The 144,179-nt window shown below is 44.4% G+C and overlaps 3 protein-coding genes, 5 long non-coding RNA genes and 1 pseudogene across 13 annotated transcripts in view; 3 read left to right on the top strand and 6 right to left on the bottom strand.

The window, feature by feature from the left end:
• The window catches only part of LOC135388535 (uncharacterized), a 3,742-nt gene extending 3,082 nt beyond the window's left edge, over positions 1-660 (bottom strand). Inside the window, exons 1-2 of the long non-coding RNA XR_010421452.1 lie at positions 544-660; positions 323-444 (exon numbers count right to left, since the gene is read on the bottom strand). This is a non-coding gene — a long non-coding RNA (uncharacterized LOC135388535). The remainder of the gene's footprint in view (positions 1-322; positions 445-543) is intronic.
• Positions 661-738: 78 nt separating this feature from the next.
• On the top strand, positions 739-2,937 carry LOC135388533 (uncharacterized). The gene is made up of 3 exons (XR_010421450.1): positions 739-1,086; positions 1,153-1,630; positions 2,452-2,937. It is a non-coding gene; the product is annotated as an uncharacterized LOC135388533 (long non-coding RNA).
• Positions 2,938-12,599: 9,662 nt separating this feature from the next.
• On the top strand, positions 12,600-14,225 carry LOC135387204 (uncharacterized). Its single transcript, XR_010420935.1, has 3 exons — positions 12,600-12,737; positions 13,304-13,364; positions 13,773-14,225. It is a non-coding gene; the product is annotated as an uncharacterized LOC135387204 (long non-coding RNA).
• Positions 14,226-32,177: 17,952 nt separating this feature from the next.
• On the bottom strand, positions 32,178-58,482 carry LOC135388532 (RWD domain-containing protein 1-like). 2 transcript variants are annotated; one of them, XM_064618134.1, is made up of 6 exons: positions 58,343-58,480; positions 55,680-55,751; positions 55,488-55,615; positions 50,517-50,660; positions 43,689-43,875; positions 32,178-32,309 (listed from the first exon to the last, which is right to left on the bottom strand). In XM_064618134.1, exons 1-6 carry the CDS (start codon positions 58,470-58,472, stop codon positions 32,227-32,229), a joined length of 744 nt encoding a protein of 247 aa, XP_064474204.1. In that variant the 5' UTR covers positions 58,473-58,480; the 3' UTR covers positions 32,178-32,226. The 2 variants fall into 2 exon arrangements, with proteins under 2 accessions (XP_064474204.1, XP_064474201.1); XM_064618131.1 differs by lacking the exon at positions 32,178-32,309 and adding an exon at positions 42,429-42,682 and having other exon boundaries at positions 58,343-58,482.
• LOC135387682 (uncharacterized) lies at positions 48,092-48,757 on the bottom strand (annotated as a pseudogene).
• A 6,454-nt stretch (positions 58,483-64,936) lies between the features above and the next one.
• On the top strand, positions 64,937-92,172 carry LOC135388531 (small ribosomal subunit protein bS16m-like). The gene is made up of 4 exons (XM_064618130.1): positions 64,937-65,016; positions 69,153-69,256; positions 88,618-88,871; positions 91,915-92,172. The coding sequence occupies exons 1-4, from the start codon at positions 64,952-64,954 to the stop codon at positions 92,017-92,019; spliced, it is 528 nt and encodes a 175-aa protein (XP_064474200.1). The 5' UTR covers positions 64,937-64,951; the 3' UTR covers positions 92,020-92,172.
• Positions 92,173-97,776: 5,604 nt separating this feature from the next.
• On the bottom strand, positions 97,777-126,177 carry LOC135388529 (akirin-2-like). Of its 4 annotated transcripts, none has more exons than XM_064618127.1 (6): positions 126,088-126,177; positions 125,691-125,933; positions 124,916-125,176; positions 109,930-110,001; positions 103,978-104,072; positions 97,777-98,605 (listed from the first exon to the last, which is right to left on the bottom strand). In XM_064618127.1, the coding sequence occupies exons 2-5, from the start codon at positions 125,866-125,868 to the stop codon at positions 103,984-103,986; spliced, it is 600 nt and encodes a 199-aa protein (XP_064474197.1). In that variant the 5' UTR covers positions 125,869-125,933; positions 126,088-126,177; the 3' UTR covers positions 97,777-98,605; positions 103,978-103,983. The 4 variants fall into 4 exon arrangements, with proteins under 4 accessions (XP_064474197.1, XP_064474196.1, XP_064474199.1 ...); XM_064618126.1 differs by having other exon boundaries at positions 126,049-126,158; XM_064618129.1 differs by lacking the exon at positions 103,978-104,072 and having other exon boundaries at positions 126,049-126,158.
• Positions 126,178-136,961: 10,784 nt separating this feature from the next.
• On the bottom strand, positions 136,962-138,002 carry LOC135387203 (uncharacterized). Its single transcript, XR_010420934.1, has 3 exons — positions 137,514-138,002; positions 137,175-137,378; positions 136,962-137,096 (listed from the first exon to the last, which is right to left on the bottom strand). It is a non-coding gene; the product is annotated as an uncharacterized LOC135387203 (long non-coding RNA).
• A 1,407-nt stretch (positions 138,003-139,409) lies between these two features.
• Positions 139,410-141,720, bottom strand: LOC135387202 (uncharacterized). Of its 2 annotated transcripts, none has more exons than XR_010420932.1 (3): positions 140,999-141,720; positions 139,704-139,770; positions 139,410-139,604 (listed from the first exon to the last, which is right to left on the bottom strand). It is a non-coding gene; the product is annotated as an uncharacterized LOC135387202 (long non-coding RNA). The 2 variants fall into 2 exon arrangements; XR_010420933.1 differs by having other exon boundaries at positions 139,410-139,770; positions 140,999-141,163; positions 141,326-141,720.
• Between the last annotated feature and the right edge of the window lie 2,459 nt (positions 141,721-144,179).

Raw genomic sequence — 144,179 nt, 5'->3', positions numbered from 1 at the left:
AGAATACAGTATGATAATTCTGAGTAAAAGCACAAATACAAAATAATAGGAATCATTAAGCACAACGAAGGATTACTGATAATTGCCGAAACCACGATATTTCTTACTCATATACCGACTTCGGTGTTAAGATAGAACAGGTGACAATTAGATACTCCGATTACACAGATTTTACGAACACGTCACGAGAATTAGTCCAACTTGGCACTATGGGTGTACATTACGCACCAGTCTGCCGGTTTATGCCACTGAATCATTCGCTACAACACATGCAAAATAAGAGCGTTGAACGCGAATGGTGTGTAGCATGAGACGTACTTACCAGCTTCAGAATTGCACTCGTGCGTCTTAATTCACTTGGAAGTTATGTACATACACATGGTGCTGCTGCTGCCTGGACTGATAGGGTACAGCTGAGAAAAAGTGGACTGGCACTTGTTGCATCTGTAGTAACAGAGCGGCCCATTGAACAATTTTGTACAGACGCCCTTACCTTTTCAACCGACCATGAAACTCGCAGGCGTTGCTGAAACGTCCCCTCACCTGTTGAACATCGACGGACGAGCGGGACATCCAGCGAGGAACTTGAACGGAATACTTGGCAAAGTTGCTTCACCGCTACCACAAAAAACCACAAATCCCATCCTCAGGCAAACAAACCGCTGTCTGCTAGCGCATGCGCACGCGAAGCGAGCAGACGGCACGGCGGCGGCAAAGAGAGACACGTGACATCACTTGTAGCGCATGCGCAGCGCAACTGATTTTCCTCTCCCGAAGGCCAAGTCTACCGAGAGGCACGGATTGCTCCGTGCGCAGTAACACGCATTTTGATACAGATTTTGCGAGAGCTGTGGGGGCTGGCCGCGCGCCTGTTTGGCGATCGCGAAGCGAAGGGCGAAGGGAGCAAGCATGAGGTCGGAAAACGAGAGTGATGTTTCCCTGTCTGGGGGAGATTCTGACGAACATGTTGAGCGGCGACGAGTTAATGCTGGATGATGACCCATACTCTACGGACCCAATGCCTTTGGAACCCGCCGACCATCCACGAGATGTGGCTGCGGCTAACCCGCGGGATGACATTTTTAGGTGACGTATCTCTTTGCATGGTTTTCGTCGGATGTGCTAAACAGTTTAGAATGTTGAAATCGGCAGGTGTCTGTGTGGAGTCTGCGACCCACAGGAGGCCGACGAGCGCCTGTGTTGCCATTCTGTATTCTGTTGCCAGGGTGGTAGAAATGTGCAACAGTGCCACCGTTGCAGTGCATAACACAACGAGTGAACCAGATATCCCACATTGGACCCCTCCGATCTAACCCTGGGAACGAGGCTTAGACGGAAGTGAGCACAGTCTCGACCAACTGCGGACCCCCCCCCCCGCGCGTGTAAAATGTACTAACCTAACCTCACTACAGAATTTGCAAATTACAGCGCAATTTATTACTAGCGACGCGCGACTTCCGGTTAGGCTTGTTCCCAGGAGGGGGGTCCGATATGGGAATTTTGCAATTTCGATAACACAACACCCATTACTCAGGGACATCTGCCTCCGTAGAGAACTTCTAGTGGTGTACGCGCCTCAATGCTGCCGCTACGATCAACATTTTAGGCGACTCAATCCCCAGGACCACAGGTAAGCCTGCTGCAGTGCACTCTCGTTATCTATATGATTACGGCCATAATGAATTTTTCGGTTTAAATGACCCCCCCCCCCCCCATCAAGATTCGGAAGGGTAAACTCGAGTGCTAGTCGGGTGTTGTTGGTTATGCAAATTGTCGCACCTAAAGTGGCTGTATACAAAAGGGCGACTATTCTCAGCAGCTTTTTGGCCTACACAAGTTTGTCCCCCATAAATCATAAGCGTAGACGAGAGCCGTGGAACGATCCAGAGAATCCTGGTCCAACAATTCCATTAGGAAAAGTGAAGCAACACAGCCGCCTCAGCTAGTCTCGACATGCTCTCAATTATGCCAGTTAGCCATGCCCTGATTGGCAACACAAAACCCTGATTGAATCCAGTGGGAATTTTAAACTGTGAAGGAAAGTCTTGCAAGTCTGAAAACAGAAGCATTTGAGGTGGCAATGAAGGGGGGAAGCATGTTACTGAAGAATGTACGAGTAACATATTTTGGGAGAAATTGAATTTTGCCGAAATTGTAGGGAAGCTGGTTTGGGAGGGAGTTAACAGTTGGAATCGGTCTCATCCTGAAAGAGGCGGACATTTTTCTGTTGTACTATGTTGCACACCTGCCAACCTTCCACATTCAAAATGCGGGAGACCCTGGAACTAAGGAATGAATGCACAGGCTTTGAACTCCAAGGTTGGGATAGTGTCTGTTCTTCTGTTCTGGCCATTGTCTTCCTTGCACTGCTGGACATTTGGCAGGTATGCAAATGCCCACAAGATATGATGCTAAACAAAAAGAAATGTCATGTGGTGTTGTCTTTTCCAGCTGCCTGAGGTTCACGGCATACTCGTCATTCACAAGATGGGTCTGGGGATACCTTGGCCCAAGGAACAGACGACAGGTTCCTGGATGCGTTGTCCGAGCAATCCGTCTACGTCTTATCAAGGCTATCAGCGTTAGGACCATCGAAACAAGGGTGTCTTGGCAAGAGAGACAAGCTGGTGCATACTGATGGCTGAAAGTGGAGATATGTAGTGGCAAGACAATAAATTTTGCTGACATAGGCACACTTCGTGTAAGTGAGCCCTTGGTCAACCCCCTTGCTTCCCATCAGAGGTTTTCGAGGATACTATAGGTGTGGTCTTTTCGTCATTGCAGTGTGGGGGATGTTTTGTCTTGTCACTCTGTGTCTCCAGTTGCAGTCAACAGACTGTCTACCCGTCTGTGCAGCAAAAACTACTACACGTGGCGGCATTAGCTCTGGCATCAAATCCAGACTGTACTGCACTAAGTTAGTGCCGAGGTGGGTGTAGCGACGGGAATAAAGAATGACCCTATAATTGTATCGATTTATTGTACAGTGGAGTATGACAGAGTGGGAATAACAAAATAGCTTAGGTTGTGCTGTGGTTCTAAATTAATGTGGTGTGAAGTCTGGGTGGTTACAGGTATGCTGCCACAGGGATGTTAGGAAGGTTCATGTTGGCAGATCCATATCTGGTGTACTAATACGCTATGCAAGTCTGTGTCCATTGTTTTCCTCTCCCTGGAATCAGGGGATGACAACCCCCTTGTGAGATGCGCCGTGAAGTGTGTCCCCAGCACTTGCTCCAGCCGTGACCTCCACATCTGAAATATGGCCTTGAGGGTTAACACTCAAGAGAATACGTTGAGGGCCTAGCGGGTACAATAACAAATATAAAAATTACTATACAAATAAATCTTCCCCTTTGCGGTCCCTATTTCACTGGCACAGTTATTTTCCTGTCGACATTACGTTATAAACGCTGGCAGCCGCATCACACAAGATTCCTTTCACAGAACTCGACAATTTTCAGGGCTCGTACATATCCATTATTTTGTGGGACGTGCAAAAAGAATTGCAATATTTTCGTGGCTTGACAAAACATACCAAATCCAGTTGATTCCGTTGACGTGCTTGCTGCCGCCTGAAATAGAGCCAGAAATTAGCAACTAGGCTGCAGCAGAATACTGATCTAAGTGTCTCGGACGTAGCCAAACACAGATTGCGATGTTTTCACATCCCTGAATGCTGCCATCAGGCTTACACTATGAACTGTAGAAACATCCACTAGTTGCAATAACATTAGAATAATGCTGTCATGTGGGAGTGTTACGTTACTCCTGCATAATACTGGCGACAATTAGCACAGCAACAACACACCAATCTTTTTTCTCTAGAGTACGCGTACTATTGCGTCAGGATGCTGCAATCATTATAATGATTTGTGTACATTAGTAGCCGGTGTGACTGTGACGTTACAATCGGCTGCGAGGCCAGGTGTTCGCGATGATGTTTACTGTGACAACTGATATTTTTATCGCAGCGTAGCTGTGACCACACAGTATTGTCACTTACCTCCGTTACTGGTTCCTGCCCTTGTTCCTGATCGAATATGGTAGGCACGGCGTCAATCTTCAGCCGCTTCTGTTTCTGCCGTAGCCCAAGCCGACCAACAGACCCGTGAAACATTCAATCCCTGGGCCACGCCACAGTAGTGGCTGGCGATCGCTGCCTCCCACTTTCGTTTCGTTTCGCCATTGCGAGGTCGGTGAAATGTAAGCTCGGGATTCGCGTTATAACTTATAAGTCTTTCTGCACCCGAGCACTAGCATCGGTATCCTGGCTGTGACATGGCCTAGCATCAACGGCGTGAAATCCTAGGCCACACGCTGTGGTTCAAAGTACTTCAAAGCAAACGCGACAAGACAACAAGAAAAAGGGTCAGACGCACGCTCAGACACACATAATCTGCGGCGGGAAGGAGCACCTCCTGATGGTTGGTTTATCCGGGTGACGTCATCCAGTGTCGGCGCCTTGCGGGGATTGCCGTGTGCGCCGGAAGCGCGAACATTTAAAAATCGTTTCTGAGTCAACCAAGTGGATTTGTGCGGAGAAAATATGCCGGCGTACATTATGAACGACAGGGAACATAACCATAATAGTTCCGGAACACGCTTCCGGATGCGACTATCCCTTTAATGGGTCATCCCTATACCTGAAGCTCCACCCACTTTTCCAGCTTTCCGGCCAATAGAGTCTTGAAATATGAGGCGCTATCAATCAACCTATCCTAACTATTTGTCCCCCTATCCAACATGGGCAGCGCCATTTTGGGTGGCAAGTGGATTGGATGGGATTGAAATGGATACCTTGCGCTATCTGCAAAACCAGTGCATTTTTTGTGCAAATTTGATGAACGCCACCTAGAGTGCGAGGGGCACGTCGGGAACTGTCGTCTGCTACCGTCGTTGTACCCACTGATCTCTATGTATAAAGGCTGGATCGCGCATGGGAGAGGGGCTCGTGGGGGAGAGGCGTGCCTTCGGGCCGCCATGTTGGTGGGCCCTAAAATGCTGTGTGTGCCCATAGAAAACAATGGGAGGCAACGGAGATTGTGAGTATTTATTGCGCTGCAAGCATTGGTCGTTGTTTGTCATCACACAATTTTGTAAGGTGCCAGTATACTGATGTATCCTAACAGTGTTTCACAGGTGTCCTGCCGTTCGATTCTTAATTACGTTATGTTTTGCATTCCGAAACTAGACCGTCACTGCAGTGCAGCGCTGGGGATTGTACTACAGCACGTTTCCCAGCCAATATTTCAATAAGAAACGACTTGAGGTTAACAACAACCATGTATATAATACCCCATACTGCGTTCTGGACAAAAATTGTTCCATAAAGAACGGTCCGGGAAAGGATTTACTCGCATGGCAGAAAGAGATCGTTCTGTAGAATCACAGCCGTTGTTTTAGCCGTGTATGCGTTTAGTATGATTTATATCAAGCATCGCCTTAGAAAGAGTCTCTTAGTAAACGATAGGGGTGCTTTGCCTCGCAAATATGGACACACCGAAGCAGCCGAAATAATTACTTCACGCAATTAGATCACACTCGTTAGGACAGTTAATCAGGTAGTGATGTAAGCTTAATCAATTAAGTTACTTAGAAAAAGATAACACCTCCTTGAGACACAGGACTTATCTCTTTTTGAAGTACAGCCCTTCTATGTTTGTTTGCTTCTTCCTTTATTTGTTCTGATTATTTGCAGGTGCGGTTGTGCCAAACTGAATGTCCTTCTCCAGCACTCACATGCTTTTGTTGAATACAACTGCAGCGTGAGAAAAGCAGCTTGGGGACGGGGTCCTGCTATCCAGTGCTGACTTTGTCATGCTTGTTATGTGGAGCATGTTCCAAAAAATGCAGCTCAGCGTATGGTCTTCAAATTGCAACAGGACTATTTGGAGCTTGAAACAGTTGTGATTTTGTCATTTTGGCCCTCGTGTACCCAGTCTGTGAAACGCAAACAAAAAAGTCTAACACGATATGCTTTTGTAATGAAGATCACTGATGATGAGTAAAGAGAATATACGAGTTCAAGTTTATTTAATATTTTATATCATTCATTAGATTATTCAACATTTCATGTCAAGTTTATACAACATCGTTTATTCAAGTTCAAGATTTATTTCTTGCACTTATGCGTTTCAGGATACAATGAACGTGCAGGGAGGTCGTAAAAGACTACATTTATTGTTTTGTGACCTTGCTACAATGGCAATACAGTCAACCCTCGATTTATGAACCTTCGATTTATGAATTCCCTCGTTTTATGAACACTAGCACGAGGAACCAAACTTTTTACATGCATTTTTCCCTCGTTTTATGAACCTCAATATCCGAATAATGAATGGAATTTCTGGGAACCAACTAGGAGTTGCCCAGTGTTTTTGCCCTCAATTTATGAACGGATCCTTCCGAGGCCAACAAAAACCTTCAAAGGGATTATTCGTGGTCTTATGAATGACGCCTGAACAGACAAAACGTTTTCGAGGTATTGCACCCTGGGTTCTTAACCCCTCGAAATCCGAACAACAAACGGGTTTTTGCATAAGTGTTCCTGACCTCAATTGACACAGCGGAAGGCATGGTCCAAAGCAAAATTAAACTATTTAGTATTGCATAATAAACAGAGTGTGAATGCGCTAACATCTGTGTTTTGTGAGACTGATACAGCAGAAGGCATGGTCTAAAGCAAAATTACACAATATATTGCATTATAAAAACAATATCAACTCGGAAATACTGTTCCATTTGCTCGATAGTATTCACTTAACGGAATTTTGGATTTATGAATCCCTCGATTTATGAACGATTTTTCGAGGAACCGAGGGTGTTCATAAATCGAGGGTTGACTGTATATATTTTAGGAATGACAATGGTCAGGTACGCTTTCTCAATTTTAGGTTGGAATGAGCAATGAATAGCAACTCCCCTCCTGATATTTTCTCATATATGCTAAATTTTAAATTTAATGTGATCAAATATGTGATAATATAATAATAATATATAAGAATATAATACAGTAAAACCTCCAAGGTCGGACAACTCCCCATGTCGGACAAGATTTCATTGCACGGGCAGGCTCCCTTTGAAACTACACGGGGACGAAATTCTCTATGTCGGACACCTCCATATCTCGTAAGTAGGACAGGGTTTTCCCTGCTAAGTTGGACAAAACCCTGGCCAAATTACCGGCCCATCTTTGCACCGAAAATACCCAAAACGAGCCAGTGGCCTTGACTTTCGCCCCTTTTTTCCCCTATACTGGTCTCAGAATTTAGTTGCTTTAGTTTTTCAGAGTCCAAAAACAAATGCTGTCAGTGTACATCGTAATTCTTTGTGTGAGCACTTGTCTTCGGTTTGTCTAGAGCCTTTGAACGCACACTGCACCAAAGCAACGAAAAGTGGGCTGACGCTTCAGAGACAAGTCATCGCTGCTCGAAAAGATCCAGAGATAATGCCATTGAGTGGAATCTGAACAGAATTGAATCTACTAAAATCAGTAATAATTATCAGTGAAGAGTGGGTAGAGGTACCACTGCCACCAGGTACCACTCAGGACCAGAAATTGAAGAAGGGGGACATTTCTGGCAACACAGCTGTAATCTTTTCCATTTTTTGTTTCCCTCATATTCTGTAACTCGGACACCTCTATAAGTAGGACACGCTTCTGCCACACCGCAGGTGTCCAACATAGGAAGGTTTCACTGTATGTGATAAATGAATGTGATCAACAGTAGATGTAAACAACATGAGTAGCCAGAGAAGTGCATTCTCAATAAATAATTTTCTTCTTATAGCGTATATGTGCATGCCTATTAACTGACACAATTATTACAGTTCCATGACAAGTTTTAATTTCTGAGAGTGTACTGTAGAGGCTGCTTAGATCTACAACAGTTCATACAAGGTATTATATACTGTGAATGCCTTTAAAAATCCCATGTGACACATACGCCTTTACTTTCTGGAGGTGCTGTGGTAGTCAAGGTTTGTGGACATTACGCAGGTTCTGCACCCATTTCTTGAGTATGTCGAGGCAGCTGTGAAGTAACCTGCATTGATGATGATTATTCCAATTTTTATGGTGCATCGACAACAAAGGAAATAATACATCAAAACATTGGTTTGGGTGCAACCAGTTAAAAATGAATATGTTGTTTAATAAATGCATTGGACAAATGTTAAAACATCAGTTTAAAACATGGTTTACAATCCCTGTATCTTCTAAAAATTAAAAAGATTAAAAACTCTTCTAAAAAGAATTATAATCTCTATTATATTGCTGGGTGAAGGAGCCTAAAGTGTAAGGTGTGTTTCTGACGGTGAACATGTAAGAAAATATGCAAAACTGAGAGAGGCTAACCACAGTGCGTGCACTGAGGTTGTTCCTTCCTGTAAAGTAGAAACCAGTGGATGAGGAACGTGATACTTACCTGTACACCCAGCCGTATCACACTGCACAGATTATTCACTGGGTAGCCCTCATGACGAAACCTGTATTGAGAGACCACTTTTGCCTTAAAAACTGGTACAAATAGCACGACACGCTACAAATTATTACTATCGTAACAAGCTGACGATACAGCTCAGACACAAAGGCGTTATTGAAGTCCGTTACGTAGTTTGTTTGCCACAAATCAAACCAAAGCACAAAACAATACCAATACATGAAAAAAGGTGACAATCGTGGTCTCATTATGACGTTATACCGAACTTGTGCGCGAAGGTAATTCAAAGAAATGAATGTGGCACTTGCTTCCGCAGAGAACACCGTGTACCATGCTAGCAATGCATGCAAAAAAGCGCTCGAGTGCTTGCACATATATTGATGACAACACTACCTGTGTAGTGTAACATGTTCTTTCCTGCATATTATGCACTTAAACTGTATTTACCGCCGGGTAAAATGCAAGTGTGCTCGATTGAACGTCGGAAGAGCGATCAAGCAACCAGCATCTAGTGCTCGTTTTGGGCAAAAAAACACTTCATAATGGTCAACTAAATATACAGAATGGACGCCTATTTATTCCTTGATGAAGAGTGACTCACCTGTATAAATTTAGGCCCTGTAACCTTACCAGTACGGTTGGTACGACGGTAATTACAAGAAGTTGCCATGATCGCTGCGGCGACTGTTGTGGGTACAGTAAGATGGCGGCCGGTTTCTTCACGCTCGCGCTCCCCATCCGCGATCCAGCCTTTTACAATCGAGATCAGTGGTTGTACCGCTGCCGGCAGAACCACCTGCTGGGAGCACATCTCTCGTCGGTACGATTTTGAAACAAATCTACATGAATAGTTGGAATATAAAAGACAAGAATGATTATATCCATGGAATCCAGCAGTTAAATATAAGATTGTACAGCACAGTGCCGTTTTTTGTCATGATTTCGTTGTGGTCGCCGCGACCGCCGTGTTCACTAGGCCTAACACCGGCGACAAAACGTATTACTTTCGGTTAGATATCGATGGGTGAGCATCAGTTGAAACTGATTTCCAAGAAACGCTTATGAGGATGTACGTTTGCAGTGTAAAATCAGAGTATTCTGCGAAAACTTTTTGTCACGAAATCCCCGCTTGGGTGGCAGTGAGGTGTCATGGCGACCACCCTGATAAAAAGCAAACCAATCAGTTGAGCGAAACTGTGATTTACAGGTCGAGCATCTTTTTGTGACTCCTCCCAATGGCCAGACTTAAAGGACGACGGAAACGAAAATAGGCTGCAAAGCTATTTGCCTCATATTGCGATGTGTACCAAAACAATCCGGAATTCGACTTAGATTTGCGTATATTAGTTGAAACGCCGCCACAATCGCGATATAAAATTCGGCCGTGGAGCACTCTGAGGCCCTGGTGAGCGTCGCCGCGCCGCCGTAGCAGACCACGGAAGTGACGCACGTTGGCTCTCCTGTTGGAGTTCCTGACTTTCATTTCGCTTCATTTCATTTGGTGTTTCGGCGTACGTCTAATTCCTGCTACGGGGAAAGAACGGAGACGAAGAAGCATGTACGAACCCATCTCTCATAGGATATATTGTCTTCAGACTTCCACGAGATCTTCGAATCAAACATTTTCAGGCGTTATTCAGAATTCGCCTTGTTTGTGCCGGGCAGCCGCACATGGAGCGCGAGAGATATTTGACGTCACGCGCTCCTCAGATTTTCCCGCAATGCTTGGCGCGCTCCATGGGCGATCGTGTCGAGTGGGCGGCCCAGCGCTCTCGTAATCGTCAGAAATATGGCCATCCGCAGAGCGTACTTGCAAAATACTAGTGGCACCATAATTTTACATAATATTTACACCTTGTTCGGTCCCCTTTTTGCAATGGACAAATTTCGTTTCCGTTGTCCTTACGGCTCTGGTAAACACCAGAGCCGTATATTAAAAGGGAGTCTGGCCATTAATGGGTCATGCCTATACCTGAAGCTCCACCCACTTTTTCAGCTTTCCGAGCAATGAAGTCTTGAAATATGGGGCGCTATCAATCAGCCTATCCCAGAGCCGTATATTAAAAGGGAGTCTAGCCATTGGGAGGAGTCACAAAAAGAGGCTCGACCTGTCAATCACAGCTTTGCTCCTCTGATTGGTTTCCTTTTTACCAAGGGGGTCGCCATGACACCACACTGCCACCCAAAATGGCGACGAAAGCAAACACAGTGAAGCGGGGATTTCGTGACAAAACATTTTCACAGACTAACCTGATTTTACGCTGCAAGTGTATATCCTAATATAAATTTATGGAAATCAGTTTCGACTTATGCTCATCCATCGATATCTAACTGAAAATAATACGTTTTGTCGCCGGTGTTAGGCCTAGTGAACACGGCGATCACAACGAAATCATAACAAAAACGGCGCTGTGATGTACAATGTTATATTTAACAGCTGGATTTCATGGATATAAATATTCTTGCCTCTTATATTCCAACTATTCATGTAGATTTGTTTAAAAATCATACCGACAACAGAATGTGTCCCAGCAGGTGGTTCTGCCGGCAGCGGTACAACGACGGAAGCAGACGACAATTCCCGACGTGCCTTACGCTCCCTAGGTGGCGCTTATCAAATTTGCACCAACAATCCACCAAGTTTGCAGATTGCGAGAGGTATCCATTTCAATCCCCTCCAATCCACTTGCCACCCAAAATGGCGCTGCCCATGTTGGATAAGGGGGCAAATAGTGAGGATAGGCTGATTGATAGCGCCTCATATTTCAAGACTTCATTGGTCGGAAAGCTGAAAAAGTGGGTGGAGCTTCAGGTATACGCTCCGCAAGCCTGCGAGTTTAGTGCGCATGACGTCACGGTGACGTTTCTAGGACGCTCCCGATTGGCCGAAGGAACCATGTGCGCGCTTCAAGAAGGTAAACAAAGGCACATTCGATGCACGGAGTGCCCCTGGGAGTGCCAAAACAGCTCTGGTTTCTGTATTAGAGGTCCCACTTTTCGTTGGGAATGATCCTGGTTTATCGACGAAAGACAAACGAAAGGTTAACGCAATATATTTGCTGAAGTTTCAACTATTCGACACTCGTTTAAGTTCGCTCGTGCAAGCACCCTGCAAACATTTTCCCCATTTTCTTCAAATTACGGTCTCACGGAGTTGACAGCTGTCTAGGGCGAACAGCGAGTGTCCTCGTAGACATGGAAAATTCAGTCACATGGCAACTGCAATGGTCTAAACTACCGTGAACGACAGGACGACGACAACCGTGCCTCGGCACGCGTACGAACTTCCGTCCTCCACTGTGAAGCAACTGGAGCCTTGTGCAGTTGCACCCGAACAGACAATGATCATGCTCGTTCCTGGTTCGTTCCACTGTTATTAGACGTTAGAACTACTATGAGACCACTCAAAACAGCACATTAAACTGTGACCTGCCGCGGCGCTCTTCGTCACTATCACGAAAGCAGAGCCTTGGGAGTGCACCGTGTTTGAACACTTTCTGTAGTCAATGTAAATCACTGCACAACACACACGCACACAAACACTCCCTCGGTCGTAGAATGCCGTTTGAACTCGACAGCAGCAGCAACGTTAATCGCGTTCTCCCACCGTCAGCGAATCCGTATGCGCTTTGGAAATAAATAAGTGACACTACATCCAAATGCGGCGAAGTACAGTCATTAATGCAGCAGGTGTTTAACACCGTATCACTTAGCAAAGCGGAAAACACACAAAACGTATGGCGGGTTCCCTGCTGTTTACCTTTCTCTGGTTCGCACGTGGAGGCGACAGGGGCCTTGGCGAATGGGAGCGCGGCACGCCGCCGCGCACGTCATTTTACACCCTCGCCCTCTTCTTCTGCGCAGAAACGTACTTGCGGAGCGTATAGGCATGACCCATTAATGGCCAGACTCCCTTTTAATATACGGCTCTGGCCTATCCTCACTATTTGCCCCCCTATCCAACATGGGCAGCGCCATTTTGGGTGGCAAGTGGATTGGATTGGATTGAAATGGATAGCTCTCGCAATCTGCAAAAGTAGTGGATTGTTGGTGCAAATTTGATAAGCGCCACCTAGGGAGCGTAAGGCACGTCGGGAATTGTCGTCTGCTTCCGTCGTTGTACCACTGATCTCGATTGTAAAAGGCTGGATCGCGGATAGGGAGCGCGAGCGTGAAGAAACCGGCCGCCATCTTACGGTGCTCACAACAGTCGCCGCAGCGATCATGGCAACTTCTTGCAATTACGGTCGTACCAACCGTACTGGCAAGGTTACAGGGCCTAAATTTATACAGGTGAGTCACTCTTTATCGAGGAATAAATAGGCGTTCATTCTGTATATTTAGTTGACCATTATGAAGTGTTTTTTTGTCCAAAACGAGCACTGGATGCAGGTTGCTTGATCGCTCTTCCGACTTTAAATCGAGCACACTTGCATTTTACCCGGCGGCAAATACAGTTTGAGTGCATAATATGCTTGAAAGAACATGTTACACTACACAGGTAGTGTTGTCATCAATATATGTGCGAGCACTCGAGCGCTTTTTTGCATGCATTGCTAGCATGGTACACGGTGTTCTCTGTGGAAGCAAGTGCCACATTCATTTCTTTGAATTACCTTCACGCACAAGTTCGGTATTACGTCAGAATGAGACCACGATTGTCACCTTTTTTCATGTATTGGTATTGTTTTGTGCCTTGGTTTGATTTGTGACAAAGAATCCTACGTAACGGTGGTGTGGCGCGACTTGAATAACGCCTTTGTCTGAGCTGTATCGTCAGCTTGTTACGATAGTAATAATTTGTAGCGTGTCGTGCTATTTGAAGCAGTTTTTAAGGCAAAAGTGGTCTCTCAATACAGGTTTCGTCATGAGGGCTACCCAGTGAATAATCTGTGTAGTGTGATACGGCTGGGTGTACAGGTAAGTATCACGTTCCTCATCCACTGGTTTCTACTTTACAGGAAGGAACAACCTCAGTGCACGCACTGTGGTTAGCCTCTCTCAGTTTTGCATATTTTCTTACATGTTCACATCAGAAACACACCTTACACTTTAGGCTCCTTCACCCAGCAATATAATCATTAGAGATTATAATTCTTTTTAGACGAGTTCCCCATATTCTTTTTAGAATAGTTTTTAATCTTTTTAATTTTTAGAAGATACAGGGATTGTAAACCATGTTTTAAACTGATGTTTTAACATTTGTCCAATGCATTTATTAAACAACATATTCATTTTTAACTGGTTGCACCCAAACCAATGTTCTGGTGTATTATTTCCTTTGTTGTCGATGCACCATAAAAATTGGAATAATCATCATCAATGCAGGTTACTTCACAGCTGCCTCGACATACTCAAGAAATGGGTGCAGAACCTGCGTAATGCCCACAAACTTTGATTACCACAGCACCTCCAAAAAAGTATGTGTCACATGGGATTTTTAAACGTATTCACAGTATATAATACCTTGTATTAACTGTTGTAGATCTAAGCCGTCTCTACAGTACACTCTCAGAAATTAAAACCGTGAGAACTGTGATAATTGTTTCAGTTAATAGGGCATGCACATATATGCTATAAGAAGAAAATTATTTCTTGAGAATGCACTTCTCTGGCTACTGGTGTTGTTTACATCTACTGTTGATCACATTCATTTATCACGTATTATATTCTTATATATACTATTATATTAACACATATTTGATCACATTAAATTCAAAATTCATCATATATAAGAAAATACCAGGAGGGAAGTTGCTATTCATTGCTCATTCTAACCTAAAATTGAGTGTTACAAATTCGGAGAGAGTACCTGTCCATTGTCATTCCTAAAATATATATTGTCATTGTAGCAAGGTCATAAAACAATAAATGTAGTCTTTTGTGACCTCCCTGCACGTTCATTGTATCCTGAAACGCATAAGTGCAAGAAATAACTTTAATAAACTTGATGTTGTATAAACTTGATATAAAATGTTGAATAATATAATGTATGATATAAAATGTTGAATAAACTTGAACTTGTATATTCTCTTTACTCACCATCAGTGACCTTCTTTACAAAAGCATATCGTGTTAGATTTTTTTTTGTTTGTTTACGTTTCACAGACGGGGTACACGAGGGCCAAAATGACAAAATCACAACTGTTTCAAGCTCCAAATCGTCCTGCTGCAGTTATCCTGTTGCAGACCATACGTGTGTAGTGCAAGAAGGCCCTTGCACATCAAAATGTAAGATGGGAGTCACAGTTAATGCAAAGCGGTTCCTATGAGAGACTTCAATGCTGAACAAAATTGTCCAAACTGCGGAAGGTGCGATAGAAGATATTCAGAAAGCGTGTCTGGTCTCACAACGGTGCTACGACACTCTCTTTTAGATGACGATGATACTCATTGGAGTTTCAGATGTGCAGCTGCATTTTTTCGAACGTGCTCCACATAACAAGCATGACAAAGTCAGCACTGGATAGCAGGCCCCCCGTTCCTAAGCAGCTTTGCTCACGCTGCAGTTGTATTCAGCAAAAGCATGTGAGTACTCGAGAAGGACATTCAGTTTGGCACAACCGCGCCTGCAAATAATCAGAACAAATGAAGGAAGAAACAAACAAACATAGAAGGGCTGTACTTCAAAAAGAGGTAAATCTTGCGTCTCAAGGAGGCGTTACCACTTTTAAGTAACTTAATTGATTAAGCTTACATCACTACCTGATTAACTGTCCTAACGAGCGTATTCTAATTGCGTGAAGCAATTAGATCACGCTCACAACGTATTTGGGCTGCTTCGGTGTGTCCATATTTGCGAGGCAAAGCACCGCAGTCGTTCACTAAAAGACACTTTCTGCGGCGGTGCTTGATATAAATCATACGAAACCGATACACGGCTAAAACAACGGCTGTGATTCTACAGAACGATCTCTTTCTGCCATGCGAGTATATCCTTTCCCGGACCGTTCTTTATGGAACAATTTTTGTCCAGAACGCAGCACGGGATATTACATACATGGTGGTTGTTAACCTCACATCGTTTCTTGTTGAAATGTTGGCTGGGAAACGTACTGTAGTACAATCCCCAGCGCTGCACTGCTGTGACGGTCTAGTTTCGGAATGCAAAACATAACGTAATTAAGAATCGAACGGCAGGACACCTGTGAAACACTATTAGGATACATCAGGATACTGGCACCTTACAAAATTGTGTGATGACAAGCAACGATCAACGCCTGCAGCGCTATAAATACTCACAATCTCCGTTGCCTCCCATTGTTTTCTATGGGCGCACACTGCGCTTTAGGGCCTCCCAACAAGGCGGCCCGAATGCACGCCTCTCCCCCGCGAGCCCCTCTCCCATGCGCCATCCAGCCTTTATAGATAGAGATCAGTGCGTTGTACCGCTGCCGTCAGAACCACCTGCTGGGACACATTCTGTTGTCGGTATGATTTTTAAACAAATCTACATGAATAGTTGGAATATAAGAGGCAAGAATGTTTATATCCATTAAATCCAGCTGTTAAAAATAAGATTGTACAGCACAGCGCCGTTTTCGTTATGATTTCGTTGTGATCGCCGTGTTCACTAGGCCTAACACCGGCGACAAAACGTATTATTTTCAGTTAGATATTGATGGATGAGCATAAGTTGAAACTGATTACCGAGAAATTTATATTAGGATGTACATTTGCAGCGTAAAATCAGGTTAGTCTGTGAAAAGTTTTTGTCACGAAATCCCCGCTTCACTGTGTTTGTTTTCGTCGCCATTTTGGGTGGCAGTATGGTGTCATGGCGACCCCCTTGGTAAAAAGCAAACCAATCAGAGGAGCGAAACTGTGATTGACAGGTCGACCCTCTTTTTGTGACTCCTCCCAATGGCCAGACTCCCTTTTAATATACGACTCTGGTAAACACTGCCAAGGAGCGCCCCCAATCTACCGGGGCGCCACCGCGAGGCCACGGCGTGCCCGAAGGAGCTTTTGGCCAGAGTTTCTGGTGCTGGTGTTCAGAAGCCGAAAGTTTTGCAATTTTCCTCCTATTTAGCGATTTTTTGTGGAAAGTCAAACCTTTAAACTTTAATGAATATTTTTTTGTTCCAAGGCCTCATGGAATACTTCAACAGGAAAAATCGCACGACATGCAAGTTTCGTAGTCATTGCAGGAAAAATAAGCGAAGTATGCATTTTTTTCTTTTCAAAATTCGATACAATCTAATGCAATAGCGAATTCGGGTGGTCATTTCGTAGCAACACGGCCGAGCGCTCGGAAATTGCTAGGTCGGCGACCGAGCTGGATCACGTGACCGTTGCCACCCGGACATGATTGCTAGGAATCTAGCGTTTTTAGTGTAGAGTAGAGTAGAGTACCGTGCACCTAATCCCTTTTGATACAGGGCAGATCCCAAAAATAGGTTCACAGGTGCGAAAAAATAGACAAAAATAAAACTAACTAGATAAAAACGTGCACACACACAAAAAAATACACATTGTCACTTATGTCTATCCAAATGTTGTCGATTTTTGTTTTTTTAGTTGCTCCCACTTCACAAGGCGGCGCTGCGCATGGTTGAGCCGTTCTGTCGATGTGGTTTCGGTTTCCCAGAATAGGCAGGCGACGGAGTCTTGGTGGTTTTCTGTTGTTTCGTGGCTCTCTGGTTGAAGCGCGTCACATTCTGTCAATATATGATATAGACTCTCCATCCCTTTGCCGCATAGCTGACAGGTGGGATCCACTTCTTCAAAAAGTTCACTCCTCCTGACATTTGTAAGCAGACACCCCGTACGTGCTTGGAAAAGCGGCGCGCTGGCTCTGTCTCCTGTATATTGGGTGCAAACTTCGGGTTTCAACTTGTGGTTACCGTACTATTTGAGGCTTTGCTTTTTCTTTACATTGTTTTTCCATTCTTCAGTCTTCGTAGTTTTGATTTCTTCGGCCGTGATTTTTGACCAATCTCTCTCGTTGCGGGCTTTGTGGCGCCTCGTGCCTCTGCTATATTTCCTATCGTACTGGTTTATTTGCTTTATCCAGGCTGTTTTGATACCGAGGTATCGGGTATGCTGAAAAATTCTTTTTGCTATAGATGTTTCCGGTAGGTGTATTAATCGTCCTAGGTAATGTGTTTTGGACTTTGCGTCTCGTGTTGTCAAAGTTGCCCACCCGATTTCTCCTTGGATAGCTACGTTGGCTGTTGCAAAGTTACCCCCAAGTAACCATTTTCCGAGTTCTCGTTGATGTTGATCCAGGGTCCTGATTGTAGCTTGCGAGAAGACAACCGCATCATTCGCGAAAGTAAGGGCAGGGACCGCTGTAGATTTCCAAAGTAGTCTTCCTACGCTATATCGGTTATAGGAATGTCTTGCAGAGTTCCAGATATGCCCTTTCAATTGGTTAGACTTTTTGACTACGTTCTGTTCGTGCTTACTCAGGTAGTGTACTGGCTTACAGGTTTAGGTTTAGGTTTAGGCTTGCCTAATCCCTTTTGAGTCAGGGCAGGTGACGTGAGGGCACCACAGACAAAAGAAAAAAGAGAGAAAAAAACAGAAACATAGTCTATGAAGGTTGAAGCGGTTGTAGGTGGGTCGGTTCCAGGAATGTCGCTGCTGTTGGCGCTTCCGGTCGCTCCGGCTCGGTCGGTAGGCTTGTTTGCCTTGGCTTGGCTCCGATGGCTATCGCTGCTGCTTCCGGTGTTTTCGACGGCGAAGGTTTGCTCGGCTTGGCTCCTGACTTGGATTTGTGGTCGTTTCTTAGGGCACTTTTAGTCAGCCTATCCCAGTTCACGAGGTCATGGAGGAAGAAAACACAGGAGCGGCCCTTCGAACTTTTTGCCATTGGGACGGGCGTGCCAGCTTCGCACTGCATTCTGGGATGCTCCTGTCTACCATGTGACCGCTCACGTGACCCCAAGAGCATGCGCAGGCCAGCTCCCAAAGCAGACGACAGGAGTCGTGATTGCCTTGCAGTTGAGGTATCTGCATTGTGATGAACGCTGCGCGTCCAGCTTTATTTGTGTGTGTTCGGAGGTTTACTCTCGGTTTACCCTTCTACTACAAGACCGGTCAGGGTCTGCAGGACAACCACGCAGGACTAGAAACATCATTCGCGGCAGCGATGTTTGTGTGACGACATGGCCGCGTTTTGTGTGTTTATTGCTGAAGTGCCACAAAGTGAAGCATGCCAGTAATCAGATTTGTACAACGATGGAGGAAATCAATTGAATCTGCAGCTGTATCACAGCGCCAGCTTGGAAAGGAACGATTCAAGATGACTCTCTCACAGACAGGGGTACGAAACAACCGGTCAAGTACGTGCTTACGAAGGAAACGTTATTCCCGTGTCAGAGCTGCTTTCTGTTGAACGACAGCCGCAACCGCGGTAAGAACACGTTAAAGGTACTATAAAGCAGTCGAGGTCGGACCGATGCAATCAGCATGACGTGAGAGTGCTAGATTCAAAGGTTCAGCACAACAAGTAATATGCGCACGAGTTTGCTCTAAGTATTTTTAATTGGTAAATAAAAACGCAGTCAAGAATGTCGGGGCGACGCCTGGTGGGAAGAAGTCCTGAATTTGTCAAGCAACCCTGTAAACAAGGAGACCGATAAACAGATGGCTTTCCTGTTGGGATTTGCAAATACTAGCTTTTGATAAAATGTAATTTGTGTGAAAGAACATAAACACAAGCCCAATCTTGCACTCAGTAGCTAAACGTCTATACCTGGGCCTTGTTTCAGCATCGTACGTCGCTCTGTTCGGCCCATAGTCGTGTACTTGAGACATTTTCGCCGCCGTACTTGGCGGAGTTGGCGTTTCGTCGGTCTGCTTCGCCACAGCGTTGCCAGTAGATTTAAATTTGCATTTTTTCGGGAGCTATAACGTCTATGTGAGAAATTTTTGCGGCATTTTACTCCTGAGGACGTACACAATTCAGGGCACACGAAACATGAGGTTCCACCTCGACTGCTTTATAGTACCTTTAACAAAACGTTGTTTCCGCAGTGGTGCTCACATTTTAAGAGTAAGTGACTTTGGAAAAACACAAAAGCACGAAAAGCAGCGCTAGCAACAAAGCGTTTCCAAACCGAAACTTTAGACAGGATCACGTGGTGGACAGGAAGTAAAGGCGGTTTTGACAGGAGCGACCGCCAGAGGGGTCCCACGGAAATCTGCTCGAAACGGCCGCTCCTGTGTTTCCTAACTCCACGCACGAGGTGTTGTTTACATCTTTCGGCGATGTCGCTGGGGTTTGCTGTTTCAGATGGAGTTGTCAGTCCTAGCATTGTTGCGATGTCAAGGTTTGCTGGGCGAGTCACCTTGGTGGCTTGGCACCTCAACAGGACGTGGCTTAAGTCCTCTTTCTCCGCACCACATAGGATGCATACGTCGTCGTTGTGGTTAAAGAGCTGAGACAGTCGCTCTCGCGTCAGGAGGGCCCCCGTTCTAGCTTGGAAATATAGGCCGGTACCGCGGTCTCCTCTGAAGAGGTTGTATGGGCTGGGCTTGTCTCTGTATGTGGCGTAGAGGTTCATGCTCTGTTTGTTTCTTACGCGTTGTCTTCAGTAGTCGTTCTCAGTTTTCTTCATTTCTTTGTTGATTTGTTGATTCCATTCTCTGGCAGTGTTTGTTTTATGGCGACTGGTCCCCTTGCTGAATTTGGAATCTATTCGGTTTATTCGTTTTATCCAGTTCGTCTTTATGCCTGTGTATCTTACATGGTGGAAAATTATTTTTGCTAATCGATTTCGTGGTAGATGGATCAGTCTTCCCAAGTATCTTGTCTTTGACCGTGCCTCTCTGTATTCGAATGTTGACCATGCGACTTCCCCTTCTATGGCAGCATTCGCTGTCGCTAGGTTCCCTCCCAAAATCCATTTGCCGATCTCCCGTTGTTGGCGTTCAAGGATTTTCATGGTACTGGCGCTGTAGCATAATGCTTCATTTGCGTAGGTGGCACATGGAACTGATGTAGTCTTCCATAATAACTTGCCGACGGAATATGGGTTGTAGGAGTGGCGGGCGAGGTGCCACACGTGTCCCTTCTTTTTGTTTGTTGTCGCTACGATTGTTTTTTCGTGCTTCTCCAAGTAATTTAGTTTGTCTTCGATGAGCACCCCCGGATACCTGTAGTGGTGGGTGTGCTGGACGGTGGTATTCTGTAGTCGGAAAGTTTCGTTGCCGTTGTTGTTCCCCCCAATCTTCATCCACTGGGTCTTTGATCTGCTAAACTTCATTCCGTGAGCCTCTGCCGTCCGAATGCATATGTCAAGGAGACGATGCAGGTCTGTTGGTGTCCTGGCGATGAGTAATATATCGTCTGCAAAAGCGAGCGCAGGGATGTGGGTGACAGTCTCCTCGCCCAATGTGTCCCGGGTACTAATCTTGATCCCATTGTGGCAGTCTTCAAGTTTTATCAACAGCTCATTAAGGAAAATATTAAATAGCGTAGGTGACAATGGGCATCCCTGTTTCAGTCCCACCATCTGTTTCACTTTGCAAGATTTGTAGGCATCCAGTTGGTACGTGCAGTAGCAGTCAGAGTACATGTTTTATATAATGTTGATCATGCGTTCCGGGACTCCAATCTTTCTGAGTTTTCCCCAGAGTACTTCATGGGGGACGGCGTCATACGCCTTTTCCAGGTCGAGGAAAGCTAAGAATATTTCGTTGCCTGTTTTCAGGGTGAGCTCGATCAGTTGGGTATAAGGATATACAAATTATCGCTTCCTCTTCTGTCTTCGCGAAAGCCATTTTGTAATTCGCTCAGCTTATCATCGAAAGTTTTCGCTATTCTTTTGTTAATGACAGCTGCAAACAATTTGGCGATGCTGTTTTGTAGCGTTATGGGTCGATACGAATTGAGATCGTCTTTTGGTTTTCCTTGACCTTTGTGTATTAGTCGGACTGTGCTTTGTTTCCACTCGTTGGGTAGTTGACCCGTCTCTAATATGTCATTAAAGATTCTTCTGAGGGCTTCTTTGGAAATGAGTTGGAGTATTTTTAGGAAATCATTTGGGATCCCATCTGGACCAGTGGCTTTACCCTTCGCAAGTCTGTTGATATGTTCTATTAATTCCTGTTCTTCAATTGGCCTCAGGAGCTCTTCCTGCTCGTCTTGAAGTGGTTGTGTTGTATATTTGGCTTGTGCACTTGTTCTTTTCTGAAGGTCGTCTTGTTGTTGATTGAAGTAGCGGGTCATGTAGTTCTCGATTTCTTCTTTACTGCTAAATCTCTTTCCTTCCTGATCGCATAATGCGGTTACAGTTGTGGGGTTTTCTCTTTGATTTGTTAGGACTTCTATATAGTTCCAAAATTTTTGTCCCTTTTTCCTTCCAGCTGTATTGATATCTTCCTCTACACTTTTGTAATATTCGTCCATCTTTTTTGCTATTAACCGTTTGGTGGCTCTTTGTTGGTTTTCGTAGGACTCTTTTTCGGCTGAGCCTTCAGATTTGTTCTTGTTCGCCTCTCGCCAAAGGCAACAGAGTCTTTTTCTCTCGTTTATGGCATCGATTAATTGTTTATCGCACCACGGTTTTTGTCGGCTTTCTTTCGATCTTCCTTTTGTTTTTCCTATGTTATCGCTTGCCGTGCTTTCTAACACGTCCGTGAACCTTGCGTAGTCCGGCGCTTCTGTCATTTTGAGCATCTCCTCTTCCAACTTTTCGGCGAACATGTTCAACTTTTCCTCGTTTCCAACCTTCCATCTTGGTTCCCGCATGTGTTTTATGGGTTTGTTCCGATTTTTCTTCTTGTGATGCGTCATTATAGTTACTTTTATGCGGTTATGGTCACTGTCACAGCTAAATTCTTTTTCTTCGTCGATGTCGATTTTATTGATGGTCAATGGGGATTGTTTCCAACGGGGGCAGGCGAGTGCATAGTCAATGCATGTCTCCTGAGAGCCTCTACTCCATGTCACGACGCCGGTGCATCTTTCGTGGAGATTCAGTATGTCCATGTTGTTATCCCTGACTATGCTTCGCAGGTGCTGTGCTCTGTCGTCCCTTTCACTTAGTTCTGCTAGATGGCAATTGAAATCACCGAGCAACATTATCGGGATTTCTGGTCGCGCCTGTTTCATCAGTGTTACATCCCGGGTGATGCACTGGCAAATGTTTTCGTTCCACTCTGGCTTTTCGTTGGATGTCGCCATGTAGACTATGCCGATGATGACTATGTGTTTCCGAAACACCTTGAACTCAGCCCACACGTGTTCGGAGCACTTTGTTTTGGATATTAACTCAGCGTGCTCTTTGTTGAACATTATTCCTATTCCCCCTCCCTTTTTCTCGGTTGGCTCCTATCCATTCCCATTTTCGTCCGATGTTGGGTTTTTCTTGGTCTCTTAGGTGCGTTTCTGTTACGGTATAAATGGTAATATCTTCCTTTTTTGCATTCAGTTCCAGCTCTGTCCATTTCAATCTACTTCCCCCCTGTAGGTTTAACGTTGCTATTTCAAAAGTGTTTCTTATGGTCTGTTTTCGCTGTCGTTTCCGCTTCGGTCGTGTGGTTAGTAAAATCTCGGATGATGGGCATACTGAAAGTCTTCGTCGTGAGCCCATGGGTACCATTGTTGCGTCCGTCTGTGGTTTATCCATGAGGGAGGTCGGGGGTGAGGGTTCCGCCTGGCGTACTGTTGACGTCTCTCGTTGTTTATGTTGCGTCTCGGTCTGATGTGGCTCTCTTCGTCTAAAAAAGCCACTATCGCTTGCGCGAGTTGTTGCGCTACCTTCGGGCGAAAAGTGAATGTCCACGATACCCGACGCTTCAGCTCCCTTTAGCACGTGGTAGTTGTTGAGGAATAACATGCGCGGTGTCGTTTGGCATGCAGCTTGCATGTTTTTATTGACGCGCTTTATGCTGTCGCGTATATCTTGACCCCTTTCCCGGGTGAATGGTACCGAACAGATTCCCACTGTGTGATTAGGGTGATCTTGCAGCAATTGAGTCGCTTTGTCTATGATGTTCGATGCTATGCTGTCAGGCTGCTGTCCGTCTAACACATCATTTAATCCCGCCATGAGTACGAAGAAAGATCCGTCGGGTCCCACGTCCGTACCCACTTTGTCCATTTCGTGGAGTATGGCGTCTGCTTTTGCGCCCGGCATTGCGTGCAGGGTTACCCTTCTGTCTCCAGCTATTTCTCGCAACAGCGGTCTTTTTAACCTATTTAGGTTGGAGTCTCCTATTAGGACGACTTCCTCTCTTTGCTTGAGGATCGTCTGGTGATTCATGGGTGGGCGATTGGTCTGACGCTCTTCTGGACTGACCCCAATTTCGGTAGAGCCACCTGTTGGGCTTTGGGTTCTTTCCACTCTACGGTTTTCCTGATTTGTCGCCATATTGTTTTGGCTCGATACTTGGAGTTGCTAGTTCTCTTTTCCTAGGACTTCTAATTTGTTCATTAGGGTTTCGATTAGTTCCGTCTTTGTCTCATTTTCCGTAGTGATCTCAATCATACGGTTTTCCAGGTCTACGATTTTTTGTCCTGTTGGGCTTCCTGTAGCTGCTTCTGCCTTCCTGAGTTTGTCGTTCTCGCGCTCTAGCAGTGGTGAGCCTGTCCACCATTGATTGCTTGTCGGCGATTAGTTACTGTACCCTACTTTCTAGGGTCTTATTGTTTTCCTTGATCTTCCGGATCAATGCGTGTTGGTTTTCTATTTGTTTCTCCAGTTTTTGGAATGTTCCGCATATATTACACTCGAAGCAGGCGTTGAAAGCGCGAGCCTGTTCGTAGTTATCAAACTCTGTTTCGTCCACGTACATCCAACGCCTACATTTATCGCATTGTATCATTTCCTCTGCTTCCGGTGTCTTCTCCATATCGGCTTGTGCAAAAAACGGAAAATCCACTGACCTTTTTGAAAAGCGCGCCGCTTTACCTCCGCTTTGGAAACCAGGCACTTGGATCACGCTAGGGGCGTCGCGGTCGCCCGTCTTCGAGTTCTGTCGTCTGCTAAACCACGTGATTTCAACATGCGGGCCAATGAGGGCACTCGCCCTGCTGCTCGATCGTTTTGAGACCGGGCAAAAAAAGTGCTAGCTGGCAAATTCCGAGCGCTTGGAAAGCGCCACGCGAACATGCGAGATTGCTTCATTTTGACCACGCGAACATGACTGCTCGAGATCTGGCAAAAAAAGTTGCTACGAAATGACCACCCGAATTCGCCATAAAACACGCAATAAAGATATCACAAGAGAGGTATGAAACCAATGCACTTTTATAGAGCGAACTTTCCTGTACGACATATAAAGAAATCTCGAGGGTGTCTTTCCGTATACAAGAGAGAGAGAGAAAAAAAAAAGTAGTCAGAATCAGTTTACAGCAGGTACACTGCATGTATAGCACTGGTAAAGACTTATCCAATGTCTTTTAACGCGCACAGTGGCTGTCCAACTACGACCTGAGGTCACGAAATCGCTTCGTGCCGTGGCCGAAAGGCGTCTGAGCGGCCAACACTCATGGGTATAAAGCTGTGATACTTCCTTGTTCCGGGTACAGCGATAGTTTGGCTGTAACGCTGTGCGAGCCCCTCTCACTCAGCACTGAGATCTACCTTTGGTATCCAGAACGAGTGCACGGATTGCATGTTGCCATGCACCCAAGTGAATAAATATTTTTGGCGTCAGTATTTGTCCCTGATATGCTGATATGGTTGCTGCAGACTTGCTTTGGATGCAAGGCGCTGAAAGCCCCAGGTCAGATTTTTCTCTTCAGGAGGTAAGGAAGATTTGATTGACTTCAAAATGGGAGAGGATGATCAGTAACGAAACCAAAATAACAAGAAAATGAGCCCGCTGTTCGAGCCTGCCTTCGGTCTCGCGTCCGTGCTTATCATTGTCTGCTAATCTATCGCGGAATGATAGAGCTGAATCTTCTCCTCCTCTGGAAAGATAAAAATGTGGAAGCGACGTGCTCGAACGACTGAAAACATTTCAATTCAGGAAATGTCCTGAATGAGAAAGAGAGACACTTGAGCAAGAAAATAAATGTATTGTAAGGGGATCTGTGGGTTCATTTACAGTGTGCCCTTGAGCATTCCCTATGATGGCTATAATAGCTCCTGATGCTCCTGATGACGCTAATCCCAACAGGTATGATATTTCCCATTAATTTTGGTTACCCCAAAATGACTCTTTCGGACTGTAAAGTATGACAAGTCGAGGACCAGTGATTTATCCAGAACCCCCTGCACCCTCAAAACCCCCAAATGTTTGGCGACACACTCCTAACTTTTTACCTGTGTACTCCCTACCCCCACCCATTTTTTTTGCAATACCGCCTCATGCTTGGGCCTTGTTGGAAAATAGACACATTCACTTATTTCTACACTCCAGCTCAGCTTCAAGCTTCATCGGGAACAACAAAAACATACTCATCTCACGTGTGCCTGCTTCGAATCATAACAGGCACTGGAACCGCACAGTGTGCTTTAGCTATGGAATCAGGTTTGACACAGGTTGTACATGTGGGCCCGCGTGTACATGAACTCGACAAAAGCGGGTCGAGTTGGTTTATCGCAGCAAATCCTCTCCCATCAGGCCATGACAACCAATCTTCTAGGGAGGATTGATGTGAGGAGGTGCGATAAGTCAACTGGACCAGTCTCTGTCGGGTTCATGTAACCGCGGCTTGGGTCGTACGACCCACACCTGATTCAACCCGATGTTTACACCGGATGTGTACACATATACACATGTAGAAAAACAATAACTTAATTTTATGATGCTGAATGGGGAATTTCTTCGGAAGGGGCGATACTCTATTCCGCACATGTAGAAAATTGGTTCTGCATCCACGGAAGCATACATCAGTTTCGAACAAAGTAATGGTCCTCAATGAGCAGTGACACACAACGTAGGCACTCAGCGAACACTACATATCCAATACCCCCAGATAGATAATGATAATGATGCGGGGTTTACGTATACATCGCGAGATACACAAGAGGTGGCTTTGCAGCGGCATTCAAAAGTGGTGACCAGCTCAAGTGTCGTGGAGTGACCGGGCGCAATAGTGTGGCCTATGTCTCTTTTTTTTCTTCAATTTCCTTTTGGTTATACTCCTAAGTCAAACCGAGACTGCATTCTCACCTACGTTCGGCACCAAAGTGAAAAAGGCGCAGAAATATGACTGATTCCTAAAAGAATACCTCAGTATTTTGGTTGGATATTACAGTCCATAGATGAACATTCAATGTTGTCGCATTGCCATTGTGTTTATCGTTCCAAGTATCGTTCCAAGTTCGCACGCGTGAAGTGAGTACGTTTTTTTTTGTTCCTGGTGAAGGTTGAAGCTCAGCTGGAATATAGAAATAAGTGAAGGTGTAGATTTTCCAACATGGGACGCCAAGCGCATGTGTCGACAAGGAAGTTGAGGATCCCAAGAAGGGAGGTGCCCAGGACAAGAAGACAAGGACACCCAAGGACAAGAAGACCCTTCCTCAGCCTTCATCTCTGCATTGCACATATTTTACTCATGCTGGCTTGTGTCACATGCTTGCTGTCCCCGACTTCATACTTTATGGTCCCAAACAGTCATTCCGAGGTAACAAATCCATGAGAAATAGGATATTTATTGAGATAAACCAGGAGCATCATTTTAGCCATCACAAGGAATGCTCAAGGGCACACTTTAAATGAGCCTAGTGGTTACGCTATCGAAACATTTATTATATCGCTCAGGTGTGTCATCCAGTGTGGATCTTTCTCATTCATTTTATTTTTCGAGCATGTTCCACTCACCGCCTGTACCGGTACGACCAATACAACACGTCCCATTCGAAATAGTGATAGGAGGAACCTCGCGGTGGACACATGCTGGAAAAGGGCCTTTCCTGAGTCGTTCAAGCACGTCGCTTCCACACCAGGAGAAGACTCTGCTCTATCATTCCGCGATAGATTAGCAGACTATGATAAGCACGGACGCGAGACCGAAGGCGGGCTGAAACAGCGCGCTCATTTTCTCGTTATTTTGGTTTTGTCACAGATCATCCTCTCCCATTTCGGAACCAATCAAATCTTCCTTACCTCCTGAAGAGAAAATCTGTCCTGGGGCTTTAAAGGGGCACTAAAATGCAAAAACAAGTTAACTTAAAATCACGTTCCACGCTATGTTAATTTCGTACTTGTTATCATAATTCCAAACTTTGATTCCATTACGAAGCTACAATCAAAAATGTACGGGACTCTTTCTTGCTTCGGCGCTAAGCAGTGAACGTCGTTTCAACTCGTGCATCGGTGTTTTTAGTCCATGCTGTGCGTGCCACGCCGTGGAGCAGTCCCGGTGAAAAACATAGTGCGCGTTGCGAAGCCGACTGGCATCGCTGTCCAAAGGACGTGAAAATAAATGTTGTCAGTGGAACATTTGCGAGGCTGTTGTAGGCTACAATTCAGTGAGTGGGTATTGAAAAATGAAGTAGTGCGCATCATGCCGCGCATATACGGAACACTACGATTGAACCCGTTCCAAATCCACACGGCCATGATAGCTAAGCGCGCGCTTGTCCTGCTGTCTCATTGGATGCCGCCAATCGTTGCTTCCTGTGGATCCCATTCGTTGCCGCCAAAGACAACTCTGTCTTCACTGCATTTTTCTTCTAAACGGTAGCGCTGTGTGAACTAATTTTGCTTGTATTATACTAATTGAAACACAGGCTTTCATTTGAGAGCAAGTTCTTTTTGCATTTTAGTGCCATTTTAACAGTATACCCCCGACGCCATCGCACGACCCCTTTCCATGCGGAGTCGCAAAAAAGTTCCATGTGGCCTCAAGGCAGAAACCTTGGAAGTCGCAACAGAGATTCGCAAAGTTTTTCTCATTTTTGTATTGCGACTCCGCACCATCGTTGAAGTAGTGTATCTTGGCAACACGGGGATGTTTTCCTTAACATACGCAGCGAGCAGTGAGAGACTCGGAGTTTGTGGGTCAGATGCGGATGTAGAAGTTGGTCGCCATTGTGGATGCGGATCACATGCAGATGTGTTGTACGCGGATGCGGGTCGGATGCGGAGGTCAAAAAGCTCATCTGCGCAGGGCTTCAGCTCACACGACAAAAAGTATTACTTAGACCTGGCCATCACAGCTAACCCCCAATCTCTGTCACGGGCACTGTACACACCAGAAACAAGGTCAGAAACGTAACCACCCAGAATTGCAACATGCGCATTATGCTACAGAAGAAAAGACTGTGGTAACCTTGCAGAAGTCTGTGCCACAGGATATTGCTTGCACATTGAAACACAACTAGACCAGAAAAAAATTGGAAATGAAATAATTAAAACAGGAGCCCAAGAAACAAAGATAGAACACCCCACCGAATATACGCAACGTAGGTCACTGTGGCCGTAAAACCTCCTACTAACAATAAATTATTTTCCCTTGTATACAGAAAACCACCCTCGAGATTCTTTTATATGTTGTACAGGAAAGCTATAAAAGTGCATTGGTGTCTGACGTCTCTTCTTGCCTCTTCATTGAGTGTTTTACACTCAATTGTAGCAAATTTTGAGAAAAGGGCGTACTCCCCTCTTTTTCCTGCAATGACTACGAAAGTTATGTGTCTTGCGATTTTGTGTCACCAGGGCATAGTTGGACAGCCACTGTGCGTGTTAAAAGACATTGGATAAGTCTTTACCAGTGCTATACATGCAGTGTACCTGCTGTAAACTGACTCTGACTACAATTTTTTTTTTCTCTTGTGTACAGAAAAACACCCTCGAGATTTTTTATATGTCGTACAGGAAAGCTCGTTCTATAAAAGTGCATTGGTTTCATACCTCTCTTGTGATATCTTCATTGCATGTTTTATGTTAGATTGTAGCAAATTTTGAAAAAAAGTGCATACTTCGCTTATTTTTCCTGCAATGACTACGAAACTTACGTGTCTTGCAATTTTTTCTGTTGAAGTATTCCATGAGACCTTGGAACAAAAAATATTCATTAAAATTTAGTGGTTTGATTTTCCACAAAAAAATCACAAAATAGGAGGAAAATTGCAGAACTTCCGGCCTGTGTACATCAGCACCGTTACAGCGTGACAGCTGGGATTTGCTGGATTACACTGAGTAGAGCATGATTCCCTCTACAGGGTGTCTCACGCGTGTCAAAAAATTATATTTAAAAATCTACACGTCGGAAAATTATGGGGTCAACGGTATTCACCTTCAGATAGTTTTTGCCATCCTGTGAGAACACTTTTATAAATTTTTCGCCATGGAAAATTTAATTTTCCGAATTAAAGTCCGGAAATTGCCTAGTCAACCTAACATTTTTTCGACAGATTTGGCAAGCACGGGTCGGGTTTAGCCCACCACGGAAAAATTCATTTCATGGTACAAAAGTAAGGAGCGCAAAAAAATCGGGAAAATATCCCATTTCGGGCTGAGCAAATTGCCGCTCGCCTGTCGCATCCCATCACAGCGCTCCAGGAAGCAACGCATAAAAAACAGTTTCCCAGCCCCTCTCAACGCCCTCATGTTTTCAGCGACAGGTTCATTTGGTGATTGCATTTATCTCGTTTATCGTCGTGGAAAAGGTATCGGCCCTTCATATCATGCAGGTTGGCGAGCCGTATCACTAAAGCAAACGATTAAAAAAAAAGCAAAGAGTAGAACAATAAAAGAAGATAAACGCAATCACTTTTTTTTAAATCATCAATTTTTAAATATAATTTTTTGACACATTACGTGAGACACCCTGTGTACGCAAAAGGAAACCGCATACTTCTAGGTCCTTTGCATGAGCCGCAGCTGCTGTTCACTCCAGGCACGGTTTTCGCCAGCACAGCGGCCGTCGTCTGTGCCTAGCACCCGCCACATTGAGATCTGGCAAGAAACGTTTTGTGGTATGTCGTTTCACACTATCAGAAGTTTGTGATGGTTTTGTGAGGGCCGAACAGGACCGCCCAAATTCTCTTTTCGTCGTACATTAGGAGGCTCTGGTAGTGCTCATCAAAGCGACAAGCGATGTATCTATAATGACAGAGGGCACTGTGTAGCAGAGTTAAAGCTTTGCACAGTTCTAATGACATGTGCCTAGAGGACAACTCATGGAACCTAAATTTTCAATGCCTGCTTTGTGCTCGGTCCAAGAACCTTATTATGAGATCAAAATCATCATAGCCCTCCCTAAAGAAGCACATAAAGGTAGGCTTGTTGATGGTTCCCACTGAGTTTTGGAACAAAAATTCAAGGGTCTTCCAAGGACCTCTTAAGGCTCGGCCGTCATTTTGCCTGGGACGTAAAACACAGTCACGGGGTAAAACACTCTCCGGGATTTTCTGAAGTCGTCTATTGGCAGTTGTAGTATATGCATTTGGTCCATTTATAGGAAAACGATGACAAATTACCACAGAGGATGTGCTTTTTAGTTTAGAGGATGATCAGAATGATCCCAACAATATGCCAACATGACTAATGAGGATGAGAATGAGCTAACGGGGCCATGCCTCAAGCAGAAGCAAGAGGACAGGAAATCGTACAGATGCCACACACGTAAAAGAAAACTACGGTGGTGAGGATGGAACTGCTTGTCGTAGTCAGCCACGCCGGGGCGGGCAACGTGACAACTATCGCAGGGGGGATCGTGAGTCTTGGGCTGACTTCACAGGGAACTGCCAACATTTGTCTTCAAATGTCAGAGGAAACCCCAGGGAAAACACCCAGAAGAGGAACGAAAACGACATCACACCATATCAAATGGGAATAAAGAATTGTTGTGTGATGACTCGCGTGCCTAAGGCTGACAATGCCCATCATAACACCATGGCAAAGACACATCCTAGGTGCAACCTGTGCACAACGAAATACAAAGAGGCTTGTGCCAAGTCCCTGTGCAGTGTGTGCAGTGTCCTATGTGGCCCAGGATGTGAAAACGTTCATAAACTGCTTTGGGGGAGATTGCTTAGTGTATCCATTCTGTGACTGGCAAGGCAATTATTTCCTTGTCCTGTCTCATGAGTGTGCTGCATCGAACAACTCTTGTTTAGTGATGTATGATGGTCGCCATGGTACCTCTGGGGCAATACGTGCTGTATACACTTGCCTTTTTTTGTACCTTCACCTTCACATAGCACAACAAGCGTCCCTTGAATATCAGTTTTAAATCCTACTGATTGATTGTTCTTTGTGTATGTTTTTCATATATATTGTACAATTACATCTATGATTCACATGTAATTTTCCAATGTAGGTTTATCAGTATCGTTTTGTGTTGCAGGATGCGAAGCTCAGGCTCTACTCATCATGGATATGATCCACCACCAGCTTGCCTGCATCTACGCCATCTTGTCTATTTAGTTCCCATACAATAAAAACAATTTTGATTGTTGCTTCCTCAAATAAAATTGTTGGTCATTTTCAATGTGGTGTGGATATCATTACTGAAATGCAACATACTGGACAGAGACGTGCCTGACACAACAAGGACAGCCAAGAATAGATTGTGGAGCGAGTGAAAGGGAGCGTAGAGAACCTGCGTCTGGCCACTATAAAGTAGTTGCCGTTAGGGGTGGACCCACAGTCGAAGATTTTGCTAATGCATGAGACCTTTCTGTACGCATTAAACCTTTTTCCGAAAGAGCCCCACATGACAGTTAACAAACAGATAGATAGAGCCATGTAAAAACATTGACAGAGAATTAAAAAATGGGTGTCAATTGAAAGAAAACCAGAATGTCTCCACAAAAGTTTGTCCACATTGCTTTAAAATTGCAAGAACACAGTGTTTGTAGTATGTAAATGTACAAATGCATTGTGTACACATCTTTACTTAACAGGTATGTACAAAATGTAAGATCTAGTCACCATCTCCAAGGTCCTGAAGGTCTAAATCGTCAAGCTCTTGAAATAATGATTCATCCACTTTGACATCTTCTTCCCCTGCAACAGAATAGGATGGTCAGCATGGGAGTACATTGAACGGGAAACTCCCGACTCAGGCACTACAAAGTTGGGCACACACACATAAAGAGGGACTATAGTGCAAAAAGTTCTCTTCACAATATGAAAGATTCCATCATCATGACAGTAATGCAGAAGGAATGAGATTCACCCGTTGTGCCGTTTGTAATTAAAATGTGAATCAAGGTGCCAATTTGGAGGTTCCTCTTTCCTTCCTCCAAATCGGCGCAAAATATCAAGGGTATGTCACCCCAGCGCATCCAATTGCCAAAGGAAATATATTGCAGGAACTGCCCCAATCAACGCGGGAGGGGAGCTCCGACTTGGCTGTGACTCATAGGGATACACCTCACTCGGACGCATATCATATGCATATGCTGCAGTAGCGGAAGCTTTCTCGCTAATAAAGCCATGCAAGGTAACAGGAACAGAATCGGCGTGTCAATGAGATCAAACACAGAAATTATAGCCCACGCTCGAAAAATGAAACTTTACGAAACGGAGGCTACACAGTCACCGCGAGAAGCCCAACTGCGAGCAGAGTCATATGGAAGTAATGGATCACACTGCAGATGCGTGCGCAACGGGAGCTAGAGCAGTGCTGGGATGGTTATAATAGTGCTGTTATATGATTATGAAGTTCATCTCTTGTATGGTATGTTCCACAATGCTATTGCAGACAAAAAATACGGTTTCTAGTGAGACAATGCTTAAAAGTATCCATACGTTATCTGCATTGGCAGATGGGACATCATTACGACGTATCCATTTGTCATTTTAACGTGAAACTCCTCATTACACACACCTCACAACATCTCACATTGTGAAATAGCGTGCACTTGTTATTCTTCCTGAGTTGCATCGCGAGTGTATTTGAAATAATTAGCCTTGAGTACAGAATATACCTGCTTCCAGTTGCCTATGAGACCCACGAACACCAACCCCTTTAGAGCCCCTTTAACCTTGCCATGCTTTTATCATCATCTTAAAGAGATGGCCTGATAAAGTATGAGCTAGCCAGAGCCATTTGATTCACACATAATGCAACAGCGCCAGTCACTTCTGGTTATTACACGGGGCGCTATTTCTTGGTTCGGCTCAGCCAGTAGACTCGAAAAAGGACCCAAACCCGCCATCGAAAAACCAGGCCAGCACGTTATGCAGATCGGAATTGCTGAAGTTTGTTACTGTTTACGCTGAGAACAGCCAAAAAGTCATAAAACTCAACGAGATCCGACCACAAATTTCAGAAACTCCATTACATATTTCTGGCATAGATATATCTACATGTTGCCCTTTTTACTCGCTGATAAAGATAATTGTGTAGAAAAAGGATGTCGTCAATAGACAGTGGATACAGCCTAGTTCGCAATACTTGAAGTACATAGCCAGCTGTGCCTCTTTTTGCTCTTTCTGCTCTTTGCTGCAAACATATTGTGACACAGCTTTCCTCCGGGTTGTACAGTATCATGATCATCAGCTGTGTCGGATAATGAGGGCTCCATTCCTTCCAAAATCAGTACTTTTTAAATGGCGAGGTGCACAGTCCACCTCTCTTCATTCACTCTGAGCATTCAGACTTAGGGGAGGCTAGGTGAACTAAGGAGCTGTAATCATTGTCTTCATTTATTTTCTGTTCTTGAGACTAACAAAGGGAATCATAATAAAGGCTGGTGAGGTAGATCCCAGGCCAGGCTCTCGGCCCAAGGTCAAAAGCTGTGGGAAGCCCAAGCTGCAGGCCGGGACAGGCCACGGGCCAGCCTGGCCCATGTGAATCTCTAGCTCAAACCCGTGATTTTTGGCTGAACCATAGCGCCATGCAGCCAACAGAGTCAAAAGAAATTTGAAGCATCCACTGCTTCGCAAAACAGTTCAGATGGAATGCTTGCTTTAAACAGCCAATCCCGTGCTGTTTCGTTGAGATAAATCAACCTCCTTCATACAAGAACTGTATGAGTCTATGAGGCCAAACACACAAGAATGAGGGTTCAGTCCAGTGTGAGTCAACGATTTTCTTTCAGCATACCGCGTCTTCCAGCTCAACCTGACACACCAGGCTAGAGATGGCAGTTTATCGTGGTATCACTTCCTCTTCGTTTCTTGGCACCTTGTTTCTGCATGGTGGCAGACCCCTAGCATAACGGCAGCAGTGAGGGATAGCATGGGGTCGCTCAAAATAGTGGAGGCCGGACGAGACACCATTTGGAAGCATGCAGGACGTGGCGGGAGGAACCTTTCAAGGACCTTTTGCACCTCACCTGTGTGATGACGGAGAAGTGACCCAGCAGAGACTCACCGAACAAAATAAAAAACTGAGAGTAGTGATGGAGTGTTTGGAATGATAGAATGAATGTTTGGAATGAACCATAGGAATTATATCAGTTACAGACGGAGGTCCTGAAACTGAAGTGTCCCCTCCTTCAGTAGCTCATTGGTGATAAACTTCCCGAAGTAGCCTTAAACATCACCTGGCGTGGCTCTACCCCAGCTCATACTAAGACAATTCATACCAGGACAACTCATATCACGACAACTCATACCAAGACAGACAGACAGACAGACAGACAGACAGACAGACAGACAGACAGACAGACAGACAGACAGACAGACAGACAGACAGACAGACAGACAGACAGACAGACAGACAGACAGACAGACAGACAGACAGACAGACAGACAGACAGACAGACTGACTGACTGACTGACTGACTGACTGACTGACTGACTGACTGACTGACTGACTGACTGACTGACTGACTGACTGACTGACTGACTGACTGACTGACTGACTGACTGACTGACTGACTGACTGACTGACTGACTGACTGACTGACTGACTGACTGACTTACTTACTTACTTACTTACTTACTTACTTACTTACTTACTTACTTACTTACTTACTTACTTACTTACTTACTTACTTACTTACTTACTTACTTACTTACTTACTTACTTACTTACTTACTTACTTACTTACTTACTTACTTACTTACTTACTTACTTACTTACTTACTTACTTACTTACTTACTTACTTACTTACTTACTTACTTACTTACTTACTTACTTACTTACTTACTTACTTACTTACTTACTTACTTACTTACTTACTTACTTACTTACTTACTTACTTACTTACTTACTTACTTACTTACTTACTTACTTACTTACTTACTTACTTACTTACTTACTTACTTACTTACTTACTTACTTACTTACTTACTTACTTACTTACTTACTTACTTACTTACTTACTTACTTACTTACTTACTTACTTACTTACTTACTTACTTACTTACTTACTTACTTACTTACTTACTTACTTACTTACTTACTTACTTACTTACTTACTTACTTACTTACTTACTTACTTACTTACTTACTTACTTACTTACTTACTTACTTACTTACTTACTTACTTACTTACTTACTTACTTACTTACTTACTTACTTACTTACTTACTTACTTACTTACTTACTTACTTACTTACTTACTTACTTACTTACTTACTTACTTACTTACTTACTTACTTACTTACTTACTTACTTACTTACTTACTTACTTACTTACTTACTTACTTACTTACTTACTTACTTACTTACTTACTTACTTACTTACTTACTTACTTACTTACTTACTTACTTACTTACTTACTTACTTACTTACTTACTTACTTACTTACTTACTTACTTACTTACTTACTTACTTACTTACTTACTTACTTACTTACTTACTTACTTACTTACTTACTTACTTACTTACTTACTTACTTACTTACTTACTTACTTACTTACTTACTTACTTACTTACTTACTTACTTACTTACTTACTTACTTACTTACTTACTTACTTACTTACTTACTTACTTACTTACTTACTTACTTACTTACTTACTTACTTACTTACTTACTTACTTACTTACTTACTTACTTACTTACTTACTTACTTACTTACTTACTTACTTACTTACTTACTTACTTACTTACTTACTTACTTACTTACTTACTTACTTACTTACTTACTTACTTACTTACTTACTTACTTACTTACTTACTTACTTACTTACTTACTTACTTACTTACTTACTTACTTACTTACTTACTTACTTACTTACTTACTTACTTACTTACTTACTTACTTACTTACTTACTTACTTACTTACTTACTTACTTACTTACTTACTTACTTACTTACTTACTTACTTACTTACTTACTTACTTACTTACTTACTTACTTACTTACTTACTTACTTACTTACTTACTTACTTACTTACTTACTTACTTACTTACTTACTTACTTACTTACTTACTTACTTACTTACTTACTTACTTACTTACTTACTTACTTACTTACTTACTTACTTACTTACTTACTTACTTACTTACTTACTTACTTACTTACTTACTTACTTACTTACTTACTTACTTACTTACTTACTTACTTACTTACTTACTTACTTACTTACTTACTTACTTACTTACTTACTTACTTACTTACTTACTTACTTACTTACTTACTTACTTACTTACTTACTTACTTACTTACTTACTTACTTACTTACTTACTTACTTACTTACTTACTTACTTACTTACTTACTTACTTACTTACTTACTTACTTACTTACTTACTTACTTACTTACTTACTTACTTACTTACTTACTTACTTACTTACTTACTTACTTACTTACTTACTTACTTACTTACTTACTTACTTACTTACTTACTTACTTACTTACTTACTTACTTACTTACTTACTTACTTACTTACTTACTTACTTACTTACTTACTTACTTACTTACTTACTTACTTACTTACTTACTTACTTACTTACTTACTTACTTACTTACTTACTTACTTACTTACTTACTTACTTAGAGTTGTTTGTTTGTTTGTTTGTTTGTTTGTTTGTTTGTTTGTTTGTTTGTTTGTTTGTTTGTTTGTTTGTTTGGGTTTTTTATAGCACAAGGGCAACTATTGGCCAAAGAGTGCCACCACACACGACAAGTTATTTTCATTGTTTACATGTAGTTTCATTGTATATGTTTGACTTTGTGTGTTTGACCATTGTTTTGCAATCTAGGGTAAGTAGAAGCTTTCAGTGTTATATACTTTACATAAAAAGTGAGGCACGAAATGATACTTGGGATAGCCCAAAGCAAACAGATGCCATGGTGTCCTTCGGCCACCACCAAGACAAGTCATACTAGGGCAACTCATACCAAGACAGCTCATACCAGGACAACTCATACCAAGCAAACTCATACTACACTTAACTCCTTTTTTTTGCAGGAAGGGGGGTTGATTATGGGACTAGCTTTTTTTTTTTTTTGTACCATTCAAATTCAAGTCACGCCGAGAAAGGTCATATCAGGAAAAAAATGTCACAGATGTGACTTATAGTTAGGGAGTGACTTTTTTGGGTGAAACCCGATTCCGCCCAGTTATTCCCCCCGAAATCACCTCTGACCAGTTCGGGCTAAACCTGATTTCTACCGAAATTCCTGTCACTATGAAATCCTCAAGTGACGTTTCCACTGAAGACGAACAACGGTCGCCACGTGTAACATATGTAAGAATGGGTCACTTACGTTCCCAGAAATACACCCATGTTTGTCAGCACGGTCTATGCCTTCGGAGATTAGTGCTAGTAGGTAGTAGCTAGTTGGAAATGGCTTATTATACAAGAGGAGAAACAAATACACCCAATAACAGCCGAAGGCACAATTATCGCCAGGTTTCTCCCGAATTACAGATTTAAAAGTAGTGCCCGATTCCCTCCCAATCTGAGAAAGGCATTTAACCCGAAAAACTCACTCCCTACTTATAGTGAAGGAAATATACGAATCCCACAGGTGACATTTGGCTATGCACACTGAAAGATAGTTAAAGTGCACTGCAATTGTAATGGTGAATGGGGAATTTTTGGAGGCAATGAAGGCAATGATTTGGAGGCAGGTCACCCGTGTAAAACGAGAATGCATTGTACAGTAATGTGGTAGCTGTACACGGTTTCCCCCACTGGTAACAGAAGGTTTGGTTGTGCATGGTAATGTTAAAGGCGGCCCTTAATTGCCCTACCTCTGTTTTCCTAGAACATAGAGATGCAAGAACATAGTTGCTGTGCTGCACATTCATGACACAAAAGAGTTTGTGAAGCTGTCACAGACAAATCTGACACCTAACATTTTGATAGTGACAGGATACTCGAAGTCTTCTTCGCTGAAGTGCATGCTAGAAGCAGGAAACATGTCTGAAATTCCTTTCCCCATTTTTAGGTTGATTATGCCTTCAGAAGTGTTATTATTTTTTGTGTGTGGGATTATAATGAAAGCTCACGTCCTTTTCCCCATAATCGGTTTTACATTGTGGAATAGAGCAAGACAGCACCATTCCCAAACTGCTACAGGCTAACACAATTCTCAATCATCAACAAATATTTCAATTTGTGCTGATCTAACACAGATTTCTTTTTCACCTTAAGGTAATCAAGAACGTGAGGTGGCCTTCCCCATCTGGGTTACAACCTCTACCATCATCGGATTGCATGGACGAGTTATTTATAATACGCACATCAATGACTCCCATTTTTGCACTACACTTCTCAAGTCTGCGTATGTTCCAAACATAAATCCCCAATCCGCACACTGTTCGATCTCGAGGCGAATAGTGTCCAAAGATGTCAAAAGACCTTTGAGGGCACAGTGTTGATGGGCTGGATTTGGACTAAGCAATTTTGAGAGAGGAGGGCAAGAGTCAGCTTACAATATACAAACAATCCTGCCATTTACCCAGCTGAATGTTTAGCACAAAAGATAAACGCTTTGCACTGATGCATAAATAAAAATGTTGCATAAATTCACACACCCACATTAACCTTCGATGTTTTACAGATGATTTAGTAACCTCCTGTCAAAATGTTCTGGACATTTCATTTGATTCATCCTCCTTGCACAGTTAAAAGATTTTGCACATTAAAAAAAGAAAAGAAGGAAGTTGTTAAACACAGAACACCATGGGGTCATTCCAGCTCAAGTGCCTCAATCGTGTGGGTCTATCATCCTAGATGTGAATATTTTTTTACGTTATTGCCTGTGCCGTATAAGTATGTACCACATGTAATATCTTTTTCTGGAGCCACAAAGAACAACCACAAGGTGGCTCTGAAACCCAACACCAGAGCGAAGAGTTTGGGTGCGCTGGAACTGCCACGGAGTCACCTCGCCTACTAGAGCTTCCAGGGGGTCCGCAGGTGCGGGTTGCTGAAACCTTGCCATGGCGATTGTCAGCGGTTATTTATTTTTGCCGAACGCACGAAAAAGTTGCCGGCGGGCAGTATTGGCAGTTTTCGGTAAATACCAAAACGAGAAACCATAGCCATGACTGCTGTCGGCGGATCTTTCTATTTCCTTTTGCAACAGGTGTTAAGATATCACCAGAACATATGAACCTAATCTGATAACTACCTATTGTGACTGCCTTGACCACATTACCCCTGAATGTCTCGGAATATTGTCTTCTGCAAGAGAGGCATAATAGGTCCTGCTAACAGTCCTGAGTTCCGTCGTCGTCATGAAACCAGGTGACCAATGTGAAGAAGCAGGCTAATTTGATCATTTAGATGTAGATACACAATCGGCACATCCTATGTCAAGAATGTACCGGTAAGGGTGCCGTTAACGCCAAAGAGCCACAACAAAGCCTGACGGATTGTGCTTTACGCATTTGTCATACTTTTGTGCGACAGGAGACGCGTGGCTCAGTTCCCAGCCGGAGAAAACAGTGGTTAACCTTGTGTCTCTGTGTATACCTTTCTCGGAATCATATTTCTTTCAGCTTCACAACTCAGAATTGCGTCGCTTCACGTGATTTGCGGAAATATTGAGACATGCCGTTGGTGAACATGCCTGACATAAGTTTCTAACGGTATGTTTGGGAAACCTTTTTAGAAAGACTAAGTTAATTCCCAATTAATCATGTGCTGATTGGTTGAGGCCAAGATGTCATGTTGTTGGCGAGATGTGAAGGGGTATCTCGCGTGAGCCCTTTAAAGGTGACGATTCGCTTTCATTGGGACACTTGATCTTAACTGGAATTATGCCCTCTGGCACAGTGCAAATGAGAAATGTGTTTGTTGAGCGTCCCCTGAATGGGTGTGCACATCAACGCCTGGCTCACAGTTCCCTGTGTCCCACGGCATTGAGGTGATGCGGTGGGAGTAGCAGCAACAACGCAGGAGCTTCATTTCATGTCAAAGTGAGCTCAGGCTTTATGTGTTCTGGTGACACCAGTTGCAAAAGTAACCCAGAAAAATATTGCCAGAGGGGTTCTATGGGGACTTTACATGGGGAGGAAGATATCGCTTTGTTTCCCTCACTCTGACGCACTACCAAAGCTGCACTCACCTAGACTGCTGTTCATGGGCACCATAAAAATACCAATAAATAAATAAATAAATAAATAAAAGCTACAATTTCGAGAGGGTATGCACCCCTGTTTTTTTCGTTCGTAGGAAGTACATTCGCAGAGGAAACAGCTGAAAATATCTTATAGTTGTTTATTTAAAATAAAATTGTCACTTGTCACTTGTCAATACCAATTCCATTCTTAGACGCCACCTCAATATATTACATGCTAACGAGCAAGTAAAGGAAATTTTTCCCACTCCCCCATTAATAGCATTCCGTAGATCGAAAAATTTGCGCGACATCCTCACGTCATCATGCATGATGAAGCGCTCGCCGGGTTGTTATCCTTGTGGTAGTACACGGTGCCAGACCTGTAAATTTATCGCGCCGTCCACCATTGCCCGTAGCACTTTGGGTGACTTCTGTTTGAAAATTCGTCATTCACTCCACTGTAATTCACCCAATATTTGTTACTCGATATTCTACTGCAAGTGCAATTCACAATACATCGGTGAAACCTCCAACACAATGAGAAAAAGATTTTATGGCCACAAATTTGATATCCTAAATGCCCGCCAAACTCCTGTCGCCATTCACTTCGATCAACCTAATCACGATTTTGAAACTGATTTGAAAATTATATTGCTAGAATCTGGGTTCCGCACCGACATTAAACGTAAGAATAGAGAGCCCTACTTAATTTCGCAATTCAAGTGTCTCACACCAAATGGTCTGAATCTTAGTCCTGGCTCGTTATATCCGCTTATGTAAATTTAGTAGCTATATATCTATATTTATTTGTGCACAATTCTTGAATCCCCACTTTGAGTCGTCGTCTGGTATTCCATTAGATAATCCGTAACCTTCCCTTTTGTCCATTCTGGGCCACTCGTTTCCCATACTCCTGACCCCCCTTCCGTGAAACTGGGTTGGCGAGCCTTTTTGTTCACAACAACACCTTTTACTGTTCTTAAACGGTTAGAGGTCACCTATCCGTCTGCCCAGCTATTCATTGTACACAGACATGTGGCACCATATCTCCTTTCCTCTTCCCTTTCTTTGTACAGCAGTGTGTTTAGTCGTGTATATGTCTATACTATATATACTTATGTGTGTCACCACTTCACTTTGTACCTGAGGAAGCGTGGACCTCCACGCGAAAGCTTGTACAAAATAAACTTAAACAAAAATCTTCAGTGTCGGCTTCTGTATTTTGTTTATGTGATCTACAGGACTTGACTCCTCTCTTCGTATACGCATCAGTTGTTTATTTAAAAAATAATGTTCAAGACTGACCATTTTGAGCACTGCGTTTCCTCGCAATTTTCAAACCTCGTATCTTCATAACCGTTAAGGCCATGCAGTTAATTTTTTCCATGCTTATTATCCATGTGCTGCTGTACTGTTTGCTCTATCTTTGAGGTTCTAGGTTTTGCAGGTGTCCAGATAAAAAATCACAAAATCACCTCATTTGCAAACAAGTTCACTTTTTCGGCGCGTAACTGTTTTTCTGCAATTACTAGAGGGTTAACATGGGTGACATCATTCTATTTGTCTTTAAATGCTCTGTTCATTCATATAAAAGAGATTGTTGGAAAATCTCCGGCATACTTCCTGACGCGCGTTTAGTGAGGGGTGGAAAGGCAAAAATGTGCAACTTCGGTAGCGTATTTTCCATCACAGCAACATGTATGGCACGGTGTTGAAGCCGCAGTAGCGTTTTATTGCACCATAATTTGACGAAGATCACACACAAGGTGCGAACTGAGAAGCTATGCATTTCCTGCAGGATGGATGAGATCATGTGTCATAAAGTAGTGAAACATAATCCGCTTTCCGAGTAGTTATTGGAGAGGCAATCGACAGAAGTGGAGAAAGCGCCTCTTCCCGTCGCTCCTGTTGTCTTCATGGCAGTTCGTCTAGGCAGAACACATTCTATTCCTGCTGTGTGTGAGAACACAAAAACCTCAGTGCTCCTTTACAAGGGCAATGAACAAAATTCATAGTGCAGACTGTGTGACTGTGTGTTCTGTGCGGACTACGGTGGTAAGCACTACAGTGGTAAGAACTACGAAGCAAAAGCTACCTAGTAGCGAAGTGGGTGTTTACTGCAACGGGACATGGGGAGAGCGGATGTGATAGTGTCGGTGGGGTGGTTAGGTCTCAAAGCTCTTTTGACCTTTTTGGACACAATAGGACTTCGATCCTTATTGTGAAGGGCCTCATTACTTCATTCCCCATATCACCACCAGCAATGGGGTAGAGTATCGCCCATGGCGATGAATCTCCCCATTCAGCATCTTTAAATGAAGTTGTTGTTGTTTGTTCGACTGAGCTGCAAGTTGCAAACTAGTGCAAACGATGCAAGTTCCCCCATTCGATTCAGCGGAAGGGCAGCCTTTGCACTATACTCAACCATTTGATTGGAAAAAGTGCAGCATGAGTACACGAAAATGCTGAATCTCCTCTGCAATCTGTGCAACGTTTCATGAGCTTCTGAAAAGACGACGTGAGTAATGTAGTTGTGCTTGGTGGCTGTCTCTTACCAGTGATCGGTTGCATACTCAGGCGTATGTTTGCTTATCAAGTCAATAAATACAACACCGGTCGCTCAAGATGTTGCATAGTAGTGCAGTGCAGTGCAGTGCAGACGTCTGTGACAAACAATATGAGGCTCACACCACTTACACTTTTCTATGCGATTGGGCTGTAGTCTAGTTGCATGAGGGCAGCACATGTAGTGCGCTTCATTTGCACTCCATTACACTGCCCTTTGCACTTTCGGATGAATCAGCTAATGTTAAGGATTGCACTAAGTGTCAATTGTAGACTTGTCATGTAATGTCTGATGTTGCTGCATACTTCAAAGGGCCACATCAGTTTCAACTTTTTTTTTGTACAAGTAGTAAGAACACAAAACCCTGAATATTTGGCTATATCACTAACTTACCTTCTTGCATGAACTGTAGATCTGAGTCTATGAGGTTCTGATCTCTCTCAAAGAGCTCCCTGCCTGTGAGCTTCCGATTGCCAGCAGTCTCCTTTTCCTTGTTGTAAAGCTCAGACATCTCTGCATCAAATTTTTCCTTCCAGGCTAGAAAGCACTCCACTGTGACCCTTGTTCCCTCAAACTTTGCCTAGAAAAACAACACATTTCAACAGAGGTTAGATAACCAAGCCAGGATTCTCAAACTGGAGTCCAACAGGCAGTTTGAGATGACGCATGAGCCAATGCTGGAATTGAAGCTGCAGAGGATAACGTTGTATTTCTGGAGAGTTCAGACAATAATGCCTATCCCAATAAATCTTACAAAATGAAAGAGTGCTCACTGTACCTATGTACTGTACTGCAGGGCTAACTAGTACAAGTAGAAGTGGTCCAAACACCAAGAGAGCTCCATTGTTCCAAGAGGAACTCTTAACTGACACTTGTACAAGTTACTGTTCTACAATAATCACTGTAATGAAAATTTTCACAGAATTTTTCATTACAGAAAGATGGTGGGTCATTCAAATAACTCATCCAAATGGATTGCTCAACCACCTTGTATATTTTTAAAATGACTGATGGTAGCTGGGGATGCAGTTGAAATTCCACTTGTACAGAGCATGCTCCTGGTCACCGGTCAAGCTCAACATCAATATCATCATTGCTGCTACAACTACTTCAGCACGAAGCTGGATCATGAAATTACATTTCATTACAGGCCTCCATTTCACTGCACCTTTAGATGACGATGGCGTCTGGCGATGTAGACCTTTCGGTGTTTTTACAACTACTGAACGAGGTTCGTCCAGGAGTCGTATGACTGTACCAGAGATCCAACGTCGGTGTCCTTCTCACACTTTGACTTGCTTGCCTACGGCCATTTTGGGTGGCTGTCTTGTGTGCTGGTCACCGTACCTCTATTGATGGTCACTTTCGAGACTCAATTTGTGTGGTACACTTTGTATTATCTTTGGCTGTAGTAGCTTGCTGTGCATTGGAATGGTAGTCTCTGTTCTCTGACTTTACAGACCTTGTGCTGGTGATCCTAGTCCTTCATTTCTCGGGGTGCTTCTCAGGCTGAGGAGGGCAATATGTACATCACTTCCATCCAAGGTACATTTTCGAAGTATGCTCTTGGCGGTCTGCACTCCTCTTTCGGTTAGGCCATTACATTGTTGGTATCTTGGTCTTCAGGTGACGTGATGGAATCCCCATTCTTTCCTGAAGTTCTTGAACTCTCTTGCTTTGCAGCAGGGTCTGTTGTCTGTTTCAATTATCTTAGGTATGCAATGTATCGCCAGCCATTCCTTCATGACGTTGATGACTTCCTGAGTAGATTCTCCTTGGAGTTTCTTGAAATCCAGGTACCCCGAGTAGCTGTTTACTATGACAATATATGATTGCCCTTCAAAATTCAACAGGTTTGATGTTATTCTTTCCCGGGTAGGTAGGGTATTCCTTTTATGTGGAGTAGTTCTTTTGCTGGTTTTCTTTCTGTTGCTTGGCACCATAGGTGGGGGGTAACGCGTTACAACGTAGTGCGCTACCGGTAACGCGTTAAATTCGAGTAGTGAAATATGGTAACGCATTACATTTGGGAGAAAAGTAATGAGTAACGTAACGTCGTTACATTTTTAATAACTAACGCGTAACAGCGTTATGCGTTACTGCGTGTTCGGGAACATTGCTTCACCGTCTAAACTTGAAAGCTTGAACGAGGACCGTGCCTGCAGAATCCGGGAAAATCCCCGACTTTTTTCTTTTTATCTACAACATTGACAAGAAGGTCACATCAACACCCACGAAGAATGCAAAAGAAGGGTTGTTGACCTACCCTGGTTGAGATGTCACCCTTGTTTACCACCTCTGTTTTTCACTCCCTCTGGTATTTTTCGGACGAATGAGGCAAAAGCGGCAGAAAAATAGCCTTTACCCTCTGAACAAGTAACAAAGTACCAAGGGATTGGCTGTTTGGATTTGTACTGTGTGAAATAAGAGGTCACCGTCTCTATCAACCCTGACAAGGAGCACTCACTCGTCATTAGGCGTCCCTCTCAGCCCAACGGGCGGAGCTCACAGATGAAAATTTTGAACATAGACTACTTCTGCGTTGCAATAAATCGTACATGTAAGCTGTGCGTGACCCTTGTTTGTGCCCAACATTGCTTGTATTGATTTGTGGAATGCACTTATGTGACTCAACTAAAAATGGTACATATTATAAGGACAACTGGTGAAGTAATGCAAAAGTAACGGCATTACTTATCAGAAGTAATGGCGTTAGTAACATGTTACCTACTACCGCAACAGTAACGAATAACGTAACGCGTTACTTTTTGAAAAAGTAGTTAGTAACGGTAGCGCACTACAAAATAAAAGTAACTTCCTCACCTATGCTTGGCACGATTGACATCTCTCTACATAACCTCTTATGCCTGTTGTTAAAGGGACGGTCTCGTACCCCGCGCCCCTCTCATAAAGTGTACCATTCGGTTGCCCTTTGTGGAAAATTGAATACTGCAAATTTACCCAACAAAGCATGTCACGGTTATTAAATAACCGAATTAAATTGGTAGCTGCCCTATCAGATTGCAGAGCATGCCGTAATGTGTGTGGGCAACAATAAGAATGACTACGTCGGGAAAGTCCATGATAGGATGCAGAAATCGTCTGCATTTCACCGCTAGTGCACCAGCGTGAGCACACGACTTTCAGAAGGGACTGGGGACCACGGCAACTCTTGTACATTTTCTTTCAGTTCTCAGGCGAAACACACACATTCTAAGAAGTGGCCCACATGGTGGTTTAGAACAACTATGTTAATCCTCAGAGACAAGTTAAAAGTCGCAGGGCAACCCCACCCACAATCACAAATCTGAAGTCGCCGGCCATCGGTGCACGTGGTATCATTACAGCTACGACTGAAATATATTGTGCGTGCTTCCGTTACACTCCCCGTAGCACACTGATCATGTCTCGAAATGAAGTGTCGCTGGCAACGTACATGGAGAAGGAGTGTGTGTTTATTTCATAACACATTAAACACTCGCGGAAATAAAACATGTGACTTAACTGCCACGTATCCGATTATGCGCCACATTATCGGAGACCCCACGGTGAATGCACGGGCTGCATTCTCTGCTCGCGGATATGTATGTCTGAGTGTCCCCATTTCGAAAGCAAATGGGATGACTCAACCCAAGGTCCTTCTGCAGGTTCCAATTCTCATGACAATGGCGATGCACCCGCAGGCCGACGCCGTGCGTGACGTTGCATGAGAGTGAAGCGCAGGTTTCGTCGTCTGCTATTATGGCACGTTTCGATAAATTCCTCGAAAACGACTTGGTTGTTCTGAATGAAACTTTGAAGCTATGGAGCTAGCGTCAACTGAGACAGTTACTGAACTGTTAACGTTGAGCACTGTTGTGTCCGGGCATTTTTCGGTGCTTGTTTTTCTTTTCTGCAACTTCCTGTGTTTGTTCTGACGTTCAAAGGCATTCCGAGGATTTTACGACAAGCTTTCTTGCTTGTGCTGGTTTATCTGCAACACTTTCATTTACCAGAAGCCTTTCTTTAGATCTAGGAGAGCAAACCGCTTGGCTCCTCTGAGCTGAGCAACAATCTCTTCCAGAGTCTTGAGTCAATTGCATCTTATTATAACCTGATTGAGTTTTACTAGATCAAGGCAAATCCTTATCTTTCCTTTCTGTTTTGCTAAGACCATTTTGCTGCAAAATGGTGTTGTTTCTGTGATCTTTTTAGCAATTCCTTTCTACTCCATGCTTAAGAGTTCCTATTTAACTTTTTCCATTATCGAATATGGAACTTTCCTTGGTGGCCTGTTCACCAAACTCTTGCTTGCTTCTTCTTTTATGTCAGCATCATACATAAAGTTTTTGAGGCATCCCGTGCCTTGATATATTTCGTCGTCCTCTTGTACTGCCTGAACAGCGTGCACTTTTGTTTCCAAGCTGAGGATTTCGCAAGTGTTTTGGCCCAGAACCGGTGTGACATCAGAGTCCACAACGAGGAAACTCAGTTATGCTGCCTGTCCTTGTACAGTGCATGCCTCTTTTGCTTCTCCCGTAACAGGAGTTTTGTGATTGCTGTAGCGTGAAATTCTCTTGACAGATGTTTGGAACACCTGTAACCCCATTGCTTGGATTGTCTTGTTTGGGAGGATGTTACATTGGGCTCCAGTGTCCAACGTCTTCAACGGCTTCACTTCTGACACGTACATCTCTTCTGTGTCCTGTTGGTCATCAATCGTGTGGACATTGTGTTGAACAAAGTTCCTGCTTGGGCATTCTCTAGGTTTGCGGAACTCTCTACACAGGTAGTACATGCTTTTCTTGTTCCTGCCTTCAGTGGTGTCTGTTCCTTTGTCTCTGTGGCCATTTTGTCTTCATTTCCTTCATGATGACATCAACAACCTTCGTTTCCTTGTTCGCTATCTGTTTCAGCTGTTGGGATGCTTGTGCACAGCTTTCCTGAGATCGATCGTCGGACATTGTGACATTGTGAGTGATTCTGATGATAATGCGGTCTCTGAATAGCTCGTCTGTCAGCTCCCTGAACTGGTTCTTCTTTACATTTTAAAAGAGATAAAAACCCCAGTGCAGGGAGCAACAAAAGGAGGAAACAAACACAAAGAGCACTGGTGTTTCTTCTTTACATGGCGTCCTGCGGCAGTGAGGAACTCGTTGAACGTTTAGCCTTTTTTCTGCTTCATTTCGTGAAACTTGCATCGTTTGTTGGTGTGATTTGCTTTTGGCGTGAAGTGTTCCTTGAGTTTTTGTTTAAAGACTTCCAGTTGTTTCTTGTCGTCTTTGGTCTGGGGAAGCATTCTGAAAACGTTCCGTGTGTCTGGGCTGATAACTGTCATTAAGTAACCTGGACTTTTGAGGCTTCTTGTGCGGTTGGATAGTGGTGGCATACCACTCATAACTCTGTAACCAAGCGTCCCATGTGTCCGAGGACTGTGATGACACGTTGAGAGGCTTAGACGTCTTCAGACCCCTCTCGGCCATTGTTTCCGAGATTCGGACTCGCATACTTTCTTGCCTGTTCTTTCCGGCATCCTGTTTGCTTCTTCGCAATTCTTTGGCATCACATTGTTTCTTCTCAGAGTCTTCTGTCCACTTCTCGTTCTGAACCCACTTCTGACACCATGTCAGACTACATAATAAAATGTGTGATACATCTGCGGTACATCTTAGACTCTTTCTTCGGCTTGGAGATGTCGATGGCGATAGGTGCACCTGTTACCTCGACAAGAATGACTGGTAAAGCAGTAACAGGGCTGATTCATACGTAACCATCTTTGTATTTGACGATGAAGACATGGACAGAAAATACATAGGACAACTTGCAATATTTAGTCAGTTATGTGATCTAAATCACATTGACACAACTATCCAGGGAAACAGAGATAACTCTTGCCTCAATGACATGGTTGTTTTACCCATGCGTAGATACATACTATAACATGTCCTTTCTGGTGCTTTTCAATGTCATGCTGCTATTCAAACGATATGTTCAAGCTATACTGAAAAGTGATCGAATTATTTTATCTCTAATTTTGTGTTTTCCCTAAATAAAAAACATTAAGGTTAATTTTTGACTACCCATCGTGTATGAATTATGTACAACAAGCCAATTGGCTTGAGCCGACGTTAAAGAATATGTATATCATCTTGATAAAAATAAATAATAATAATTATTGTTATTAAATGCTGCCAACACAACAATGGAGCCAACATCAACAAGCTCAGTTTCATAAACAAGGACACCTTCCTTTGTGTAAAAAGGCAAACTGCTCCAATGTTACAGGGCACAGATGCATTGTAACAACAACTTTATCGTGATGATGATGATTGGGGTGTTTCATTATAAATTACCTACTTACTCTAACTAATTACAATAAACAGACATCTTTAAGTTCGGAATGTATTTTGTGCCAGTGGGGGAGTGACAGTAGTGACACTGATGTACAGTGTTGATACGAAGAAACATATTTTCCATAATTATGGGACAATGCTGCAAAAATCTGTTTCGTCAGACGGAACATCAGGCACGTTGTTTGATCTGCATGCATGAAAGGGAAACATCCCCACAGCCTGAGCTCAGTGTGTGTGGCTTCCTCCTTCTCCCCACGTTCCAACAAGCTTGCTTTCAAGCATGTGAGCCAGTAGAGGCATCAAAATAGTTTAAATGGAGCATGGGGGAGGTTTCCATGTAAAGTCAACTTAACTTATCTAATTTAGTTACTCTTAACTTTGGATGACATTCACAGACTAACACACTTTTGCAGTTTGCAGATTCTTAACCTTCTATTTGGGCAGGGTTAATATTACCACTAGTAATTAAGGATAGGCGAAATAGATACATAAAATTAAACCTGGGGAAACTGTACATTATATGCAACACTGAGTTAGCAATGGTTAACTTTGTAAGAGCTACAGATGTTATCTTGTTGGGCTCACGTCTTTGCAAACTGCAATGTGCCATTTCTTCGCACTGATTGTTTCGTCCAAGACTCCTACAGATGCGGTGCTAGTCTGGAAATGTTACTCATAATTGACTGATTCTTGCAATCATATTAGCTTCTCTTGATACCAGATCAAACTTTTTTGCACTGATGCATCTGACTACCATAAAACTTGCTGAATTGCTAGTGCTGCTATCGTTGTTACCAGAAGATTGTGCAAACTCTCATTTGAATTTGTGTAAAAATTAGGTGCATACACAGTTCTGCCGCACATTTCGTGCAATATGAAGGTTGCTTACCCGTTCCACCTCTTCCTCCTTAGCATGTTTACGCTTCTCCTCTTCCTCTTTCCGAACCCTAATGTTTTCTGCATGTGTAGTCAACCATTCCGAGGCTGCAGACACCAGGCTAAAGATCATGGCCATGCCCAGATTGTCTTCGATCTAATAAAAGCATAATAATTAATGTGACCAAATAACTTTCACATGTGAACACCTCTCTTTTCCACAATCGATATCACAGGCAAACAGACAAAACACATCAAATGCTGATAGCTCTTCTACTGTGCCCTGTAGAAGAGCAGTGTCTGTTTGAAATTTCAGTGGCTCCCAATGTGAAACTTTTGCTTGGATTTGCTCAATGAAAGTGTCGCAGTATTAGGGTTAGACAGCAGCACAGCATTAGAGCACTAGAAAGCACATCTACCAGCGGTGTTGTTCCTTGGCTGTACATGACTATCACACTCTCTAGGAACCATGGTATTTGCTGGACTCTGCAGGCCACAGGTTAGCTCTTAAGGAGGCAGGACAATGGAAATCAAGGCACATCACCCCTCAATATAAGTATCTCACAAAATTCTCATGGGAGTGTGATGCCAGTTGATGTAGGATGCAAAGTGGGATCGAACTGCGGTTGTCTTGTACCTCACATAGATAAAAGGTTGGATGGAAAAATAAAATAAATGAATAACACAAGGTGTGTACAGGAAATGTGTAATAGTGTTGAAATTAGATACATACAATTGATGAACTAGCTTATTAGGATCTTTACTGCATAACGATAATTCCGATATTATGATCAAATTTCTGGTGCCCATTGGAGTGCCTATTGGCGCCCATTGGTGCACAAATATCAGGAGTGCCCATTGAAATATATGAAAACAGGACTGATAAAACAGTCATCGTGAAAGCACTTGCTCGATTACAATGATACAAAAATCTCTCCGGCAGGGGGGGGAGTGCTGACGCCAGGATTCGAACCTGGATACTCCTGATTCCCTGTCAGGGATGCTACCGTTACACCACCACAGCAGATTTTGATTTTGAAGAAAAAATTACAGAAGGAGTTCTCCTTGTAAGACTCGCAAGTTTATTAAAGTCAGAGTGTGATACGTTTACCTAACATAACTAATGGCAACAGCCACATGCTCACTGCAAAGCATTCAAAGGCCTTTGCAAGAGATTGCACAGGTTGACCCTTCTCTACTCTGTACTTTTGCAATAGCAGTCATTGACTGCAAATTCGGAGATGCTGAGCATGTCTGCATCAGTTTTGAAGAGGAAACACACCTACCACAAAAGTTAAGTTTTGCTTTAAGTTAAGTCAAAAGTTAAACTTCAGAAGTTAAGTTTAAGTTTTGCACCTTGAATCTAAGCTGCCGAATAGCGCGGAGACAAAAGGGAAACAACATGTCTGTTGTATCCCTTTTGTCTTTGTGTTATTTGGCAGCTTACATTCAAGATGGTTAACTTGAATATGCTCAACAGTCATTGTACCGGCGTTCCAGTGTAAAGATCTTGCCATGAACTATGGTCACCTCCTCAATGCAGCTTGGCAGGCAGTTGTTGTGCAGCACTCGACGACAATGTGTATGCTAACGTACAAAGCAATATCAATAGTGAGACTGCTGACGACAAATCTGACTATGACATATTAGAAATAGTGCACAACTGATGCAGTCATCAATCTCCTCAGTCCCAGAGACTCAACATGGTGTCATGACGGGTTATCTTGCCATTCGACAAGCTTTAATCAGATGTGTCACAAGGCTGCTTCGATGTAGTTTGATCAGATGCCTTCCATACGTGGACACCATGAGATTGAGGAAGAATTTGATGAACACAACAAAATCTATAACACAGCTAAAGCTTTATTTACAGAAACACAACTATATACTCAAGGAGAAGGAGAGGAAGAAAGAAAAGCTTTCACTTTTGGGGTGAACAACAAAGAAGCTCGACATGTACAATTTCCTGAACTGGAAATTTCTGTACTCTCCTTCTGAGTTCTTTTCAGGACATTCAGCTCTTAAAGATGAAACGAAAAGAGTATGTCCGTTATACTGAAACATACTGTGCAAACGCAAAGGAAAACAATGACACTATCTGTGTGTCTTTGCGTGCCAGTGTTTTTCTTTGTGTTCGCCCAGTATGTTTCGGATCTCTTTCTATGACAGCGAAGAAATCCCACACGTGGATGGAACTGTTACATTCCTGGAGATACTTTGGATGCCAATGTGATGTTATGTGCTACGTACATTTCTCTGACACAGGAGGAAGGCATTCTTATGGTTTTCACACCTCAGTTAAACAGTCCAATCTGAAATTGTTGGAGAAGACCAGCTGTACGTTAGATTTACTTGCAACTGCCTTGAGGTTGTGAGACTGTGTGTGTGGAAAAAGGGGACAATAACGTGAAGTGGCCTATGTTTTACTAACTTCAAAAGGCCAAAGGACTCTGGAAATTTGAGACTCATGGTAAACTTCTTTAACGAGATGTTAAAATTGAGTGCTTACAGCAGACATTACCTTATGATTACAAGACTCTTAAATGCATTCATAAACAGGGAACAAAAGACACCGAATTTTAGCTTTTCAGTGAAAACTGTTGGCTGCGAAAACAGGTGCTAACAACTCTTTCCGATACTCTCATCACAGTGTAGGTGGGACAAATAACTGAAGATCCAGAAACTGAAGCCTCCCATTAGAAGTCTTCCAACAGTGCAACATAGTTCTGGTGTAGCATTTTTACAGTATCTATCACAGAAAACCAGTGGACACAATCACCAGATCTTGATAAACCTTCTATATGCACCAAACTACTGTGCACAAAAGTGCTAATGACAAATATAACCGAACCCATATACTGAAGATAAATTTCCAATAACAAGGGCAACACTGCAGAACCAATGCAAACACCATTCATTTGGGTAAGAAGCTGGTTTTAGATCAAAATGACAGTGGAATATTAACAGAACTACAAAATGTGCATGAAATCAGTTATACCTACACCTGCCATATTGTAAAACGTCTGTAACTCAGACTACAAAAATGTCTTGACACAAGAAGGCGAAATTGGCGCATTGAGGCTGTGGTACAGGTCAGTGAAAGGACAGTTAAATAGCAAGCGAGCTGGTGATAAGTATCCATGATGGCAAAATCCTGAGACGAGGGACAAGAAGGGACATACGTACACACAGATGTTGTGTGTGTGTGTATGTCCCTTCTTGTCCCTCGTCTTGGGGCTTCGCTGTCATGGTACAGGTCTTTTATGTCCAAGGACCGTGCAACACAATGGTCTTCATGAAAACGATCTAGATCACAAATGAGTCCCTCAGTGTTGTTTAATGGCAAGGGCTCTCCAGGGGAGTGGAAGATTGACGCCTCTGAAATAACTTAGACTAGTTATTTAAGTTTCTTTTTTTTAAGTACTATAAGTACTTATAAGTATAACTTTTTATAAGACTTTTTTTTTTACTAGTTAAGTTTCATTTATAACAACTCAAAGTGGCAGTTTTTGGCTTATGCTCCTTCGGCTAAAATTTTACCGAAAGTGCACATGGTTCCTATTAAGCTCTTTGTAACACTGTCTACTTTGTCGATATGCAAATTGTACAAAATTTATTTATTGGAACTGTTCACCTATCTAAATGATAAAGTATGCTAAGGTAAATGTGTTATACCCCTAACAGACGGGCAGCCAAAAGGCCTTTCCAGAGAAGGGCAGCAGCGTTTGCTTCCTATGGACACACGATAAAGGAGATACTCAATTTAGCAAGTCGGCGTTGGCGGAACAGGAGATTGCCTATCTCCTTTAGGGGCGAAAACACAGAACCAGACGACAATTATTATACCACGGTAATTCAAAATAAGAATGCAAGACTGGAAAATTTTAATTCTGTAACAGATGAAGTAAGAAAGCCATTTGCATCTAATTTAATAATTGCAGTTTATAAAGGCCACACAAAAGCTTGTGGGTACAGAATATAGAGCTCCATTTCAGATGGCACTACTAAGCGAAAGGGAGGTTGATGCTGTCGTGTGTCATTGGAACGACTTCCTCCCAACCAAGGTGTCCTTCAAAGCAGTAACGGACTCCCGCTGCAAGGAGTTCTAGCTAGCACATGTGTCAGGGGTATTAGCCAACGATAGATATATTATCTACAGGAGAATGGATAGACCTATCAGGTCTTAGTAGTGATGAAAAACTATCGATAGATTGACTATCGATAGTTATTTTCAAAACTATCAATAGTAGTGTTCTTTTCTTTGTCTTTACTATCGACAGCTAGATTTGGTTCTCACTATCGATTATTTCATTCCCCATTTTCCTTTTTTCACTGGTGAAAACAGAATCACGTGCAACAGAAGAACTTTCCGTTTAGCTGTAATGTATGAATGCTGCACTGCAAGCAGCAAAAGATGATGCTCATCATAAAATCGTACGCACTACATATGAGACTACAATGCCAGTCAATCCAGTGCAGAGAGTATCACGTGACTTTGCGGTTGGTTTGAGCAGCATGAGAAGCTCAATGTTAGCATCGGAGGGAAAACTGCTCTGAGTTGTATTGTAAAACTTGTATAGGACTGAGGCATTTTCTTTTTCTATTTTTATCTGCTCCCCCAGTTTTCTGATAGCAGACTACCAATAGTATACTATCAATAGTACTATTGATAGTTTTCTTACTACCGACAGTCGACTATCGATAGTGCTATGAATAGTTTTCTTACTATAGATAGTTCGAATCTCGTACGACTATCGATAGTGTCGATAGTACTATCGATAGTTTTGCATCACAAGGTCTTAGTGCACCTTCTCTCCCTCTTGTCTTAACTACACGTTTCCTGAGGAATCACTTTTGTGAAAATAAACTGTTGATAGTAAAGCTGGTTTTGGGTCAGTGTGTTGGTACCTTCAGCTCCTTTATGTCTGGAAATGTACCAACAGCCCTATGTTGTTATTCTCACAGAACAAGATGAATTGCTGACCTCTGAGAGAAGTAGAGACATCAAAGCTTTGGTGTCCTCATCTTCAATATTTTCACCCTCAATAACTTCTATCACGGGACCTTCTTCAGGGTAGGTTGGTACATAGGTGAACTTGAGTGTTACACAGACTGAAATATTATAGGGCCTCCTTAGATTTCAATCGCTCAACTGGTAAATGATCGATGAACTCACGTGGCTCCTCCTCTCCAACTGTTTCTCCTCGTACATCAATTGTAAATATGTGGTATGGATCATCACTTAAAACTGGAAAGAACCAATGGTGACAACACACATAATCAGCACATCCCACACAGTACCTCTGATCTGTACTTAAAGGGGTTGTGACACATTGACAGATGTGGTTCATTACATGATGCGCACATTGTCCAGTGTACTGAGGACAAAAGAATTATTCTTCTACGTGTCATACTCAGCGAGATACAAACCCTCGAACACACACCCAAGTAAGCACCATCGTCTCAGATCTCAGAGCTCCCATTGGTAGTCGTAAGCATGTGACCTCCCTTGCGCCACCTCACTGCATTGATGTCAGAGCCTGGTGAGTTTCGGTGTTCGCAGTTGCAATTTTTCTGCACTTCTAACCCCCTTCACTATAAAACTTGGAATGCAGGCTCACATCGGTGAAAGGAACAGTCCTTTACATTTATCTGGCATAACCTGGGGTGCCGTGTTGCAACACCTTTAATGTATCAAGTATGTGGCATCAATGGTATGAACAAAGTTCTTGACAGCATACCCACTTACAGCACTTGACTGACTTGAGTATGCTGAAATGTTGTTCAAATCAAGGTTTTCATACCACAGGGCTGTTGAAATTCCATGGGGTGCATGTGACACCCTTATCTACTGGCTTTTCAGGCTGTTTTTGACAACCATTATGAGCGCTGTTGCAAGATCTTTGAGAGGTGTTGTGTAGGGGGTACTTGAAAAATCCCTGCTTCAAGTATGTGGTAAGTTTTGCTTTGTATTACCCTACCTTTTGGTCACAAGAAGCAGAAAAAGTAATTATGTTTTGATTGGTGCATTTAGCAAGTTTCTAGCTGGCATATTTTGCAAGAGCTAGTTATCAAGCACAGCAAGTTCACTCCTTACTTATGAATATGAAAAGAAACAGATGGAATGGCATTTACATGCCCATAGGAAACCAGCTGTGCCAGTGCAAATCGTACCCAACTTAGAGCTCTGTCACATGCCTTGTTATGATGCTCAGAGTACCAAAGCAAAACATTTCAATTAAATCCACAGTCACTAATACATATAATAGCAGCGATGGGGCAGTTACTCGACAAAGGGAACTCGTTACAGTTAAGTTACTGAGCAAGAAATGTTACACGTAATGAAAATGAACTTCAAGTTCCTAAGCTACTTTAGAAAAGTAACGACTTACTTTCAAGTTACTTGCTACCCAATACATACTTTTATTTCGTGACCTTTCTATAGTTAATTCAGATCTTGATCTCACAATGGGCAATGCAAGATGTTTCAAAATAGTTTTGATATATGAAAACTATACCAATATACGATATGACGAAAGAAGCACACATTTATGTGCATCTTTAGGGAGGGATTTGATGATTTTGATCTCATAATAAGGTTCTTATACGGAGCGCACAGCAAGTTATGTTTATGAGTTGTCCTCTACGCACACGTCGTAGAACTACACCAAGTTTTAACCCTACTACACAGTGCTCTCTGTCGTTATAAGCACACTGCTCACCAGCAACACCTGAGCCTCCTAATGTACGGCCAAAACAGAATTTGTTACGTTCGCAGCGTATCAACAAGGGAGCCAGACGCGCCGTGCACGTATCACCGGCGATCATTTTGCTGTTGTCTCAGGTCACTAGGGAGGGAGGACACAGCTCGCCATGTTTAAAGACGAGAATGGAACAAAAGGAACTTGGAACTTTCTTCAAGTTACTGTGATAAAGTTACCTAAAAAATGAGCCAGTTCCTCAAGAAGTTGCTGGAGCTCAAAAGCAATGAGTTAAGTTAAAAGTTACCGAAAAAAGTAGCTTAGTTCCAGTAATGAGTTACTCCCAACACTGTATAACAGAATTCTATGGCTGGCCTTTTCACAGTCAAGACATCACCAACTAATGGTAACGGTCTGTTATGCCAAGCAATGAAGCCACTGATGCGAGACGAAATTTGGTGATTAGAATTTATTGCACACACAAGATAGTACTCAATCACCACTACCCCTGCTGCACCCATGTGATGTTTGCCAAGGTGGAATAGCTCAGGCTTATGTCGTCGTGAAACTTAAATAGGATGTGAAAATGCCATTAGTTTCTCCTGTTTGTGTAAGACCTGCTGTTGGATGAAATTTTGCATTTGGAATTTACACGTAAGTTACTATCGAATACAGCTTTAATCTCGCATCAGTTGACAGCTACAGTCGGTCGGTTTAAGTACATTTCTGAGCACTTGTACTTTATTTTAAAGGGCTCTAAAGGGGTTGGTGTTTGTGGGCCTCATAGGCTACTGGGAGCTTGTGATGAAGACAAAATGAGTAAAAAGGGAGTTTGCGAGCTAAACTATGTATTGAACGACATATAATCCATTATAATTTCAACTAAAAATCTGAACTTGGGCCAGATATTCGTGGAAAAATCGAGTAATCCACAACTTTTAACGCAGACAACGCCTTACTCGAGTACTTGGCGAGGAAATACCGGACCAAAGTACTTAATGCGCAGTATGAAGCATACAATTTGAAATGCACTTAAATCAGTACACACAAGTCTCAGATGGGCACTACTTCAGCGTTACTTGGACACTTCATACTTCAGGCAGCTCCATCACTGCTTGGCATGTTGCAAAGAACTTACTCTGTAATTCGTTTGGATAAATTGAATCCAATGCCTCTATTTCATTTCGCTGTTCCTCTTTGAAGTCCGTCATCTCGGCACTCACATGGAGCCTGCCGGTCCTGGTAGCTAGTAGGCTAGTAGTGACCATTCATGACTATCAATTGGCTTTACTTGACTTTTGGCCGCAAAAATGACCCCAGCGGCGTCTCATAGACCATTGATGATTGATCTGCTTTCTCATTTTACAAACTTTCCCTAAAATTCTTTTTTGGCACAGTTTTGACTAGATTCATGTGATGCCCCTCGGGATACGTGGAGTAGAGTATTGTTCTAGAGGTGTGCACATGACTCTCCAACTCCTCTTCCTCGCGTTTCTCGGTCCTCCCTTCCTTCTCTCGAGCGCGCGCTTTTCGAACGCCGCTGACATCGTCGTGTGACTCGTGTCGTGTGCACACTTTCGGAACTATCACTTATTGCGCCCAAGCTAAGAGGTGACTGCAACCACGCGACCACAAATTTGTATTCTCACGTGTTGTAACTTTCTGTCCCCTGTGGCCGTAGTTCTGCCTTCTTAATATTAACTCGCACGACAGCCTCATAGCGTGCGTATGTGCATTGCCTCAAGCACATGTGCGGGAGAATAGTAAATATGCGCACGTGCGTATACGCGTGCGTGCGACTCCCGTGAAAGTCCGTAATAGCAAGTTCAAGTCGCCCACGAAAGCATTGCCCTGCGTCTCCAAAGGAAAAAATAAACATACGTACCATAAGTGCAAAATAAGTAATGCAACATCTGGGCATTAAATTACAAAGCAAAGACTACGAAGCAAAACGCGCTCGTAAACATACGAAGAGCGCCTTTGTGTGGAAAAATCGCTCCGCGGAAAGCTAGCCCTACGTCTCAATCAAAAAGAGAAAAGGTACTTTACCAGCAGCGCAAAGTACCGGCATAATTCTGCCCCTGTGGAATAAATCGTGTTTATAATATAACGGTTATGTTATATATAACGGTTTGACGGTATAACGGTTTGTTAATAATAAAACGGTTTTTTATAAATAATTAAGATCGAAGATGCAAAATTTTCGCGTACCACTCGTGGTTTTGCGATGCTAGGCGGACAACGAATGCGCTTGAACCCTTGACTTGTGAAAGGTCATGTCTAAAGCTATCGGATGATCTAATCCAATGGTGGCAGCCATCACCTGCAGGGGTCTCGCAATGGGCACATTTTACGTTTTTTGAAACTTTCGGTTTTTGTTCTTTTACCAATGAAAATAATGTGCCTTTCACACTGAATGAGGGACTGGCGGCTACCTGAAACAAAAGCTAAGATTTTACTAGTGGATAAAGATCTCTACGAAGCGCTTCGTTTCTTCTCACTGCTTTGTCGGTATGTTCGTCGATCTGGGGCTCTCGTCAAGGGCGCACAGGCAACTCATGTACTCTCCCACGGTTTGAATGAGCCTGACGGAACTGGGAGACCATTGCGTAAACGTACAGTGATGCTACGGGGACACTACAACAAGCTCACGCTGTGTGGCCATTGATTTCTCCGTCAGCGGGACACATGTAGCAAAGAAGAGGTTGAAGGTCGCGTGCTCGTGGGTGGGGCGCGCAAGGCCGCAGCCTCATGCACCCTGCCTGACAAAAATAAATAAAAAATCGCTGCGCGTCTCTCAGGCAAAAATAAAAAATTGTCTCACTTAGCGTCTAAAGTAGAGACATGACGCCACCTTTTGAAAAATAATCAAGGAAATCGAAGATGGCATTTTTGAGCAAATTGAGATGAAACATTGGCAATTTTCGCCTACCATATGTGATTCTCAAGCTAAGAACACAGAAACAACTGGGCTGAGCAAAATGAATTCTATACAACATGAAAGCGCTTTCAACGTCCTATCGAATGGCACTAAGCTCGATGTTCTCAGATGTTCCGTCATGAAGAAAATTGGTAACAAAGTTTGGCCTTTTTGAACGTTTACGCCAAGTTTGGCATTTTTTAACAGAAAATTTGTGGCTCTCAGTGTTCTGTGGGTGGCTGTCGACAGTGTCTATGGTGCAGCCTATAATCACAAAAATCCTCCAGTTCCTAGACATAAAGTCAGCGGTGCTAGATCCCGTCAAAGTCAGTCCAGAAGAAAGCGCGCCCGAGCAGCCTCCGACTTTCCCCCTCTCCTACGCGGAAACTACTCCACGCACGAGCATCGCACGTGGCGCGATTTGCGTCGTTTGAACTGCCCTCTAACATATGTTTTTTCTGGGCGAATTAAAAAATACGACTTTCACACGTTGTTCGATTTAAAATGAAACTACCCACTGCGAATTCGTTCAACCTGTAAAGGCCGACTCTTCGCAAAGCATTGCGGGAAAATCTGAGGAGCGCGTGACGTCAAATATCTCTCGCACTCCATGTGCGGCTGCCCGGTGAACGGGATAAACACGGCGAATTCCGAGTAACGCCTGAAGATGTTCGATTCGGATATCTCGTGGAAGTCTGAAGGCGATATATCCTATGAGAGATGGGTTCGTACCACGTGGTTCGTACATGCTTCTTCGTCTCCGTTCTTTCCCCGTAGCGGGAATCAGACGTACGCCGAAACGCCAAGTGGAGGTAAAGATTTAGTGCCCGTCGATACCGACTCTGCAAAACTTGAATCCTCTTGGATACTTCTGCAAGTGAATTCAGTGATAGATAAGTGGAAGGCAGGTCTGCTTCGCTTGCTTGGCGCGACAACGATTCAAGAAGGACCAATACAGTGTTTTTCCACTCGATGGCAGGTAAGTCAGTTCCTATTTCATTCTGCCACTTAGCGTAGCATAGCATAGCACCGCACCTGTGGCATATACGCAACATTTCGGCCGGTAGAATTTTTAGTTTTCACGTTTTCTGATCCCTGTTCTGGTCTTCCTTACTCAGGTATCAACTAGGTACTGCTCAACTCATATCTGCTTCAGAAAAGCATCTGCATGGACGGAATAGAATGGATATGCCACTCTGAGTGGTTGGAACATCATCTTTTGGCTTAGCAGCTGCACACCCTTTGTGACGGGTCAGCCTTAACATGTGACACTACACAAGCAGCAAAGGGATATGGACATGTTTTCTGTCATGCTGGATTTGTGAATGTGTGTGCCTGTGCAGTGAATTTACTGATCTACTGTGAAATATTCTACGTGAGACATATCAGCTAACAGTTGCTTCGGCATATTACTCGAACTTCAGAAACAATGTTCATGTGAAGTTTGTGTCTGGTGCAGATACAGAAGACTGCATATGTGTGATTTGGAAATACCAATACCGAAAAATAAAGCACCTTGTTCAACAGAAAGAGCCAACGCTTCCGCGTTTTATTTATTTCACTGGATGCGAACGAAAATCCAGAACCACCAAAGCGGGGGAGAGAACTGAGGGGAAAGGGAAAAAGAACGCTCGGCAGCGTCGCTTTACGTCACCCGTCACCCAGGGAGACAAAATAAAACAAAGCAAAAATCTACTCTACCGAGGCCCAACGATTGGCCCGTCGTCAGAGGTCACGTGAGTTTTTCCCAACATTAGAAATATACTACACGTTCATTCCCCTTGTGCCGGCTTTCCCGCGCCACGAAAAGGTTATAAGTTATAATTTCAAACCGACCAATGAGCGCTCGCATAACGGGAGCGGCCGCAGGAGCCAATGGGATGCTCTCGGTAGAGAACTCGCGCTTCGACGTCAAAATTTTGACGTTTCATGACGTTTGATGACGCGAAAGGCTCGCAGCGCCTCACTTTAGTCCACAAAGGAACTCGCGAGTTTCATCCCCTTGGTGTCACCATTCCCCAAGTCGGCTTCACCTAGCGCACGGGTGCATTAGGTGAAGCCCCCTTTACAAAACTACCAGTATGGCTAGACTGTACGTACGTTTCCGCCAGAAATGGCGAAATGTAACATTTTGATGTCAAAATGTTACAGTTTGATGAGTGAAGCCCACTTTAAGTGGCTGACTGTGGGATGACTGTCCGTGTTTCCGACCTAATAGCGTCCTCGATAAACTTGCTCCGGAATTGCCCCGAAACCACAGTGGTACGTGGCGCTCTACACTGGCGGAGCCCTGGGGCTAGATTTTGAACTTTTCGCTATCCGGTAACGCTTGCTAAATGCTTGTGCTCGCCGGTTGATGGCCAATGCGCGTGACGAAATGAACGCGCAAATTTTGAAAAATAGCTATAGCGAAAGCTATGTGCAGATCAAGATTGAGCACCTGGGCGGAGGCATTATCGAACATGAAACTGCTCTGCAATGGTGGATCTGATGGATAAGATGGCTACTAGCATGCGCTACCTAGAGATCTGTGCTCGTTGTGGCTCGTAGGCTGCGCGACCCGTAGCGAGAGGCACCTGGCGAGCGGCACCGATCGAATGCCTTGCTGACGATGACTGTCTGCTACTTGCACGCTTGCACGGCTACATCTGGCTACTTGCCGCTTCCGCCTTCCTCCGTGCTTCCGGCAATCGCGATGCTTCTTGGGATTGCACTCTGGCGCTCGGCCGATTTTCTCGGTGTGGGTTCGGGGCAACTCAGTGCTGCACTGAACGGGTGCACTCCTTTAATCGAGGATGGCAAGCCGCACCAGGTCGCACCGGGGCGTACCGGTGCAGTTTATCAAGGACGCTATCTGTTTTGAATACTGAATAACGGCGGCAGGCCTGGAATCCACTGGAATCCAGTAGAAGTCGATGGCAGCTAGGACAACCTGGCGCCTGGCCAAAATCGCCAAACGTTAATTCCACGCCTATCCGTCCGCCGCGGCATCGTAACAGAAGTCCAGCCATCCAGTGTGTTAAATGTAGAATAACGTGTGATTCCCGTTGATTCTCCCATACCACCACTGAGGTAGGACGTTGAAGATTGTCTTTGTAATGAATTCTAGCTGCACCTGCGTGCAAAGGGTCATTTTGTGTATTGGTGGTGTCTTCATATCAACGGGGTCTTTCTATCTTGTGTAGATCCCATCGGTTTTAACGGCATTGCTGTGTCGACCGGGCACGTCGTCATCTAGTGAACGCGCGTAGAATTGTTTTCGAGCTTAATTTCAAATATTTGATGAAGAAAGCCAGTGCTTGGGCACACACAAAAGCCCGAGCTCTGGTTTTCTTCATCATGGATTTCGTCCAGCAGCATGCCTGTGCGTATGCCATTTTTTCTGTTAAATTCAAATCCTTTTAGCCCCGTGCAGTGGAGTAGCCAGAAAAAATATTTCGGGAGGGGTTTTATGGGGATTACACTTTGGGGAGGAGGATTCCACCTCGTCCCATCATTCGCGAAATCGTTGGCAACGAGAAACATTTTTCAGAAAAGTCAGGCGTGGGAAAATAAGGAGGAAAATATATTTTTCTTCGCGATATATTAGTTTTCGTGAATCGCGCATTCATTCGTTTTCGAAGTTGCTAGACGGCGCAGTATTTTCCACAACTGGTGGATTTCGGGATTCCCTAGTAGATTCCTTTAGCTGGAGTAACCTAAAGCTGTGTTTGCGTCCGGTCAGCACGTGTTTACGAGATTTTGAACTTGCACCGATGTGGTGGTGGTGCCGCCAGTGTTGCCAAATCTCGTTCGCAGGAAGTCGCTAGTGGCGCCCCGAAAGTCGCTAAAAAGCCGCTGCCGCTATTGTGCTATTGTGCCCTTTTTCTTCGTTGCGTATTATGAAACAATGTGGTGACAGCCCTACCAAGATGATTCAGCGAATGAGCGCAGTGGATGGCCAAGAGAGAACATGAAGAAATGGGCATGACTGGATAAGAATGAAAGTAAATGAAATTCGGCACCTTGAACATCTTCTGCAGAACTTTTTCTTGTTTTGTCACCGGGGGCACTGAACATGGTTTGTTTATTGCTTACAAAAAGTTCCGATACCTTCTTGTGTTTTTGCGACCTTCTTGTCTTACCGCCTCACATAAATCTCACGCTTGCAATATAGGTGCACAGCACCCTTGTGTCAGTCATCGACTGGACGAAGCTATCCCTTGAATACTGGCAGCATCACCCAGCTCATGCGGTATTTCTGATGTTACTTAAGAGGTATTTTGGAAAGCGCTTGCGTCTAGGCCACGTGGCGCGTCAGAAATGGGGCAAACTGGAAACAGCTCAAAGAAACGAACGCTGCGAAGAACAACAACGAAACTGCACCACTGCACGCTGCAGGGAACCCGCTGAGAGATCTTCGTTACAGGTGATTGGCCCTGAGGAGAAGTGGCGCGATTTCATATTATATAATATGAAATCGCGCCACTTTTCTCTCTGTTTTCTCTCTCAAACTCTAGTGAAGAATATTCTTTGCTAGAGTTTGTCGGCCACTGAAATGTGACAGGAAAATCACGATTCTTACTGACTTTATGAAGGAATATTTGTGTCGCCAAAAAGTCGCCGAACATGTAAGAAATTAACGATGAAAGATGAAAGTCACTGAAAAGGTTAGCCAGCTGTAGGAGTCGAACCCACATCTTCTGGATTCTCATGTAAGAAAGTCACCAAAAAATCCGCTAATTCCAAATACAAAATTTTGTCGCTAAACACACCCCGAAATCCGCTAAATTTAGCGACTTTTCCCCAAATTTGGCAACACTGGGTGCCGCTATCAATGCTTGCTATATGACATGTCGCAACTGCAACACCGATTTTCTGACCAGTGAGAAGAGACACCTACAAGATAACAGGTATGATAGAGGTCACCAGATAACAATATCCAGTCCTTGCAATATGCCTCGTGCACAGACTAAAGGTGGAGCTTTGCGTGGCCACGTAGCGGTGGGAATGCGAACTTTTTGTGTTAGACGTCCGATATCGGAACCAGTCAAAAGTGTATGTGGCGGGAGTCATGCAGATCAAAAATGTGTGAATCGGTTGTGTAATTTTGCCGGTTTCAATCGCTTTAAACTGCGAACGACTAATTTCTGTCCTCAGCGGTCAATAAGGCATAAGACCATATGCAGAAGCAGGTTTGTCAGCGTTATTACAATTTTTTTAGCTTTTCTTCCTGCGCACCGAACGTGCGTGTGTTTTCTTTTATACCTTTTACAGTAATCTTGCAAAGGTTGCACCCACACCAAAAGGATGCAGAAGTCTCATTACCTGAGCGGTACAAAGCGACAAGGTCCAAGCTAGTTGGAAGTTCATGTCTGAATTGAGAACATACATCACGAACAATATACGGTCTGATTACGGCAATCAATTAGGATCATTGGCCTAAAGAAGACGGAATTCATGGAGTAGCTTATTTTGTGACACGTACGTTTCACGGCCCACACCCGTCTTCTACTCCTGTCCACTTCATGTGGATTTGGCGGGAAAGCGATTACATTCGCTGCACCGGCTGTATTGAGCGCATTGCCGACTGTTGCTTCTGTTCCTCTCTCTCTCTTTTTTTGTGGGGTACAGATAATGAGATTTCTTACAGATATGTGCGAAAAATGGAACCTGCGTTCTTTTATAACAGGAGGGATTACAGAGGAGTAAGCAAAGGGGTACATTACCTTCTGTATATTCGTACCAACAAAAAAAAACACACATAAATGCTGGCACTGAGCTCACTAGCCGGGCTGCCACTTCGCACTTGTTGTACGGGGGGGGGGGGGGGGGGGGTCGTTGGATGTAGTTCCCAATTCAAGCCAGTGTTTTCCTATTGTTGGTCAGACAGGTTTTACAGTTGTTCTGCCATACTTTCTATGCCGATGAACCGTATCTTCAGCAGAAACGAAGTTGAAAAGCCAATGAATCACCGAATGAGAGGGCAACAGCTTTTATTGTCCATAAACATCAACACCGAAAAGGTGCAAGGGACAATTGTAAAACTCGTGTCTCCTTTTCTTTTCTTCTTTTACAATGAAGCTCAAACTTATAAACTCAAAACTCGTGTCTGACCAACAGTAGAAAAATACTAGCATCCAGGGAACGATATCGCTAGCGAACTAGTGCTGCGAATGATGTCGCTTTTATGTTACTCATTGAATGACCTGCAGATTTTATTATCTATTAACAGATGAAAAAGGCCTATGGCTCGTTTTTCAACGAATGGGGAGAGCGAGTGGTAACACTCGGTCTGCTGTGATTTGTTTCATCAGTTATCCGCAACCACGCCCCTGTATTTTTGGGCGCGCAGGTACATGTGGGACCATTTTTCTGCCCACACAACCAGGGACCATTTTTTTGCTACGCCCGGCTTTCTCGTACGTATTTGTGCACCCAACGACACAACAGTTTGTGCGCTACGGCATTACTTTTAGCAGCTATCAACTCGGGCGTGGCGTCACCGAAGCAAGGTGAATATTGGAAGCGTACGAATAGCCCTCGAGAACCGAGCGGACTCACACAACAATGAAAAAATGGGACTTCGTGTTGTGTCTCTCCCTTCGTGTTCCCTAGTCTCGGGGGTTTTTACATTATGCATCACACAACAAGTTGTTATGGCTGCCGCCAGGATTGTCCACGGCGTGGCGGATGCTTTGCACGAAGCGTATAGAGTTTCTCCAGCAGCTGAAGCGCCCTCTACCAGCCACGTGTTAACATTTGGGTACTAACTTCGGAGTGGCTCTCCTACTTTCCTTTGGTTAGGCTTGTCTTGCTAAATGGTATCCACTAAAGTGAAGCTCATTACAATCGCTCAGTACAGCGCACCTTTATTTAGAGGCTCTAGGTTAGACAAAGTCACACTGCGTGTTCGTAATTTTTTGTAATCAAACATGTATGAGACGCAGTGTTGTACGTATCGCCGTTACAAGTAACGCCGTTACAGTAATCGATACTTTTTCGGTATCGGAGTGCGTATCGCGATACTATCTTAAGTGGGTATCGGAAAAGTATTTCCGTTACAAATTTATGGTAACGCATCGTTACCGATACCGATACTTTTTAGTGCCCCACCCTTTCTTCACCGACCATATTTCTTACTCTTATTCATTGTTATTGCCCTCGACAAGAAGCTTGTGGACACGCCTACGTGCTCCGTAACCGGAATTATGAAATTATACCAGACACGTGTTCACCGTTTTTCTTTGAAACTGAAGGAAATAACCACGCTGTGTTCAACAAAAGAGTTGAGGTCAACGAACAGAGGTCAAGATTTTGACAGTGCGCTCTGGATTCCACTGCTAAGCTGCCGTGTAACACTGAGTCACGCCCACATATACTGTGGCATTGTTAACTTCGGAAGGATTCCTGGGTCATTGGACTCCATGGTTTGTGTGGGCCTGACACTTACTTAATTGTCACACTGGCCTCTGTCAGCTGCCGGAGACACCACGGCTTGCAAGGATGGCAGGGGACGATTTCAAGAAACAGCTATTGATAAAAGTCAAGCATAACGTTTCCGAGCTACATATGAAATATGCTGTCTTTTCGCTGCAAAACTGTTCACGTAAGCATATTTCCGTGTTGCGCCATATCCGTATTTCAAACAAAAGTATCGCCCAAAGTATCGCGTTACTTTTTTTAGTAACGGTAGTGGTACTTCGTTACTTTAAAAAAGAAGTATCGATATCGGTATTTCGATACTTTTTACTCAAGTAACGGGTATCGGTATCGCGATAGCATATTTCGGTAACGGGTACAACACTGATGAGACGCGACAAGCCTGCCAGGCAAACCTTGCCCAAATACAGGAGGAGTCGAATACTCCCAGTTTCTCCAGTGGGTTTTACATTTTTACGGTTTTCTTTTAATTTCCTTCGTTTCTTTTTTTTTTTTTTTGCGGTGGGTTTTATTTTTTCCTGGTTTCTGACGGATGGGTTGGTGTTCTCTTTTGATACACTCTTTGTGGAATTCGTGGGTGAGGTGAAATTGCGTTGCTACACGGTCATCCTTATAGGAAGGGCCCATAATAAATAATAGTGAGTTCTTAGCATGCCGTACGCTGTGGCCTTTTGCGTACGTAAGGGATAGCGTCTTGGTTCTGCGCAGTGCGCAAAGCCCTGCTTATGTCTTGCGCGTGCGAAGAACCACCAACAATGTCCCTTACGTGCACAAAGGCGACAGTGTACGTTAACTCACTATTAACTGTACAGCAAAATATGTGAAAATCCACCCCTCTCATTACAGGGCTATCGAAGCGACAAGCTAAAAAGACCTTACGCAATATATTAAGCTAAAGGTGCTGTCATGTCTACTGTTCAATGAAAGAAGGTATAAAAATTACTGTGTAGTTCTGCAGCATTTTCAAAATTTTCGTTTTTGTTGAACGTTTCTGCAGAGTGTACTATTAAAGTTGTGCAATGAGCTCTCACTGATATAATTTCTTTGATGCCAGACACCCACCAGGCCAACGAAACGCCAGCTCAGTATCCATGGCAATTTTAATCGAAATTTATTATCACCTGTACCGTTTGTGAATAGTTTATACAAACCCAGTGACCAACGTAGCTGTGGCCTACCTCTCCACGTGTTTTAACTCTACATATCCCCCCCCCCCATATCTATAACAATACCATAACCGTTCAATCATAACATAACAATTCAACAAACCGACAGCTACTGAGATTACGTGCGTGTGGAAATAGAATTTCGCAAAAGTCAGCGATTTTGGCATAGTTCCAAACCAGCACACATTGGGACAATGCACTGGGACACCTTCAGCACTAGTCGAGTGATGTGCAGTCACAGATCCTTGACCCTTTGACAGCGCTACTTTGTCGAAAAATTTGTCCAGGAAGTTCATGGACCAGAAACTGTGTCATAACAAAAATCAGCAACTTTAGCTATTTTTAAGGCTAAGTGGAGCAGGAACAGCTGCAACACAGCCAAATCGCGTAGTCAAAGCAAACGAGGATACGCACCGTTCACTACCCAACATTTTGCACAGTGCCGGTAGGGGACATACGACGCTGGCTCCACCTGCGTGGTGCAAGGAGCGGATAGGGATCAGGAGAAAATTCTGGGTAGTCACGAGCTATATGCCAACCAAAGGTCAGTCGGAGTAGAACATGTAGGTGAGAGGGAAACCTTTGACATCTGGTACATATGTACAGGTTGGGACGAAAGTTTACGGAAGACGCTAGCGGCGTACTTCTTCTTCGGCGCGACACCCTAGCGGCTGGCGGAAGCGAGTGAGTTCACTGTTTCGGAGGGGTGGAAGGCTGCGCTGTTAGCGACACACAGCGGTAGCTTCCACTTCCCAGAAACATCCAAGTGACACCAGAACTACTGTGTCTCTCTAACAGTGCACACTTCCACTCCTCCGAAGCAGTGAAGTCACCCGTTTCCGCCAGCCGCTAGGGTGTCACACCAAAGAAAAAGTACGCCGCTCGTGTGTTCCGTAAACTTTTGTCCCAACTTTTACGTCATTGGGGCCAACATCTCCATATCTTCCTTTTTTACACCAACCAACAAAATGACTGTCTCATTGCTTTGCTACTGCTTCGCTATTCAGGCTTTGCGCAACCAGGACTGGCTCCAAGAACGAAGGACAAATGTGAAAATAAAAGGGTACATACTTTACTTAATACTTTTTTTTGCTTTGTGACTACTTAACGGACCTTTTTAACATACACGTCGTATTCTAGTGACTCTCCAGTGAACCAAGCTTAAAGGAGGAAGGCTTAAACAGGATTAAAACCGGTCCGGAGTGGGACCGATGAGCTCACGCCATTCGTGCGGTCTCCCCACTGGTCCCCATTTCTGTCGTCCCCGTACTGCGCCATCTAGTGAAGATGGGGATAACCCTCTCCGGTGCCTCAAGGTCATGCGGACCCACATAGGCGAGTGGTTCCCAAACTTTGCTACCCTGCGACCCATCCGAACTACCCCCCTCCCCCCTTGATTTCGCGATGCCACAAGCTTTTCGATTTCAGCACATGAATAGTAATGCACAAAACCGACACTTAAATGTAATTGGACGGTTGATATTGTGGTCCGCTACTACGAGTTTTTTGGGACGTAGAATAGTGGGCAGAGCATGGTCCATGGACATCTCTTCTTCATAGTTTCTGAGCCGATTCGCGACCCCCCGCTGAATCTGTCACGACCCCCCTGGGGATAGCGGCCCACTGTTTGAGAAACACTGGCATAGGCCATTGTGAAATAGGTCCATTGACAGAGTGTATCTGGTCAATACTATGCTTTTCTTTTCTTTTTTTTTTTCGCGAGTACAATTTTTGCGATCTGTCCTTCAGTGTCGAAACAGTACCTTAGCTCTTGGGAGATTTCCAGTCTTCTCTGCCGGTCAAACACGGAGAGCTGCCTCGGGCACTAACTTTCCGAAACTGGAGGTGTTCATGAATGATAGTGTTCAACGTTCCCACAGAGAGATCCGTCTTTCGAGCCAGTTCGAGACATGTTATCCTTCGGTCCTTGAGGATCAGGCGCTCCACAAGTTGGATATTTTCAGGAACTCTGACACTGGACTCTGAGCCGCCCCGGCTGGGATCGTCTTGCACTGATGTACGGCCGTCTCGGAACTGTTTGCACCACTCAAACGCTTTGCTGCGGCTAAGTGTATCGTGGCCATACTGAGCCTGAAGCCTTCTGTGAATTTCAGATGACTTTACGCCTTCATTCACGAGAAACTTTGTGACAATTCGCTGTTCGATGTGCGCTACTCACCTCGTTGTCGGCCATCTTGTCCAGCACGTGTCTTCTGTTTTGCACAAACTTTGGACCACCACGTGGTGAACGCAGAAGCCTGTCACGTGTGAGAATGACGAAAAAGAAGTAGCGCGAGCCATTTATACACTCAGGAGACAGAAAGTCCCGGTTTGACTTGAACACCCCTCGTAGAATAGAATAGAAATTGAAAGAAAAAAGTGGAAACGTGGGTCGAACCATGACAAAATTCAATGGTCGGTGTAGTAAATCTCCCGGTAATGTAGTCTGGATAACGAGTTTTCCGGATATCTGAACTCTGAATAAGCGAGACATGACTGCATATCATGAATAAAAATATGTTTAGAGTATGTGGAAGGGCTTTGGAACAAGGTCAAACAAAGTAAGAAGTTGCAGAAGGCGTTTGATGCAGGATGTAGAGCAACAGAGGGCATGCTGACACAATAGGTGATTTGAGAAAATCCCAAAGGACTTAGCGCCGCTTTGAAGTATGGGAACTTGCTGGAAACAAAGGAGGAGATTGTCTCCAGCCGTTTCGGTTCCTTCTCTCTCGGCTCTCTCTTTCTGATTGTCCATGAGCAGTCAAGGTCAACGAAAACGAAACGTGAAAGATGGTTCAGTCCAGCAATTTGCCAGAATGCAATGTGTACACAGGGAGCACTGAGATCTTCTGAAATCGTCTATTGGCTACATTCTGTATTGTGAAAGCTATACAAGCTATAGGACCTGAAATTTTGTTCCTTGCACAAAAAATGTTGTTTATTGTATTCCCTTGGCTGGTTTATTTATTTATTATTTATTTATTTATTATTCCAAAACCCAAGGGACCACTAAGGGTCATTACATGGGTAAACGATAAAGAAAAAACTAACAACAGCCTTTGCACACTATTAGTTTAAAAGGAGAACAAACAAGAATTATAACAATAATAACAATAGTAATTCAATGCAATAACGATGGTACACTGGGCACAGCAGACCTAGGGAAGGAGGTCTATGTGACAACAGAGTTATTAATGAAACAAATGGGAAAGTAAATGCCTGCGGAAGGTTAGGGGACCTGCGATGTCAACAGTGTTCTGTGGGAGTGAGTTCCACTCGGTTTCGGCGAGCGGTATGAAAGAGTGTCTGAGGGACTCGGTGCGAGAGATAGTACGTGATACTTTCAGACTGTGATCGGTGCGATGAGAAATATACCGGGCCCGAATGATGTATAGCTGACTCAGGGATGTAGTGTAGAAGAATTTGTGGAATAAGCAGATCCGAAGGTACTTCCTCCTTAATGTCAAAGAGGGAAGACCTAGATTAAGTTTCATTAAGGACACACTTGATTGAATGGAATAGTCCTATAGGATGAAGCGGACGCACCGGTTCTGGACTGACTCAACAAGTGTTTCCAAATATGACTGATGGGGATCCCATATCGAGGCTGCATACTCCAACTGAGGTCGAACCAGAGTATTATATGCAATTATTTTAACATTTGAGGGCGCTTGTCTTATGTTGCGTCGAAGGAAAGCAAGTGAGCAATTGGCCCTCTTACAGATGGCTAAGATATGGTCCTTCCATGAAAAGTTAGATGAAAAGGTAAGGCCCAGGTACTTGCATGATGCGGAAGGGAAAAGAAAATGATTGGATATAGAGTAGGTAACAGTTACAGGTTGAGCGGAACGGGTGAAACGAACAAATACGCACTTCGGCAAGCTAAGTTCCATTTGCCAGACTTTGCACCATTCACCAATTAAGTTAAGACCGCGTTGTAATATGACCTGGTCTGATATACTCGATATTGCTCGGTACACCACACAGTCGTCTGCGAAAAGCCGAATTTTTGAAGTGATGTTGGTGGGGAGGTCGTTAATGTATATGAGGAATAATAACGGGCCTAGAACGGTGCCCTGAGGGACACCCGATGTGACAGAACAGAAAGATGATAAGGTACCATTAACTATCGTGGCTTGTTTACGGCAGGATAGGAACTGCTCGATCCAGGTTAAGAGAGATGGGGGAAGGTTTAAACGAGATAATTTATAAAGAAGACCCGTGTGAGATACCTTATCGAACGCCTTTTTGAGGTCGAGGAAGATAGCGTCTGTCTCCACCCTATTATCCAGGCCAGTTTGTAGGTCATGAACGAAGCTGGCAAGTTGGGTTTCACAAGAGTATTTCTTACGGAATCCGTGTTGGTGTTGATAAAAGAAAGAATGGGCTTCCAAGAATGAAGAAAGATTTGAATAGATTATGTGTTCAAGAATTTTGGAAGGAACACTTGTCAGAGAAATGGGTCTGTAATTCAATGGTTCACTACGGTCCCCTCCTTTAAAAATTGGCACAACTCTCCCCAAGCGCCAGTCTAGAGGGACAATGCTGGACAAGAGCGATTGCGAAAAAATGACTGCCAGAAACTCGCTGGATCTCCTTTTTGTACTTTTCAGTATTTTGGCGTTTATACCGTCAAATCCACAAGCCGAAGATATTTTGAGACCGTCAGTTACATAGGTAAGACTCTCCAGTGCTTAAACCAGAGAACGAGAACAGAATGTGTCCAATTGTATCAGTGCCCCCTCTGTTCCCATTGGACAAGAGGTGCGTTGTTGAGAGCCTGTCCAAGGCTGTAGTAACAGCTTTCCTGCTTCTTCGAATTTTACACGTATGGTGCAGTCAAGTCAAAACTTTGCATCCAGAGCCATCCCAAGGTACTGTCTCAGTAAAGGTCACGCAAGAATAGCAGAAAAAAAAGTTAGCTATAAAATTTGCATACAGTTAGACCTTTAATGTTCAAGAGCCCTGTTAAACATTCGCTAATTATAAGGCCACATGAAGACCTTGAGCAGGAATTGACACAAAATCATGCTACCAATTTTATGTTCGCTGTTACGATATGTGCAAGTTACGGTAATTTATTGTACGATACACACTCCTTCCTAAGGATATTCCTTAACAAAGTGGAACAAATAAAATAATGCAACAACATAAAACAACACGCAATAAATCAAACATGGCCACAGCCATGCAGCATGTCGCCACACAAATAGGCTGACTCACCTTACATGTAAATCTAATCCCTGTTATTATTATTATTATGGCCACAGCAACATGACATAGCCAATGTACGACCAGTTCAGATGAGGAGGAACAAAACAAACAGTGTTTTAATAATGCTTCCTGAGCACGGAAGGCACGTGGAACATATACTTTTTACCACGTAATGAGCATACTACCTTTAGGAACTGTCACGCAAAATATTTCCTTTGGGAAGTGCAAATTTCGTGCAAAAAGTGTGAACGTTCTTGTCAACTAGTTTCCTGAAAAAACTAGTTGACAAGAACGTTCACATGGCAGCGATCTCGCCAATGATACTCCTTCCGTGTGGTGACATCAAGTCAGTTAGCGCTCTTTATTGGCTGGCGAGAATCGTCTGCTAGCTAGAACGACCGATCAGAAAGCGTTGGAAGGGAAGTGCAAAATGCAATTATGAAAAGAAAGAAAGGCAAAAGGAGGCCTCACAGTTGGGTGACTGACATGACTGGCAGCCAATGGAAGGAGCTTCCCCTTTCCGCGACATTTAAAGCTCTCTCGCGCATCAGGATTGTGTCATGCCTTTCGTGCGAATATATATCCCAGGGTTTATAGTCCTAATTTCTACTTCTCCTGACATATTTTTTGTCGGGTCCTTCATTGCTCCTTAACTGTGTCAGTGATTGAAGCTATGAATGCCAAAAGGTCATTCCAGTCCCCACTTGGTAGAAGGTAGAAAGGAAAATAAAAGAAGGGGCACTTCGGGTGTTTTAACATAATATGGGAAAGCAAATTTGGCTGCAATTAATTGATCATGAAGGGTTGGACAACAGAATAAACAGTGAAAGAAGCTAGCTGGTGACTAGAATTCATATTTTTAAAACCCAGAGACTAGGGACTATGAAAACACACACACATGGACAGATCCCCAAACACAGCTGAACTTTACTAGAAAGAGGAACAAAATTTAAAGGAAACAAAAACTTCCCCAACGAGGAGTCGATAGTCACAGAAGGCTTGCTGACGCCGTTACCACAGGAACAGATTGAGAGTGCCTCTCTTAATAGCCGTCGGTTTAGATATGATTCTCCCGCTTTAAAAATGGTACTCTGTCACAAAGGGCTGCAACCATTGCAGTCCTCAAGATGTTTGACAATTTCCTGTGTACGACCCTCATGTTCTACTTTTAGAGCGTGCTCCCCCAAACTGTCATTTAAACATCTTTTACTCTCTCCAATATAGCACAACCTGCAAGCCAACAGAGTTTCATGTGCAACATTTAACTGGCAAGTGACAAGATTGTTTGGATGTTTTCTTTCGCACAAGGTGCACAAGGGTTTGCAAGGACGTGTGTGCATTAGCTTTTACCTTCTGTTAATTGTCAAATGGATCGTCTGCATGAAGCTGGGTACTCCCAGCTCCTTTTGTCGCACACTTTTAAAATGTTGTCAGCATACTCCATCCGGCTGCACAAAATACTGCTTTGGCCACTAACCGCGTTGTGATTCCTTATTATCATATTGTATCACATAATTTGTTGACTGTTGCTTCAAAATTTCAAATTAACATTGTGTTCAAGAAATCTAGATGCCCCCACCCCTTCTGAAAAGCCTTCAACTTTGTGCAAAAAGATAATAACAATTTTGTCACTTGCCAGTCAAATGTTGTATATCAGATTTTGTTGGCTTGAAGGGTTGTGCTATGTTGGGCAGAGTAAAAGTTGTTTAAATGACCGTTTAAGGAAGCACATCCTAAAAGTAAAAAATAAGGATCGTACATCAGAATTGTCAAACATCTTTAAAACCGCAATAGTTGCACCCCTTTGTGGCAGAGTACTACTGTTAAGATTGTCAGATCTGAACTTGAAGTGCCACTCCGGCCTTGGAAAACAGCGTTTATCTTATTTACTTCATAAAAAGAAGGTGTCTCAAGGATTCTATACGAGAAATTGCAATGCTGTTTACGAACACTGTGCATTTCTGTCAATTTTTGAAGATCTGCTGAGCCTCCACAAGTTCCGATGACACGAGGAGCAGCTGACGTAATCATAAGCCCACAAATTGCAATGATGTCATGTTCTGGAGAGAGCACTCGTCTCCTAGCAATGACGCCGGCGTCCAGGAGGGTCACATGGTGGAGAAGTCGTGTGATGCTGATCGAAAGAGGAGAAAATGGGAGAGATGTCTTCTCCCTCCTCGTGTTCTCTTGAAGGTCGGAGCGGTCGGAAGGTATGTCACGTGGGGCTCCGCTAACGGAGTGCAAAAAGTGAGCCCCCGGAAGACGCAAAGGGCAACAACGTTGCCAGATGAGAGCCGGCATGACGTCACAGTTCTCAAAAATAGAAATTAATCTTCTCTGGCTTTTGCATAACATAGAGCCAAAATATTTTGCAGGAATGTAAAGTGAGACAAGAAGATTTCAGTAACATAACTTTGGTAGGATTCTGAAGAGAAGAGATTTAGTCCGTAGTGGCACTTTAAAGCTATTGAGAGAGAGACCATTCCTGTGTGAACTGCGTTAGCAAGCCTTCTGTGACCTTCAGCTCATCTTCGGGGAAGTTGATGGCTTGTTTGCCTTGACCTTGTTGCTTTTCTTTAAATTTTTGCTATCTTTCTAGTGAAGTTCAGCTGTGCTAGATAACTAGAGTAGCTTGATGGGCTTGTTGGTACATGACTCGGAAAAGAAGGAGCAGTCAAAACAGGTACCAAAACAACACCAAACAGGCACCAAAACAACTACCATTGTTTATAAATGTGCTTGTGCTGTACAGTAAAAACTTGTTGATAGTGGAGCCTCTGTTTGTGTGTCCTCGTGTCTTTTTGTCCCTGTTTTGACTGCTCCTTGTTCTCCGAGTGTGCTAGATACTTAGTTCATGTGTGTGTTTTCGTTGTCCATAATCTCGGGGTCTGAGGCACGTGTTACTAGCGTGTAGGTTAAATCTTCCTATGTGTCTGGAACAGCTATGATGTGATGCGGACCATTCGAGAATCGTCCTATGTCATGTCGTCCCTAAATACCCTCATCTCTTCGATGCCTCAGTTGTTGACCTAACAAATACGGAAATACGAAAGAAAAGGATTTCTTGGCTCTATACAAGATAGCACTTAGACCGTCCTAGTTTCCTGTACCATGCCGAGAAATACTTGAAAAAGTTGACCGAAGCTCCTTCCGTATCGGTGCTGTCGATAATAGCAGGACAGAAATAAATAGGCTTCCATAGTGTTGGTGGCTTTTTGCACTGTCCATTGTCTGAAAAGCTAATTTCCCTATTAATGAGATGTAAATGCATCGAACAAGATCCGTTCTCAGAAAAGTGGTCCATAATTAGAGAGTGACTTTTTCGGGTTAAATGCGTTTCTCAGATTCGGGGGGTAAAAATCAGGCGCTATTTTTAAATCTGTAATTCGGGGAGAAATCGGGCGATAATTGTGCCTTCGGGTGTTATCTGGTGTTTTTGTTTCTCCTCTTGTCTATTAAGTCATTTCCTAATCTCTCTTTTTTGTTTTTTTGCGGGATCGTGACCTTCCAGCGGTAATTCCCGAAGGCATAGACAGTGTTGACACACATGGGTGTATTGCTGGGAATGTAAGTGACCCATTCTTACATGTGTTACACCTTTGTGCGTCTTCAGTGGAAACGTCACTTAAGGATTTCATAGTGACTGGAATTCGGGGAGAAATCGGGTTTAACCCGAATTGGTCGGAGGTCAGTTCGGGAGTGAATAACCGGGCGGAATCAGGTTTAACCCGAAAAAGTCACTCCCTATCCATAATTCAAGCTGTCTATATCGGGGTCCATATTAACGAGGCACGACTGTATAATTTAATTGGGGTCATACTTAAGTTTGACAAAACTTATTTTCATAGTTAAATGTGATAAGAATATGTTAGAAAATTCTCCTTCAGGACTCGAGATGTTGTTTTAGGTTGAACATGTCAGTAGGTATTCAAACATGTTAACATGCAAAACTGGTAAGTTAGCGATGTGGTAAGAATATAAGTAGGTCCGACTTCTTCGGGTTAAACCCAATTATCCTCAATTATCCCCTCCCGAATCAATACAGGACCAGTTCGGGTTAAACCCGATTTCTCTCCAAATTCCAATCATGTATCAGGTTCTGCCACGTATCACATGCACTATTTACTAGCGGTTTGTATGAATGAATGTGTGTTGTAGATATTATTTGACTGAAACAATAAGTATGGGAAGCACATTTGATGTTACAACATGTGGTGCTAGACTCTAGAAATCACGAGGCATGTATGCTTGACCAATATATGCACTTTAAACACAGGTGGTTAGCTGGCCAGAAAGCATAACATAATAACCCGATAGCACCCGAATGTATCAATAGGACCCAATTTCACCCAGAATTACAGATTAAAAAATAGCACCCGATTTTTCCCTCCCGAATCCAGTAAAGGCATTTAACCTGAAAAGTCATAACCCCAAATATAAGGTAGTACTAAGGTAAGGTAAACTAAATAAGGTAAGGTGAACAATACTATTTTGTACTTGTCAGTATTAGGTGAAATGAACCAGCCAGTACAGCTGTTCGAGTTCACTACAGAAACAGTGCGGGGTAGTTAGTGCTAATCCATAATGTATTAATGACTGTCTTGTTTGGGTTTTTTGGTAATTACCCTGTATTCACACGAGTCAGTTTTCTGCCGGCTGACGCTCAGGCGGCAGGGAACATCACTGCTCTCTGGTGCCACGTGACCGGCGCTCTTTGCCACGTCACCACTTTCTGATCTCCGGAGGGGCAGTCGGAGGCAGCCGGATATCCTGTCCTCCCGGCACAGATTCTGACGACCGATGGCGTCTGCTGCCGGCAGAAGGAGAAGGTAACGCAAAGGATACTTATCGCGCTTGCTTTTTATTTCATGAGGATTGTTCTGTATGTGTCCCATACAACGACATTCACTGTACTATGGCCAATTCTGAATTGGAACGCCAACGATGCTTGGCTTTACCGCGAAAGTGGTGCAACGACACACCGGCGCAGCAGCTTTGGAACAATTATGCAACGCATAGATAGATGCTTACAATGTAGTGTTGCATAGGAAGCTTTTTCTCTACGTGAGACGAAACAGACACGGAATACAAAGCATTAATTTTATAAACGCGGATATTTCTTTCGCTGGACAGACGTTGACTACACATAATCGTTCGCTTGCACCTTTCCAATACATGCATAAAAACATAATAATTGGAAGCTACTCGTCCTACTGAAAGGAAAATAAAAATTGATTTAATTTAATTTAATTAATTATTAACTACCTGTAGCTCGACATCACAGCTTCATCGCCAGTCCATCACTTGTCAGCACGCTGTCGTGCCTATATTGATGCTCAGCATCGGGATACGGTTCATTAGTGGAAAATAAAACCAAATGTGACAACGTCTATTATCAAAATACTCCGACAGGTGTTTGGGTCGTCCACACGGAGATTTGGGTTAATGCTGTTTTACATTCCATAGCGCTTCTTCGGAACCTATTCTTTGGCCCGTATCTTGTCCTGTCTCTCACGTGAATGCATCTGAATCATCCACAAGGGGCTCAAGTTTTTTCTTACATTAGTCCATCCTGCGCTAGACACAGAGGTTATGCAAGCGCGAATACAGAAGGGATCGGAAAAGTGACAGCCGCCGGGAAAATGACTCGTGTGAATGCTAGAGAACGAGGGGACGTCTTCAGACGCGTAGTGACCTCGTTTATCTCGGATATCCTCTCACTCCTTCCAGACTTGCTGCCGGCAGAAAACTGACTCGTGTGAATACAGGGTTAGACTGCCTGTTAGATTTGATTAAGGTAAGGCTAAGGTAAGACGTGTTATGCCTTCGACGTGCGGTTTATGATTCCTCTGGTATAAAAGGACTTTCCTGTGAAGTAAGAAACGTAGTTGAAAGTTAGCAGCCGTCCCGTCCTGTCTCTGTTTTACTCACCCTTGTCTGTGCTTTCTCTGCTGCTTATCATACGTTACAGCTGTTTGAGATTTTTGACAGGCCATTTTGAAGTAGGAAAGAATCCACTGTGGAAGATATCTTTCTATAAATAATGCTGTTGTCAGCAAAAAGATGTATTATAGAATTAAGCGACGAAGGAAGATAATATAAATAAACCAGAGAAAAGCCAGACTAGAAAATTGTACAAGGTATCATTTGCAAGAAAACACTTCCTACGGTTAGACAAAAGGCTATGAATCCAATGAATAGCAGTGGAGTTGATATTTAAATGAGGATTATTTGGCGAGAGGGTGGTCGTGTATTATGGAGAGCTTCAGCACAATCGAAAAAATGTTCATCCATTGGATAACCTGAATCGAGATTAAGGATTGAGCTTTAAATCATTAACAAATGCTGCCAACCACGTATCGCATGAGTGTCCCTTCCTAAAGCCATGCTGAGGTTAAAAAAAGAAAAAAAAAAAGAGAAGAGTATGATTATTCAAAATGCTTGATGATGTGCAAGTACAGTCATAGCTGGGCGAACTCACTCATGAGGGCGCTCATGAGTGCCCCCTACCCTAACCTCACGCCCTTGAGGTGAGGGTGAGTGAGGGCAAGCTTGCGATGAGGCGATCCGTGAGTGCACTCATGAGGTCTGAGGGGCGCCAGGTCTGTGTGAGTGAAGTCACCGGTGAGGGGTGTGAGGCCGGTATGAGTGCATTCAGAAATGAGGTCAAATGAGGCATGTGAGACATGCGCAAGTTATGAAGGCACTCACCCGTGAGGCCTTCAGGAACGTGAAGCCTATTGACGGCGCTATATGCATGAGGCCTACGGTGAATGCACTCACCGATGAGGCTTAAAAGGCTACGACGTATGTTCTGAAGGCACTCACCAACTTCATGTCTCTCATGCATGAGTCATGACAGCATCTCTCACCATGATGTTGTGCCGCAGACCATAGGCCTACCTTTGATGACCCTCATGGATGAGATGAGCATGAGTGTTAAACCGTATGAAGGCTCTTTATGACTGACCGCAGTGAAACGCATTATAATTTTTACTTTTTGTATGTGTGTGGGGGTGGACAGTATCTATTTATTGATAAAGAAGACAACGAGAAGAAAAGGTCCGCAGAGACCACTCTGTTGTGTTTGCGGCTCAGCCATCCGACAAGTGTACATATAGGCATGGTGCAGTTTAAAGGGGTGGCGTGCACGTTTTTAGCAATCTCGTCCACATCGTGCTGGGGACACAGCGAAGTGTCCTAAGTGGACTGATTACGTGGTGATATGGTGCCAGCGACCCAACTACCGGCACGCTGCACTTCATAGGGCTGGTGTGCACGTCTATAGTCAGTGACAACATAATTCATACACTTGACCCTGCCCCCACACAAGAATCGCTCCGCGCGCGCGAATGTAGTGCGGTGCGGCCAATTGGGAACCACTGATCTCTATGTATAAAGGCTGGATCGCGCATAGGAGAGGGGCGCGTGAAAGAGAGGTGCGGCAACTGGCCGCCATGTTGAAGGGCCCACTGGCGCCGGCTGCTCCCATAGGAAACAATGGGAAGCGATTTGATTTGGAGTATTTATTGCACTTTAAACGCTCCTCATTGCTGGTTAGCATGCATCTTCCTTAGGAATCAGTGTGCTGATGTATTCCAAACGTGCTTCAGCCGTGTTCCTGTAGTTTTTAATGGTAATTGCCTTCTTTTTCTTCTCCGCTGCCTGTATTCCGAATAGGGGGTCGTTAACTGTCGTGCACAGGCCGAAAACGCATTCGGTGAATGTCAACTTATAAAATTAGTTATTTTTGCTCAGAAAGGTTTCACGCTGTTTGTTATTGTAAGGTACTTCCGTTTTTATATTTTTTGTTTGTTTTCGTTTGTTGTTCGGTTTTCGTGTGGTGTACCGTGGTTCTCGTTCGTTATTATGTGGTTTGGTATTGTATGATTCTTGTTTGACTTTTTCCGTTATCGTATTATGTTCTACGAGTGGCTCTGTGTGTATTACAGAACACACAACCTCGATCCTTATTCTGAAGGGGATCATTATTTTATTCACCACATCACCACCAGCAATGGGGTGGAGTACCCTGGCGATGAAACTCCCCATTCCTCATCTTAAAATAACGTTATTCTCACGAGTGCTTTGCAGTTGTTCAGCTGTCAGCGTATTTCTTTACAGAAATTCGAAGCTCTGTGCACGAAGAGCATGCACATGCATGACTTATCACACTCGCTGTAGGAGCGACTGCACATACGAGGTTAAGAGGGGATACGAGGTTAAGAGGGGATACGAGTGAGGCGGCATCTCCGATTCACGATTTTTTCGCTCGTAGATGGCGCCACACGAACATACGGGTCTCAGCCTGGAGGAAGTTGTAACCATTACCCTTAGTACAAATAACTCACTCCTCCGCAGGATTGTGTAGTCCCAAAAACACGTGTCACCTCCTTGACTATTGAGATGCAGGGATCTCACGTCATGTTTGAGTTGCCAAGGTCAACTCAGCTACAAAGAAAGAAGGAGGTCCCGACGAAAGCCAATTCTTCCCTTTTGTCCCTTTGTGGACTGCATCTGGTGACTTCTTGATGTTTTGCTATCTTAGGTTGTCTGACTTTCTGGATGCAGCGCGGAGTCCAAATGTTATATTTCGTTGGCCCTCGCTTATTTATATTCACCTGCTGATTTTTCTTTGGCGCCGAGTTCTCACACTAGAACATTTTGTGGACGCATTTTGTATTTAACTGACTATTCTGATTTAGTGTATTTACCTTGCGTCTGTGTGCAAGTGAATCTAAATTTATTTGTCGCTACAAACATTAACCGAATAAGTCCTCCGAAACCTAGACAAGATAAGCCGTGCAGCAGACCTTTGCATTTTGTCTTCTTTATTTATCTATTTTGTTTCTCGGACAGCGTGGATGCGCAGAGATCCAAGACTGCAGATGCATACTCTAAATGAGGGGAACTAATGTTTTGATTGTAGATTGGTAGAAATCCAGCGAATCGGTAGAGATGTAGGAGGGAGTTGCCTCAGGACAGAAGCCGCCGATATTTCGAACAGAGACTGTTGAAGAAGAACAGTCTCTGAAGAACAGAAGAAGAACAGGTTCTGTTCGAAATATCGGCGGCTTCTGTCCCGAGACAACTCCCTTCCTAGTGTTTTGATTGATTGATTTGTAAAAGAAAAAATTGGAGATGTTAGTCCTGAGCCACTCGGAACTAATGCTTTATATGCTGATAATTTAATATGTTTTGTTGTACCATGGCGAAATTTCCTTCTTATAGTTTCCACAGACGAGCGGCTTTCGCACACATATGGATTTCAGAACTTTCCCTTTAAATTTGCCGCCAGCAATGAGAAGGGTGCCCAGAAGAAGCACAGACTGTCGGCTGCTCCCAACGTCAGGCCATATTCCTCAATACGTGTAATTCGTCGGATTGTACCCACTTTTCTGTTCAGCTGTGTTGTTCGTAAATGCAAAGATCTTAAAATAACCAGTGGCCTCCCCTATTCGACTGAACAAAGCTAACAAATAAATAAAAAAAGCAGAGGACACTGATTGCCTGCACTGTATGCTCGAATCAAAACTTACGGAAAAACAGGTGCGTACGACCCACACCACGGAGCTTTGAACTCCTTTCAAAACAAACGCCTATCCAACAAACGGCATCGATCAAACGGCATTCGACCAAACGATTTTCGATGAAATGGGCGGACACCGAGTTTTAGTTTATTTACTTTGCGCCTATGTGCAGGTGAACCTAAATTTGGTCCTTACAACATACATGTATCCTTCGAAACCTAGACAAGATATCAGAAGGTCGAAACTTAAAAGGCCGAAAAATTAAAACATCAAACGGTCAGAAGGCTGAAAATTCAGAAAACCGAACTATCAGCAGGCCGGAAAGCCAGAAAACCGAATTACCGTAAGGTCGAAAAGTAAGGAAGCCAAGATACGGAAATTGTTATTCCAACTGCGATAAAAAATGAGCTCTTCAAAGTAAGTAGGATAGAATTATTGAGAATTAATACAGGGAATAAATCGTTTCACTAAACTTCCCTTTAGATAACGTACTTTCGATCACTTAGGCAGAAAACAAAAAGTAAAAGTAGAGATGACTGTGTTATTGCAAGTGTTTATTGTACACGACGACAATCACGTTCGGGTTGCCAAATATATAGAGCGACACCATCTCCTCTAAAATTCATTGAGTGGGTAGCACAAGTCATTCAGTGGCAATCACCCACCAGGCACTTTCTTTTTGTAAACATGTCCCCAAGAGTCTAGGCAGCTAAGACGCTCAGACTTGCAAATGCAGGTTGCAGTACATCAGTGCAAATAGTGTTCCGTGAATTTTGGGAGCAAGCCTTTTTTTTTTTTTTTTTCAGAACTTGGCGTTTTTTTGAGTCAATATACCCAATAAGCACCCTTCTTTTGGGTGTAATATGTGACACCCCTGTCACACCCATCATTGGACCCCGAGAACTCGGAAGACTGAACTATCGAAAGCCAGAGGCCACCAAGAAAGGAAAAATATATATTCGAAAAGTTACATCTGCTACATCAGGTAGATCCACAACGCTGTGCTCAGGACAGGTATTGGGAATTAATGTGCTAAATGCTTTTTATGCATTTAAAATAACTTGGTATGACCTTGTCCAGCGCATGCCACTTTTTGGCAGCATCCCTCGTGTACTGGGGTTGATCTTACAGCTGTGGATAGAGAAAGAGCTTCTTTTGAAAAAGTTCTGTTAAAAAGTGAATTTCTGCGTGGAGTCTTTTTCAACGTTTTATTCATAAATTATTTATTTCGCAGACATCCTCTTGGAATTTCTTATTTTTCGGCCTTTCCATAATCCAGTCTTTGACTGTTTGATATTACCTCATTAAAAAAAGAAAGAAAACTGTCTTCCAATTTCAACACATCGGGAGAGCGAATGATAACACCACTCGGCCTCGCTGTGCCTCACCTCCCCTAACCCTACCGTTCTTTTTACGTGCATGCGATGCGAGACGAATATTGTGTGGCTGTCTAGCAAAGCTTTCCTGGTCTATGCCGCCTATTCTCCCTATTCTCACTCAAGGCCTTCCCATTATTTTGCGACAACCTACTCAACGTGGATCTCTTCAGACAGGTTTCACGACCTCAATTTCGCGCTTCCGCTGCGGGGAAACCCCTTCTGGGATAGGGTGCCAGAACAATGACTGCATTCCGCGGAACGATATGAAATTCTCTTCAGACCAGCAATGTGGCGCGACTGTACGATGGCAGGACGGGGCAGTTCACGGAGCCGTGCATACCTTAAGTTTTTTCAATATTGTGAACAACTGGAGGCATGGAGAGACATGACATGGACACGTAAATATTCGAGAAACAATTCCGCGTAAATGCTACTGATTACATTTCACATATGTGCTACAGTAAACGAGCTACGAACTTCCAAAAGCGAGAGACCGAACTTATAAATTTTTGCAGCTTTCGTAAGGTTTTTAAAAACTTCTGAAAAAAAAAATTGCAAATGTCTCCAATGCAAATTTTTTGAAATTCTAAAATCTATCGAACAAGGCCATTTTGGTCCAAATCGGTTCAGTATTAGCTGCAAAAGATCGCATTGTTTCGCCCATAGAGAATACATGGGGCCGCCGGAGGTCGTATCCCCTCTTAACACAGCAGTTTATTTACTTCCACCGTACCTCACAGATTAAAAGAACAGTGGAACAAATTGGCGTAGGTTCTCCGGCACAGCTGAGCGACTGTGAGGGGAACCTGCAAGCACAAGCGCATTGTTTACAAAAAATTCATGGTTTTGAGATTTACAGGAGCAGCCACACATACTTTCTTAGTACGTATTGGGACCAGCGAAGTAGCAATGCAAATAAGTCCGAGTTGTCAGACGCATGCGATACCAATAAACAGATTTTTCCTCAAAATAAAGAGCTTACCTGTGAAAAATTATCCCTCTTTCTCTGTCTGTGTGAAGTGTACTCAAAGCTGCAACAAACTGGCATGACATGCCCTTTAGTTTAAAGTAAATTTTAAAAAATACGGGCAGCCCCGCTTGAAAAAGCCCCCATAAGCATAATTCCCAAAGCGCGCGTGTGAACTTACATAAGCCCCTTATACGCTAGCCACACCGCAAACTTAATGCATTAAATGGAATGCCGGTAACTTCAGCTCCTCATCAATCATCATCTTGCGTGGCATCGTTCTTTCCACCGACTTGTTAAAAACACGGACGTGTTGAAAAAACGGTGCCATTCGGGATGATGGTCGGTGAGGAGGTGAAGTTACTGCCATTCCGTTTAATGCATTAAGTTTTCCGCACAAGCCACCCTTATGCTGGTCAGAATGAAAAGTACTTGACAAGCTGGGTTTCTTTGTGGATTTAAAATAAAAGAAGCAAAAACAACCATACTGACATAGTATTTAAAAATCGCCAATGGGTCAAAAATGTGTCGAACTTCCTGTCCGCACTTGGTTTGTCTTTGTTCCACAGAAACTTCACTCTAACGCCGACATGGTAGCACGGCGGCGATCAGTGCTGACACAATAACGTGCCTTCTATGCATAAAGACCCCGAGCTCACAATCGCACCATTCCAATCCAACTACCATGAAGCGTCGTTAGCTGATTAACGTGTATTCGCGACTCTGGCAGGCAATGAATAATGTCAATTACTTAAATGACTTAGGTCCAGGTAGCAGGCTTGGTTGACTGTTATTTCTGGTGAGATTCTGCGGACAACCCAGTGGGTGAGTTAACCCCCGTGGCATGAGCTCCGTGCGGGGAAAGTCAACCCAAACCAGTAATTCATGGCTATGCTCCTCTTGTAACCGCTACTAATCTTGCCTTATTACTACTAATTTAATCTAATCTTTCATATCGCAAAAACTCTTTCAAAATCCCGAACGACCACTGACGCCTTCCTGTCCACTTCAAGCACTGTAGCACACACACACACGGAAGTTGGTTTTAACCTGCCTGTTGTGCTTCATCCGCGGCCGTGGCCCCTGAACCAGTTGGTGGAGTGAACCGTTTGGAAAGAACCGGTTTGAACAATTATAATTGCCTTCTGGAGCTGAACCGGAACCGAACCCTTATCGCCGAACCTAAACCCGAGCCAGACCGTTAAACGTTTCGGTTCGACTCCCTGCTTTAAAGGGCTGGTGTGCATGTTTCTAGCAGTTTCGTCTGTGTCGTGCTGAGAACACAGCAAAGCGTCCTAAGATGACTGATTGCTTGGTGATATGGTGGCAGCGGCCCAACTACCGGCCCAACCCAACTGTAACCATGTAGTACACCTTCCCACAGGGACATTGGTAGTGTTGGCTGCGAATTCCCAAATAATGCAGCACAGGAGCCCTTTAAAGCGGCCGGAAAGGCTGTGATCGCGGCACAAGAACCATATCTGTGATATTTGAGGGCGGTTCACCAAACCGTAGTGTGAGCACCAGTCCCACCGTGAAGGTGAAGGTGAGGCCTGTTAAGAGGAGGGAAGATGTATGAGGAATTGAGGTGATGGTGAAGTGATGGTTAGTCCGTGCTGGGCGACGAGGTGCATGATGGTGGAGGCCCCATGAGGCCACTGATGAGTTGAAGGCCTCTGTTGGTGAGATTGTGAGGGCTTTGAATTGATTTGATTCAAGCAAGGGCTGGAGAGGCCAACACTCCAAAGTGGGGGCGTGAGGGTGAGGGACAGTAAAGGCACACATTTGAGGGCCGTGAGGGTGAGGGCGAGTGAAGGCATGCACTAGTGAGGGTGAGGGCTTGCGCTTGTGAGGGCCGTGAGGGCGAGTGAGGGCTTTTGTGCTTGTGAGGGTGAGGGCGAGTGAGGTGTCACCAAAATGCCCACCTATGAGTAAGTACATGTTTCCATAGCTTCGATTAAATACCTATCAGAGATATTGGTCCGCAATCGGTAGTATTAACTTATCATGACCCTGACCTGAGCGGGATAACTTGCCAAAGATCTGGTCTGAAGAGAAGAGTTCATTTCCAAAATGAGCTAAGTTGCTAATAAGCTAAGACTGCTTGGAAGCCGCAAAAAATGCAGAGGTATTGGGCAACTACAAAATGTGACTGTGACGAAGACGATGTGTCATGGAAAAAATAAACGGAAGAAGAGGAGGTAGAAAAGGACTCTACACATTCTTCCTTAAAACGAACACCAAGTGTGAGCGTCTTGCTTGAGGGTCCGTCGTTACACGGTAACGCTCGCAACGTTACAGTGACTTAAAGGGGATGAGACAGGTCATCCCAGGTTTTCTCAGATAAACATAAGAGACAGTTCTTTGCAGCGTTGTGAACCTACATTGAAAGTTTCACAGTGATAGAAGTGGAGAAAATGGGCACAGTGAATACCGAAACTCGTGGCTCTGACATCACAGCCCTCGCCGCCACCAGTGAGGCTGCGCATGTGTGGTCACGTGCTTACGACTGCCAATGGGAATGGGCGCAACTCTGAGCTCTGTGACATTTGCGCCTCGTTCGGGAGTGTATTCGAGGGCTTGTATCTCGCTACGTATGACACGTAGCAGCATCAGGGCATCTTTCTTGTTCTGCTCAGACAGGCTTTTGCACGAGACCACGCATGGGCTTTTGTGGTGTGGCAGATACAGTATAATGTCTCGAGTGCACAGTGAAGCACGTGAGTTCTACTGCCAAACTGTGGAGGGATAAATTATTTACAAAGTTTTGTGTTTACATTATGGGAAAGGCAATGATGTGTATGTTTCAATGCAGTGATGGGATTGCGCATTCAGTTGATGCTGAAAGGGTGTGCGAACCGACCCTTTTATCACATTGTTGCTTCGTCTTCACGGCGGCGGCCTCTAGAAGAGCCAATAGAACAGATTGGTTCTTTTGACCCCATGCCGAATGAAACCAACCAGAAGCTAGTAGCTATCAATTTTGACCGACTTCGCTACTGGATGGGTCAAGGTGCCAAACCTAGTGAGGGAGTTGGATGTCTTCTGGGACTGGCTGGATACACGCAGGTAGTATGTCATGCAGTGCATCTTGATGCTCATTGAGGTGCAAGAATCTATGGACTATTTTAGCGTTCGTCAGTGAAATTTAATAAATTATTCGTTTAGGCCTTTTAATAAACTGCATGGTAGCTGGGTCATACCATTTCATCCAGCTGCAGTTCTCACTGCTTGTTAGTTTGGACAAAATAGCTCTGAAGGATTTCGCGAAGCTGCATTTCTTGTGACAGTGTAGGCGAGTTGTGTATTCCAACTGCTGCCCGGGTCAGGTAAGGCGAATGCTGTGCACTCATATTTTAGATGGGGCGAGTGCTCTGTCGAAGTTACAAGAACTCGGGTTACCTTAACCCAGGGACAGCTGGACTATGGTTGTGGAATTGGGTTGAGCAGCTGCATGATGACATGGGCAAGCGCGATGTAAGCCGAGCGGGTTCCAGCTGTGAGCTTGAAGGGAAGACTGTTGTGAAGCATATAGAGTCTGGGAATGGAGCTCTGTGTAGTCTCACTGCAAGTTCCCAGTGGAACAGTGGTCCAAGTGCATGTGAGCGGTTGGCTGCTGGGTCATTCTACATGAAGCGATCCAATCATGTGGTTAGACCATCACGGACCTTGTTAAATTTTTTTTACTGGTTGACACCGTAGAGAAACCATCGCCCACAAAACATTTTCACTGCATTCTGTGGCATTTTTACATTAGGTGGCGCTAAACACATGGGGTTGTCCTAAAAGTGGGGTGTATTTTAATGCTTCTCCTGGGAAAATGGCTGAAGGTATTTTAGATGTGAAATTAGAAATTACTTCTCAGGATATAAAAGAAAAGTGAAGAAAGCATTGTGAATTATGCAGCATTTGATAAGCTAGCTGTATTGCTAGCTGAAAAAATCGATGTGGCCAATGCGATACGAGCATGGCAATGCTAAAATGATGATGAATGTGTCCAGTTGAACATATTAAAAAATTGGAGGGTGCTTTTTCTTGTTTTTTTTGCAATGATTTTTTGAAAGTAACACAGTTGCTACAGGAAAGTGCCTTGCTGGTGTGTGATGTAGCCCCCGCTAAAACGAATAAATATACAGTGGCGCCAGATTAAAAATACACCTTGTTTGAGTGAAGTCATTATCGGACGAGGCGGAGTAACAACGTGCTATCAGCAGTTAGGAAGAAGAAAAAGTAAATGCGACTGCATTATGATGACAACTTTATTTTATGATGATGATTGGGGAGGTACATTGGGGGCGATGAAACTCCCTAACATTCCTTCGCCCTGATGTTATACATCTTGGCTGTTGTAGACAGTGACATCACACATATCTTCACTTTTCTCGTGAAAAGGGCCTCGAAGTAATGAAAATCATGTGTGCCTGGAATACCTTTGGCCATTTCGTATTGTGTTTTCAACGGAGTCTGCTCCCGTGACACATCAGTATAAGGAACCGACATTGGCAATATGTTTTGTAGCTATTCTTCAGCCCACAAGAAAAGGTCCCAAGGAGTTTACTGTTAGAATGGTCTCTGAAGGCTAGCCTTTGCTGCAAGTCGCTTCACCGCACCTCCAATCCCGTTACATGGTCCTTTCCTGTGCGAGGTACCGAAGAAGTTCAATGTCACTGGAACCCCGAAATATTCTTTGTGAAAGCATAAGTTTATGAAGCTCTCCTAATTATTTTTTTTGCGTGTATTGTGGAGCAGCAGCATCGCAGATAATGCACCTTCCTGATATGGGGGTGAGTCCGAATGCAGTCCTAACTGGATTACGTCGCTGGTATCTATACTGCGTCTATTTGTTGCCACCAGGTACTGAAATTGACCTCCAGGAAGTCTGTGGGACACCTTAAGATAGCACAGAAGTCATTTTTAACACCCAGTTTTCTTCCTATAAAACTGTTAAAGATGCACCATGCGAAGTAATTCACACCACAGAGTTATAATTATCGCAGAAATTGAATTTAAAATACGCCGCAAAAAGCGACCGTGCGCAACGGTGGTGAAGAGCAGTACCAGCCTGTGATCTGCCTGGAACCTCGCGCTGACGCTATAAGGAGAACGCTCGCTGATTGGTCTAAAGAAATGTTGTCTGCTACTCCGCTGTCGTGTGCTACTCGGCTGTTCGGGGTTCTGAAAAAGCCTTGCTCCTAGCTCGGTAATGATTCGGCCGGTCCTTCTATCCCCAATTCTCTGGGAGAACTTGCAAAACTGGTTTACGGCGGGCAAAGGGACAAGCCGCTGACCCCCACTGCCGAGCGAACCAGAACGAGTTCTCCTTATAACGACATCTGTCACGTGGCATCATACCTTCTCATCCTCATTATACCTGGAGTGGCGAGTTAAGGGTGAACGCGCAGAGCAATGTTTAGGTGAGTTTTTTTCTGGGAAACAAATCGCACACATCAAAACCTTTCGCGCTATTCGGTAAAATGACACACACACTTTCATCAGACCACTTAATCTGAAAATTTTTTGGATGGCCCTCTGTATTCCTTTAAATATGATGTATGAGATGTAATATTGATTTGTTACGTGTTGTCATGTTATAGGTGCCGTAAATCGGCATGTGGAACGGAAAAGTGATGACTGAAATGCTAACACATTTTAATAAATTGATGCTAAAAAACAAGAAAAAGTACCCTCCCACTTTTTTTATATGTTCAAGTGGACACATTCACCGTCACTTTAGCCTTGCCAAGGTCACTGAATGTTGAGAGAGGAGCGTCACCGCTTAGCAAGTCCTCGAAGGAACTTGGCACCGTACCTTCAGCGATGGCTTCCGGGGTGGTTCGTAAGGTTTATGCAAAAATTTAGGAGGGTAAATGTCTGAATTATCCACCAGACTGTGGTGTTCGTTGTCTGGGTCATCAAATGTTTCATCAGTGCACATTTCATCTGGCTGAAAACGAATGCGAACATTCGTATCTGAGTTTCTGCCTGCTCAGCATGCCAGCGGTCACACATTGGCACCCCTTTTTCCTTTGTGCCCTGCCAAATTTGATCGCGTGCACCTCAATATCATATGTAGAGGAGATGTTGTTCCTCTACACATTTATTCTGTTTGCAGGTACATCCACGTACATTTATGAGTGCATGGCGGAATCGTGGCATCATAGCAGAAGAGACAGCAGCAAAAGCAGCAGAAGGTGACACCAAAACAAGTGATGAATAGATAGTGAAGTAATTAAATATCACGGAATTCTGGTGATAAACGGATTAGCCCTGAGAAGTAATCTAACACACGGAGACCATTGAAAGCATGGTCTGCTGGTAATGCCGCCAATGACACATAAGAGAGAATAAAATCTATTCTGTTCTATATTCAGTATCTATCTAAGATCTGTTCCTCCATAGTATTGGATCATTCATACTATATTAGCATGCTGGTCATTTGTTCAATTTCTACGAGACCAATCATGAATAATTACTTATGAAGATTAAAATATGACAGGAAAAAGCCAGACAGAATGGGAGCCGAACATTAACCTTTTTATGACCGGTATAATTGGTTAGTGCACTTGACCATGATCTGCAGGTTGATTCCTGTCGCTGTACTGGCTTTCTTGACAGGTGCTATATTTCGATCTGTCATGTTCCTAGATACCTTGAGGCTTGTGTAGTGCTTATTAGTTTGTTTCCAGCCTCAGAATAGTTAGTCTCCATCATGCCGATAAGTATGTGTCATGGTTGTGACGCATGGAACATGAATTTATGGCTGCAAGCATGGTAACAAGATCAACCCAGTCAGTGGCAGTGGAACAAAATAACTATTGAGAAAATGATTTGGTGTGTGTAGATCACTTGACTTTACTAGGATGATCGCGGTGTGGGAATGTGACATCAGAAAAAGGAATTAGATATTGACCTGAACCTGCATGACATAACGTATATTGACCTGCTTGAATGTATACAAAAAAATGCTGCAAGGTTTGTTTTCAATATACCTGACCCTACTGTAAGCATAGGTCAAGTAAAGCCTCAGTGCAAAATTCCTTTGTTGTCTGTATGGCATAAGATATCTCTGCTCATTTTCTTGTAGAAACTTCGATTCTAGTTCTTTTTATATCATACCAGCGCATTTTTCATCAGGTCGACTTGACCACCCCTATAAATTACAGCAAAGGTTCTTTCATACTGATGCCTACAAATTCTTGACATTACAGCTGGGCATTTCTGAATGGAACCACTTGTCAGTAGCAGTTGTTTCAATATCAGATTTACACCGATTTCAGGATATTTGTGAAGGAAAGTTTCTTTGACCACGTACGTTTCTTTTAAAGTTTGTTTTCAGTGTTTCTTCCCCCTTATGTAATGCCCTTCCATGGCCTTTAAGGTAAAATAAATGAAATGAAATGAAACCTGCAGGTATGGAATGAAAAAATTGATATAAGACCTTGCAGTGCACCCTTGATGCTCCAGAAGTGCGAGATTACGGGTAAGCTTTAGAGTTGTCCCTGACGTGGAAAATAAATCATCTGTTGCTATAAATGTTATGGAGCAGCTTTCATTTAGCTCACTAGCGGATAACGTGCATCACTGGTCAATTTATACTGGACCAGGCTGGAACTCCAACAGAGCACTCTCATCATTTAATGAATGGCAGTTAATGAAAAGACTCCAGCAGAGGGATACACTAGCATCACTTCCGCATCTCTCAAGGTCGAGCAGCAGCAAACGTTGGCTGTTGAGCTAACGTTGATTTGCTGAGTTATCCAGATGCATACGACTTCCACCAGGCTGTCAGCTGGGACAAGATTCTTTCTGCTGGTGGATTTGGATTAGGGCGCCCTGTTTCATGGCTTCGTAGATTGGCATGCTTACTCCAAATCAACCAGTCAAATTGCACATTACTGCACTGTTTTCGATGGATTGGAGCACTTTTGAGACATCCTTGTGTTCCATATGGCCTGCACATATTCTAATTTATGTTGTAGAAAAAAGATATGTTAAAGCTTTAGATTGTAGTGGGCAAACTCAAGCAAGATGTATGTTTCTTCTAGGTCAACAAAAATACAAATGCTGAGGTGTCTAAGAACCTGCTAGCAAAAGGATGGCATTAATGTGCGATTTTAGTTTCATGTTGCTTAAATTTCTTGGAGCAAATTCTGTGTGGTTGTGCCATGGAGTTTATCTGACTGGGATTTAAGACGTTGCATGCTAAATGTGTCCTAAAGCATTGAGCATGCTACAATAAATTGTGGTCGCTGGGTTACTTGGGCTTCGCGAAGCTAATTTGTTATGGTGATGTGTGTACTTTTCTGTCATATTTTGTGGGATTTTAACTTAGCAGGAAAATGTGAAGACTTGTTCCTCATAAAGCTTACTACTTGTGCCGATTTTTGCAAACAGGACACGCACGCAACCCTCTTAACATGCGTACAACACAGAACGAGGCTACGGCATCTGGTGAACATAACTGTTCTTCAGCCTGAACATGTCAACTGGCAAACACAAGCTTCAAGCTGCCTAGGAACCAGAAAGATTGGAATGTGGCCATCGTCGCCAACTTTAGTGTACTTAACCGCTAATGAAGAGGTGCGGGTTTGATGCCTCCTGCCTTTCTTGATGACTGCCATATATTTCAATATTTTGTTTCATGTTCCTAGGCAACTTGATACTTTTGTTTGTCAGTTTGTGTGTTTATGCCCCAGATCATAGACAGTATTCCATGGCAAGCATTCAATGCATCAGTTTGCCCGTGCTTCGCTACAAACTTGAGTGTGAAGACAAATTGCCACGTTTACTTGAGCTTTTAGGTACCAACATGGTTTTCACGTACCTCGCCAAGTTAAAGAACTTGAATAAGGGTGAGGGCACAGTTATCAAAGCACCTTACCGATTGCAAGAGCTGCACTGCTGACCTCAACTCGTCGTTGGAGAGAGAAAAGAGCTGACAAAAAGGTTGATCCTCGAGTTACTAGAGATTTAGAAAAGGGGGAATCTGTGCAAGCACTCCCCTCCATGGCTCCTTCTCTCCTAAAATTTTTTGACCCGAGTGGTCGTGTTTGGAAATAAACATTGCTGTGTCTGAGACTGTGTTGTGTCGTTCCTTTTCTCTATCCCATATCTCGAGGGTTTCAATCATTAAAAAACTTGCTATGTGAAGGTTCAAGATTTGGGCCCAGGCCTCGGAACACTTTCCACCATATTCAGAAGATGCCACTGCCTCATGCCACGTTCAGAGTGTGCATCTATGTATGTACAGTAAAACCTCCATAGTTGGGCACTTCCCTACGTCGGACAAGATTTCATTGCACCGACGGGCTCCCATTGAACATACATGGGGATGAAATTCTCTATGTCGGACACCTCCCTATCCCGGAAGTAGGACAGGGTTTTCCCTGCTAAGTCGGACAGAAGCCTGGCTAAATTATCTCAATCTCACCCCATCTTTGCACCGAAAATATCCAAAACGAGCCAGTGCCCTTGACTTTCACCTTTTTTCTTTTTGATACTGGTCTCAGCATTTGGTTGTTTTAGTTTTTGGAGTCCAAAAAGGGTTACTGTCAGTCTGCATTGTAACTATTCTTTAGTGTGAGCACTTGTATTCAGTTTGTCAAGAGCCGTATGTGCACTGCACCAAGACAATCAAAAGCGGGCTGACGCTTGAGAGACAAGTCTTTGTGCTTAATTCCAAGTTGGCTTAAATTCTGAAGCAAGCAGCATGCTGCTCGAAAAGCTCCAAAGGTAATGCCATTGAGTGGAATTCACATGGAAATGAATCTACCAAAATCTGGAGTGCCTCAAGGGTCGGTCCTGGGACCACTTTTATTTTTAATTTATATAAATGATATCACTGAGGGAATATTTTCTGAAATGAGGTTATTCGCAGATGATTGCGTAGTTTATAGGGAAATTAAGAGTGTAGAGTACACCCAGATATTTCAGCGCGATCTTAATAAAATTAGCGAATGGTGTAAAAATTGGGACATGAATCTTAATCTGGAAAAAACTGTGTACATGAGGTTTACAAAGAAAAAGAAGCCACACGAGGTTGTGTACACTATAAATGACAAGGAGTTGAAAAGAGTCTCTGAATGTAAGTATCTGGGGGTCTATTTTACAGCTGAGTTAAATTGGCAGAGGGAAGTTGACTATGTCACGAGCAGAGCAAGCCGTGCGATGGGGTTCCTCTGTCGTAATGCAAGAAATTTCCCGCCTTCCGCCAGAAATGCACAGTTTGGGACCCGCCAGCAACGAAGGATGCTACAAAGTGAGAACGGGTGCAAAATGCTGCAGCGCGGTTTGTAACTGGTGAGTACAGTATTAGTTTCAGTGTAACACGCGCTACAGAGTACTTAAACTGGGAATTTCTTAAAGTACGATGGAGGAAATTATGTCTAAAGCTTTTTCATAGTATCTTCCACTTCAACACCGGTATTGACAGGGACAGAAACTTCCTAGCTCCACATTACACATCTAAACACTTGGATCACCCATACGAGGTGCGTGAATATGCTTGTGCCACGGACACATTTAGAATGTCTTTTTCCCCAAAACGATTAGGAATTGGAATGCTGACTTAGATTATTAGTCAAAAGTGTAGGTAAATATGGTAGACTTCTTGGAGAACTTTTGTATGTGTACGTTAGTCATTGTTGTTGAGCTGGCCTGATGTTATTGCTTGTTTTCATGTGTGTAACCCCCCACTGTGATGCCGAAAGGCGCTGTGGGTACGAAATAAAAAAATAAGAAAAATCAGCAATGGTTATCAGTGAAGAGTGGGTAAGAGGTTCTAGGTGCCACTAATGACCATGAATTGAAGGGGGACATTTCTGCTGTGTTCTTTTCCATTTTTTGTGTCCCTTATATTCTGTAACTCGGACACCTCCCTAAGTATGACATATTTCGGCTGCACTGCACCAAGAAGGTTTCACTGTATGAACACATGTATGATGTTAGGTGGCTATTCTGTGGCTTTCAGCGGTGCAGGCCTCGTGTCCGCTAAAGCATTGGAGGACAGAAATTAGGTGGACAAGCAGTGCTTAACAATGATCCATTGAGATATCTAGTTGTGGGCAAAAAAACCAGCAGCATGGCCAAGCGGGTAAAACTGTCCGCTTGGTGGTAGTAGCCAAGGTCGTGTGGAATCTGAACGGTGGTGGGTTCATCGGTCGACGTTTTCCGGACAACTTTCCAGACGAATGTTGGCACCCTGTACTAAATAAAATTCCAGACTTTGTATAGTTCTACTCATTGAAACTTCAATGCCTGCTTTGTGCTTGGATCTATGGGGACAACAAACTCGCCAAACACCAACCTGAGGAAGCACATACGGGACAATTGAAAAATGATACAATTTTGAGGCTTGTGTAGTGTCCCTCAGCCTTGGCTTTTTTTATTATGGATGTCTGTCATCACCAGCTTCTTTGCCATCTTGGCTCTGACAATTTTAATGTATCAGAACTGTTATTAAAGACCATGCACTAATTAAAGAACCAATTAGAAAAATGTCAAGAAGTAACAAGTGCATATTACTGACAGGTAACTAGTTCCATTTGTTGAGTAACCTCATACATATACAGGGTGTTTGCTCTAACGTTTCCAGAAATTTTATTTAAAGCGAGCAATAAAAGAGAAACGAGCGCTACTTTTCAGCTACTTGACTAAGAAACAGGTGCTACTAGTGAAGCAGTACCTGTTCCTTACTCAAGTAGCAGAGAAGTACCACTTGCTTTTCTTTTATCGCTCGCTTTAAACATAATTTCTTGACACGTTAGAGCAAACATCCTGTATATATGTTGGTTATTCACAGCTGATTAGAACTTTGCTTGCAGATTTGGTACAACTCAAATATGAAATTATATCTAACAGCATTGTTATACCTGAGGATGGCAATATTCATCAGCATGATTACATTGAGCTGCGGTTAAGGATAAAAATTTATTATTAGTTCCACCGAAGGACAGCACCACAAATGTGTGTGCAATTGTGGGTTGAAAAATCATTTATTTTCAGAGGTACAAGACCCAACTTTGCACTGCAATGGTGGGTGGAAACTGATGTAGGCCCCAGAAACTGTGAACATGCTTTTCTTTAATCTTGGCCGCAGTCAAAAACCGAAGGCGCAGGAAGCACACTGATGGGCTGTGCCACACTTCAGTTCACATTATCCATGTTAGGGGCAGCCTGCATGTGCAGAATACTATGTCACAGGTGCCAGAGGATAAATATGAGGTCCAATGACTGATGTCACCCATAATATTTACAGAGGCACTTTTTCTTTAAACGCGTGCAGCAATGCTGGCCCAGTAGAGGAAAGCAACATACTACTGACAGCACACCATCTTGAGAGTAACACCACTTGTATTACTTATGTACACTAACAGTACATTGTGCAATTGCCACAAAGCAATATACAAAAGCTAAATTTGCCACAAAGTAATGATATGCTATGTTAAGTGCTGTCACTAGTCACTAAAAAAAGTTTCAGGACAAACCATAATGAATGGCTCTAAAGAGGACAAAGCTGTTGTGACAAAAGATAGCACACGGCCCTTTTGACCGACAAGGCGTAAAGCATTATCATCCAATGTTCTTTTTTTTAAGTGTGGGTAAAAAAAAAAAGATTCACACACACACACAGGAAAAAAAAAAATAATGTGGCACCAATACCACGTTGCCGCACACCACGAGTCCTTGCTTCTCCCACACTACAACACATCAATATGTCCACGTTGTCACCTCCTAGGTAGGAATGCACAAGTTAATAGTGCAACACAACTTCCTTGCCATAGATGATCCGGTTTAGGAGAGATCTGGAAAAAGCAAATGTGAACACCTCATTTAACTACACACAAGTGCATGCAAATAGATACTAGGTTTTACAATGATACAACAGCCGCTAAATAAATCCTAAAGCCACTATTGGCTCCCTTTCTAGACAATTTTACTGTATGAGTGATAACGTGCAGTGTGCCCAGCATAATACCATAATATAATTTGACCTGGCAACCATAGTCACCATACAATGCTGCCACCACATAGAGTTTCTGCAAATGGCCGGTTTCACGTCAGTTCAGGCAGGGAGGTTCTATCGACCTCTTCGATTTTCTTCCTTTTTTTATATTTAGAAGCTCATCGTACATGATGACCAACATCGGTAAAATGAATAATTTCTACTGAATAGTTTTCGTGCAAAAAAATCGAGAAAATCTGGTCCTGAATTCGAGTGTCTCAGTTTCGCTGTATTTGCACGCGTATATCTCCCGAGTTTTAAAATATATTGGAGTGAAATTTTTTTTATGCTGTAGTATGCCTACAGGCCAGCAGTCAGAGTGGAAATTTTGGTGCACAGATGCAACCTTCTGTGGTATAAAAAATGGCTGAAACAGGCAAATATTTAGGCATAGTTCTAAAAAACAAGGATTTTGCGCATCCGTTCCTCAAAAAGGCCCCTTTTGATTTCCTTTATATTTTGCCAGGACATAGCCCGATGTTAGACCTTTCATCTGATGTAAAAAAATTCTGCTTTAAAAGGCGTACACTGGCGATTAGAACGTTAAAACGCGGCCCTACTCTGCGTGCGTACGTGTTGGAGCCCGGCTGCCGGTACCGCGGGATGGCGAGCATCCTGTCGATGCCGTACAAGAAAAGGGACAACTTTGTGTAATCAAAAGTGGTAGTCTATATAGATTATTTACAAGACTGCGAAAGCAGAAGCAGTATTTTGCAATGACAGCGACACTCGGTTTCTATGCAAACGTCACTTTTCTGCATTCACGGTACGAGCTATGAATGGTTCTCAGCCTCCACATTCCGATCTTGCTTTGCCACGTATGCAAACCTTGTATGCCACTTTGATGCGGTGTACATTTACCCATTCATTTTTCTTAACACACGTTTCTCACACGTTATCATATCTTCTGACCGTAGGATGACATCTTGCTCAGGTGAACGCAAGTAAAGTGTCGTGGCATGGTGCTTGACTATTTCACCGATCCTGTCATTCGCACTGTTGTCGTGGCCTGTTCCTGTGAACAGCCGCGCTCACAAATGTAGATTTGTAGAGCTCATAGAGCCTGTGCAGATTTTAAAATTGCTCGCCGCTCCATCTGACACGTAAATCATTAGCTGCATGAGGAACATTCTCGTCAAGCCACTCTTCAATAGCGATGGAAGCTAACAGTGAGAGTGCTGAACCGTCCTCTCTCACCACACCAAAACTGTGCGTTTCCGTGCCAGTGTGTTAACATGCGTGTTACCACACATGTGAATATGAAAATCAGTTTTTCCCCAGTGGCTCGCTTGTATTTCGCTAGGCACAGCTACTGTCCAGTTTTCAGCAAAATCAAAGAGGATTATGTGCATCTTGGAAGGTGGATTAGTATTTTTCTCCCATATGGCTTTGCTCTGAACGTCTCTCATGTATGACAAATGTGAGAATTCGCCCATTTCCTTAACTCTGAGACGAAATGTACTGCTGCAACTTTAGCACAGAACATGCATTCCGTGCTGAAAGCCCTCTGCATAACTTTCAAATATCGTAAAATGAAGTAAAGCAAGCGTCGTAGGAACTTGCGGGAACCCTGGAAAAAGCAACTCCGAACTCGATATTTATTTGTACAGTATGCGTATCACCATGTACATGGTTTGCAAGAGGGAGGTTTTACCTTCGCTGACCATTTAGGCGTTGAAATACGGCTTTACGGCAACGTAGGATTTCATTCAGATGCTCTGTGGGAAATAACGAACTCCCAGGCGTGGATTCTTTCTTGAGCAGGATGTCAAAAGTTTGCTGACAAATAGCTCAGGTGAGGCTTAGGCCACACAGCCTTGCCCAAACAAGGAACGCAACGACAGGAGGTACGCGATCCCGCGGCACCGCCAGTCGGGCTCCGCAGAGTACGGCCGCGTTTCAACGCGCTAATCGCCAATGTACGCCTTTTGAAGCATAGTTTTTTTTTGCGTCAGATGAAAGTTCTAACGTCTGGCCATGCGCTGGCAAAATATAACTGAAATCAAAAGGGGCCTTTTTGAGGAACGGATGCGCAAAATCCTTGTTTTTTAGAACTATGCCTAAATATTTGCCTGTTTCAGCACATACCTGTGAGATGTATATCCAGTGTTGCGGATTTGGCCGCTCAAATCGGATTTAAACCAAATCTGCATTTTTTCTGAAGGTAGTAAATCAAATCCAAATCAAGTCCGGATTTAATTTTGGGACATTAAATCAAATCCTTTTAAATCCGGATTTGTTTTTCCGGACCTAAATCAAATCTGCTTTTAAATCCGGATTTATCGAATCTTTTGACAAATCCGGAAGCCAAAATTCGTGCAGTAGCATTACTAAACCTATAACCGTGTCTACAAATTATTAATACTGCACACATTCACTAAACAGCGCTTAAATAACAGCGTGACGTGGCACAAAGAGCAATAAATTTCGTCTGACGAGGATATAAAGGGCCAACCTATCAATCCGGTGGCCGAAATTTTATTCATATTTTAGGACATAAATTTTTGAGTTTAGGACGACATTTTCGGTTACGCCTGCTCGGCGTGTACCAGACTATCAGTCACCACGTATCAGCCTCTGTCAGGGGTGGATCCAGACGCTTGGTCTGGGGGGGTCCCTGTGTCCGAGCGCGTAGTGGGGGACGTGGAGCGGGAAATTCAATGTATACACTGACGTTTTTTGGGGGGATTGTGGGGGCAGCAATTTGGCGAGTTGCTTCTACTTACAGCCGTCTGCTCGCTCTACCACAGGAGCTATATAAATGATATCTATACCATTCGACAGAGAATGAGTTAGCAGTTCTAATGAATCTACCCTCAAGGAAATGCGTGTACCTACTCATGAACAATAAAAGTTCTAAATCATACATTTTTTGCTGGAAGTACTGTGTTCGGGAATATTTTCATAGCGCCACTTTAAAGTAGGAGTCACGGGACTTTTCCCGCGTGCTGTCTTGAACCCATTGTTTTTAGCAGCCAAATTTGAAGGATGAGGTACAACAAGAAGCGCTTTGCTATGAGGTCAAAGTTGGGAAAAAATTCGAACCAACATTCGCCGCCGCACCCTCCGCCTCTCCATATCGGAAGCGGTTCATCGGACGGAACTCGAAATTGTTGCATTTGTCATATCGTGTAGCCGACAGCTGGCCACTCCGCCGCGCGGAATTGCACAATGCCAGTGGAAGAGGGCCGCAAAGGGAAGCCCAACGAAGATACATGTAATGAACGAATGATGGGAGTTGAGTTGAAGGCATCCAGAAAGAAAATAGTAAAACTTTGTCGAAAATCAACCGCACTTTCTGTTGCATTGCGAACACGTAATTCGTTAAGCGCCCTTAAATTTTTCTGTTACACCAAAATAGAAAAAGTGATATTGCTAAAAGTGTATTAAATCGCAGATGACTGGCTCACTCTGGGAGGGGCGGTACATAACCCTCATCTCCATCATCACGTATCGTGTTGGTGTTGACTCGGGCTTCACGGGGCATGAACAGTGTGGAGTTCGTAGGTATGGTATACCTTCCCAAAAGCGGATTTTTGGTCAGGAACCTCCTCGTCATTTAGCACCAGGCGAACACGCCTGAGTGAAGGAATTCCTATCGCGGGCCTAGGCTCAGCTACGCCAAAAAACACACGCCTGCGTCGATTTCTACCATCAGGACTCAAAAGACCACAGGTCGTTGGTTACTATACCCTGGGGGTTACCATTAAATGGATCGTTAACAAATCGTGGGACATGTTGCAAATACTTTACTAAACACGTAGCCCATGGGTCTACTTTAATGCTGACGTTTCGGGGCTTTGTAAAAATTCTCCTCGCGCAGTACAGACTGTTGTAATCAAGGAAAAAAAGGGTATGCGAGGAAGAGTGGCACATCTTGCCATCATTGTCCGTGGGAGTAGGAAAGGCTTGCCTTCCCGAAATCACGAAATGATAGGGTGTGATATATTTATTGTTCGTTTTTACTTTGTTTTGACGTGAATGCGTGTACCTTATGCGTTCATATGATGGCGAAGACCAAGAGTTTCGCGACATGATTTGGCAAGCTTGAAACCGGTCGTGCTTGAAGACTCAGCTAGAGGTCCACGGCAAAGGTGCTGTCCAATGGACAGAATAACGTTAACTGCGTTCAAAGAACTGCACCTGGTGCTCCCTCAGTGCGGTGAGGGCAAGTGATTGAAACAAAACGGCTACTCCTGTCGCTCTGGAGAGAGGACGCCCCTAGTGCGTGTGCAGATTTCAGACAAGGTCACATCAATTCGCGTAGAATGCGAAATGGCACTTCGCTCAATTTCAAATCCATGCATCTTGTGAGGGAGCTTGGCGAAATCCATGCGCAAATCCGCTGAAAAAGGGGCGATTCAATCCAAATCCAAATCCTGCCCATGTTTTTTTGCGCAAATCAAATCGCAAATCAAATCCGCCAGCCCTCTGGTGGATTTAAATCAAATCCGTGGATTCAAATCCGCAACACTGATGTGCACGATAGGTGTACAAGATGAAAGAGCATTAAAAGCTGAGTGAACTGATACCAAGTATGGTAATGAGGGACATCTACAGCCAGAGAAATCACATGTTCGCCATTTTTTGTAACACAAAGCTTTGCACCTGCGCTCCAAAATTTACGCTCGGACTGCTGGCCTGTAGACATGATACGGCATAAAAAAATTTCTCTACAATACCTTTTAAAACTCGGGAGATATACGCGTGCAAACACGGTGAAACTGAAACACTAGAATTCAGGGGCGGATTTTCTCGATTTTTTTGCACGAAAACTATTCAGTAGAAATTATTCGTTTTACTGCTGTTGATCATCATGTAGGATGAGCTTATAAATATAAAAAAATAATGAAAATCCAGGAGGTCGATGGGACCTCCCTGCCTGAACTGACGTGAAACCGACCAAATGCAGAAATGGGGTGGTAATTTTGATGAGGTGGAGCAATAACGAGATGGAACTAGACGACCATGCAAGGCACTCAGACAGCTTCACCACTTTGAACAGGCTGTCACTGCACCTACACCACACTGTGTGAAGCCAACGTCACATTATTTTCAGAGTTATGCTCCTGCAGGACATTCTATTTGTCTTCCAAATGTGTCATCTCTGTATTACTGCCTACTAATATGCTGCATATGACCAAACTTTTATATGGCTCCTGTGAAATTTACCATGAATCATCCTCCACATATTTTGGCAGACCACACACAGTCGGTGACCAATATGTCAGGCTTTAAATGGAGAACACCATTGGCACCATCCAACCCTACATAGAAGCAACATACTTTCACATCCAATTCATTGTATTAGATGAGGAACAGTTCATCCAGGGTGGAATCCAATATATTTCTGAACCCAATATTTGGGCAGCTCCCACTGAGGATGTGCCAGTGAAGCGCATGTGAAGAAGCTTTTGCTTAGATGGAAGGGGAGCTCACATGTCATCAACTGCTCAGTTTCAAATACTGTTTCAATGCTAAGAGAATTTAGCACACAGGCATTCTTGGTCTCAACTGAGTGTGGCAAGCGCTTGCCACACTGGAGGAGAAAATTTATCACAAGATGACAAGAGTGGATCGCTATGTTGACATACTGGGTAGTTTCCTTTCTAGTCGACAAACAGTCCCCATCTCCGACTTCTCTGAAAAAATTACATTTTATGTAGTGCACTGATAGAAGAAAAACAGCACAAACTCCAGCTCAATCGGATATCCGGTTGTCAGCCTAGCCGACTTTGACTGAAGCGGTCCATCATCACTGGCTATTTTTTTGTAACACTGCTGTAACATTGAAGCAGATTTCAAGCTCAAGCAGAAGTTTTTCTCCCAAAAGCTTACCACTTTAGATTGAAAGCTGCTCCTTATCTAAGGTGAACTAAATATTTGGACTAATGCAAAAAATGGGGGGATTCACAAAAACACAACATGATGCACTTTCAATGCAACTTTGCAGCGTGACTACGCAGCCATCACTCTTTGCAAAAGAAATGAGGTTTCCTTCTTAGTTTGATATAAAACACATTCTGTTACCTGTAACTGCTTCTCCGCAGCAGCTTAGAAAGTGCGTGCTGGGTACAAAATCATTCTAGGGGTGTTTTCCTAGGAAGTCCCACCCTGAATTTGTTCACATCTCATACAGAGTTGAAACAAAGTTGTCTCATTCTATGAAATAAAATCATCACTGAGTCTGCTCCTTTGGCCCCCCCATTTTTTAAATACAAGTACCTATTTGGAGTTAACGCCAATATGGTAGGGAGAACGGAGGACAAACGGGCTGCAACCCTAGAAGGGTAGAGAATCCAGAGAAGAGTTCTCATCCTGAGGCACTTCCCTTAACAGGGAATCCAACAGATATTTACGATTTAATAAAGGGCATTCGTAATGAATGAGACTCTCGGATACAATTTTTTAGAGCAATGTTCCATTTGGTCTTATTTACACATGTTCGTAGCACAATCATTCACCTTTTTTTTATCTATCATAGGAAGAACGGAGTCCTGGCACCTAGCAAACAGCAGCCTAAGCATTGCTTTTCGTTTTTTCTCTGGAATTTCTGGAGGACGCTTGGGAATACTCTCTGTGTGCAGTAAGTGTAGCTAGTCATAGACACACTCAACTAACCCAGTATCAACAAATACAGATGCTTGTGTCAGAAATGCACCACGTTTGCTTCGTGACAGTAAAACAGTCTCGACCACAACTGAACGTTTATTTAGCGTAGGGACAAATTTATAGAAAATAGGAAGTTTAGACTTAGAAAAGCATGAAATTTGCCCCTAAAGGAGCAGAGGGTCACCGGAGGGCTTACTGTCGCAGTTCCCACAGGAAAGCATCAATGTCTTCATTGGTGACTGCACAAAGCAAACAAATGAAAAACCACACCGCAAAACTACAAATGCTCAAAAGGACCAACGACTACTGGCAGACAGACCAGATCCTTTCCTGTGAGAACAGTGTCAGTATGTGTTCAGTGACCTTCAGCTCCTGTTTAGCTAGACTTCTCTCCTCTTAAGCTTCTTGCCCCTGATTGCATATCTCTTCTAACAGACCATGTGAGAGCATTTCAAGTTTTGTCTTCTCTCGGTCTTATACAATGCGAGATTAGATGGTCTTTGAGAGCAACCTGAGTCACAGTAAGATGAAAGGTAATTGGCGTGAAGAAGAGCACTCCCATGACTAAATCGTCTTTCTATGTAACATGACGAGAGTACATTCAAATAGTGAGTGACCTTGAGCTCTCTTGGGTCTTTTAATCAGCTGGACTGCTTGGTCCCTGGCCAAATCCAGCCCACCAATGCTCTGCTCTTTTCACCTTTTTGGACACAAAAGGTGTTCCATTATTCCCCACATCACCACCAGCAATGGGGTTGAATATCGCTCCTGGTGATCAAACTCCCCACTCATCATCTCAAAATAAAGCTCCTGTCCGTGATATCACCCCTGAACACGTATACTGCAATGGAAGCATTAGTACTGTGAGGACTTGTGCACATAAGACTTCTTTTCTGGGCATGTTGTGGCATATCGAGGTATACTTTTGCTACAACATAAGTCAAGTGTCTGACACATTGTGCATAATCCATTGCAGAGGAGATATTTCTCTACATGATGTTCATGGCATCACGCTAGGATGGTGGGAACCGGAAAAAATGTTCTTGGAAGAAATGTCCCCTGGAAAAAATGTCCCCAGGAAAAAATGTCCCCAGGGAAAAATGTCCCCAGGAAAAAATGTCCCCAGGAAAAAATGTCCCCTCGAGAAACATCGACTTTTGGTACGCGTGGAATTTTTGCGAAATCCCCGGTTGCGATATTGCAGGTCTTGAAGTCCTCGGGCTAAAAATAAATACTAAAATTCCTAACCACTTACTAAGTGTTTTTACTTGGAAAGCTCGACCTACTTTTACTTAAGATTTCTCGTAGCGAATACACTACAATCAATTGTCACGTTCGTTGATACAACGTGCACACTTGGCTGGGATATTCTTATTTTGTTTCTTTCTTCTTATACTAAGACGCATATCCTGCGTGACGTCGTACTGACTGATGTGCAATCAGAACGCCGGGATTTTGAGACTAGATTTTAGGCCTGATGACACAGCTATCCTTTCAGGTTTGAGGGAATTAACGTCTCCCTAGTATTTTTCTTCATCAACATCAACATATAAGCGGGACGTACTTTTATCTGTACCAGCTCGCGTGGAGTAGCGGTTTGGGTGATCGCCTTTCACGTCGAGACTGGGAGGTGACACGGGTTCGAATCCTGTCACCAGGTGTGCTTTCTGAGGTTTTCCCTGGGTTTTACGTCGGACTTTCCTGACGAATATCGGCACACTTATCCCTAAAGTCGGCCCAGGACACATACTAACCCCTGTGACCCTCCCTCCTGCTGTCCTCTGTCCACGCCTGTACACCGCGTACAGCAACAGTTGCTTCGCGGCAGCTAACACGGAAAAACAATTTCTCTGCTAATTAGCACAAATGTGAAGTGTCACACAAAGTACTACGCCGTCCAGTTTCAACAAATCAGGAGAGAAGATGCATGTCATTCGGAATGGCCAGGAGCATGTCAAGTTCTGTTTTAGAAGTGCGCAGATCGACGTGCAGGGTGATGTGTAAAAAGGAAAATAAAATGCGTAGGGGAAAGCAACAAAAATGTATTTCAATATGTCTAGCGGTGTCACATCTCGGGAGCCCCATGATTGTACAGGCCGCTTTGTTGCAAGACACAACGAAGTAAATTCACCAAAACTGACCCACAGCGACTCCCTAGGCAAAGAAATGCTATGTGTGAGTAATTTTAAAATGGAATTGAATACGAATAAATTAAGCGACTCGTTTAATAACCGTAATTGGATACATATACAACATATATTGGAATACAAACATGTACGGTATATGTATGCCTAAGTATAGCGCTTACTCTTTTTTCCCTACGTGTGCCGGTGGGGGGTATATGTTTATTCACACAAAAAGGAGATGCCGGCCTTGCATGTGCAGCTTCGGGACTATTCAAATATATTCGGTTTAGTAGAAGCATCAATTCAATTTGGAACTCGAACATTCAATTCCATATTTGATTCGGAAATGGAATAGTATATACGATTACTCGCTTTGGTGCTAAAAAATCCAAACGTTCACACCGTCCTAGTAAATATTCAACGTCCGAAGTCCAGTCCACGCCTACCAAAAGTGAATTTTCCTCAGGGGACATTTTTTCCGGGGACATTTCTTCCTGGACCCCAGGATGGTGCCGGTAGAACTGGCTGGCAGGTGCAATGGTACACAGCAGCAGAGGCTTGTCACGTCATCCCTGCAGTCCATTTTTCCAGCGTTCTCACCCTTACCATCTCGCCGTAACACCAAATACGAGGGGTGTTCAAGTCAAACCGAGACTTTCTGTCTCCTGAGTGTACAAATGGCTCGTGCTACTTCTTTTCCATCATTTTCACACGCGACAGGCCTTCGCGTTCCCCACGTGGTGGTCCAAAGTTTGTACAAAACAGAAGACACGTGCGGGGCACGATGGCCGACAACGAGGTGAGCGCACACATCGAACAGCAAATTGTCATGAAGTTTCTGGTGAATGAAGGCGTAAAGTCATCTGAAATTCATAGAAGACTTCAGGCTCAGTATGGCCACGACACACTTAGCCGCAGCAAAGCGTTTGAGTGGTGCAAACAGTTCCGAGACGGCAGAGATTAAGGCGTTCCTTGGGGGCCGCCACTTCAGCTGCAACGACGAGGTCAAGAATGCTGTCCGATCATGGCTGCTACGCGCCAGTAAGGATATCTACGCTGCTGGCATCCAAGCCCTCGTGAAACGCTGGGACAAGTGCATTAGTGCCCCAGCTGGATATTACATTGAAAAATAAATCTAATTTCTCGTGTGTAAGCTCACTTTACTTTTGCGAAAAATGAAATGTCACGGTTTGACTTGAACGCCCTTCGTATGTATGAGTTATTTAAAATGATGGGGCCAGAAGGAGTAGAACAAGCAAAGATTTGTTTCATCGTATGAAAGCACTCGCTGCACAAGGTATCTACAAATTGATGATAGGGCCTTTTTACGAAAATGCCCATCAAGCCCCTCAACGCTGCGTGGCTAATGGAGGCTTTTGAAGTATTCTAAATACGAAGATACGATTTCGATCTGGGTATATGCAACCAGGGCTGGCTCCAGCCCGGACAACATGACAAACACAAATAAACGTGTCTTAGCAGCCTATTCCAGAATCCGTGTTGCTCTATTCACGAGTACAATGTATTGCTATTACTCCGTCATCGCCATGTTCTAGAAAATTTATACATTTTCGTTTCCAATATAAATACATTTACAGTATGCCATTCCTCCTGCATCGGCAACCATATCAACAAGAACCTCTGGTGTATTGACAATGCACAGAAGTACTGCCTGCACTCAAATGACCAGATGAGTGTGTGATAAGTTAGTTACCCTGCAAAAGCAGTAACTGAGTTACAGTTACTCTTTTTGAAACACAATTAGTTACAGCTACAGTTACATAACTTGAACCACACTTTTTGCAAATATACCATCTGCAGTTCCGAAAACCAGTTTTTTCTTAAGCACCCGGGGTATTTGCTCCCTACTGAGAATAAAGCTAAGCCTCTTATTTAAGTAGATCCCAAATACTGCCTAGTAAGTTTTCAGAAAAGTGCTGGATATTAAAACAGAATGAATGTTTTGATTGATACGTAGAGAGGGCAGCAAGGGGACACGCACAGAGGAAACGCCAGAGTTACAACTCAAAGGCTGCGTGCGCATGCTGTCCTAGGGTCCTGGGATTCATGGGAAACAATACCAAAATCCTGGGACTAAGAGAATGACACTAATAGTCTGCCAAGATGAGGTAGCTCATGGTTATATCACAGTAGAACCGGATTTGTACATTTATGGATCAAATCCTGCATATGGTGCTACCCATAGCTTGCAGTTTAATACAACGCTAATTTCAAAACCAGTTCACACGCTCCCTTTAATGGGTCACTTATACTGGAGACACTAAAAGATACGTACAAAAACAATGAAATAAAAAATAATGGAAAATTAAAATGTCAACTGCAAGCTTTACAGCTGCTTCTACAAACTAAGGAAAAAGCTACTCACAACTTGGAGTGGCACCTTCAAACTTCTTCTGAATTTGGTCATAGGTAAACTTCACAAAGGTGTCGTACTGCTCTGTAAGACAAAAGGTAGGAACTGTAAACAAGGAAATCTTTTTCATATTCAGCCTCAAAAATACAACGAAAGGATTGCTCTGATATTACACCTTCATACTACACTATTTATGTGACTTAATACTGCTGTCTCCACGTTTCACTTGGGGAGCACTACTGGAAGAATGTGATGCAAGGCAATCTGTACTAAGGTACATCACGAACACACATTTTTCCAGAGACAGGTTTTCAACAATTACCATCACTCTGCATTTGGAAGATAAGCATAGTAACAGACTACCTTAAAGGAGCTCTGAAAGCCATCTAAAAAATTTTCCGTTCCGGACACGTTGTGGAAGCAGGTAACTTAACTTGATGATTAACACGAAAATTTTCTCTGTGCACGATGTTTTTCGTAGAAAAAAAGACACTTGAACAATGCCGCGCGTGTTCCCACTCGACTCGCTCCTCCGGGTCAAACGAGGAGGAGAATGAAAAAAACGTCATTGATGACGTAATAAAAGTCCAAAGCGGCGACCGCGCTTCTATCCGGGTCAGTGCTGACTGGTTTTCTTTTCTTTCTTTCCGTTTTCTTTCCCCCTGCTTTCTCCCTGTCAAGGGATGAATAAGGGAGGACCTCGATATTCCTGGTCGTGAAACCCCCGTTATCGAAATTCTGGAAACAAGGAAGAGAGGAAATGCTGCTTCGCAAGATGATATGCCGCGATTAAGAACATAACATCACTGTTTAACCACTCAAATTCAGGAATTTTCTATATGTGTCCAAGTCGTCTTAGCGAACGAAAGACACATTTAGAAGCCATTTGGCTTAGCAGGGCGGCATGTTGGTTGGTTAGTTGTGTGCTTGCAATATTATGGCTGGGTTAGACACATTTTGCCGTTGGTAGTTTTTCGGGCGCAAAATGTGCATTTTATAGTCAGCTAAAATTGATACTAGTCACGTGTTGTTTCAGTGCACGCTGATATGTCGTCGGACGCAAACTTCACCGGCATTGTCGGTCACTATATGGTGGATAAAACAAATAGCGCTGAGCACAGATGAACTCAAACTTGCGTGTCTGCGTCTTCCACATTTGTAGTCTGCATCGGCCAATTCTCGTTTAGCTTGATGATTGGTAAGTTGACCATAAATTGTGGTGGTCTTATGACACTGCTTGGATATGTTGATGTGTAACTCAGGCAATGAATGTTCAACTCCTGATGCCACGATGTGCCAGCGACGGCATATTGCGATAGATTTCACTGTATCCGATGGATCCTGCATGTATGGATGGATATGGATTGTGTCCGACAACGTATGGGCAAGAACACTCCTCCAGCTGAATAAGGAATTAACTGAATGGCTAACAAAGTTGCTAGTCAAAGTGATGAGCACTAGTGATCATAGCGAATTAGTGGTGTAGCGTATATTGATATGATGACACAGCGGACAGAATTAGTGGTCATAGCGATGCAGCGATCATTTTGAGGCGTGAACTGAAGCAGCGCTTAGTGCTGCACTGCGTTTATACGTATTACAACCAACAACACAACAAGAAACAGTCACCACGATAACGAACAGCATACAAAACACAGACAGCGTTCAACTGGCACCTGAAGTTTATTTTCATAATCCACCTGCTCTGGAAAGTCGCGTTTGGGAAAGCAAGGTCAAGCGGGGAGAGGTTGACCGATTTTTGGTTGACTTCGCTCGGGGAGTTCAATGAGGAGGCCTCTACAATCTCACGGTCTAACCTTGAACAGTGTCTGTAGACTAATCTTCGTTTACTGTATTTGATAAACCAAAGAAAAAGCAAAAGAAACTCCTTCCATCGTCAAAATGACGCAAGCGGCTCGACGGCTCGTTCCGGGTATTGCCACCGTTGCGCACGGTCGCGATTTTCAAAATCGAATTTTGCGATATTTATGCACCTGTTGATAGTATTACTTCGCATGGTGCATTTTAATAAGCTTACTAACCGCTTGGTTAAAAAAAATGCTAGTGATTAAAGTGCTTTCCTAGCTCCTTTAAGTTAAAACAGCTCTGAGAAGGCTCCATACAACCAGTAGAAACTGCAAGTGAAGTAAGCACTCCCCCAGTATCCACAGCATGAAATTCAGTATGTATGCAGAATTTGCAAGAACTGTGGAAAGACCTCCACTAGCAAGTACAGTAGCCGACTGATTTTTCAGGTGCCGGTTATTTGGACTCCCATGGGGAACTGACTTTTGCCATAGGATGAATACATTTTGCGACTGTTTTTCCAGACAGATCCAAGTCCGAAAGCTCGCTTTTCCGGACCAAAACGCTTGTGGAGAAGCACCAACACCACTTTTATCGGCACTGCGGTGGCTACTTCAAAACTGCCATTTTGGATTGTGCACTTCGATTCGATTGGCAATTGGAATTCTAGGGAAGACTGCTGCGCACCAAACCCGTACCTCAAGGTGACGCGGTGGCGCTGGTGTGTCAGCACTTTCATTAGTCAGGACGCCCTACAGCGTTTGTGCATGGGCGTGACGCTATGGGTACATCTGTTCAGTAAATTGTGCAGCCGTCAAGTGAGTCAGACTCCGCAGATGATCGCCCTGACTGTCCACAACCGTCGACCACAGGCATGGTGAACATGTCGTCGCGATTGTCAAACATGTGCAACAAACGTATGACATTCGTGCAAATGCAAGCCGATACCATGACACGCATGCACCAGATTCGGCAGGGCACAATTATAAACTTCTTTGGTGCAGCTATGGTGAAATAATGTTGAATTTAGTGATTGTCATGTTTTTTGGACTGCTTTATTAGTATTCAGACTTTTTTTCCAGTCACCACCAAGTCCGGAAAATTTGTCAGCTACATACCTCTCCACCGTTGCAAAATAAGTACCTAAAGTACTTTGTCACTCAGATGCCTAGAATCCAGTGTTGTACCCGTTACCGGAATATGGTATCGCAAAACAGATACTCATTACATGAGTAAAGAGTATCGAAATACCGATATTGATACTTCTTTTAACAGAAGTAACAGTATACCACAGTTAACATAGTAACAGAATACCACTACCATTACTAAAAAAAGTAATGAGATACTTTTGTTTTAAATACGAAGATGATGCAACACAGAAATATCGCTTACGTGAACAGTTTTGCAGTAAAAAGCAGCATATTTCATATGTAGCTCGGACACGTTATGCTCGACTTTTATCAATAGCTGGTTCTCGAAGTCGTCTTCTGCCATCCTTGCAGACCGTGGTCTCTGCGGCAGCTGACAGAGGCCAGTGTGACAATTACAGTGAGAGCGGTAACATTGCCTTGAGTCTGAGGAAGGACAAAACATAAATGGAACATGGAACAAAGTGGACGACACTGGACTCATACCAGCAATCATTGGTGGTTGTTGATTGCCAGCACTTGCCAGCAGATTGCTGGTTTGAGTTCTGTGTCGTCCACTTCGTTCCGTGTTCCATCTGTGTTTTGTGCTTCCGCAGACTCAAGGAAATGCTGCCGCTCCCACCGTTCCACCAGCTCACTTGCACACTCCTCATTTGCTCATCAGTGACAATTACCTTACTGTCAGGCCATACATACCGTGGGGTACAATGACCAAGGAATCCTATCCGAAGTTCACAATGCCACAGTATATGTGAGCATGGCTCGAGCGACACAGCAGCTTAGCAGTGGAATCCAGAGCGCACTTTCGAAGACTTAACCTCTGTTCGTTGACCTCAACTCTTTTGTTGAACATTTTGTTGAACTTTTGTTGAACATTTTTTGTTGTGGTTATTTCCTCCAGTTTCAAAGAAAAACAGTGCAAATGTGTTTAGTACAATTCCATAATTCCGGTTACGGAGCACGTAGGTGTGTCCACAGGCTTCTTGTCGAGGGCTAGGCGGACCATTGGCAATGAATAAGAGTGAGAAATATGGTCAGTGAAGAAAGTGTGGGGCACTAAAAAGTATAGGTATCGGTAACGATACAGAGACCGTGTTAATATAAATTTGTAACGGAAATACTTTTCCGATACTGATTTTAAAAAGCATCGGCACTCCGATACCGAAAAAGTATCGATTACTGTAACGATGTTACTTGTAACAGTGATACGTACAACACTGCTAGAATCTTACCATGTAGCACAAAAAAAATTGCTTCACTGAATTCTGAGGGAAAATTCTACTTGTCATAGTGTGCCCGGGGGTCTCATCAAGAGTAGTCAGATTACTTACACACAGACCCCGGATTCCTAGGCAAATGCCCATTTTTTTCGTGTGGTTCTAATAGTGTCTTTTCGATACAGGAGCACGAACTGGGTGCTGGGGAACCTCCTTGCCCATTTTGGTGTAGATGCCTGAAACTTTGATGAAACATCGAAAAATGCCTATAATGGCCCTAAAGCGGTGGCAAAACTCCATTGTCCAAGCATGGTCACGACATCGGTCACATCGCACGTCCTTTTGAAACCACCAGTTGCTTGAAAGAAGCGAGTATCTCAAAGGTGCTAGAATGTAAGTTCAGAACTGAAAATCGGTTACTCGGTGCAGTCTTCTCCTTTATAACTTTGCGATGCCTGGAGCTATTTGGGTCCTTTAGTTGGCACCTGCAGTAGCTTCATGCACCAACGTTGCTAGCACGTGTGACACACTGTAACGAGTGTCACAGGTTACTGGGTCCCACGCTTTGGGTCCCAGTGTTAATAACGGTCTGCGATACCGCTTTCTGCTTTTCTTTGTTGTTGTGGGCAGGGCCGAGGTCCCAGTAGTTTACAAAATTTGAATGGGCGGGAGTCGAGTTTTTGTACTGCGGTCTCAAGTATTTATCTACTTTGTAGGCTGGGCCAGTCGCTGGGGCTCGTTCTCTCTATCCCTTCCAGCATTGTGTTGTTTCGGCTGTTTGGTCGTTATTATAAAATATAGGCACGTTTCGTAACGGTTTTGTCGCAATCTAGAACTCGCAGAGCTATTGCTTATTTACATCTGGAAGAGTCCCCGAAGTTTTTTTAATTTATACTTTTTTACAACAAATTTGACACATGGCAATATGCTGACATACAAATGTAGGTATATTTCCGGTACAGTCCCTACAGCTAGGTAACCTGAGGAAGCTGCCCTCCTTGCGGGCAGTCAGGGCCATAGGTACACAATGCCGTGTCTATGTAGTGTGAACAGACTTGATCCCCCATATTTGCCTGCTGTTGCGAGCCTTGTAGTAATGCTGAAAATTAAATCTAGAAGGTGAAGCTTTAAAAGTTTGAGGGCTAACAAATTTGCGCATTAGACTAAAGTCTGCGATGCTCAAAACCCATCTTGCATATCGCCAGTATGCTGCCCGCGACAAGTCCTTCTGTGAAGTGTTGTGGAACCTGTGCTGTTTTGCATTTCGTGCACCAAAAAAGAAGAGAAAAACAGTTAAAACTCCCATTTCCAGTATTGTTCTTGCTAATGGAACTGATTTATTTACTTTGTTTTCGCACTTTAAGAGCTACAGATTAAAAAAAATCAACAATCTATAGTGCCTATAAATGCTATTTTGAGGGCCTAAATCCAGATTTTTAGCACAATCCTAAAAATCTGGGCTCTACACATCAAGTCCAAGGAAGCATTTCTATGGGAGACTACGTAAGCCTCCGTGTTCCATGCACTGGTACTGCACAGTAATTAACAACGCGAAATGGCAGGGGAGTGATAAAGCCACAGCGGCCAAAGCTACGTTGCCGTTGCAATGATTCGGTGCTACTGACATTCATCTCCAGAGTTTTTCTGATGCCTGAAACTGTCAAGATATCTCTTTGTTTGGGAGAAGTTGACCCAGTCGTAGGGTTCAACTTCTTAGTTGTACAACTAAACAACAACAGCTTTGCCATCCTATCTATCATGAGACGCATGATATCTTGTGCTTAGGCAATATGTGGATTCCTCTGACAAGTCATACGGTACTGAAGTGCACAAACTTTGAAACCGCAACAGCGTTTTCCCTCCTGCTTCACAATGTTTACACACGGCCAAAGGCCTCACAGGAACATCCCTTTCCATATTCTCAGAGATACAGGGTCTTACTGGTGCTACCCTATAAAAGTATTTCCATGCTGGCACGCCATGCAGTGGTGTAGCCACAGGATGTGTTGACCCAGACAACACCCAGGAGAAGAATTACGTATATGGAGGGGGTCCCAGTGCGAAGATCATAGAAGTTCTTGCAGTTCCTTAGTCTACATAAGCAGCATTCTTCAAAGTTTTGAAGATATGAGCCTTTCAAATTACTTCCAATCTCGAGTCGCGGCCGTTGAAAGTGATTGAGCACCATATTGCGAAGCCATGATGCAAAACGTACGAATCCCATTTTCAAAGCGATCAAAATGGCAGTGTTGTTGTCGAAATGTTGCTCCCCAGATGGCATGGTGATGCCCAACAGTCAAGCATCCAGGTTACAGTGAGCTGCTCTTTAACAGCAGCCGCGTCAGATAAGTGCATCCAGGGAGTAGCGTCTCAACTCCTCTTCGCAAAACAGTCATTTTGATTGTTCTGAATATGGGATTCACACACTTTGCATTAGAGCTTCGCACTATGATGCTCAATCGCTCTGAAATTTACCAGTATTGAATGTCCTTCAGAGCTTTATACAGGGTGCTTCACCTAACATGTTATCAATTCCTGTACAAAAAAAAAGAAAAAAAAAAGAAAAAAAGATGCAGTCAATGGCATTTATCTTCTGGGAACGGGAACATAACCTGCATGAGTAATTAGCTTTTTTTGCAGGCAATTTATTTTCAGAATTGAACTCCAAATTTTGCCAAGTGAAGGCTGCCAACGTTTTTTTGTCAGAAAGGAATGCTTCAACCAATTCAAAGACACATTCCCTGTTCCACTGGCGACAGCTAAAAAAAAATATATGAAAATCATCATTGTGGGATGAACAAAGTGCCTGCCACCCGCATTTTGCAGTCACAAAGAACTGTGAGGGGGACCCTTTCCCCATCCCTTCATCTCCCCTCTAAGTGTCACACTAGTCACTTATCACAAAACAAAGCACCTATTGTTAACAGTTGTGCCTCTTTTCCTGCAACACTGCGCTCACTGGCCAGTGGACTGGCCACTGGAAGCCGCCTGGCTCAACCAGCAGGCACATAATAAAATGGTTTTGGAATGTGGCTTTTCTGTCTTTTTATCAAGGTCCATGCTAGGATGTCGGCTGTCATGCACTAGATCACTTTTAAGGGTGAAAAGTAGTCTTATGCAACAAGCACTATTACACTGCAACAGAGGAATTTAACTATTGGTGTTTGCTTTGAGGTTTCGCACACATCCACATGTTGTGATCGTAACTAGAGGTCTGTGCATCTGTGGGTGTACTCGCATGGATATGCGCACTAATTTCGGATTTGCAGGTAGAAAATCTGGCTTGATGCAGGTCGCGGGTAAAATGCAGGTGCTCTGAATGAGGGCTTGATGCGTTGGCAGTGCATGCTAGTTGGATCAGAGACGCACTCTGGCTTGATTGGCCTTGCTGCACGTTCGTTGTCACGCAATGGCGGAAATATAAGCGACTGATTCTTTCCAGAATATTTACTTACAGACAAGAAAAAAAAAAAAAGAAACTGCTCAAAGCAGAAAATAATCTTAACACTTGCATTCGCTTCTTCAGCCGTGACTCTATCAATGCTGGTAAGCCTAACAAAGACGTGAACCCCGCAAACACAAATATTGCAAACCCGATTTGAGAAAATATCAAATTGCTGCCTTTTTCTTGGCTGTGTAGTCAACGAGGAGGGTCTTGATACCCATAAAACAGTGAGGCTCACTTGCTTTGCCAACGACGACTAAACGGCATCGTTCCATGGCGGTCGTGTTTGCGCACACACTTACAGTGCAGTACAGTTCATTGCTCCTCTTACCTCTGGCAGAAATATCGCTTGAAATGGACGTAAGGGAAGCGATAAGTAAACATAACACTGAACAGCAGTGCGCCGACTGGTATGCTGCCAAAGCTGTCGAGTCTACGAGCAGTCGGGCACAACCGGGCAATCTCGTTCACAATGCAAAAATCGATGAGATATCGGTTATAACGTAGCATATTTGACCTTTCATGTTGCTCAACTGCGTGCTCGAGCAAAAAAAAAAAAAAGAAAGAAAGAAAGACCGTGCAACCAACGCGAACTCTCAGGCGTTCAAATGACGCGCTGTGCGAAAATACGCTCGCTCGCTTGTTTCAGGCGCTGCGGAGGCGATCACCGCGATGGATGCGCACGAAGGGCGCCACCGCATGCACGTGCAGAAACCACATGGTCTGCCTCACTGTTGGCAGGATGGCAGCCAAACGGAAGGCGATCCCTTTGGAAGATTTTGAGGGAAGTGGACAATGGACGGAAAAAGAAGGATGTTGCTGCAGAGTTTGGCATCTCCTCCAGCACACTGTCAACAAGTGTGGGGTCGTGAAGGAAAATTCAAGAAATCCATGAGAGCAGCTACTGGTTAGTGGAGCCCTTCTACAAACGAAGGCAAGGAACTTTGCGTGTCTCTTAGGACACGATGATTTCGTTGCTAGCAGCGGCTGGCTGCCGCGGATTAAGGATCCACACAAAATTGTTTGCCACACATTGCCGGTCGAAGGGTCCGCTGTCAACATTGAAACGTGCAAGAAGTGGCTAGAAGACTTCAGAACCGTACTGGAGGAATACGAAGAGCACAACGTGTACAATGTTGACGAAACAGGACTGTTTTATAAGCTCCTGCCTGAGAAATCACTCACAGTGAGAAACAAAACTTGTCATGGAGGGAAGAGGAACAAAGACTGTGCGACTGTGATTGTTGCGGTAAACATGGATGGTTCCAACAAGAGACGACTGACGGTTACCGGAAGGTCTGCTCGCCCCATGTGTCTACGCAATGTCCGCAACCTGCAAGCGGATTACGGTCCAACAAAAAGGCATGGACTGAAAAACCCTTTAAAGGATCATGAAAAGGAAATTTGAATGGCTGAAAACAGTTTTTAATTTGTCAAGCAGTGTGTAAAAAATCATTCTCGTAAAATATCTCTGCTGAACAATGTTTTGTTACAGCGCAATTCAATTGGCGGGAGGCTCGCGCGCTCCAGCCACAAGCCACTCCCCATTGACTGTGACGTCAAACGTGCTCTCATTCGCTACGGAAAATTTGTCTGCTTCGGACACGGCATGCTCCTTGTTGACAGCGGTTCATTATGTTCTGTTGGTTTGAGGCATAAAACAGAGGTGCAAACGAACAATATAACATTACGCTCATAATGGTAACGCGATCGTGTGTCTTATAGTCATTGTTTTTGTTTATTATACACGTCTCCAACTAACGAAAAGTGCCAGCGTCTCACATGAGGCGATACGCAGGGTGGCGGTTCATGCTGTTCGCGAAGCGATGCATCATGACGCGACTCACCTCGTATTCGTTCCTGGAAAACAAGACAAACAAAGTGCGTTCTTTCTGTTTGCAACTTATTGAACTAGTTCAACGATCGCAAATTCCACTCGCACTGCACCTGCACATCCCCATTCCCTTTTGGAGGAGTGCTGACCCCAATCCACACGCGAGTTCCCGATTTCGTTGCACTGCGTGTCTTCACCGTGCAACCGAAAAGAGTCGACTAGCGGCAGACTGATCAAACGACCAATGTTTCCGACGCCATGTTCTGTAAAAAAAAAAAGAAAAGAAAAAGAAAGGTAGCCGTTTCTGATGCGCATGCGTCTCTCGGCAGAACAACGCGCGCGAAAGGAGCCCGCCGTCACCTTGACAATTGTCGGTGTCAGATCACAGCCGAGGTCACTGGCGAGCCCTACGAGTGGACGCAATGTACAACGTCACATCGTGACAGAGGTGCCCGTCATTTCTTACGTGTCTTCCACAGGAGTAGGAGAGAGCTCTCCGCACTCGTGAGAATCAATCGACTGCTGTGCGCGATATTTTTCTGCTACGCTCAATATTTCTTGCATGAAAACGTTATTTAGTGATCGGACATTCCATGACGATCAAAAACTAATTTTTTTTTTCTCGGTCTTAGACTGCTCCTTTAAGCAGTGGGTGAAAGATTTTGAGAGAGATATGGAGAGGCAACAGAGGAAGGTCCTTTTAGTTTTAGACAACTGTTCGACGCACAAGGTTTCGATTCCGTTAAATGCACTCTTCTGCAAATGCAAACTACTTCTCTCCAACCCTTGGATAAGGGTATCATTCGGTCTTTGAAGTGCTTTTATCGAAAGCGTCTGGTCACACAACTTGTATCTGACATCGACCAGGGTCGGTTGATGTTTGTCAACATCAGAACTACACTGCAGACGTTGTACGGGTCTTGGAACGAGGTGACACGATAGACAATAGAGAACTACTTTGTGAATGCCGGGTTCACTCTACCTGCCGTGGATGCTCTGCCCGAAAGTCAATCGCAATTGGAGCCATCGACAGACGACACAAATTGGCGCCGACTGGCCTTGCCAGAGATATCCTTTGGTGACAGCTCGTGTGTGGCACCAGAGCTAACTGACCAAGAAATCGTCGACCAGCTTGCGTTGCCGGGAGGTGACGAGAACAGCGATTAAAAAGCTGGCAGGCAGCGGACATGGCCAGCAAACTGCGCAGCTATCTTGAGAAGCTCACCACAGTCAAAACTACCGAAGTCAAAAGAGTGTTGTGTAGATACGGTGGAAAAGTTCATTCTTGTGAACGCGCTTGAGAACTGTCAGACCAAGATAACCCCTTTCTTCAAATAAATTGTCTTCTGGACTGAAGGAATATGACCACGTTGTGTCTAACGGTTGTTTTCTCGTTGCAACTCACTGTGAAAAGTGAGTTTGCACGTTTTTATAATGCTCCCCATATGTTGAAATAGCACGTTTTTGTAGTTTACCGCCGCCCTTGTTTGTATGCCACTTTCACAGGCCCCATCGAGGCTTCGTTTGGTGGTTCATTGATGTCTACTTTTATAGCGAATATCAGATATAACGAAACGATTTTCGGTCTCTGTGCAACAGTAAACCCTCGTTAACTCGAACTCGCTTATCTCGAAATATCGGTTATCTCGAATATCTTTTGCGTGCCTTTTTTTGCCCAAGTACGGATATCTCGAAATCCCATCACCAGTAGGTCAGCGTCCCTACGGCTGATAACGTGCATTCTTCGGTCCCCCAGGCTAGGTCAAGGTCAAAGCCTTTCAGTCCTAGTGACTCACGCGCCGCTAGCTGTGGCAGGCAGACAGCACTCCCCTTTCCACCCAACGTCACTCCTCCTCCTCCTCTGCATTCGTCCGAGCTTCTCTTCGTTTTGTTCTTCGCGGCGCCATGATGGCTGAACAACACGCATGAAAGTACGGAAGGTGGCACTTATCAAAGGCCTGGTAGCAAGTTCATCAAGCAATTGCATGAACTGTTTCATTCATGCGGGTTTCTGGTCTTCCATCACCGTACCGGAGCCAGCGGACTAGTTCAGTGGCTGTGATGAATTGTGCAACGACGTGATGTGCAACGCATGTTTTGGGGAGAGTGACTTAGGACTTGAACATCGAGGACTATGCACTTTACGACGGCGATGTTCCAGTAGCGGTGAACTGAGCGATACAGAAATCGTCGAGAGTGCCCGTGGTAGTGACGTGCCGGGAGGAGCGTCTCATGCGTTGCGTTGAAGTGCTTGAAGATGCTTTCTTGTTCACAGGCGCAAATGCCAAGCAGATTGCTATTATGGAGTTACTCAGTCCCAGATGATGTTAAAAAATAAATGGCTTCGGAATTGTTTACGAGCCCTATTACTGTAGGAACGCTTTTTTTTTTTACGTTTCATAACATAGCGCATTGTAGTAACATCGTGGCAACGTAATTTTCGCTGTTCGCTTAACTCGAAACCCCGCTTATCTCGAAATTTTTTCCGGTTTTTACAACTTATCGGGGGTTTACTGTACTTCGTTATAACGAGGTTCAACTGTATTGCATGTTCATATGCTCTAATTACCGGGAGTTTACCAGCATTTAAATACACATGCATACCTGCCAACCTCAAAATTCGGGACATTGCCCGTAGTGCGACGAGGGGAGCACTACGCACTATGCATTAATTTTGCGCACACGAGATATCATTGCCATCGACTGTATTGTGATTCCTCTACGTCACATGTAGCCACTGTCGGGTGGAGCTGCGACACACTATCGTTGCTTCCGTCGACCGCAATTGCGAAGACGCGGCGTCAACTGGCTCTCCAACACTGCAATTTTAGTGGGCGCAGCCATTTCAACGATAATGGCAGTGGTCTTCGCCTGTTGGCACCTGTAGCACTTCCCTTCATCACATTTTGGGAACATCTTCTGGAATAGTGGTCACACAGTCATTTACACTCCACAGCAGGCTTTGCTCGACCAAAAAACCGGTGAAATGGCACTTGGCACGTGGAACATGCGCAGGTATTTTTTCTTCTGTTCGGAGAGTGCCGTCATTGGAAATAAAGCTGCTTTGCGAAGGGCAGTTTCACACCCATCAAGCGGGAGGCCGGGTTGTCAGAGATGCTGACAGAAGATGCAAGGCATCGTGTGGACAAGAACGTGTGGAGATGTTTGCAAGTAAATGTAGGGGGTTTTGATGATTTTGTAGCAGCTGATGATGCAGTTATGACCGCCGTTGAACTTTTCGATAACAATGACATTACCAGAGTCAACACGCAGCACAGAATGGACAGTACGGAGATATAGGAGACGTTCAGTGATAACGACAGCGACGAGAGTGAATGCGTGCAGAAGCGTCGGATTATGAGCTCCGAGGATCTGAACATGGCACATTCGTTACAGAATTGCCTTGTTGAAAACCCAGCATTGTCAGAGGCCAACGCGTTTGGAAAGGACTTAGTTGTCTCGACAAGGTGGCAATGCTATCGCGACTAGACAACAAACAGTAACTTATTAATTCAAATAAATATGCTATGTGCAGTGCTTCTCTGAGTTTCTGAGTCTGGTTGTATCTTATTATAGCGTGGCACGCTGTTTCTTTTGAAATCTAGCGGCAATATCCGCTATTTTTATTCATGTTCCGTTAATGCGAAATTCGGATACAATGAACACATTTGTGGTTCCCGTGTGACTTCACTATAACGAGGTTGGACTGTAAGAGATTTCAAATTAACAGGGCTGTTCTGTACAGGCAGATAGTTGTGCAGTTTCTACCTTTCGATGAAGTGGTTTTTTGGCAAGTTCACATCACATTTCTGTCAAGTGGCCAACAACCTTGCCATGTAAACTTCACTATGACCCGGGAATTGTGCTTGCTATTCTTTGGCCACAGGTCAGTTGATGCCTTCCAATAACATCACACAAATCATTATCAATACCACGACTGCTGGAGTGCAGCACTGTTCCATTCGTATGTGCAATAGCATGGGTTCGATTTACCTTCATTTAGAATACTAAAACCGTGTTGATACTGTAATCAACTTTTAAACCGCATCTCTTAGACCCCCCTTCCTGGGTTGAGAAGTGTCGGCATTGTAACCGGCAGAGTTGAACGAGGAGTGAACCGAAGGATGAAAGCACAGGAGACCATGAGGAGGAAAGCAAAGGAGGCGAGAAGGAACGTGAAGAAGAAAGACACTATGAGCCATGCTCAGCCTGCGACCTCTGCCTATATAGTGTAGAAGTCGTTTTTTCCGCGTGGAAAATATTTTCGCATTTTCGAACAAAGCTGGTTTGAGGAGTGATTCGTGAGAACTTAAATTCGTGACACAGGTTTCCGGGAGTGCTTTGCTCTTGCATATTGTGCCGCTGTCAATACTCGGGCATATTTCGGCACGTACCGTAATTTCATGTGTATAAGTCGCACCGCAGATAAGCCGCAGGACGAGTTTTTAGGAACGTTTTGAAAATTTTCTGGCAGATAAGCCGCGGTCAATACGATACGACTGATTTGTGCGTCAAAGGAGACCATAGAGAAGGACATAAACACTGTGGTCCATACTCCGGGATCAGCATAGTGTACAACAAAGGAGGTCAGTTCTAGAGTTCTACCAAGATTGGATTGTGCCCTTGTTGGGCATTTTTCGTGGACTGATGGGTCAGTGGTCTTCCAGAAGACGTGAATCACTGTCACCACTTTCGTTAAAACCGGCGTATGGGGAAAATACCAGGAGAAAATAGTCATCAGATAAGCCGCAGAGCGTATAAGCCACGGCTAATACGCATGAAATTATGGCCTGCGTTCTAGGTCAATCCCTTCCTTCTCCTCACAGACATGGGAGGAAAGGCCCTCTACAATGGCCTTTAGGGACCCTGCAGGAGGCCATAGTACTGGCTGTGTGCAGGTCAGCCAGTTCATTTTAGCAGTTTTCATTCATTATCACTCAGGGCACTGAACAGTTCAGTTGAGCCGTAGTACTATCACACAAGATGAGAATGTGGGGAAAGGCATGTCGCGGATTCGTGGTATAGGATCATATATGTACAGTGCAATGCGTTTGTAGGAGTAACAAAAGTGTGATCAATTTACATTTCTTTACATCTTGCCTGATGGGAAAAAACAATCTTCTGCGGCTTGCTTAAACTGCCTACGTTGCATGGAGTAGAAAGGGTCAAGGTAGTCGAACACCGCACGATTTTCGCCCTCATATGGCCCGAGTTACTGCGGGAACCTAAATTCGCGATTTTGGAGGAATGTGCGAAAAATAATTCCGCGCCAAACAAAACTACTTCGACAGTAAGTACAATAAAACACACTCATGACCATCAAGAACTGGGATAGTTTTGCTACATGAAGCAACTACTACGTGTGGAAAATAAAAACAGTGGTGTATAACTCAACCTTAACTGCTGCTCTCAAATTTCGCATTACAGACTATCATGATGGTCAAGTGATATTTACCCGTGTAATATGTCACAATACAATGCCTCCCTGCCTTACATGTGTTGGGACATTAGCATGCCCCAGAATTGTGGGTATACTGTCAATACACACCTGCAAGCTTGGTAGAGAGAACTTGGTCATACTGTTCCCTGATCTGGCATTCACGCTCTTTCATCATTCGTTCACAGATGAGTCCTACTTGACGAAAGGTGAACAGAGGTTGGTCCCTTCGCACAGGAGACAGAAGTCCTCCTGTGGGTGAGCTGGGAAGGGAGTCTGCACTCTGTGGAGAGGAATCAAGCGTCGGAAAGCACAGTTGCTTGCGCCGCTGCAACCGTTTCATTTCTTCCCGAATGTTGGCAGCAATTTCCTCTGAAATATCATCACGGTGAGTGAGTTTTTCATTCACATCAGCATGCGCGAGTGTTCAGATGTAGCGGCAACGACAATGCGCACACAGCTTATATCAGACTGGCTCCATTCAAATAGCAAATATACCATCTGCAACTGAGCAAATACTGTTACAGCATTCAAATTTTGCTATCTGTGCTGGTGATTACGCAACCGATCGACGCTAATAACATAGGGCTTTTACGCCACAGGTTTTTCTTAAAAATTATAGGCTTGAAGTATCAGGCTAAAAATTACCCTATGATGGGTAGTTAGAAATAAATCAAGCTGTATGAATGCTATCTGCCTCCGAAAGCATGCCGCACGTGAATGCATTCTGCAAATACTTCCTGCTGGTACAAAATCGTGCGATTGCCACAACCGAAGCCTACCCGTGTTCCACCGAAACAATCACTATTTAAGCACAGTCGAAACAATGTCTCCTACATTATGTGCAATGTCTCCTGCGATTATGAACACTTAAAAGGTAACTTACCTGAAGAGAGCTTCGGTGGCACTTCAACGAAAGGTGACGGACAGATCTGGTGCGCCCGAGATGGTGGAGTTGACGGTGAAACGCACAGTGGCATACACCGCCTTCGCTTAGGTGCCCGTCCATTGGGACTGTGCAAAGGATCCCAATCATGCGTTCTCTTCAACGTTGCACAAGCCATTCTTGATAGGCTTAATACCTAATTGGACCTTGCTTCTGTTGCGGCAGCCTTCTGTTGATCTAGATCTGTAAGCGTTAGTATGTTACGATACCTCGCAATGTACGTCAAAGTTTGCAAATAACAAGCCCACAAACAGACAGTAGAAAGCTGTCAACACTATGCTAAAGGTACGCCACTTACGAGCGTCAACTTTCTGCGCTACAAATATGGCTGCCGCACCTGGAAGAGGGCTGCTTGACAATGACCGCCGAAGCCGATTCGGCCAAGTACCACACCACCACCAGCCACCGTACCGTAGCCCGTAGCTGTTTGAAAACTTATCGCACTGACTCGAGCGCCGCCGCGCCGCCTCGTGAATATGACAACGTTTGCCGTTTAGCCGTTTATGTTGCTCGGACACACTCGTTCCTCGGCGTTGCTCGGACACTTGGTCGCGTATCGCGTGTGTATTCAATTGTGCGAGATGTTTGTGTATGTGTGTGCTTTTTTGGGGGAGTGGACATGGGGCGTTGAAGTAGAGTTGTGCGCCGATCACTGATCTCTATGTATAAAGGCTGGATTAGATCATCCTGAGGGGAGACTCTTTTCGGCTGTAGTTCGAGTAGAGTTGTGCTTGTGCGCCACGGCGCCGCCGCCCAGCAATTTTTGGGAGACTCTTTTCGGCTGTAGTTCGAGGTTCGAGTCACACAGGCTCCGCCTCATGTCGTGCGTCATATGTCACGTGAGCAGGGAAAGAGAGTGCAAGGGATGGGGCGGGAAGACAAAAGACGGGGAAGTCAGATTGCTAAATGTGCCCGGCGGTAGAACTGTTTGCAAGTAGGGCAAATTATGCGACTTTGGGGGGAGTTCTAACTTCCAAAAGGTATTGAGAGCGGTTATATGTAGAGTCACTAAATACAGGTAGTACATTTAGTGACTCCAGTTATGTGTACGCAGCCCGTCAGACTCAGGATAAACATCCCGTTAAATGTTCCGTTGAAACAGTCAGTACTTTCAACACGTCACGAAATATTATTTACGCTGTTGCCTGTGTACTGCTGCCCGAGGCGTGTTACCCGTTACGGCTTCTTGAATTCAGCATTATGTATTCGATGCACGGCGATTTTCACATTTATTTTACTTCACAAAATAGTATAAATTATCATAGCTATGTGTAACTTTTGTACTTGTTTCCTTTCATATTAACCTCTGTGAAGAAGGGTAGGGTCCTGTGGATACCAGGGGTAAACATCGCATGACATCATAACTTTGTTGTTGTAGGTGCTTCGGAATATTGGGATATAGATATTAACAAGAAGAGATACAGAGAAACGCTTTCATTAAATGGAATACATTAATCACATGCAGTGCCGGATTTACAGTGGTGGGGGCCCCGGGGCACTGTGCTGTGGGGCTCCCTCATGTATTCTATTATTATTCTATGTATTCGTGTATTCTATGTCTATAAACGACATCGTTTTGTATCTAAAGGACGGCGGCCGTGTGGCACACTAGTCCGAGATTTTTCAGCAGTCATAGGTTTTGTCATATTTTGAACATCTCGTAGACAAGTGAAATAAATATTCTATTCTATCCAATGTGTCATTCGGGATCGATATGCGTGGACGGAGGACAGGTTTTTACCAAGTCGCCGTTTCAGGGATGAGTTTCTGGCATGCAAAACAGATTTCCCTTGGACAAGACCTTTACTGGTGGGGGCCCTTTTGTGGTGGGGGCCCCGGGGCAACTGCCCCGTCTGCTCTCCCTAAATCCGGCATTGATCACATGTATATTGCTCTCAGTCTATTCTTTTGCTAGGTTATTTTTCCAGCGATTTGAGCACACATTTGAATCACACATCACAGACACAACTACTTGCTCACATCTGTCGCACTTAGTCTAAATTGTATTATGTTGCAGGTATCCATGACAGAAGACGAAAGTTCAGGGAGTTCAGAACAGTCCTCTTGTGATTTGTAGTCGTTGATTACAAAATTTTCCGAAGTTCAACAGCAGGCACTTGGGTTGCCGTTCGGCAAACACTGATCTTGCGTTTCCTCCCTCCTCTTTTATTTGTTCTAATAAATATATCCCCCCATTTTGCCCGCAAAGAAAGGGCTAGTGAACGAGTTAGTACTCTTCTTCTTGCAATGTGAAATGATATGCTTGGTTTCAGTGGCGTCGGAACTATTTTTCCACTGGGGGAGCGAAAAAAGGTGCTACCGTAAACATCATCGTCATCATCATGACTTATTTTCCTCGAGGGCTCATGCTGGCGTTGTACAGGGTTGCTACATAAACTGTAACCGTGCTCCCAGCAAACGACATGTGCATATTTGTACAGTAGATCTAAAATAACATTGCAGAAGTGTTGTAATTAAATAGCGCTTGGTGGTGGGCTAGTTGGTATGAGTTCAGTGCGTCCGGCTTTTTTTACTTCTGCGCAGTGCCTAGACCTCATGGCAAGTAATGTGTAAGGAACTTCGGGCACTTGTCCCCGGGAATCGTCGCGGTATGTACTTGTATGGGGACTGGAAGCGAATATCGTCTGATCCGCAAGCCTTCTGCGAATAAACCAGACTTTTCTGGGGCGGTCTGGAGCTCAGCAAGAATGTGTCCCTTTGACTGGGTGTCACGCTGTCGTTATCACTCCAAGGCGGCTCAATAAGAAAAGCCGGATAAATTACAACAGCGGGTAACTTTGGACACCGGTACGGTGGAAAGTGAGGAGCCAGCAACCAGGTTAACAGATAGAATATTTTACTATGACAGGTGAACATATACATACGTAATATGAAGACAACACGCAAGCTGCGATACATAGAGAGAGAGAAATACATGATGACGATGATATGGGGATGACTTCCGCTCATTGAGCAGAATGCTACCCCATTGCTACTGGGGGAAAATGAGAGGATGGTGATGAGGATGATGCTGACGACGCTGACAGGGTTTTAGAGAGAGTCGATCAGGCCGGTAGTTTGCAGGAATTTGATGAAGGGTCGTAAGACGGACATCTGCGTTCGTGTGTCCCATGGTCCCAAAATGAGTCTGAGGTCAAGGGGTCGGCTGTCAATCCGCGCAAGGTCATTTGCCAACAAGTGACGCTCCCTCCTATAGGTGGCACATGCGATGATCACATGGTCCGCGGTCGCTGGCACACCACACTCCGGGCACAAGGGACTACTGGCACACCCTATCTGGTAACGGTAGTACGGCGAAAAGGCAACATTCAGCCGTAAGCGATGTAGGAGGGACTTAATGGCGCGCGGTAGAGATGTCGGTAAGCGACACGAGAATGTTGGGTCTACAATTCCCAGTGTGGTACTGGCCGGGACATCCCGACGCCATTGTTCGACGGATGACGGGCATCCCAGTCACGAAGAAGGGACCGTCTGTCCCCCCTTGGGAGTACAATCGGGACACACTTGCCCTGGTGGTGAGCGGCCGCTGCGGCAGCGTCGGCAACGTGATTGCCAGAGATCCCGCAATGACCCGGAATCCATTGAAAAGCGACGGTGTGGCCGTGGGCAGTTATGGACTTCAGTAGGCGTAGAATGTTTATCACAAGTGTGGCCAGTGAGCCGCGGAGACCTGAGGTTTTCAGGCATCGAAGAGCTGACTTGGAGTCCGTACAGACTACCCATCGCCGTGGATCGCAGGTGGCCGCATATTGTAAGAACAGCAGGATTCCGTACAGCTCGGCTGAGGTCGAAGAGGTGCGATGGGACAACCGGCAACCCCGGGTGAGCGGTATCGAGGGTACCACAAAAGATGAGGATGACGAAGTTTTCGTTGAGGAGCCATCCGTGAAGACCGTGCAGAACCCATCATATGCGGTGCAGATGAAATCCATAGTCAGTTGCTGTAGTACGAGGTCGGGGTAGCTCCTTTTGTTGTCCGTGATCCCTGGGACAGAGGCGGTGACGCTTGGCGACGGAAGTGTCCACGGGGCCGTGCTTTCAGCGGCGGGGCTGATCACGAATTTCGGAACGCGGGATTTGAATGACATTATACATCCGTGGATCGGCGTGCTGCGCCTTGCCCGAAGTTTCCGGATGAGCGGGTGGTGGCGATGGTGTGCAATCAGGCGGAGATACTGGCGCACAGTTTCTGTGTTTCGGAGAACTTCAAAAAGGATGTCGCGGGCTTCCGCAACCACTAGCCTTGTCTCGGCCCCGCGGGGGACACCGAGGCACACCCGTAGGCTCCGTGCCAGCATAGCGCGGATCCTCTGTGCTAAGGTGCTGGGGAGATCGTGAAGCACAGGCAGACTGTAGGCGACTGTGGCGCGAATCAAGGCGTTATGCAGCATCAGGAGGTCCTTCTCATCGCGTCACCACCTCATTCCAGCGAAGTGACGGATGACAGCGGTCCAGCGCTGAACTTTCTTCTCCATGCCATCGATGTGACGTTTCCAAGAGAGGCTAGTGGTTAGAGTTACGCCGAGGAATTTGTGGTGCTGGACATTTATAAGTGGCCTGTCCCCAATGTGCAGACGGCATCGTTGCATGGATTTGCGGGAGAAGGAGAGTGCCGCACTTTTCTCCGCTGATATTTCCATCCCTGCTCGGAGCAGGTAAGTGTGAATGTCGTCCAATGTAGCCTGGAGGCGTTGTCGAATGGCAGGGCGAGATGTACCAGTTGACCAGATGCATATGTCGTCGGCGTAAAGGGACAAGTTGACCTTCCTTCGAATGCAACTCTTAATGCCCGCCATTACAACATTAAATAAGAGCGGGCTCAGGACGCTTCCTTGTGGAACACCCTGAGGGACCGGGAACAAGTCGGTGTCGCCTTGTGATGTGCGGACGAAGACGGACCGTTGTTGGAGAAAGTCCTGGAGCCAACATAGTGTACGATGCGAGAGACCAGCTTGGTACAGATCATGCAAGATGGATACGTGACTGACCGTGTCATACGCCCTTTTGACATCAAGAAAAACGGCGACGGAAATCTTCCTGCGCTGTTTACCAACTTGCACAGCTGTGACGAGATCAACTACAGAGTGAATTGAGTTACGGTAACGGCGAAAGCCGCTCTGCTCCTGGGGAAAGAATCCATGGCTCTCAAGCCACCACTCAAGCCTCCGTAGGACCATTCGTTCCATGACTTTGCCCAAACAACTGGTGAGGGTAACTGGGCGAAATGAAGACAGCTGAGACGGGTGCTTTCCTGGTTTCAAGAGCTGCACCACCTGACCTACTTTCCACTCCAAAGGGACCTGTCCGCTTCTCCACGAATGGTTGTACATGGCTAACACAGCCTTGAGGGACAGAGTATCCAGGTTCCTAATAGCAGCGTAGGTGATACCGTCCGGGCCAGGAGATGACTTTCTACTCGAAGATGATATCGCCGTGAGGAGTTCGTCCATGGTGAAATCCATGTCGAGAGGGGGTATTGATGGCATAATCACCTGTTCAAGGGTAGACTTCAAGCAAGCTGTGCCTGCCCGGTACTCAGCACAACGACACACGTCCGCAGCTCTCGTAATGAGACGACAAAATTCTGAGGCAACCAGCTTCTCCGAAGAGGACGTGGGTAGGGCCAAGGACCCTAAAGGATTTCTAACTGGATGAGTTTCCTTCAGGCTACGTGCAATTCTCCAGATCCGGGCAGGGCTTGCAAATGGGGACAGTGTCATGCAAAATTGGCGCCAACGCTGACGGTCAATGTCCCGGAGTGCCTTCTGTACCTGTTTGCTGGCGCGTCGTGCTTCCTGGATGTCATGAATGTCGCCAGTCCGCCTAGCTTTGCGCTCTGCACGTCGCCGGAGAGCTCGGAGCTGTTTCACCCGGGGGTTAGTGCCTAAGTGACCAGGGATCAAGCGGACTGACTTGGTAGAGAGCGCCAAAGAGCGAACAATCAGCTTTCCGACATCGTTTACCGAACGCAGGGATTCAGCGTGTTCCGCCCAGGCAGTCCGGAAAGCATGCCAGTCTGTTATCTTCACCATTCTGCAGCCAGATGCCGGGGGGTAACGGTTATATGTTATGTAAATGGGGATGTGATCGCTCCCCCTAGAATCTAGATCGGTGTACCAGTGTAAGTCCCTACAAATGTCTTTAGAGCAAAGAGAGACATCCAGGACGTCAGTAGAGAACGATCTGCCGATGAATGTTGGGGAGCCGTCGTTAAGTAGATGAAGGTCAAATCTCTCAATGATTTCCAGCCGATCTTTCCTTTGCGATCGGTCTTGGGGCTGCCCCATACAGGGTGATGAGCGTTTATGTCGCCAACCACCAGAAAAGGCGGATCTAAGTCGTCGAAGACGGTCATCAGGTCAGTCTTCGAAACCGGTACCGATGGTGGTATGTATAGACTAACAACGGTAAGAGTGATCTTGCCGAGACGAACGTTACACTTTACGCAGTCAAAATGCAGACACTGTGACATTGGCACAACTGCAGACACGAGGTCCAGGCGGACAAACAAGACACTCCTATAAATGTCCGCGTCGCCCTGAGTAACCATGGCATACCCGCTTATGCTAAAGTCCTTCTTGACGTAAGCTTCGCTGACGGCCAAAAGAGGAACACGATGTTTTAACAAAAAAAGTTTGACGTCAGGGAGCTTGTTTCGCAAACCGCGTGCATTCCACTGAATTAGGGCGGCACGCTTATATATTTGCTCCATGGCCGGAAAAGCATATGTCCATTACCATCAGGGCCTGCACTTCTGGTAGGTTCGCAGCCTCAGGGCAGCATGCCACAATTGCTTTCAAAGCGGCTAGAACTAACCGCAGAATGGTGCTAGTGCCAGTGGCAGTATCTTGCGCGGGCTGGGGCTGCAATTGCCTTATGCAACGTGGTGTCTGGGGTTGAACCTGAGGTTCAGGCGTCTTCCTTGGGAGCCGTACCAGATCAGCGTAAGTTGAGCCGGGTGTGGCAGCGGTTGAACGTTGCTGCGGCAAGCTACGGCTTCCCTTATCAGCCTGTGCTCCAATCCTGTCACACGAGTCGGACCGGGGCTTTGATCGCATAATTAACTTTTTGGGGCCCACTTCTCGAGGTGACTTAAGGTCTGAGGCTGCACATTCTGCAGCACGAAAACGAGGCATGTAACGAGCGTCTTTAACAACAGGAGGCTTGTCGGCTGTGAGCACCCGAGCTTGGAACCGTCTGGTAGCTGCACGCTTTCGTGGGCATACATATCTCTTACCAGAGGTGTGGCTTTCTCCGATGTCTATGGCGTTTGATAATCCTGTAACGCTGCTGCAGGCGAGGCCTTGATGGCGCTCCCTCGACGTTGCCACTGCCGACACATGAACACAACACCAGTGCGACGTTTCGTCTCAGTCCATCGCACTTGTCGTACTACAGGTCTTACACGCCAACTCGAAGTGGGCACCCTGGCCACAACCGAATGAAATCTGTGGCTGCGCCTCGCAAACCGCCATTATAACAACCCTCTGTCTTCAACCGGGCGGTTTCTTGGCATCCTTATTTCCCCCAGATGGCTGGTGTCTTGCGTGCCTTTCGCTATTCCCGTTTGCGCCTCTGTCCCCCCACCACACCCCGTGGATTGAGTCTAGTAATGCTCGCGCCTACCGGTACACACTTTCTGACTGATTTATTGCACTTGGCACCAGAAACCTTGCCATGGTCAACTCCAGAACCCAGTGAACCGGACATCATTCGTATGTAGCTCTTCTCAAACGGTCTCCGCACACAGTGACAGTGGTAGGCTCTCTGTTTATTCCTCTCTAAATTTATGGCCGCCGAAAGAACACGGGCCATTCCGTTAGACCGTAGAACATCACGACACTGGGCTGACACTGAGGGAGCCGTGCTCCCCCATTCGTAAATGAGGGGGAGCCGTCGCTCCCCTTGCTCCCCCTGTTCCGGCGCCCCTGCTTGGCCGGTTTAACAAACGAACAAAAGCTTTCCTTGCCGTATGAATTATTTTAAGTGACAGATACCCAGGGCTGGCCCGCCCGAGGAAGCAGTGAAACTTGAGACACTTCCTCGTTTCGCTCGAGAGGAAGAACCACCTGAATGCACTCAGTGTAGCGAACCTCTGTCGGTTTTACACAAACTCATCTCATGTCCATCCAGCAAGGCTATGCAGTACTACGCGTAAAACACATTTACTTTATAAAACTACGAGCACATGTCCACATTCCACATCATCCGCAGCTAGAAGAATCCCCAGCGGCCAGTGCGCGGGAAGAAGCGACCTTCTCACGTGACATATGACGTTCGTCGAGAGGCGGAGCCCGTGTGACTCCAACTACAGCCGAAAAGAGTCTCCGGCGAATCGGCGTGCTGCCGGTTCGCTGATTGGCGCGCCGCTGTCGGTGAACAAAATTTAAATTTTTTCCTGCGGATTTTTCAAGTCAACAGGGTGAAACCATGAGTTCCTGGGAATAATATTGCGACTGTCCCATAGACCGTCCAGTTATTATGGCGAACTGGAGCTTCAGTTCTCAGCAACAATGAAACAACAATGGTATTGGCACCGCCAGCAAAACATGATAGCAACTTCGAGGAGTGCATTGGCAAACACGGAGTAAAGATTGGGAGAAAGAAGACAAACATGCCAGTGTGAAGTCTCCCTCACAAATGCCCATAGGCCTGTTGCGCTGGGCCAGGTGGCGCAGCAACTTTGTGTGTCAGCGCCGCTAGCGGCGACCTTTTCAACACACGGCCGCTCCCTAGCAGACGACACTCAGTCTACGCTGGATAACTTGGTGTGGCGTTATCGTTTATCATCTGTTTTCCGGATAGAACAAAAGTCAAAAGGATCGACAAATTCTTTCTAAAAAAGTCGCTGAAACATGTGTACAATGCGCGGCACGATGTACATATGCAGAACGCGTGTATGTCGCGAATGACGCTGTTTGTTAAGGTGTTCAGTGTGCTTCTCTGGGGGTGCACCAGTAAAAGTATAAATTTCATTCTGAGAAAAATCAGGCTTAACAAGAACGTGGCAAATATTAATTCGCAGGGTGCTCATCGAATTCAATGGGGACTTAACAAAACGCTCGCTGTTATAATTGAAGATAGTTGAACAGTATTAACGGGACATCTAAAAGAAACACAAACTGTTTTGTGGTTCAACACCCAAATAGTTGCTCTTTCCTGGGACCTCTGAGTGAACTTCTCGACTATTTAGATTTGGAATCAGCTATCATATGTCCGCCTCGTTCAAAGAGACGTCTAACTTTTACTTAATGCGTACGGAAACGAAGGTTGTGCACATATACACGAGGCTATATATTGTATATGCATATGTTTGTAAGAGTCCGCAAGAGCTCCGGCTATATTTTTCTTTGTATATGTATATATGGAGTTTCTGGTGACGACGACCCAGTGAAAGAATTGATAAAAACAAGTCAGCTGGTGAGTGTAATTAATGACAGTAAGACCCGAAGACTGGGGACGACGAAAACAGACACATACAGATGTCTCCAAACTCTGCCTGTGTGTGTCTGTTTTCGTCGTCACTAGACTCGAGATCTTACTGTCACACAGCGACAATTATCCGAAGCATCGGCTGCACAGTCGACTTTTAATATAAAAAGCGGAAAACTGCAAAGCAAATACAAGAAAACGAAAAGTATATATGGTCAAAGTTTTTGTGTTCTATTTCATTAGAACAGGTGCCGATATTTGTCTACTGCAATAATTATACCTGTATATTACATAGCCGCAATGTAAGTCTATGACTGAAAACGGTAAACGGCGGCAGCAGTCAGGAATAATTATTTCAGGGCTTCATATTTTAAGAATTAGCTAGTTCTGGAGTAGATAATACAGCCGTCTGCATATCGCCGGCAGCCGGAATAGCGCTGCCAGTCGGGGACATTTCTTTCGGGGACATCTTTTTCGGGGACTTTTCTTGGGCGGGCAAGTTTTTGCCGTAGCCATCTTCTTGCTGTTATGCGTACGACACAACAGCAGTTTGCGATTTTTAGTAGAGTTCGATTCCATTCTAATAGAGTTCGATTTCGGAAAAAATAAAAAAAGAACGGCGCACTCTTTGACGCGTCCTACCCGTTGCTATCAGTTATGCATACGGGGCGAGAGCGGCCGCGTGTCGTAGCATTCCGACGGAAGGGGTCAAAGTGGCGCTCCAGTCGCCCTCCTCAAACTTTAGCGCAACAGCCCTATAGGCCTGTTGCGCTCAAGTTGGCCCGGCGACGCGAGTGCCAATCGGGACCCAAGCGGGAGCGGGAGCAGTGACTGGTCCGCACAGCCAGGCAGCCAAGCATGTATCGTGGTTAAATATGCCGCCTTTCAGATTGCCAACGCACGGCAAGCCACAACACAAGTCGGGCACACAGTATTGTTGTGTCGTTGGCTACCATAACAGATTCCAAAACGTCAAAAAATAAGGTTTTGTCGCTTCCTCGGAAACCCTTGGGAGACAGAAAGGCGGAAAGCGTTAATTGCGTCTACCGTAAAAACGCCGCGAAGTTTCCGCTCTGCATTCCACCTGGAGATAATGTAGAGTTATACCCAAACAACTTGCGGTAGAAATTTACTTGGATATATTATTATTGTTATATTATTGGATTATTATTATTATTATATCACAAATTTTGCCAAACAGTTAGTACTTTATATGCAGATTAGAGGGAAATATTAAAGGCTTACTGTGGGCATCGACTCCCGCCGGTTCTCCTTCTTACTGCTATGTTCGAGGGTCTTCGTGCAGTGTGATGTTTACTTAAATAAAAGCAATGACCTTACTTACTTACGTTCTTCAAGAGACCCGCTATGAAGCTACCCCTGGCATTTTTGTTGGAATGCTATAATGGAACACCGTGCGTGTCCCTCTCATGACCTTTAGAAGATCAAATAGATTCTCCGTTTGCTCTCCCGTTACTACATTGTCGAAAATGCCGTTCAGAACCTCATTACAGTCCCACTGTAAGGCTCCCCTCTGTTCAGACTCAAGGACCTCAGCGAGTGGACAAACTATGTCTGGGTACGCGTGAATGATATCACCAGGCGGTTTTCTTTTTGCAGCGGGAGACATTGGGTTGATATACCTACATTACACAAACAAGGAGAAATATATCAGATGCAAGCTGTTTATTACCAAGAGCAATAAAGCATTGTTTTGAGGCAACGTACTAGGTACACGGTACGATACTGGTTGATGAAACATATAAAATGCTGAAGAATAACAGGGTAGCCAACGATCAACGATGCAGCAGGGTACAGCAGCAGCATTCAGTAGAGAAAGATCATTGGCAAATGATCAACGATGCAGCAGAGATGACTGTAGCCTCATCAGCTCTAAAAATACAATATGAAAGGTCTGCACCAGAGCTCCTGCCTAAAGGAAAGCACATTGTCCACATTATACATACGTACTCGGAAATAAGTCGGCGATACCCTTTGTCATGTCACGCCTGCGGCTTTGAGCTTGGCTTGCCCCTCTTTTGTTGTTGCCCGTAGATGTGGCGTCTTCTTCCTTGTTCAGGTAGCAGCAGACTGCTGCCGCGTGCTTACATTTTCCCGCAATTCCCGCTTTACAGGTACACGACGCAACATAAACTGTCACGAGCACTTGGACACCTGTGATGGAGAGGTACCGAAATTGAGTTAAATAAGCTTTCAGTGCGGGTAAAATGTGCATTCAATGTTTTTCTGATCAGGTATATCATTTTGATGTACAGTTAACAAATATTACGTACGATCACGCCGACTCACCTCGAACCGGACGCTATAAACCACGCTGTCCTTCACTTCTTCCGAAATGCATTAACGACGATTTCGTTACCGTCCGATGCTTCGTCGACGCCGAAAACATTGACTAGTAACTTGCCCAATCGTCAATGACCTCCAGCTTTTCAAACCCACGCAGGATGCGATACATTGCTTGCTTGCGCCAGAGCGAAACCCGCGAAACCGAAACACTCTTGTGCGGACCATTGTTTCGATTTGCTTCCACATGCGGCGCTGTCGTCCGCTGATCGCAACGCCGCCTGGCCGAGAGCTACAGGCCCATAGCGCGTTCGCGATTTCTCGTGGCAGTTCAGGCTAGGTTGGGTTGGGTTAGGTTAGGTTAGCCAAACCAAATCTAAAGATGAACTCACACAGATTCCAACGCTGTCAGAAAAAAGAAAAGGAAAGAAAACTCGTTACATCAAGAGGCAACTTTATCACAGAATGAACATCCGCGTTCAAAAAGGATGGCAGTGCTTTGAACTATGAGAAGATAAAAACGTTATCTAAATGTATTCGTAACGCGATTCGCAAAGAGAAGCGGATATATTTTGAAAGACTTAAGTCGAATTTGGGGGCAATTCAAAGCTATTGTGGAAGTACATAAAATCTATGAACAAGGTGCCCTTGGGCATTCCTGCAATTAAAACGCCTCATGGTCTTATCGATAACGACCTTGCTAAGGCTTGTACCTTAAAAGGGACGGTCTCGTACAGCCGGGACGATTCTGAAACTTACCCAAAACTGTATTCACGAGTGCTCTACAAATACAACCGTGAAAGTTTCATTCGGAATAACGCAGCCGTTTTCGAGGAATTTGTCGAAACACATCGTAATAGCAGACGACGGAACCTGCGCTTCCCTCTCATGTAACGTCACGTATGACGTCGACCCGCGGGTGGCTCTGGTAGTGCGCCCATTGGCTGAGCAGAAAAGAAAGCAGCTGTGTGCATTCGGCGCGGTTGCCATGGCAGTTGTAAGTAGCTGGGGTCGTAGGTAGTTGACGCACGACGTAGTCATGTCTGACAGCGAATTTAGCAATAGCGACGAATCCCTGTCGCTCAGCGGTGACGAGAATGATTTCATTGACGTCGATCGGCTAAAGGATATCGACGATCCTTACGAGGCTGACCCTTTGCCACAACAACGTGGTCAACAAGTGGAAGTTGTAGACGATATTCAACTGATTGACTTTAGGTACGTAAGACTGTTATACAGTAAATGCGCACATTGAGTCGTTTCGTGACCACTTCTAACTTGCACAATCATTACAGGTGCATGTGTAGCCACTGCTCGCCGCAGGAGGTTGACGAATATGTGTGTTGTATGGCTGTTGATCGCGTGGTGCCTGTTAACGGCGCCGGCGTTCGCTGCATCACGCAACATGTGTTGTTCCCCGACTTCTGTACACGCCGGGAACTTTTGATAGTCAACGGCGCTCCGTATCGGCGACACAGCCGTGAGCTACGGCCACTGGATCCGAACGACAACAGGTATGTCGTATCAATTTTCCATTATTGGGAACGGGAAGGCATATGGGATATGTGGATGGAACAAAGGCACAAGAGTTGCAGGGATTGTTTAACAGACCGTCACGCGACATTTGTCCTCACACACATATAAAAAAAAAACGTAGGATTGATTTGCATTTCAACTACTTTTGACAGGTGCATCAGATATGCAGCATACGCATGTTTCACCAATTGGATATGGGGGTACCTTGGCCCAAGGAACAGGCGTCAGATTCCAGGCTGTGTTGTGCGCAATATTCGGAACCTGTTCCCATCTGCCACGTACACAGGCTACTTCCCGTGAAAGGTAATGTACTGTTTTTGTTACACAACTTTTTATTTGCATTCAAGAATGTTATGTTCCCCGGTCCTTACATAACATTCCAGCATTTTGGCTCTTCATCCTATGCATCACATGCGCCTGTCACCATTTAATTGGTACCGAATGGTTACAGGGATAAAAAATTGTTCCCAACACCACTGCAGGAAGAACATGGTCTTGGATGGACTTCTGAAAGATGCTGTTCTCGGTATCCACCCCAGGAAGCATTGGAAGGTTGTCAACCTGGTGGGCAGAGGCATTCCTTTCATCGTCAATGTGCCAGGAGGAGATGACAGACACAAAGATCCACAAAAGCTGATCTAGATCGAGATCTTCACTTACCCCTCGTCTAAGGAAAAAAAGGCCCTTTTCAGGGCCATCCCACGTGTCTGTAGCAAAGACCGTGCCTCTGCATAGAACAAGCCCTTATCTTCATTACTTTGCATCAACATTTCTAGGAGAACATGGTGGAAATTCCCACAAATAGGGAAAGCTTCAATAGAATACCAGTATGACCAATAGACAGCTTTACGCAAACACGCAATGCCATAAGATTGGAGCTACTGATTCTATTGATGAACATAGCACATTTCCAAATCTTTCTCTCACACACTTTTTTTGCATTTCTCTACTACACATGCATTGTTTCTTGCAGGTATCACCTATGCAATAGTGCGTAGTTTGTCAAATGAATATAGGAGCAACTTGTCTGAAGCAATCAGGTAGGAAATTTTCACGGCTTACAGAGTTAGGAACCTTTGTAGTCTGGTGTCAATATAGGTTGCTTTCCATGGTTGTACCCAGAGGGTGGGCAAGGAGGGGTTATGGCCCCTCCCTGGAGCTTCAATATCACTTCTGAAATTTGTTTACTTCTTATCCATACAGGGTGTCCCAGAAAACGTGTCATTGAATTATAATAAAAAAAATATGCCACCTAGAATCATGCGGTCAACGGCATTTGTTCTTACTCGGTTTTCGCCAAACCCTGATGTGAGTGTCATATGTATCGTAAGTTTAATTGTGTAAATATTTGCGAACTGAACTCGGAAATTTGCCAAGTAAAGGTCACTTTTTTACCCCACCAATATGAAGAGTGTACCGAATTCACTCAAGTTCATGATAATTGACAGAGTTATTCGCGAGCTATCCCATCGGAAAAAATAGCCGAACATCATGCTTTTCGTAGCACAGAACCATAACGCAGGACGACTTTTCGAGCGCAATCGCTCTCAGTCCGACGAAAGGAGGTTCCAAGTCCAGCCCACAGAGTGATAGTAGAAAAAGTAACAGTTCCTGAAATTGGAAGAGGGAAAGTGCGATCCCAACGAAAGTCGGACGCGATACGCCATACCTGTGTTCTCTTTCTACGTTGCAGGTGTGAGCTGGGTTTCCAACCTCCTTTCGTCAGACTGACAAAGATTTTTCTGAAAAATCTGTCTGCTTTATAGGTGCATGTGACATAATGTGATAGCCAGACTGTGTTTGCAGGTTTAAATTTTGTAAAGTCAGAAAGAATCAATAAAAATATAACAGCATTTCAAAAAGAGTTCTACCAGGAATTTGCTACCACTGATGGCCCCATAAAGTTTCTGCATTGAAATGTACTTGGCATAGCACGCAAAGATACACGTTTTTACCTTGACTAACTCGAAGTGTACAATGCGACTGGCAGTGGTCTCCAGTAATGTATACGTGCCATAGAGATCCGTGTGACCCGGAGAATCACACCTCCCATCACCAGCAAGTGTTAAAGGCACTAGGCGCAGCTCCTCCAGCAGTTGTTGCTGCTTCGTCTCGTATACCTGTAAATGAACAGCGCTTATATTAATGTATGCTGTATGCACTGCATATGATTTTGCACTCTGTGACTTTGCACTTGTAGTAAGACATATTGCATGAGAGGACTGACTGATGTCATTTATAAGTCACACAGTCAGCTTATCCTAAATATCAGACATACTCACATTGTTTACTGCAGGAAACAAATAACATTGCTGCGTTTTGTAGAACTGGGACCTCCTGAGTGCTGGGGCTCCCATAATTTTCAGCATTCGGAGGGCTTTGGCAATGTTTGTACCAGAGAAAAGTATCCCGCAGCACAGCAAAACATTCCCCAGTGGCCTATTGCCCACCCATGGCTGGCTGTACCACAGCCTTTCTTTTTGGCAACCGCAAGTCATCTTTGCTCTTACATAGGTGCCCTTGAGAGTGATATCAGCCTCAACATCATCTCGCTGGCATGAAGGACACACTGATAGCAGCTCTCTTAAACAAGATTTCGCTACGATAAACAGCCTCTCATCTGCAGCACACCTAAAAGATATATAAAACATGATTTTCAAAATTCAAAATGCTTCATTGTGGCACAATACACTGTATTATTGACAGAAAGTGGGCAATTGCTCACCAATCCATGCTGAGACCGGACATTTGCTCACTCGTTCTATTCTTCACCTTCTTCTTCTTCTTCTTCTACCAATGAGATAATGGCCGTGAGCCACTAAGGGAGATTGGCCAGGACAAAAGGGGCGTGAGATGTTTGTTTATGTCTGTGCAGTAATGATGGGGACTAAGGCCAAGTCGGATCCAAGTAACTTATGACATATATGACATGTGATGACTAATGCAGGAACTGGATATGCACGTATGTAGGAATATGCGTATGGCGACTATACAGGGCCAAAAGGATGGCTGTATGAATGTGTGTGTACGTGAAAGTGTATGAGAGTAGGAAGGAAGTGCCTAGAAGCGGTTGGAGAGCACGATGTAGGATGCAAGACCCGCTACCACAGCCCTATGACAGAGCGCAGTGTGTGATGCTCCGAGAGACAACACTGACGCCAATGAGAGTGGGGCTCCTAACAAGCGTAAGGGGGTCCAGATATACCTGCGGCGTAATTGGCCGAGCTGAGAGCAGGTTAGCAAGAAGTGTTCAGTTGTTTCATCCTGGCCACAGTGGGAACAAGCAGGGGACAAAGACCGTCCAGCACGGTGGAGGTAAAAATTTAGCGGCAGCGCCAGGCATCGAGCTCTCGTCACCAAGACTTCTGTCTGCCTTGAGCTGCAGAGGTTAGGGTTCCACGAAAAGACGAGGTGTTCATATGGCGGGCGTGGGGGGGGGGGGCAGCTCGAGACAGACTTGTGAGCCGTCTGTACCTGGCAACAGAAGTGCGAGCAAGTACTGAGAGGAGAGGAAGAATCTCTCCGGAGAGGGACATTTTAGCGAGGGTGTCAGCGGTTTCGTTAAGGGTGAGTCCGCAGTGGCCAGGAATCCACGTGATTATGACGTTGCGAATATGAGGTGGGGCAAGCCGAGCCAAGATGGATACCAATGACTCTGCGGACGCCCGGAAGCCTGAGGGCGACGCCAAGGCTGAAATGATAGATAGGGAGTCCGACAGCAGGATAACTTGTTCGAAGGCGGGAGGAACCCTCCTAAGGGCAAGGGCCATAGCTAAGAACTCGTTGTCAAAGGGTGGGGTAAAGTCAGGGAGGCGAACCGGAAACTGGAAATCAAGTTGTGGGAAGTACAAGCCAGCTCCAGCGCGCTCCGCAGAAACCGACGCGTCCGTTGCAACAATCAAGTACTGCGCGTAGCGATTTAGGTGGTCCGTTAATGTCCTCTGTAGAGTGGTCAGTGGAAGCCGCTTGGCATCCGCATGAAATATCTCGGAGACTTGAATGAAGGCGGCATCCCGGTGAGGGCCAAGTACACATACATCGGCCAAAGGGATCCTGAGTGGCGCGAGGAGCTGTTCGGCGAAAAGCAGCTGTGGTGTATTCCTACGGTGCCAACGACGTGTTAGCCAAAGCCGAGTGTCTCTCATCGACTCGTTATTCTCCAACGCAATCAGGTGTTGTCTTTGCGAGATGTAGCAACAGATAGTATGAGACCGAAAGCGTTCTTTCAGTGAAGGTAGACAGGCTTCAGAGAGGAGTGCGTCGTTTGCCGTGTATTTAGGGAGACCTAAACAGAGCCGTAAGGCCCGCCTCTCTAAGATGTATAGTTTACTCAAGCGCCAGTCAGGCAGAGAAGAAAACAGAACACAGCCGAACTCTAATATAGGACGGATGTACAGTTTATATATATATACAGGAGGGCAGCCCTGCGCATACCAATGCGAGGACTGCAGCAACGATGAAGTATGCAGAGAGCTTTCGACGCCTTAGCGCTCAGGTAGTCGATGTGTTGGGACCAGCACAGAGCCTCATCATACCACACACCCAGGTATTTAAGCTGGCTCGCCTGACGGACAGACTGGATCACCACCCTTAGATCAATAGAGATGGCCGCATCCAGCGGGAAGACGAGAACAGCAGACTTAGCCACATTGAGCGACAGATGGACAGAGTCTAGCCACGTGGACAAGGTGTTCATATAGGCTTGCAGCTTCGCATACAGCTCTGGCAAAGATGGTGCCGAAGCGAAGAACGCGATGTCATCGGCATACGTTACGGTGAGGACTTCTGGGTCACAAGGGAGAGAGCTCATGAGAATGTTAAACAGTATGGCGGACAGGACCGAGCCCTGGGGGACACCTTTACTCTGGGGGTACGCTGAGGAGACAAATCGGCCGTCTGAACAGAAAAAGGTGCGACCCGAGAGAAAGTTCACAATCCAAGTGAGCAGATACGGGGGGGGGGGGGGGTGGCGGTGTCTAGCAGCCTCTGGAGGAGCACAGCATGTATGACACTGTCATATGCTTTGGCGATGTCCAGGGCAACAAGTGCTGAAAAGTGTCTCATCTCCTTTGCAAGGCGAATCTGGCTCTCAATGTTCGTATGGGCGAGCCATATCGAGCAATGAGGGCGAAAGCC

This window comes from Ornithodoros turicata, chromosome 3 (assembly GCF_037126465.1).
Source record: "Ornithodoros turicata isolate Travis chromosome 3, ASM3712646v1, whole genome shotgun sequence".
Classification (NCBI taxonomy): domain Eukaryota; kingdom Metazoa; phylum Arthropoda; class Arachnida; order Ixodida; family Argasidae; genus Ornithodoros; species Ornithodoros turicata.
The sequence above is the reverse complement of the archived record's forward strand: the minus strand, read 5'-3'. Positions and strand labels throughout refer to the sequence as shown.

Bases quoted from the DNA above. Each gene is read 5' to 3' on its own strand.
- LOC135388529 (XM_064618127.1), bottom strand. From the start codon at position 125,868: ATGGCTTGTGCAACGTTGAAGAGAACGCATGATTGGGATCCTTTGCAC. The intron at 110,002-124,915 runs GTGTGTATTGAC...TTTGTCTTACAG, and splicing joins TCTCTCTACCAAGCTTGCAG to AGCAGTACGACACCTTTGTG. The intron at 104,073-109,929 runs GTGAGTAGCTTT...GCTTCTATGTAG, and splicing joins TGAAGGTGCCACTCCAAGTT to GGTTGGATGGTGCCAATGGT.
- LOC135388531 (XM_064618130.1), top strand. From the start codon at position 64,952: ATGACATGTCGCAACTGCAACACCGATTTTCTGACCAGTGAGAAGAGA. The intron at 69,257-88,617 runs GTCAGTCGGAGT...GTTTCAATGCAG, and splicing joins GAGCTATATGCCAACCAAAG to TGATGGGATTGCGCATTCAG. The intron at 88,872-91,914 runs GTAGTATGTCAT...TTCTGTTTGCAG, and splicing joins GACTGGCTGGATACACGCAG to GTACATCCACGTACATTTAT.
- LOC135388532 (XM_064618131.1), bottom strand. From the start codon at position 58,472: ATGGTCACTACTAGCCTACTAGCTACCAGGACCGGCAGGCTCCATGTG. The intron at 50,661-55,487 runs GTCAGCAATTCA...TGCTTTTATTAG, and splicing joins TGTCTCTACTTCTCTCAGAG to ATCGAAGACAATCTGGGCAT. The intron at 43,876-50,516 runs GTAAGCAACCTT...TTGTTTTTCTAG, and splicing joins AGGAGGAAGAGGTGGAACGG to GCAAAGTTTGAGGGAACAAG.